Here is a 144,179-nt window from a genome sequence, read left to right as displayed (position 1 = left end):
TAGTGCAGACCAAAATGGGGTCGTGAAGGGCTAGACAAATCAGGAGAATAAAAATTGTTCCCTCCCTCAGCACCCAGCTTGACTATTCACTTGAGGGTTCCCCTGTTTCCACTTTCCTCTTATATATACCTGGGTCCACCGGGGGTGCTCCTTTCCCTTGAGCCGCACGGTCCTTTTTGCGACCATATGGCCCTCCACGAGGCTCTCTGGTTCCTGTAGGTCTCTATCTTTGTTGGCCCCTGCCTTTTTTTTACTCTAGTGCGGGGCCCTCTTCCACAATTGACTATGTGGGAGGGGTGGAGGGAAAAGAGCGGCCCTTGTGTCAGTATTTGGGGAAATATGCCCCTGTATGTCTCTTAAAGTACGCAGTTCAACCCCCAGTCTTTTTAATGGGGTCATTTTTGATGAGGTTAATACAGGGGGGGTTTTCTCCCCCTGTTTTTAAATGGGGTATATTCATAAGGTTTTGATAGTTTATAATAAATAAATAAATAAACATTTTAAGTAACTAGCTTTCTATGTGTTCCCTGTAGGATAGGGCACAAGATGGGAAAGAATAATAATGTCTTTTACTAATAAGCGCCGAGACAGGCACATATACACCCTTGCCCTCCTTCAAATGTTGAAACACTAATTATAGCCCCACTGTTTGATAACAAAATAGTTTTTGCACAATATTATCCATATCAAGCTGCACAAGGTTGTAAAAATTATTGTAATATAATATGTTTTAATAGAACAACACAACTGAATGAGGTATAATGCACAGAGAGGTACGTTTTAGCAGCACGATTTGCACCCACAAGGTTTCTGCATATTAGCAGTCAGATTCACATAGGAGCCAATGTCCTTCTTTGTTTACAATCCCGCGTGGCGAGGCACCGCCCCTCCACACCTGACCTCACTGATCCCATCTCCATCACAAATGACGCGCGCCGGAGGCACGGCTTGCGTACGTATATATGGAAGCCGCGCGGCGCTGCGTTACACAGGACACACACGTGAACAAGCGCCAGTTAGGCGTGAAATGGCTGTTGTGCCGTCCACCTTTCTTTCCCGTGGTCACCACCATCCCCAGCACCCCAGCACCAGATCCATCAGGTTTGATCGATCCTTTTTGCATGACAGATGTATTGTACTTGTTATATGAAGACAATTTATGTGTATGGCTATAGAGGAAATAAAAGCATAAAAGTGACAGTGCCTGGTCTACTTCAATGTACAGAGACTTTAGCATGGTATTTATACTGCTAGCCTTCAAAGGAGGCAGCAAGGAAATTTGCATGACAAATGTATGCAAATTCCTCAGTAGCAGAGCAAGTCTGCAACTTGCAAAGTGAAGACAGGTCTCTTTTCCAGAGACCTGCAGCCCTCAGACTTAAGGAATGGTCAAACAGCTGTCTGCTTGTGCAGACAGCTGAGCGGATCATTACAGTCGTCAATTGTACAGGAGTGAGGATAGTTTATTTCCACAACAAAACAATAACGAAAACAATGATGACATCAGCTGTAATCCAACGGTCTCAGATATGTGTCAGAAAACACAACAACCAGATAATACAACATCTAATACTCCAGAAGAACTATCAGTTCATAAAAGATATAGTAGGGAAACTACTTCTGCAATGCGACAAATGGATCTTAGTATGATGTCTGCATTTGAAAAACTTATGAATCGATGGAAGCAAAGTCAAAGCCAGATGTTACCCACACAAAAAAATGGTAATGGACTAGTTCCATTTCTGGATGGAGTTAAAGAACACCAATTGCCATATGTTACTAAAGACATTATCGATGTCATATCATATCAACACAAAGAAAACAACACACAGACACAAGAGCAATGGTCCAAACACATGGAAAACTATGATAGCACAATTGTAATGATCCGCTCAGCTGTCTGTACAGACAGACAGCTGTTTGACCATTCCTTAAGTCTGAGGGCTGCAGGTCTCTGGAAAAGAGACCTGTCTTTGCTTTGCAAGTTTCAGACCTGCTCTGCTGCTGAGGAATTTGCATACCTTCATTATGCAAATTGCCTACTTGCCTCCTTTGAAGGCTGGCAGTATAAATACCATGTTCTCCCAGAATCCTTTGCTGGTCACCTTAATGGATTGTTACTGCTAAACACTCCTAGAGTGTCAGCCTTGCCTGTTTGTCAAAGATTATCTTACAGTAATTCTTGGGACTGTACCAGGCATTTCCTCTAGTGCAGTCAGATTGTATTATCTGTTTTGCCTGTACAGTCTTTGTGTCTCGATTACCTTGTCGCCAGTGGCGGTCGACAGGGAATCGTTCTGTCTGTCTGGGGGTGCTAACCAGAGCAGCGGTTGCTACTGGTAGCCCCCTCTGTTCATCTGTCTGGATTGCATTAGCCCTAATGGTAGTGGCAGTGCTTCCTTCTGTGTCTCGATTGCTTTGTCGCCAGCGGCGGTCGACAGGGAATCGTTCTGTCTGTCTGGGAGTGTAGGCCGGAGCTGCGGTTGCTGCTGGCTGCTCCATCTGTCTGGATTGCACTTGCGCTAGTGGTAGTGGCAGTGCCTACTTCTGTATCTCAGCCTTTGGAGTGTTAACCAGAGCAGTGGTTGCTACTGGTAGTCCCTTCTGTTCATCTGTCTGGATCGCACTTGCCCTAGTGGTAGTGGCAGTGCCTGTGCCTCCTTCTGTATCTCTGCCTTAGGGGTGCTAGCCAGAGCAGCGGTTGCTACTGGCAGCCCCACCTGTCTGTCTGTCTTGTCTGATTTGAACGCTTGCTGTAGGCTCGGTGAGGTAACCGTTTAGCAAGCGTTCGCGTTCTCTATTTCAGGTTTGTCTGTCATTGGTTAGTTAGGGTGGCACGCTTATCACTGGGCGCCTAACGCGCGGTGACCGTGCAGAAACGCGTTCGCTGTTGCGAATGAGTGCAGTGTTCACGTTTAGCTAGCGTTTGTTATTTTCCTTATCTTCTCATTGTTGTTTGCTGTGCCTTTGCTACTCTCATGCTCTGTCCTTCTTAGTCTGGTGTCTTTTGGCAATCGCCATTCTTGCGATTGTATTCGCGCTTTCTTTCCATTGATGTGCGTTCATTGTCACTGGGGGGCGACTAGATTGGTGAAGACACATTCTCTCTGTCCCTGTGCTATTTCTCTTGAGGGCTATTCAGCCCTGCTTGATCCTGCTCGTACAATTCCCAACTGGCATCTGTGGCCGTGCAGAGGCTGTGCTCGTCTGCACTCCACAGCTCCATCTGCTGGTGGGAATTGCCCTCTACTGGTGCATTGCACCTAACCTGGGTTCTCCCAATTACACGTTTGTGGAGGATTTCCGCCGCGTTAGCGCACGTCTGGTGCGCTGACCACGGAAACGATTCTGCAAACGCTACATGATGACCAGCCAAACCGAAATTCCCAGGGTAGAGGGAATGTTCGATTTGCTTCAGATGTCATTGCCTAAGGCAAAGCATATGTGGATCCTATTATAGGTAGGATCATACATTATATTAAAGCAGTTAAAAATCTGTGCATGTTCCTGAGTCCAACCCATATGAATGTTATCTTGATACAGGGTTGTTTGAACCTCCATTTGCTCCGTGGGAGTTGGGAGCTTTGATGGAGGAATTTGAGTTTGATTGGAAGGCCTTTTGCGATTTTTACATTGCAAAAAGTGAAGATATTCTGAATGCTTGTCTCAATTCTATGTACATTTTGATTGATTCTGATGAATGTGACGAGTGTGTTGTGAACCGTGAATTGTGATTTGTGTGTGGCAGACGATTTTGGATGAATTGCACACACACCAACCAATTGATTCATAGTTACATACTTACATAGTTATTTTGGTTGAAAAAAGACATACGTCCATCGAGTTCAACCAGTACAAAGTACAACTCCAGCCCGTCCCCCACATACCCCTGTTGATCCAGAGGAAGGTGAAAAAAAAACCCACCAGGCATGGTCCAATTAGCCCCAAAAGGGAAAAATTCCTTCCTGACTCCAGATGGCAATCAGATAAAATCCCTGGATCAACATCATTAGGCATAACCTAGTAATTGTAGCCATGGATGTCTTTCAACGCAAGGAAAGCATCTAAGCCCCCTTTAAATGCAGGTATAGAGTTTGCCATAACGACTTCCTGTGGCAATGCATTCCACATCTTAATCACTCTTACTGTAAAGAACCCTTTCCGAAATAAATGGCTAAAACGTTTTTACTCCATGCGCAGATCATGTCCTTTGAGAAGGCCTAGGGACAAAAAGCTCATCCGCCAAGCTATTATATTGCCCTCTGATGTATTTATACATGTTAATTAGATCTCCTCTAAGGCGTCTTTTCTCTAGACTAAATAAACCCAGTTTATCTAACCTTTCTTGGTAAGCGAGACCTTCCATCCCACGTATCAATTTTGTAGCTCGTCTCTGCACCTGCTCTAAAACTGCAATATCCATTTTGGAATGTGGTGCCCAGAACTGAATTCCATATTCCAGATGTGGCCTTACTAGAGAGTTAAACAGGGGCAATATTATGCTAGTATCTCGAGGTTTTTTTTCCCTTTTAATGCATCCCAAAATTTTGTTTGCTTTAGCTGCAGCGGCTTGGCATTGAGTACGATTATTTAACTTGTTGTCGATGAGTACTCCTAAGTCCTTCTCCAAGTTTGATGTCCCCAACTGTATCCCATTTATTTTGTATGGTGCTAGACCATTGGTACGACCAAAATGCATGACTTTACATTTGTCAACATTGAATTTCATCTGTATGTGCCCATATAGCCATCCTATCCAGATCCTGTTGCAAAATGACACTATCGTCCTGAGAGTTGATGATTCTGCACAATTTTGTATCATCTGCAAAAATAGCAACATTGCTCACTACTGCATCTACTAGGTCATTAATAAATAAATTGAAGAGCACTGGACCCAGTACAGACCCCTGTGGGACCCCACTGCTGACAGTCTCCCATTTTGAGTATGATCCATTGACCACAACTCTTTGTTTTCTGTCCATTAGCCAGTTCCCTATCCATACACACAAACTCTTCCCCAGTCCTTGCATCAACAACTTTTGCACCAGACTTCTGTGGAGAACAGTGTCGAAGGCCTTTGCAAAGTCCAAGTATATCACATCTACAGCATTCCCAATATCCATATTAGCATTCACTACCTCACAAAAGCTGAGCATGTTAGTCAAACAGGACCTGTCTTTAGTAAACCCATGTTGATGCTGAGAAATAAGATTATTTTCTACTATGAAGTCATGTATAGTATCTCTTAGTAACCCCTCAAATAGTTTGCATACAACTGATGTTAAGCTTACAGGTCTATAATTTCCGGGATCAGATTTTTTGCCCTTCTTAAATAATGGGAAAACGTGGGCTGTACGCCAATCCACTGGGACTCTGCCAGTTGCAAGAGAGTCACAAAAGATAAGATAAAGGGGCTTAGCTATAACTGAACTTAATTCTCTTAGGACCCGACGATGCATGCCATCCGGGCCAGGTGCCTTGTCTATTTTTAATTTATTTAGTCTTGCCTTTACTTCTTCCTGTGTTAAGTATTTAATATTACAGTTAGAAGATTGAGACTCTTCTGCCTCTGTAATTTGCAACAGTGCTGTTTCCTTTGTGAAGACAGAAGCAAAGAAAGCATTTAATAACTCTGCCTTACCTTGGTCATCCACCAATAAAGAGACACCGTTGTCACATGATTATTCCGCCTTTCTGGGGTAAAGCAAGTGAGTTTAAACACTGTGCAGGGCCGGTTTAAGCAACAATAGGGCCCCAGGGCAAAATAAACCTGGGGGGCCCCCCCAACATATACCCCGGAACAAAAATCGGCATTAGTGGACCTTTTTTTCAGCTGGTATAGTCAGGGTGTGAAGTCCCAATCGGTCGGAGCTCCACATTCTGGCTATCCCAGCCTGCATGGGGGACAAGGGGTTAAAAAGTTTCAGGAGGGGGGACCCCACATAATTTTTTTTTTAAAAAATTCCCACACTCTGAACATAAAAAAAAATTGGGAAAATAGGAAAAAATTCCAGGGATCTTCATACAGCCATATTGCGGTTGTATAGCGATCCCTTGCCAAAGCGCTGTGGCTGTGTATAGACCCCCTGGAAACCCCGTCAGGAAATGTATTGCGCTTTCGTTTGATGCATGTAAAATTACACTACCGTTAGGTTTGCTACTAAAAGTTACATTTACCGCTTTTAAAAGTATACTTTTTTCCTTCGAAACTTAAAAATCGATTTTCTCAAAAACTATAAGATCTTTTTGAAAAATTGTTTTTTCCTCTTATTCCCAATGATCTCCGTAACATATCTTGCAAATATAGGGTTTCTAGCATTTAAGGTGGATTTGCTATTATCCATTAAAGTCGGCAGGTTTTTAAATGTGTATTTTTTTCCTTTGAAACTTTAAAATCGATTTTCTCAAAAACTATAAGGCCGATTTGAAAAAAATGTTTTTCGTCTTGTAGCCACCGGGGGCCCCTACAATCTCTGGGGCCCTGGGGCAGCTGCCTCCTTTGCCTCTATGGTAGCGCCGGCCCTGACACTGTGCGACCTGAAATGAATGGGTGTGCATCGTTTGTGGACACCTGTGTGAATTCTGATAGATTCTCTTCTGTTTGTTTGGAGTTGGAATCTGTGCGATCTGATGCCTGTTTTTCACATAATCCTGCTATGGAGAAAATTCCTAAACCATGCAGCCTCAAAAGTAACCCTTTGAACACCTTGCAGTCTGCTCCACAGATTGCGGAGGCTTGCGCTTTGGAAGCGTCAGTTTCGCAACCTAAAGCGATCTTGTATTCGCAAATTTTGCGTTCTGTCTCCTCGGATTCAACATTGTTAGCCGAGTCTAGGGGTGAGACAGCGCTTTGGTTTTGCGAATCTGATACTGAGGAAAGTAATGATTTCCCACCCTGTACTCTGGATGAGTCAATATTGCCTTGTATAAAATCTCCTGCAGTGACCCTAGAGGCTCGTCTAGGTATTGCTACTATTCTCACCTGTTTCTCTGCTATTTTAGAATTGCAGTCTGGTTTGACTGCTATGGAGGATTCTGCCTGCAGTGAAACGAAACTCAGAAAATCAGAGCTAGTTTCACTAGATATTCCTGTGTATCCTTGTCTTGATGATGAAATTCAGTCTCAGCATATGGTAGAACCATTCCTGGGACATCTGCCCTGTCCGCAGGAGGTATTTAATGTTCGGCCCTGTAACATGGATAGTTCAGAATCCTTGTCAGAAAACTTGGAAAATGACACTTCTGAGGTCTTGTTTGATGTTTTGGAGATTTCCAAGTCCCTCCTAAAGGGTGCAGAACTTCTAGGAGATGCCTCCTGCCCCCCAGATCTGTCTGAGGTTTTGCCCACTTCAGTAGGCATTACTATTATGCTGACTACATTTGCAGCTCTTGTGGAGCTTCATTCATGTGTAGTCAATGATCCTTGTCTTGATGATGAAATTCAGTCTCAGCATATGGTAGAACCATTCCTGGGACATCTGCCCTGTCCGCAGGAGGTATTTAATGTTCGGCCCTGTAACATGGATAGTTCAGAATCCTTCTTAGAAAACTTGGAAAATGACACTTCTGAGATCTTGTTTGATGTTTTGGAGGTTTCCAAGTCCCTCCTAAAGGGTGCAGAACTTCTAGGAGATGCCTTCTGCCCCCCAGATCCATCTGAGGTTTTGCCCACTTCAGTGGGCATTGCTTTTGTGCTGACTACCTTTGCAGCTCTTGTGGAGCTTCACTCATGTGTAGTCAATGATGAGTTTTGGTTAGATGATATTACGGTCACAGAAATTTCTGAGTCTGAGTCTTCTTTTGAAAGACCAGTACCTGTGACCTCTACTCGTGATGATTTTCTGCCCGGTCCTGGTTTTGGTCTTGTCATGTCGGACTCTGAGGTTGGCAGTTCCCCGACATGCCCTGAGGTTTCTCCTGTGCTGGTGTACCCCGATGTGCTCTGTGACCCAGAAAGCCCAAGTGTGCCTCGGTTACCAGCATGCTCAGATGCTTCCTCGGTGGAGACATTGGGCTCGATTCAGTAAACGGTGCTAACCCAGTTAGCATGCCTAAAGGCTTTGGGCGTGCTAACTAGGGTGCTAAGTAGTTAGCACATACAAACTACTTAGCACCGTAGTTAGCATATGCAAACTTAGCACCGTAGTTAGCACATGCAAACTACTTAGCACCGTAGTTAGGACATGCAAACTACTACTTAGCACCGTGCTAACTAGGGTGCTAAGCTCCATGGTTAGATACCACTGGTCTTGCTAATTATGATCTTGTAAAAGATAGAATATTTGGAAATTTAAATTCAATCTGAGCTCTATATATTATGTGACGATCATTATATTATTGTTAACAATACCTCTCATCTTCCACAGTGATAATAGATGCTGAAGCTACTGTTGTAAAAGTTAGGAGGCACACTGCTACACAGCATATTCTGTCATATGTTCCTTTTCTTTGTTGAATAAACACTGATTTTTTTTAAAAAAAACTAGGGTGCTAAGTAGTTTACATGTGCTAACTACGGTGCTAAGTAGTTTACATGTGCTAACTACGGTGCTGAGTAGTTTACATGTGCTAACTATGGTGCTAAGTAGTTTGCATGTGCTAACTGCTTAGCATGTGCAAAGCATGTTAGCACATGCAAAGTGGCTTTTCACTGGCGTGCTAACACTTAGCACCCTTTTCTGAATCAAGCCCATGTTCTGATATTGCCTGCCTGCTTGCATGCCCAGAAGTGGTCCCTGAAAGTCCTGATCTTGATGGGTGTCCTGGTAATTCTGAATCTGGAATAATCATAGGTTCCATAGGGTTCTTGGTAGTTCTCCATGTGAGCCTGGTGAGCGTTCTAGCCTCTTGGGATCTCTGCGGAACTTCAAAAGGGTTCTGGGAGATTCCGGGAGAAATTTTGCTCGGTACCCTGGATAGGATCAACAGTGGCTTCTGTGTTGAAAGGGACACTTCGAACAGGTATTGTGGCAGGTTTGGTATTTTCGGACGCTCCCTGGAAGGTGGTGGGTATTGCCTGGAGGGTGTCGATGGCTTCTTCTCTGGCATTCACAGTTCTGATGGGTGTTACGCTGAGGCTTGTAGTACTGATGGGCATGTTTCGGTGGCTTCTGCTTCCGACGAGGTCGGTTTTGGGAGGATTGACTCTAGAATTGGGCCTTGTCGGGCTGTCCCGACCTTCATGAGTCTTCAGTTAGAGTTTTTTGGAAACGCCAGTTTTGAGAGATGTCTGGAATCTGTCCCTAGAGGGGGGGTACTGTAATGATCCGCTCAGCTGTCTGCACAGACAGACAGCTGTTTGACCATTCCTTAAGTCTGAGGGCTGCAGGTCTCTGAAAAAGAGACCTGTCTTTGCTTTGCAAGTTTCAGACCTGCTCTGCTGCTGCCATTATGCAAATTGCCTACTTGCCTCCTTTGAAGGCTGGCAGTATAAATACCATGTTCTCCCAGAATCCTTTGCTGGTCACCTTAATGGTTTGTTACTGCTAAACACTCCTAGAGTGTCAGCCTTTCCTGTTTGTCAAAGATTATCTTAGAGTAATTCTTGGGACTGTACCAGGCATTCCCTCTAGTGCAGTCAGATTATATTATCCGTTTTGCCTGTACAGTCTTTGTGTCTCGATTACCTTGTCGCCAGTGGCGGTCGACAGGGAATCGTTCTGTCTGTCTGGGGGTGCTAACCAGAGCAGCGGTTGCTACTGGTAGCCCCTTCTGTTCATCTGTCTGGATTGCATTAGCCCTAATGGTAGTGGCAGTGCTTCCTTCTGTGTCTCGATTGCTTTGTTGCCAGCGGCGGTCGACAGGGAATCGTTCTGTCTGTCTGGGAGTGTAGGCCAGAGCTGCGGTTGCTGCTGGCTGCTCCATCTGTCTGGATCGCACTTGCCCTAGTGGTAGTGGCAGTGCCTCCTTCTGTATCTCAGCCTTTGGGGTGCTAGCCAGAGCAGCGGTTGCTACTGGCAGCCCCTTCTGTTCATCTGTCTGGATCGCACTTGCCCTAGTGGTAGTGGCAGTGCCTCCTTCTGTATCTCTGCCTTAGGGGTGCTAGCCAGAGCAGCGGTTGCTACTGGCAGCCCCACCTGTCTGTCTGTCTTGTCTGATACAAACGCTTGCTGTAGGCTCGGTGAGGTAACCGTTTATCAAGCAATGACGTTCTCTATTTCGTGTTTGTCTGTCATTGGTTAGTTAGGGTAGCACGCTTATCACTGGGCGCCTAACGCGCGGTGATCGTGAAGAAACGCGTTCGCTGTTGCGAATCAGTGCGGTGTTCGCGTTTAGCTAGTGTTTGTTATTTTCCTTATCTTCTCATTGTTGTTTGCTGTGCCTTTGCTACTCTCATGCTCTGTCCTTCTCAGTCTGCAATACGTTTTAAATGGTATCATTCTGATTTAAAACTTCTTATTTTCATTTATTGACAGTAGAAACACTATATTGATTAATCCACAAACAAACATTGGTTTTACAGCATTAACACATTCTCGGCATGGATATATTAGAAAACCGGATATTATAATCTGTTTGCACTGCAATGGGAACAACTAACGCTTAAGCTGCCTTCACCACAGCCACAGCATTGTGCAAACTCAAATTTAATGGAGTGTGCAAAATACGCCACTTACTGGCTAAAATGCCAAATGCACCCTCCACTGCTTGTCGAGCTCGAGACAAACGGAAATTAAATATGGCCGGCTGGAAGAATATTCTGGACGCATAACATGCGTGCTCAAACCAAAAGCCTCATCAGCCACAAAGGTGTATGGATAAGGAGGACCAGGGGTTCCAGGCCAAAGTTTGGGCTGGGGAAAATCCAAATCTCCAGACTGCATTTTGTATAAAAAAAAATTAGAATGGGAAAAAACAAAGGCATCACTGAAACTACCATATGATCCCACATCAACATAAATAAAATTAGACTTGCTATCTGCAATTGCCATCAACACTATAGAATAGAACTTCTTATAGTTATAAAACCTACTGCCACTATGTGGAGGCATAACAAGCCGAACATGCTTGCCATCTATGGCACCTAAACAATTCGGAAACTTTGAAGTCTTCCAAAAACCTTCAGCAATCTCCTCCCACTTGGCACGGTCAGGAGGCTTTAAAAAAAAAAGGAGCAAGACGCAGCCATACATATAGCTCGGCAGGTATCTCTTACTATGCAAGAGATGGTAGACTTACCTAGCCGAAAACTTTAATGCAATGAAGCAAAGGATTGTCCTGTAGCAAGACATCTAAAATATATATATATATATATATATATATATATATATATATATATAAACACAACACAATAATACAGAGATTCAAAAACAAAAATATAACATTACATACCGCAAAGTTAGCAAAAGCTTTTCCTCAGCAGATATCACAGAGCGAAAATTAATGGCACGCTTTGTAAGATCTGGCCCAACTATATCCAAGTTCCAACAACTTCTTAAAGCTACAATAGTACAGATGTTATACAAATTAGTACATAAAACAAACACATTAAAATTAAATACACAAAATATAAATAAAAGTTTACCTCTCAACTGACATCCTGGTGTAATTGTAAAACTTGGCTGGATCAGCTAATAAATCAGGAAACAACGTTCCATAATGCCCCCTCTCTAGACGCACAGTAAGAAGTGGATGCACCCAGTATCTACTTCACCTCCTACGGCGGCGCCGCAAAAGGTGCATAAAAATAACATTGCAGCACCACCAAACAGCAACTCCTCATCATCCATGACTATCACAGATCATCAAAACCACAAACTAATTCTATTTCTATTTTTTTATTTATAGTCATTACTGTGCGACTTTAAAGATGCACTCAAATGACATCAACAGGTATAACGCAAGCTATATAAACGTGTATACAATGCGACCAACTGTGAATCCAAGTGCGTTGTGTTAAAATTCACGTTGCGACCTTAACGTGGCATAGTAATGCAACATCCTACTGTGAACCTCGCCTGAATTTGCGGGTCGTCTCTCCAATGTACAGTTTTGGACATGGACATTGTATGGCGTATATAACGCCACTATTTTTACAATTTAGGAATTCCAAAATTTCAAATGTCCTCCCATTTTTAGGATTCACAAAGCTTTTGCATGGAAATACATATTCACATGCTTTGCAATTACCGCACCTAAACATGCCCTAGCCACATTTTCTCATTATGCTGTTTGATAGTGCTCTGCAGAAAAGAATATGTTAATGAATCACCTGGATTTCTTCCTCTTCTATACGTGAATTGTGGGTATGTTGGTACAAATTCTTTCAGTTGTTCATCCATTAGTAAGATGGACCGATGTTTTTCAAAAATCTTTTTTATAGTATCTGATTGAGATGAATATGTGCTAATAATTCTAGGTTTAACACCCCCTTGTTCACATTGTTTGGGGACCAGGAGTTTTTCCCTTTTGGTATTTGTGGCAATATTTTCTGCCTCTTTTATAACTCCTAAAGGGTGTCCCCGATCTTTAAATCTGTTTTTTTCAGTCTGGCAAATTCCTCATTATAGCTTGCTTCATTAGAGCAGTTCCTGCGAGCCTGCAAGAACTGTCCTTTCGGGATTCCCTTTTTTAGGGGGATCGGATGGTGACTCCTCCATTGTAATAAAGAATTTGTTGACGTTTCCTTCCTAAAGATCAAAGGCCCATATGCAATTCACTTTTTCTCCTGAGTTTTCTCCTAGGTGATATTTTTAAACTTGTCAATAAAATGCCTTTTAAGCCACCAGATAGCAAAACAATACTCAAAACAATTTTGATAGTACTTTTTTTTTTTTTTTTTTGTACTTTTTTAGTCGAATAGTGCTGGACAGTTATTTTAAATAGAAGATGAAGAATTATCTCCTAGGAGAAAACGAAGGTGAAAAAGTGAATTGCATATGGCCCATAGGGCTTGATTCACAAAGCGGTGCTAACCTATGCACGCCTAAAGACTTTTTGGCGTGATAATTATTGCACTAAGTAGGTTAGCACCGTTTTGAGGAATAAACTCGCGCTCAAAGTCCGTGCGCAAAATTTTGTGCGCGCAAAGTCAGGTGCGCGCGCAACGTCGCATAGGGTTTAATGGGCGCTGCGCGGTTGCACGTGCAAAACTTTGCATGCAGGACTTTGCGCGCGAGTTTATTTTATCACGCCTAAACTGAGTTTAGGCGTGATAATGGGCTTTTAACTAGCGTGCTAACTGGTAGGGGAATCAAGCCCCTAGTGTCCAATGTACCTTCTAAAGTCTTGGAGATTGTAATATCCAAGAAATTAATTGAATCTTTATGGATTTTAGATGAAAAATACATTCCAATGTCATTGAGATTGAGACTCTCCACTATTCCGCTGCATCAGCCATTGTTGCAATATAATAGATAGGATAGAAAAAAGAGATTGGGGGGGGGGGGGATTCTGTGCTATACGTTTAGTCTATATAAATGGTAATGCACCGGCTCTCGATCTGTTCTGACAGATTAATCAGTTAACTCTGTTTTTGATATTCTGAACATACATAAATCCCAATAAGCTGCCAACCAATTGTCAAAGGGCTGATCCTTGATTGGGTCAATCGCTCAGAGTCAGAAACTCGGTCTCGCTGTCACTTTGTGCATAGATGCCCATATGTGGATTTGCAATCTATGAACTGACTAGCCGAGAGGAGTGTTCTGACTCCAAAGGATTCACCACACACATACAATTCAAATGCTTGCCACCATGTGCGAGTCAGAGCACGTGTGTAACTATATTAACACACTGAGAACACTGTAACTTAACCCTTAGCTGTATGCAGGGATCTGCGCCAGATCTGTCTATCTGTGCCTACTTCAAGCATACGGGTTGTAGATGCAGAATACTATAGAACACAAGGTAACGTTTTCGGAGGAGCAAGTACGATTGTGTATGTTCAGGATCAGGTCATAACCGTAAAACAATTTTTAAACGTTTAATAACAAAAATGCATTACACACATTTACATACACTAATTAACATATACACACAAAGCTTGAAATAAAAGGGAAATAATGGTGATTACTTAGCTTAGCAGTCTTGTAGGGATATTGAATGAAATAAAGTCCAGTTCCAATGCAGGCATTGATATCAAAAGTCCTTGAAACAAAGCATGTTATGGTAGTCCATGTGCTCTTGTCTCCTGGAGCGCACATGTGTGTGAAGATCCTAGTTGATGGAATTTTGGACAGAGTAACCAAGCAGCTCAGGGTGACCCAAACTACTAGGAATGTATAGGGGAATGAAAGGAACCAAAAAGCCCTCCTACTAAAAAAGCAAAGCTTGGTGTAATTGCCTTCTTAAAACAGAAGGAAATTTGCAATAATTCAGTTATAAATGAACATTTGTGGTTACCCACAATGCACACCTACTAAATATGCAAATTATCCCTTTCCGCCCTTGTTAACCACTTGAGGACCTGGGGCTTTCTACCCCTTAAGGACCGGTGTAACGCTTGGTGGTGTATTCTCCACAGTCAGCATGCAATGCATGAGCTGGCGTGGAGGAGGTACACACACTAGCACAAGGAAACAGGCTATCCCTAGTATAGTGGAGGGGAGGGCTGACTCCAATAGGAGATTGTGGCGCACAGAGCCGGTGCAGATCTGACAGCCACAAACAATGCCTTCGTTATAACGTCTCAGCGCAAAGTAGCGCTGAGCGCATAAACCAGAACTGAGGAGATCAGGACAGGTAGACAGAATGAACGCTTGCTAGCTAGCGGCTACTTAGCGACAGCAAGCGTCCAAAACCAGACAGACTGGAATGAGGCAGCCAATGCGATGCGGCGATGGCGTGCCTCACAAAGACAGGACAGGATAGTCAGAAAATAGCAGGATTAAGATAGATGAACGTAACACAGATAAATATACAATAAGCATGTTTTCCTAGCGTATTACAATTACAGCTATCAATGAAACTATTTGTAACGTCTGACTAACATATGTATATATCGGCAATGAACCGATATATGACATAAGCAGGAACGCTGACTAAGACTGGAGTAATACAGGGGACAGGACTCAGAAGGATTCGCTATCTCTTCGCAGAGATGAACGCAATCCACAAACGGTAACAGGACAGGATTCAGAAGGATTCGTTATCTCTTCGCAGAGATGAACGCAATCCACAAACGGTAACCAGGAGCAGGGTAACTACCTCAGCACGGGTGGTCACGGTACGCGCAACCTACCAAAACGTGCTGGAAAGCTGACTAACTGCACACAGGATATAAACAGTTCATGTACGTATACATCAGCGACACTGATGTATCAACGTAACACAAATACAAGGAAAATAATAAACGTGCTGGTATGCATATATATGGGCAATGAACCAATATATGATGCAAAACCAGCAAAGTATCTTTAGAACAAGAAACACGATCGGGGCTGAAGCGACAGCAAGACTGGCTTACACTGAAGCAATGAAAACCCAAGGAAACCCTGCAGGAAGCAGATCTTTATACTGAGGTCATCCAATGGGAGCAGACATGCAGATTCCCACACAGGTGAATGATAATCAGTCACAAGCTGACAGCAGGGAAAGACAGACAAAGCAATGCAGCTTGCATGGAAAGACATCAGAACTGCCTGAGCTGCAGCACTACTACTTCCAGCAACACCTGCTGCAGCAGCGATCATTACAACCGGCCACTTTTTTTCCATTCAGACCACTGCAGCTTTCACGGTTTATTGCTCGCTCATACAACCTACCACCTAAATGAATTTTGGCTCCTTTTCTTGTCACTAATAAAGCTTTCTTTTGGTGCTATTTGATTGCTCCTGCGATTTTTACTTTTTATTATATTCATCAAAAAAGACATGAATTTTGGCCAAAAAATGATTTTTTTAACCTTCTGTGCTGACATTTTTCAAATAAAGTAAAATTTCTGTATACATGCAGCGCGAAAAATGTGGACAAACATGTTTTTGATTAAAAAAAACCCATTCAGTGTATATTTATTGGTTTGGGTAAAAGTTATAGCGTTTACAAACTATGGTGCCAAAAGTGAATTTTCCCATTTTCAAGCATCTCTGACTTTTCTTTCCCCCTGTCATGTTTCATGAGGGGCTAGAATTCCAGGATAGTATAAATACCCCCCAAATGACCCCATTTTGGAAAGAAGACATCCCAAAGTATTCACTGAGAGGCATAGTGAGTTCATAGAAGATATTATTTTTTGTCACAAGTAAGCGGAAAATGACACTTTGTGAGAAAAAAAAAAAAAAAAAGTTTCCATTTCTTCTAACTTGCGACAAAAAAAAAATGAAATCTGCCACGGACTCACCATGCCCCTCTCTGAATACCTTGAAGGGTCTACTTTCCAAAATTTGGTCATTTGTGGGGTGTGTTTAGTGTCCTGACATTTTGGGGGGTGCTAAATTATAAGCACCCCTGTAAAGCCTAAAGGTGCTCATTGGACTTTGGACCCCTTAGCGCAGTTAGGCTGCAAAAAAGTGCCACACATGTGGTATTGCCGTACTCAGGAGAAGTAGTATAATGTGTTTTGGGGTGTATTTTTACACATACCCATGCTGGGTGGGAGAAATATCTCTGTAAATGACAATTTGTTAATTTTTTTTACACACAATTGTCCATTTACAGAGATCTTTCTCCCACTCAGCATGGGTATGTGTAAAAATACACCACAAAACACATTATACTACTTCTCCTGAGTACGGCGATACCACATGTGTGGCACTTTTTTGCACCCTAACTGCGCTAAAGGGCCCAAAGTCCAATGAGTACCTTTAGGATTTCACAGGTCATTTTGAGAAATTTCGTTTCAAGACTACTCCTCACGGTTTAGGGCCCCTAAAATGCAAGGGCAGTATAGGAACCCCACAAATGACCCCATTTTAGAAAGAAGACACCCCAAGGTATTCCGTTAGGAGTATGGTGAGTTCATAGAAGATTTTATTTTTTGTCAAAAGTTAGCGGAAAATGACACTTTGTGAAAAAACACAATTAAAATCAATTTCCGCTAACTTGTGACAAAAAATAAAATCTTCTATGAACTCGCCATACTACTAACGGAATACCTTGGGGTGTCTTCTTTCTAAAATGGGGTCATTTGTGGGGTTCCTATACTGCCCTGGCATTTTAGGGGCCCTAAACCGTGAGGAGTAGTCTTGAAACGAAATTTCTCAAAATGACCTGTGAAATCCTAAAGGTACTCATTGGACTTTGGGCCCTTTAGCGCAGTTAGGGTGCAAAAAAGTGCCACACATGTGGTATCACCATACTCGAGAGAAGTAGTACAATGTGTTTTGGGGTGTATTTTTACACATACCCATGCTGGGTGGGAGAAATACCTCTGTAAATGGACAATTGTGTGTAAAAAAAATCAAAAGATTGTCATTTACAGAGGTATTTCTCCCACCCAGCATGGGTATGTGTAAAAATACACTCCAAAACACATTATACTACTTCTCCCGAGTACGGCGATACCACATGTGTGGCACTTTTTTGCACCCTAACTGCACTAAGGGGCCCAAAGTCCAATGAGTACCTTTAGGATTTCACAGGTCATTTTTGTTTCAAGACTACTCCTCGCGGTTTAGGGCCCCTAAAATGCCAGGGCAGTATAGGAACCCCACTAATGATCCCATTTTAGAAAGAAGACACCCCAAGGTATTCTGTTAGGAGTATGGTGAGTTCATAGAAGTTTTTATTTTTTTGTCACAAGTTAGCGGAAATTGATTTTAATAGTTTTTTTTCACAAAGTGTCATTTTCCGCTAACTTGTGACAAAAAATAAAATCTTCTATGAACTCACCATACTCCGTACGGAATACCTTTGGGTGTCTTCTTTCTAGAATGGGGTCATTTGTGGGGTTCCTATACTGCCCTGGCATTTTAGGGGCCCTAAACCGTGAGGAGTAGTCTTGAAACCAAATGTCGCAAAATGACCTGTGAAATCCTAAAGGTACTCATTGGACTTTGGCCCCTTAGTGTACTTAGGGTGTAAAAAAGTGCCACACATGTGGTACCGCCGTACTCAGGAGAAGTAGTATAATGCGTTTTGGGGTGTATTTTTACACATACCCATGCTAAGTGGGAGAAATATCTCTGTAAATGACAATTGTTTGATTTTTTTACACACAATTGTCCATTTACATAGAAATTTCTCCCACCCAGCATGGGTATGTGTAAAAATACACCCCAAAACACATTATACTACTTTTCCTGAGTACGGCGGTACCACATGTGTGACACTTTTTTGCAGCCTAGGTGCGCTAAGGGGCCCAACGTCCTATTCACAGATCATTTTGAAGCATTTGTTTTCTAGACTACTCCTCGCGGTTTAGGGCCCCTAAAATGCCAGGGCAGTATAGGAACCCCACAAGTGACCCCATTTTAGAAAGAAGACACCCCAAGGTATTCCGTTAGGTGTATGGCGAGTTCATAGAAGATTTTATTTTTTGTCACAAGTTAGTGAAAAATGACACTTCGTGAAAAAAAACCAATAAAAATTAATTTCCGCTAACTTTTGACAAAAAATAAAATCTTCTATGAACTCGTCATACACCTAACAGAATACCTTGGGGTGTCTTTTTTTCTAAAATGGGGTCACTTGTGGGGTTCCTATACCGCCCTGGCATTTTACAGGCCCAAAACCGTGAGTAGTCTGGAAACCAAATGTCTCAAAATGACTGTTCAGGGGTATAAGCATCTGCAAATTTTGATGACAGGTGGTCTATGAGGGGGCGAATTTTGTGGAACCGGTCATAAGCAGGGTGGCCTTTTAGATGACAGGTTGTATTGGGCCTGATCTGATGGATAGGAGTGCTAGGGGGGTGACAGGAGGTGATTGATGGGTGTCTCAGGGGGTGGTTAGAGGGGAAAATAGATGCAATCAATGCACTGGGGAGGTGATCGGAAAGGGGTCTGAGGGGGATCTGAGGGTTTGGCCGAGTGATCAGGAGCCCACACGGGGCAAATTGGGGCCTGATCTGATGGGTAGGTGTGCTAGGGGGTGACAGGAGGTGATTGATGGGTGTCTCAAGGTGTGATTAGAGGGGGGAATAGATGCAAGCAATGCACTGGCGAGGTGATCAGGGCTGGGGTCTGAGGGCATTCTGAGGGTGTGGGCGGGTGATTGAGTGCCCTAGGGGCAGATAGGGGTCTAATCTGATAGGTAGCAGTGACAGGGGGTGATTGATGGGTAATTAGTGGGTGTTTAGGTTAGAGAATAGATGGAAACACTGCGCTTGGGTGGTGATCTGATGTCGGATCTGCGGGCGATCTATTGGTGTGGGTGGGTGATCAGTTTGCCCGCAAGGGGCAGGTTAGGGGCTGATTGATGGGTGGCAGTGACAGCGGGTGATTGATGGGTGGCAGTGACAGAGGGTGATTGATGGGTGGCAGTGACAGGGGGTGATTGATGGGTGATAGGTGATTGGCAGGTGATTGAAAGGTGATCAGTGGGTTATTACAGGGAAGGACAGATGTAAATATTGCACTGGCGAATTGATAAGGGGGGGTCTGAGGGCAATCTAGGCATGTAGGCGGGTGATTGAGTGCCCGCAAGGGGCAGATTAGGGTCTGATCTGATGGGTAACAGTGACAGGTGGTGATAGGGGGTGATTGATGGGTAATTAGTGGGTGTTTAGAGGAGAGAATAGATGTAAACGCTGCGCTTGGGTGGTGATCTGATGTCGGATCTGCGGGCGATCTATTGGTGTGGGTGGGTGATCAGATTGCCCGCAAGGGGCAGGTTAGGGGCTGATTGTTGGGTGGCAGTGACAGGGGGTGATTGATGGGTGATAGGTGATTGGCAGGTGATTGACAGGTGATCAGTGGGTTATTACAGTGAAGGACAGATGTAATTAATGCACTGGCGAATTGATAAGGGGGGGGGGGGGTCTGAGGGCAATCTGAGCGTGTGGGCGGGTGATTGGGTGCCCGCAAGGGGCAGATTAGGGTCTGATCTGATAGGTAACAGTGACAGGTGGTGATAGGGGGTGATTGATGGGTGATTGATGGGTAATTAGTGGGTGTTTAGAGAAGATAACAGATGTAAACGATACATTTGGGAGGTAATCTGACGGCGGGTTTGCGGGCGATCTAATGGTGTGGGTGGGTGATCAGATTGCCCGCAAGGGGCAGGTTAGGGGCTGATTGATGGGTGGCAGTGACAGGGGGTGACAGGGGGTGATTGATGGGTGATAGGTGATTGGCAGGTGATTGACAGGTGATCAGTGGGTTATTACAGGGAAGAACAGATGTAATTAATGCACTGGTGAATTGATAAGGGGGGGTCAGAGGGCAATCTGAGCGTGTGGGCGGGTGATTGGGTGCCCGCAAGGGGCAGATTAGGGTCTGATCTGATAGGTAAAAGTGACAGGTGGTGATAGGGGGTGATTGATGGGTGATTGATGGGTAATTAGTGGGTGTTTAGAGGAGAGACTAGATGTAAACAATGGATTTGGGAGGTGATCTGATGTCGGATATGTGGGCGATCTATTGGTGTGGGGGGGGGGGGTGATCAGATTGCCCGCAAGGGGCAGGTTAGGGGCTGATTGATGGGTGGCAGTGACAGGGGGTGATTGACGGGTGATTGACAGGTGATTGACAGGTGATTGACAGGTGATCAGGGGGATAGATGCATACAGTAAACAGGGGGGGGGGGTGGTCTGGGGGGGGGGGGGTCTGGGGAGAATCTGAGGGGTGGGGGGTGATCAGGAGGGGGCAGGGAGCAGGGGGGGATAAAAAAAAAATAGCGTTGACAGATAGTGACAGGGAGTGATTGATGGGTGATTAGGGGGGTGATTGGGTGCAAACAGGGGTCTGGGGGGTGGGCAGGGGGGGGGTCTGATGGGTGCTGTGGGTGATCTGGGGCAGGGGGGGGAGAAATCAGTGTGCTTGGGTGCAGACTAGGGTGGCTGCAGCCTGCCCTGGTGGTCCCTCGGACACTGGGACCACCAGGGCAGGAGGCAGCCTGTAAACATTACAAAGTGTATTATACACTTTGTATGCGGCGATCGCGGGGTTAACATCCCTCCGGCGCTTCCTTATAGCCGGCGGGATGTTGCGGCGGGCGAGCGGTGACAGGCGCCGGCGGAGGATCGCGTCACGGATAACGCGATCGCTCCGCCCATGCCCTTAGAAGGACCGCCGCCTCTGTGGGTGAGCCGGTCCTTCAGGGCTCCACTTCCCTGCCGCCTCTGTGCGTTAGGCGGTCGGGAAGTGGTTAAGCCAAGCAAGCATCCAGAACCGCTGGTTTATAGCAAGCCTATAGCTTTAAGTTTTACACAGCCATACCAAACCCATGGAATTTTGGAGACTGGGAGGTGTCGTTACTGCCCAAACATTTATAGGATCTGAGTTTTGGGGGTGGGTTATGTGAAAAATAGGCGTGTTTACCCCCTGGTCGGCACACGGGTAGCCCCTAGGTCACAAGCAGAAAGTACAGCACTTTTTAATAGTCTTTGCAATTTCTCCCCAGATTGCCTTACCAAGGATCTGTGGCCAGATTTGGAACCAGCCAGCGATGCTTTATCAAATGACACCAAATAATGGTAAATTAGCATGTGTGGTCTGCGAGTGATAAATAGCTCTGTTTCCCTAGCAGCTAGACTGCTATAAATTGGATGAGCTATTAAGCTGATTTTTAGGAACCGGAAAATATATTTGTCTTCTGTCTGTGATAAACACATCTTGGATTACTAATAAATTAAGTTTGTCTATTGTCTAAATTCACGTTTCGGAGGGAACACTTTAGAGGAAAGTTTTTTAGAAGGGGTAATGTTATCTGATGCTGTTTCCTTTCCAGAGCAACATTTGTTCCTCACTTAGGTGTGAAGGAGCTCTGCTCTCATTTAGTGTAGGTGATGGGTAGGAAGCAAAAGAAGAGAAGAGAAAAAAATGAACTTCTGGTATGTTTAAAATGAGAATGACAGTAACGGTGCTGGACCATACGAAAATCGTTGGTGATTACGCCCGACTTTCCGTATTGTTCATGACAGAGATGTATAATACCTTAACTAATGAGTGTAAGAATCTATATGTTGGTTGCTATGGGCAACAACACTACACCTTCATTCGGCACCATATCACAGGAAGTGTGATAACTCGACTCTCATCACAGCAACAGCATAGGATATAGAACTTCTTAGACGTCCTCAAAGTTTCAGGAGTTTATTCAGTAAACAGATATACAGATATACAGGTGCTTATCTCTACACAGCGAAGCAATTGTTCATAGTAAGTCCTCTTTGCGTTACAGCTTTTGGTCCCATTGCATGGCAACCAGGCTTTCTCTTATGTTACATTTATGCTACGTTGCACTTAGGCCTATATACAGCATACAGTTAGATAAGATGACAATACATTACAAAAAGAGTAGAGGGTGGAAGTCATCAGCCAGAGGTCAGAAGCAGCAGAAGTAGCCCCCCCCCCCCCCCCCGAAGCCACGTTAGCTCTTCTTATACTAACCTCTGAAGAGTTAAATGTGACATCATCTAAGCAGGGACGGATCAATAACTCATCGCCTGCTATTGGCTAAGACCCCATGATAATATGACAAGCACAGTCTTTACTGCGCATGCCCTGGGCAGTTCCATTTTCCAAGGAACTGTCATCTTGTTCTGAGGAGGCCATTGTTTAATGTTCTTGTGAGAATATTTTTATAACAATGGCTCATGTTTATGTTGTTCGTCGCCAGCTGGTCTGGCCTCTGCACTGGATATCTCTGATACAGCCTTGGGAGTTCCTGTATCACACTGTTCTTCAGTGCTTCTAGAAATCCTCTTTAAAGGTATACTCTGCAAATCAAGTCTTTTAACTAACCTCAGCTAAAGTAACTGAGGCCTACAAATTCAAGCATATAATAATTAGATTCTAACAATGCGGAGGGGGTATGGGACATTGGGGGATTAATAAGGGTAACCTGTATGCCCAGAGAGGTTAAATTCTGGGCTGATGGATAAAGTGGGGTAGAAATGAAGTGCCATGGCATCGATTAAACATTCCTGGTGGTAAATGAGAAGTGGGTCTCAGGAGCTGCGTGCTGTAAGAGAGATAGAAATGCAAGATGAATGGAGTCATATACAATTTAAATCTTTTTTGAAATGATGTGGATTTAAAGAATCCCTGAGTAGAAAGTTAACCCCATTTGAAGGAATATGCATGGGGAAGGGTCATTTAAAAGGAACAAGGAGAAGGGCATTCCCAGAGAGAGCCTGGTTAAAAGGAGGCCAAGAGGTCTTGCTCTCTCTCCCAGGGATAACCACCTAGAGCAGAGAAAGTGTGTGAGCGCGAACATTGAAAGGTGAAACAAAGAAAAGACTCATGGGTACTGTCTGAACCAGAGGAAGGGATCTGCAGATCAAGCCTTTTCATGGGGGACTGTTAGAATTTAAGTATTATTTGAATTTGTAGGCCTCAGTTACTTTAACTGAGTTTTAGAATCCTGGAATACATCAGGTAGCACCCCGGGGACTCTCTATGATGAAAGGGTGATGGGACTAAACCGAGGGAGTTTAAAAGACTTGATTTGCAGAGTATACCTTTAAAGGGAAACTGAAGTAAGAGGTATACGGAGGCTGCCATATTTATTTCCTTTTAATCAATACTGTTATAATTTAAGTAGGCCTCAGTTATCTGGACTGAGTTTTAGGTAAAAGGCTTGTTCGCAGAGTATACCTTTAAATAGAGTTTTGCGTGATGCAGGCAGAAGCATCTCAGTGTCTGCTTGAAGCAGATGATACAAGCAGATACTGAGAAGATGTTCCTAGTCCAAGGTCTTAGGCCTACACTGCCCCAGACAAATGGACTATGGGAACAATCAACATAGGCCATATTTATAAAACATAACATTCCTGCAACTGGAGCAAGGAGGCTCATGAAATATTAAGTGAGTAGGTGTGTATCATGACATCACAAGGGATCTGAACCAATCATAAATGGTTCAGATGATGACACAGTTAACGCTTTCCTGGTCAGTATTAAGGGTCATGAGTTGCCAACGGAGGGCACTCTTACGTTCATGCTCTCTATCTGCTGACTGGAACCCATAATTATTTCCTTTCTTTATGTAATCTGGTATAATGTATGCTGTACATAGTTAGTCTAGATGTAACATATTATAGACAGGAAATTACCTGATTACCTTCACTAGGAAAGTAATCAAGAAGCTGCAATGCAACAGAATTACTAAAGAAGAATCTGCTTGGCGAACTGTATCTGTATATCTGTGTACTGAATAAACTCCTTGTACTTTGAAGAAGCCTGAGAACGGTCTATCTCCTATAATGCTTGCTGTGTTGAGAGTCAAGTTATCAAACAGTCTGTGAGGTGCAACTCTAAGAAGTTGCTGGTGCCAAAGCAAAAAGGTGATTTCTACAGTTGGTGCCGTTAAACCCAGCACAGTCTAGCGCGGAAGGGCCGGGCCATAGATGGTTTTCAGTCTATCAAGGTCTATCGAGACTTTCACAGCACAACAAGCGGTGAAGACAGACGCGGACGGGCTTATCGAGCAGATAAGTGGTGTGTGTGAGCCAGCACACGGTTGGCAGTTCGAGATCAAATCAGCGGCGAAACTCTTGGACTTTAAAGTTAAGCTGCGGTGCGCACGCAGTTAAAAGCCTAAACAGATCGCAGGTGGCTGGAGCACTCCCAGGCCGGCCGGGCAACTGCCACGGGGAGGCCGATCTACTGAGCGGAAGGGGGTTCACTCAGGAGCTCCAGGAGCGTCCATAGAGGTTCATGGGAAAGGTTGCTATGGCCAGTGCTGGGCCGAAATTACGCATTAGCGTAATTACGCATCGTAATTCACTACAAATGCACCGTAAGCGTTATGTGTAAGGTTACGGTATTACGCGTAATTAATTACGCGTAGACCATAGGTTACGTTGTTACGCGTAACAAATTACGCGTAAGACAGTAAACTCCCATTGAAATTACACAGTCTGCCGTAATCGCGTAATATTACGCTCCCGTATAATATAAAAAAGCCGTCGACTTTAAGGGTTTAATAGCAAAGCTCCCTTAAGTGCTAAGAGCCTCAAATTTGGAGAATATATTAAGGAGATCAGAAGGAATAAGAGGAAAACATTTTTTTTCAAAAAGACCTTATAGTTTTTGAGAAAATCGATGTTAAAGTTTCAAAGGAAAAATATATACATTTAAAAACCCGCCGACTTTAACGGTTAATAGCAAAGCCTGCTTAAAATTTAGGAACACCAAATTCACAGGGTATATTAAGGGGATCAGTGGGAATAAGAGGAAACATTTTTTTTTCAAAAAGACCTTATAGTTTTTGAGAAAATCGATTTTTAAGTTTCAAGGGCAAAAATGTCTTTTAAATGCGGAAAATGTCAGGTTTTTTTGCACAGGTAACAATAGTGTTTTATTTTCATAGATTCCCCCAAGTGGGAAGAGTTTTACTTACTTCGTTCTGAGTGTGGGAAATATTAAAAAAAACGACGTGGGGTCCCCCCTCCCAGACCTCTTTAACCCCTTGTCCCCCATGCAGACTGGGATAGCCAGAATGCGGAGCACCGGCCGCGTGGGGCTCCGCACCCTGACTATACCAGCCCGCATAGTCCATGGATTGGGGGGTCTCAGAAGGGGAGGGGCAGCCAAGCTTTCCCCTCCCCCTCCGAGCCCTTGTCCAATCCAAGGACAAGGGGCTCTTCTCCACCTCCGATGGGCGGTGGAGGTGGAGGCCGCGATTTTCTGGGGGGGGGGGGTTCATGGTGGCATCTGGGAGTCCCCTTTAAAAAGGGGTCCCCCAGATGCCCACCCCCCCTCCCAGGAGAAATGAGTATAGAGGTACTTGTACCCCTTACCCATTTCCTTTAAGAGTTAAAAGTAAATAAACACACAAACACAAAGAAAAAGTATTTTAATTGAACAAAAAACATAACCACGAAAAAAGTCCTTTAATATTCTTAATTAACCATTAATACTTACCTGTCCCTTTAAAAGCCAGTTCCCACGCAATATCCTCGGAAATATACTAATCAGTTACAATGTAACAAAGTTGTTACAATGTAACAACTTTGTTACTTTGTAACACCACCGCACCCGACGTCACTCGCCGCCGCCGCTGCATACCCGTCTGCGCTGCACGGACCCGACAGAGCTCTGAGCTATATAGCTCAGAGCTCTCGAAAGCATCTTTGTATTTGGGCTCCAAGGAGCCCCATTGGTCCTTAGCAGACCAATGGGGTTCCTTCTGATTTGAAGGAACCCCATTGGTCTGCTAAGGACCAATGGGGCTCCTTGGAGCCCAAATACAAAGATGCTTTTGAGAGCTCTGAGATTTATAGCTCAGAGCTCTGTCGGGTGAAGGACGCTAAGTCCCCGCCGGCTCCGCTGCCCTCCCCGCCTCTCCCACATGTCACCTATATACATGCTGGCACCCATGGGTGCCAGCATGTATATGGGTGACAGGTGTGGGCGGAGTGGACGGCGGGAGCCGGCGGGGACTTAGCGTGTATGCAGCGGCCGGCGGGTGAGCGGCGAGTGACGTCGGGTGCGGTGGTGTTACAAAGTAACAAAGTTGTTACATTGTAACAACTTTGTTACATTGTAACTGATTAGTATATTTCCGAGGATATTGCGTGGGAACTGGCTTTTAAAGGGACAGGTAAGTATTAATGGTTAATTAAGAATATTAAAGGACTTTTTTCGTGGTTATGTTTTTTGTTCAATTAAAATACTTTTTCTATGTGTTTGTGTGTTTATTTACTTTTAACTCTTAAAGGAAATGGGTAAGGGGTACAAGTACCTCTATACTCATTTCTCCTGGGAGGGGGGGGTGGGCATCTGGGGGACCCCTTTTTAAAGGGGGCTCCCAGATGCCACCATGAACCCCCCCCCCCCCCAGGAAATCACGGCCTCCACCTCCACCGCCCATCGGAGGTGGAGAAGAGCCCCTTGTCCTTGGATTGGACAAGGGCTCGGAGGGGGAGGGGAAAGCTTGGCTGCCCCTCCCCTTCCGAGACCCCCCAATCCATGGACCATGTGGGCTGGTATAGTCAGAGTGCGGAGCCCCACGCGGCCGGTGCTCCGCATTCTGGCTATCCCAGTCTGCATGGGGGACAAGGGGTTAAAGAGGTCTGGGAGGGGGGACCCCACGTCGTTTTTTTTTTAATATTTCCCACACTCAGAACGAAGTAAGTAAAACTCTTCCCACTTGGGGGAATCTATGAAAATAAAACACTATTGTTACCTGTGCAAAAAAAACTGACATTTTCCGCATTTAAAAGACATTTTTGCCCTTGAAACTTAAAAATCGATTTTCTCAAAAACTATAAGGTCTTTTTGAAAAAAAAAAATTTCCTCTTATTCCCACTGATCCCCTTAATATACCCTGTGAATTTGGTGTTCCTAAATTTTAAGCAGGCTTTGCTATTAACCGTTAAAGTCGGCGGGTTTTTAAATGTATATATTTTTCCTTTGAAACTTTAACATCGATTTTCTCAAAAACTATAAGGTCTTTTTGAAAAAAAAAATTTCCTCTTATTCCTTCTGATCTCCTTAATATTTTCTCCAAATTTGAGGCTCTTAGCACTTAAGGGGGCTTTGCTATTAACCCTTAAAGTCGGCGGCTACCTAACCTTGATCCATGCGTCAACTTTTCCGCTTGGCAGCATGACCTTACGCATTAATTGCTAATAGGATTTTACGCGTAAGACTATAATGTAACAACCTGAATTACGGTATTCTTACGTGTAATTGCGTAAGGGCTATAGGTAATTACAGACATGTACCGAAATTGAATGTCTATGCCGTAAGCGTAATTCCGTGATGCGTAATAGCGTAAAATTACGCGTAATGATCCGTAAGCGTAGCTTTTTCCATTACGCCCAGCACTGGCTACGGCTGATCGAAATGATCAGATGAGTGGAATGTCCACTGACCAGACGAGTGGAATGTCCACTGACCAGACGAGTGGAATGTCCACTGACCAGGCGAGTATGATGTTTTCTTTATTTGGTAGTTATAATGTGTATTTTGTGGGCTGCGGACTCCAGTGTGAGTTCAGCGCAGTGAATTTACAGTTTCTGTCTATATATTGTGTTTATTGTTTATTATGTTCTGGCTGCAAATTTCTCTCCCCTCCCATGCATTCTGGAGGGGAGGGGGATCCAGTGTGGTGTACATGTGTTTGTCCGTAGGCAGGTAGTTTTTTCGATTGACAGCGGTAGACTGTATTCTTTTTATCTCTGTCTTTCTTTTGGTTTTTCTCGGAGGCTGTGGTTTGGTTTTGTCTTCTCTCGTTTAACAGCGATAGTCTGGGAGGTATGCCAGATGCGTGTGTAGTGTCCCCCGCAGCAGAGATAAGTCGGCAGGTGGACAGGAGGGAGTGTAGCGGTCGTTGTTGAGAGAGCAGCCGGAGAGAGGACTGGGTAGAGAGAGCCTAGAGAAAAGCAAGTTGGTTCCAGTTAGTGCTATATGTTAAATGTTTTTTTTTAATTTCTGCATAAGTTTATGTTGTTTTCACAGATCGTGGAGCGTGTTGGGCCAGCTACTGATGGATGTTCATCTCAGAATAAGTTTTGTAACTGGGATGGTAACGGTTAAGGTGTTGTTTAGAGTTATACAGCAATGTTTTTTGTGTGAGAAGAGGACACAGCACGCTCTAGTAGTACTGAGTTATGTCTGAGATAAGCGGATTGTGGAAAGATTCGCACGTCACTGGGTGATTCTAATGTATGAAGCAGTTAGGATTACAGCTGGGACGGAGTCTTTCTAAGTTTTCCACTCATGTATCCAAGAGTGTATGTAGCGGAATGCTGATTTTCTGCAATGTGTAATTATGCTATGTGTAACTAGGCATAAAATGTTTGTTCTGTTTGATTTTTTTTCCTAATGTGTATAGGATTAAGAGGTTGCTATGGGAGATTGCATAGCAGCCATCTTAGCTGGCATTCCAGGACTCAAAATGGTGGCATTGAGGAGGGCCCACCCCCATGAGTCATGGCCCCCACACGTCATGGCAGGGGGGGAGGAGGGGCTGGGGGGATCCACGTCATGTCAGGCTGTGCTCACGGCAACGGGCATAGCAGCTGAGAGAAAGGGATGGTAGAGATAATGAGGCACTCTACTGAGTATCTCGGATCCCGGAGTATTTTCCCAGTGTCTGGGCCCAGGGAAAGGAATGCCAGAATATGGGAACCAAGCAGTTGTTATGGGCATAGCATGATTAACGATAGGAAGTGGTTTTCCAGCGAGGGGCATGGAAACACTTCGCAGTCAGATACTTCCCAGGGAGTGATTTGCATGGGCAGATCAGGGGGTATCTGGACAGGGTTACTTATGGGATGGTTCCTTTAAGTGGAGCACCGTAACGGGTGGTGCAGCATAAGTTCCCAATAGAGTAAAAGGGGGGACAGTGCATCAGGGGTACCGGAGTTGGAAAAAAGGGAGTTGACTAATCCAGGTGTCTGTCGCCGTGGCTGCAGAGCGGTAACGGTTTTCCGTTTTTTGTCGTGGACTGGGCCAGAGCTTGACAAGGAGGTCAATGCTGGGCTGGGGCTGTTTGTGCGTTTTTCTCGTCCACTGTTTGGTCAAATATATTTTTTTCCAGCTCCTACCAAGTGTAGCACATAGAACAGAACTGACAGCAGTTCTTGGGGTGATTATAAAGATGAAAAAATTGCCTTTTACAGAGCGACAGTGTATCAGTACAATGTTTGCCATGTGACTACCTACCAAGTGGGCATTCAGAGATCCGCATACAGGCATATAAAGCTGGAATGCTTAGCCCTGCGCCCTGGGTAGTTAAAGTGCAAAGCACACCTTCCTATGGGGAGGCAGACGCTTCTTGTAGTCTGGGGGTAGTAGCATTGGCAAACATTGGTCAGAGGGTACAACAAACAGGATTTCTAGCTGAGCTGGTAGGGCTCAATGGAGTTCTAGGTAAGTAAATGCAAAAATGAGTAAGAGCATTGCAGGCTCACATGGAAAGGAGCAAGAGGTGTGTGGCATCCGTACTCTGTGCATACGACGGCCGCGTATGTGCAGAAGGGGGGATGTGGGGAGAGATTGCAGTGAGGTTAGAGCTTCCAAAGGTGAAGTCTGCAGGAGCACATTTTAAACAGGTAAGTACTTAGGATAGTACTTAGGTAGGGGAGAGGAGTTTAGCTCCAGTCTACCAAAAAGAGCAAACAGAGTTCATGAGAACCATAAAGCAACGAGATCAATTACGGTATATATTGATCAATTTAGAGTGTACAGAGTACAAGCCGCAGGGTGAAACCCAAATCATTAATAAGAATTGATTTGTTTGGATTTCGATTTCAGGAGTTTGGCAATATGGAAGCAAGAAAGTTGAGGTGCTGGCAGCGGAGACAGAGATGTCAGTCGCATAAGCAAAAGGTTCCAGATGCCAATCCGAGTTTGGAGAACAGCGAGATTCCTGAGATCAGAAAGAGACTGAAAAACGAGATTTCTGAGATCGGAAAGAGACTAAAAAACGAGATTTCGGAGATCGGAAAGAGACTAAAAAAACTGACTGAGCAAAGTATAATGCAAATTGCTAATGTTTTTCTTTCCCAAGGAGGTGCTTTTATAATAAAGAGTACCGTGCTGAGGGTGATCCTAGGCTGCCGTTTCGTCCTAGGAGACCGAAGAGAGGACATTCTCATAAACAATAAGGGGTTAATGAGAACACAAGGCCCAAGCATGGTAATGTTTGGAGGAAAAGAGGCTGATCCTCTTCCACTTCCCTCTGATTGGCACGTGGGGACCAAGCAGGGAAGGAGGAAAGGATCACTTGTGCCAGGTGGAAACAAATTTCATGGCACAATGGTGGTGAAAGGTATCGAGGGTCAAGTGTGCTGGAAGTGTGAGGTTGGCAGCAGCTTAAATCTGATGTGGAATGTCACACTCCCAGAACCAAGGTACCGATCCAAAGGTTTGTTAAAAGATACATTGCAGTACAATGGGTACATGCAAAAGGTAGAGTGTGTGGTTCAGGAGTACTTTGTCTTGGTTATTCAGAGTGAGATGGTTCCTGATTGAAGAGGAACGAGCAGTAAGCGTCATTTCTCCTACAGGAGATACGCAGGGAACAATATCACACTCTGGAGTTACCAACAGAGGGTGTCTCTGGAACAACTATACACACATAAAGGCTGGAAAGCCGAGGGGTTTTGGTTCTCGAAACAAGAAGTAAAAATCGAGACCCAGCCACATTTCCAGGTGACAAAGAGGGTGGGGAGAGCGATCCCGAGGGAGGGAAAGTCAACACAGGGAACCCCATTCTCACTACACGGGTCACAACAGGGGTCAATATTACACAGTCCATATGCAGCCACTTATCCTCATGCTAGTTGGGTAAGTAAAGAGGTACTCTTAATTGAAAGATTGCAGAGAGTACAGTCTTCCCGACCTCAGGTACGCATTTTGCCTCAGGACATAAGGGGGGAAGAGGTCCAATAAGGAAAGGTGGGGTCATATTTTGTCATTGAGATGTTAAAAGATCCTGTACACCTGAGATCGGACAAGGAGAGGTTTATCGATTTTTCGGGAGAAGGATCTTTTGCATGGAAGCATCGAGATGTTTGGGTGAACAAATGGAAATGGTGCAATGATTCTTTATGCACCGCTACTTCCTTAGTTCCCACCTGAACCCATGTCTTACACCATGACCTCAGAGGCCAACATTTTTTGGTTCTAGACGGGGAGGTGAAACAAGTAGAGTTGTCATCATGCTGGCAATTCTCACAGAGGTACCTATGTTTGCCGGGGCAAGTCAAATTTAGTGAAGAAGCCTGCTGGCTCAATAACACAGAATGCGATGCTACCATTCAAAAGATCCGCCCTGAAGCCAAACCGATAGTTCCGGTGGCTGAAGAAAAGGTTGTTTTTTTAAACATAATGTCTAATGACACATTCAAGGGGCATTTTCATAATTATTCTGATCAGGCAGATTGTTCGAAGGGAGCTTATTGTATGAGCTGAGATCCCATATGGATCAAGTCATCCAATTTTGATGACGTCATTCCTCAAATTGTTAAGAGAACTCTAAAGTTCAAAGCTTCAGGGGGAGTTCCCATCCTGAAGGATAACACGCCATGGGACAAATGGGTACAGGTATGGACACAAGACGACCACACTTTGTTACAACAGTTAAACAAACAGAACACTAAGTTAGAGGTAAGATTTCACCATGATCCAGGTGATCTTAACGAGGTAGAACACAAATATAAGCAGGTGAGTTCCAGTCTGACCTGGTGGAAAAGGTTTCCGGCAATGTTCCAGGGACACTCGGACTGGGCCTCTGCAGTTCAAAATTCCTTCCTACACCCACTGGTCGTCGGGATGGGGATGACAACTTTGGACATCATTATCCAGGTGAGGTTGTGTGTTAAATTACGCAAAACAAATTAACCTGGTCAAGAGATTGGTGCCTCATAAACAATCTCATGAACCAATATTTCCAAATTCAGGGATATACAGGGTTACGGGTATAAGTTTAGCAGTACCTATGATGGAGCTGATTGTATAAAGGCGTTCTTTTAGAAGACACCTGGCACTGCTCCGATGCTTAACAGACAAACAAGTTTCACTTTTCTGTGATCATGCAAGTTTGTGAGTGATATGCAAGTGATGCAAATGCTTAGAATATTGTATAGAGGGACTTAGAAGTAGGGCATCCCCAGATAGCCTGGTTACAAGAAGACCAAGAGGTCTTGCACTCTCTCCCAGGGATAACCACCTAGAGCAGAGAAGGTGTGTGAGCACGAGCATCGAAAAGTGAAACATACAGAAAAGAAACCAGGTATTGCTGGGTTCAGAAGCTGGGATCTGCGGATCAAGCCATTTTAGGGGGGATTGTTATAATTTAAGTAGGCCTGTTATCTGGACTGAGTTTTAGGTAAAAGGCTTGTTCGCAGAGTATACCTTTAAATAGAGTTTTGCGTGATGCAGGCAGAAGCATCTCAGTGTCTGCTTGAAGCAGATGATACAAGCAGATACTGAGAAGATGTTCCTAGTCCAAGGTCTTAGGCCTACACTGCCCCAGACAAATGGACTATGGGAACAATCAACATAGGCCATATTTATAAAACATAACATTCCTGCAACTGGAGCAAGGGGGCTCATAAAATATTAAGTGAGTAGGTGTGTATCATGACATCACAAGGGATCTGAACCAATCATAGATGGTTCAGATGATGACACAGTTAACTCTTTCCTGGTCAGTATTAAGGGTCATGAGTTGCCAACGGAGGGCACTCTTACTTTCATGCTCTATCTGCTGACTGGAACCCATAATTATTTCCTTTCTTTATGTAATCTGGTATAATGTATGCTGTACATAGTTAGTCTAGATGTAACGTAGTATAGACAGGAGATCACCTCATTACCTTCACTAGGAAGGTAATCAAGAAGCTGCAACACAACAGAATTACTAAAGAAGAATCTGCTTGGCTAAGATATGACAAACTGTATCTGTATATCTGTGTACTGAATAAACACCTTGTACTTTGAAGACATCTGAGAACGGTCTATCTCCTATAATGCTTGCTAAGTTGAGAGTCAAGTTATCTCACAGTCTGTGAGGTGCAACTCTAAGAAGTTGCTGGTGCCGAAGCAAAGAGGTGATTTCTACAAACACCAGTTGCCTGGCAGCCTTGCTGGTCTATTTCTCTGCAGTAGTATCTGAATAACATCAGAAACAAGCATGCAGCTAGTCTTGTCAGATCTGACTTTAAAGTCTGAAACACCTGATCTGCTGCATGCTTGTTCAGGGACTATGGCTAATAGTATTAGAGGCAGAGGATCAGCAGGGCTGCCAGACAACTGGTATTGCTTAAAAGGAAATAAACATGGCAGCCTCCAAATACCTCTCTTTTCAGTTCCCCTTTAAGGAGCATTTCTATAAGCACTGAAGAACAGTGTGATTCGGACGGTACAAGGCTACAATGTACAGACAGTATGTTCTGTAAACATTGAGTATTTTCATATTTCCTAAAGGTAAACAATGTTCTTTTTAGATTAAGAGGCAGGTCCCTGGAACATGGAATTTTCCAGGGCATGCACAATAAAGACTGTGCTTGTCATGATATCATGGGGTCTTATCAGCCAATAGCAGGCGATGAGTTATCGATCCGTCCCTGCTCAGATGATGTCACATTTAACTCTTCAGAGGTTAGTATAAAAAGAGGTAACGTGGCTCCTGGGGGCTACTGCTACTTCTGCTGCTTCTGACTTCTGGCTGATGACTTCCACCCACTACTCTTTTTGTAATGTATTGTCATCTTATCTAACTGTATGCTGTATATAGGCCTAAGTGCAACGTAGCATAGATGTTTCCAGAGGCCAATCCTGGTTTGGAGAACAGCGAGATTTCAGAGATCAGAAAGAGACGGAAAAAACTGACTGAGCAAAGCATAATGCAAATTGCTAATGTTTTTCTTTCCCAAGGAGGTGCTCTCATAATGAAGAGTACTGTGCTGAGGGTGATCCTAGGTTGCCATTTCGTCCTAGGAGACCGAGGAGAGGACATTCTCATGAACAAACAGGGGTTAATGAGAACACAAGGCCCAAGCATGTTAATGTTTGGAGAAAAAGGTAATGATCATTTTGCACTTCCCTCTGATTGGCCCGACTGGACCAAACAGGGAAGGAGGAAAAGATCACTCGTGCCAGTTGGAAAAAATATTTATGGCACAATGTTGGTGAAAGGTATGAAGGGTCAAGTGTGCAGGAAGTGTGATGTGAACGGCAGCTTAAATCTGCTCTGGAATGTCACTGTGAAGAAGCGCGGAAGAGCCGCCGCCATGAGTCAGCGGCAGGCGGCTCCTTCCGCGCACGGCAGGGCAAAGCACGAGGAGGCAGCCGCCTCCACTCAGTCTGAGGCGGCTGTCCCCGTGCAGGGTATGGCGGAGCGCGGAATAACCGCCACGTTGGACGCGGTGGTTAGCGTGCATGGCCCCATTACTGAGGCACCGCAGAGCGGTGCTGGTGTGGCTGGGACACATAGTCCCTCTAGGTTTAGAGTGACGCGCGCGCACTCAGGCAGGGAAAATATGACGGCCAGAAATGAGTCAGCTGACCAGGCTGGTCAGCTGACTCTGGCTCCACTCCTCATTGGTCCAGCACTTAAGGAGGTGCTGGAGGGATACCTGTGTATATATACTGCCAGCTGTTCAGTTGCTGGTTGTCTGGCGTTGCGAACACATACGTGGGAGCACTCAGACCTGTAGGCAGATCCTTAAGTGTGCCGGGACCAGCTGGAGCTGTAATCCTACACTTAGCTAGATTCTGTTGATAGCTAAAGTACTAGTTTGATTGTGATTATCTGTTATGACCTTTTGCCTGCCTGACTATCCTCCTGAACTCTGATCTTGTACCTTGCCATTCTGATACTCTGTTGCCCAACCCCGGCTTGTCCTTAAACTCTGCTTCTGCCTCCTGATCTTGTACCTCGATATTTCTGATACCCTGTTGCCGAACCCTGCCTGTACCTAGACTCCGCCTCTGCCTTCTGAATCTGTACTTTATCTGTCCGTGTGTTTACGACCTGGCTTGTCCGACCTCGAGAACTGACCTTACTATTGGAGGCGGTTCCCCGTCCTGTTAGTGACACTTCCTCCTGAGTGTCACTTTCAGCCAATCCTTCCTACTCTCGACCTGACTCCTCCCGCCTTGGAGAGTTCAGGTCTTCGGAAAGAATCCGTGCAGTACTCCTTACTGCGCTGAGGCCCAGTCCTCTAAGTGTTATTGTTGCACCTAGCACTACACTCTACTCAGGTGAACAGAGGTTTGCTGGTATATCGGATTATCGGTGATACTGCAGATCACTTATAATCTGGTATATATCTGTATTCCCAGTGATACTGCAGTTCACCGGTAATCAGATCCTCTCTGTGCTTCACCGATCGTTACAGAACGCCAGACCAAAAGACTGATGGACACACGCGCTGACCCTCTGGGTGTGCTTGCCACTTCGGTGGATAACATCCAACAAGCACTGGGCCATCACAAAGCTTTAATTGATGCCCTATCAGGGTCTGTACAAACCCTCCAGACGTCAGTTGATGAGGTGCGATCCCCTCTCAGTGGTGATATCCGTATGCCCGTACCTGAAAAATTTTCCGGCCACAAATCTGACTTCCGGAATTTTAAGAGTAGAGTGTTATCTTATTTCAAGTTGAGACCCTGATCCTCGGGGACTGAGACCCAACGGGTCATCTTTATTAAAACTTTGTTAACTGGTGACTCCCAGACCTAAGCGTACAATTTGCCCGCCGGTGACTTAGCCCTTAGCTCGGTAGAGGAATTCTTTAAAGCCATGGCAGTAATCTACGACGACCCAGACCTTGCTGCGACCTCTGAGCGGAAGCTTAAGCTCTTACGGCAAGGCAAGGGTCCAGTCGAAGATTATGCGGCCGAATTTCGTAGGTGGTCAGTTACAGCCAGGTTTGACACCTATGCCCTGTTGGATTACTTCCTATCTGGGTTGTCGGATGAGGTCTCCGACCTAATGTTAAGTTTACCCGAGCCCAAAACAGTCGATGAGGCCATCTCATCGGCCATTCGAATCGACCGTAGGCTACGCCATCAGAGACAAACTAGAGGCAGTCATCGTGTCAGGTTGACATCTTACGCGGCGCCTCCCGCTGCACCCCTAGTAACTCCATCTCCTTCTGTCTCATCTTCTTTGGTCTTGCCTCCACCTGAGCCGATGCAGATCGGTCGGTCAAAGTTTACCCAAGTGGAGAGAAGACGGAGAATGTCGGAACAATTATGTTTATACTGTGGTGAAGGTGGGCATAGGGTACGAGACTGCCCTACAAAGCCAAGTAAACCGGGAAACGCTACCGCCTAGGAGTTGTAAGGGGTAACACCCTAGGAGAAGAAAAACGGTTGCTTTTTCCCTGTACGGTTACATAGGAGGATAAGACCGAGGCCACGGAAGCCTTCATTGATTCAGGCTCCGCGGCTAATTTTATGAATTTTGATTTTGCTAAGAGATTGGGTATACCGCTCACTGCGGTGGAACCACCCATTCAGGTTACGGCAGTGGACGATTCTCCTCTGCAGAAGAATCATCCTCTGTCTCAGACACCAGAGATAGAGATCACAGTGGGGGTTTTACATTGGGAGAGATTACAGTTTTTTGTGCTACACATGTCTAAGTCCACCTTTATACTTGGTATGCCGTGGCTGCGCCTCCACTCTCCCCAGATCGATTGGGCCACAGGTCAGTTAACCAGCTGGTCTGATCATTGTCGCCAGCAATGCTTAGGGAAGGTGACATTGGGCCAGACCAGGGTTCAGTTGGAAGGGGTTCCAGTACAGTATTCTGAGTATGCCGATGTGTTCTGTCCCAAAGCCGCTGACAAGTTACCGCCGCATCGCCCATTTGATTGCCCCATTGATCTCCAATCTGGTTGTATGCCCCCTAGGGGTCATCTTTACAATTTGTCCGGGCCAGAGAAACTGGCCATGCAAGAGTATATTCGTGAGAATTTAGCAAAGGGGTTCATTCGATCATCCCGGTCGCCCGCTGGTGCAGGGTTCTTTTTTGTTAAAAAAAAAGACAGGGGTCTGCGGCCGTTCATAGATTACCGGGGCCTGAATAAGATCACAATAATGAATCGCTACCCCTTGCCCCTGATAGATGACCTTTTTACACGAGTTACCAACGCTAAAGTCTTTTCAAAATTAGACTTACGGGGCGCATACAACCTGGTGAGGATCAGAAAGGGCGATGAATGGAAGACGGCCTATAACACGCCCGACGGGCACTATGAGTTCTTGGTGATGCCCTTCGGGCTGTGTAATGCCCCGGCCGTCTTCCAGGAATTGATTAATGAGGTATTCAGAGAGGTGTTGGGCAGGTTCGTGTTAGTATACCTGGACGATATACTTATCTTTTCCAACAACCTCTCTGAGCACAGAACACATGTCCGAATTGTACTGGACAAACTGAGGCAGAACATGCTATATGCAAAATTAGAGAAATGTATTTTCGAGGTGACATCTGTTGCTTTTTTGGGGTACATCATTTCCACTTCGCGCCTGTCAATGGATCCTGCCAAGGTCTCTGCTGTGTTAGAATGGCCCCAACCCGTGGGGTTAAAATCTTTGCAGAGATTCCTGGGCTTTGCTAACTATTATCGAAGGTTCATAAAGGGGTACTCCACTTTTATCTCACCCCTCACTAGTCTCACGAAAAAAGTGGCAGATACTAACCACTGGACCCCAGAAGCCCTACAAGCATTCTCTACTCTGAAAGACTTGTTTTGTTCAGCACCCATTCTGAGGCCCGTTGACACTTCTTACCCCTTTATTGTCGAGGTGGATGCCTCAGAGGTCGGGGTAGGGGCTGTGCTGTCTCAGCGGCCAGGGTTGCAGGGAAGATTACATCCCTGTGCCTATTTCTCTCGTAGGTTCTCTCCGACGGAGAGAAACTACGATATCGGCAACAGAGAGCTCCTTGCCATTAAACTTGCCTTTGAAGAATGGCGTCACTGGCTGGAAGGAGACAAGACAAGACAAATAACATTTATATTGCGCTTTTCTCCTTGCGGACTCAAAGCGCCAGAGCAGAGCAGCAGCCACTAGGGCGCGCTCTATTGGCAGTAGCAGTGTAAGGGAGACTTGCCAAAGGTCTCCTACTGAATTAGTGCTGGCTTACTGAACAGGCAGAGCCGAGATTCAAACCCTGGTCTCCTGTGTCAGAGGCAGAGCCCTTAACCATTACACCATCAGCCAACAGGAGCAGAGCATACGATTGCAGTGTACACTGATCACAAAAACCTAGAATACATCGAGGGGGCTAGGAGGTTAAGTCCCCGACAGGCTCGATGGTCATTGTTCTTTTCAAGGTTCAGGTTCATTATTACGTACACCCCAGGCAGCAAGAACATAAAGGCAGATGCCCTGTCCAGATGTTTTGAGCCGGAGACAGCTCAGCCCTCTGCCCCAGAGTCCATTATCCCACAGAGGCTAGTGCTTGCGGCAACTGAGACTTGGGAGGACTGGACAGAGACCCTGAGTCCCTTTCAGCAGGATGTCCCCGAAGGGAAACCTGAAGGGGTTATGTTTGGGCTTTACCCTTTCGTCTCCGCATTTTGCAGATGTTTCATTCTCACAAGAATGCGGGACACCCTGGGGCGTCAAGAACGCAGGATCTGGTATCCAGGTGTGCTTGGTGGCCTTCTTTAGCAGCAGACTGCAAGGAGTTCGTTAGGGAGTGTGCAGTATGCGCAAAAAGTAAACCCTCCCGGCTGGCACCTGTTGATACCTTGCAGCCTTTACCCACCCCGAGTGAGCCATGGACTCATTTGTCCATGGATTTTGTGGGTGAGCTTCCCAGGTCAGAGGGTATGTCGGTCATTTGGGTGATAGTCGACCGCTTCAGTAAAATGGCCCATTTTGTGCCCTTGAAAGGACTCCCCTCAGCCCAGGAATTGGCTGACTTGTTTATCACACATGTGTTCCGGCTGCACGGCATTCCGGAAAATATAGTGTCGGATCGGGGAGTCCAATTCGTTTCTAGATTCTGGAGGGCATTTTGCCAACAAATGGGCATGAAGCTGTCGTTTTCATCGGGCTACCACTCACAGACCAATGGTCAAACGGAGAGAATCAATCAGTCTTTGGAGCAATTTTTGAGGTGCTACGTTGCAGAAGCACAGAGTAACTGGGTCAAATTTCTGCCTTTCGCAGAATTTGCACAAAATAATCTAAAGAGTTCTTCCACTGGATTCTCTCCGTTCCAGGTAGTGTCTGGAAGAATGCCCAAATTCTCACCTTTGCCAGTAGCCGCCACTCCGTTTCCAGCTCTGGAGGCCTGGCAAAGGTCTTTTAAAGACATTTGGTGGAGGGTGAGAGATGGCTTGGAAAAGGCGTTCCGAAGTCAGAAGGGTCAAGCTGACAAGAAAGGCTCTTTGGAGTGGAAATTCCAACCAGGAGACTTAGTTTGGGTATCCACACGTCACTTAACTCTAAAACAACCTTCAGACAAATTGGGCCCCAGGTTTGTCGGTCCGTTCCCGGTAGCGAAAAAGATCAACAACGTTACTTATACTGTTGACCTTCCCGCCAGCATGCGTGGGGTAAGGTCCTTTCATGTATCCCTGCTTAAACCAGCAGTCCATGTGGGTCCTACTCCTCCTCCTCCTGTCATAGTGGATAGTCAAGCTGAGTTCGAAGTAGAGGAAAATTTGGACTCACGCATATTACAGAACTCGGTACAATATCTGGTGCATTGGAAAGGGTATGGCATTGAAGAAAGGCAATGGGTACCTGGGAACCGCATGCATGCGGACGAATTAAGGAAGGAGTTTCACGCCTTACATCCCGAGAAATCTGGTGGGAGTTGTCCGGAGTCCACTCCTCGGGGGGGGGGGGGGGGGGTACTGTGAAGAAGCGCGGAAGAGTCGCCGCCATGAGTCAGCGGCAAGCGGCTCCTTCCGCGCACGGCGGGGCAGAGCACGGGGAGGCAGCCGCCTCCACTCAATCTGAGGCGGCTGTCCCCGTGCAGGGTATGGCGGAGAGCGGAATAACCGCCGCGTTGGACGCGGCGGTTAGTGCGCATGGCCCCATTACTGAGGCACCGCAGAGCGGTGCTGGTGTGGCTTGGACACATAGTCCCTCTAGGTTTAGAGTGACGCGCGCGCACGCACTCAGGCAGGGAGAATATGACGGCCAGAAATAAGTCAGCTGACCAGGCTGGTCAGCTGACTCTGGCTCCACTCCTCATTGGTCCAGCACTTAGGGAGGTGCTGGATGGATACCTGTGTATATACAGTATACTGCCAGCTGTTCAGTTGCTGGTTGTCTGGCGTTGCGAACACATACGCGGGAGCACTCAGACCTGTAGGCAGATCCTTAAGTGTGCCGGGACCAGCTGGAGCTGTAATCCTACACTTAGCTAGATTCTGTTGATAGCTAAAGTACTAGTTTGATTGTGATTATCTGTTATGACCTTTTGCCTGCCTGACTATCCTCCTGAACTTTGATCTTGTACCTTGCCATTCTGATACTCTGTTGCCCAACCCCGGCTCGTCCTTAGACTCTGCTTCTGCCTCCTGGTCTTGTACCTCGATATTTCTGATACCCTGTTGCCGAACCCTGCCTGTACCTAGACTCCGCCTCTGCCTTCTGAATCTGTACTTTATCTGTCCGTGTGTTTACGACCTGGCTTGTCCGACCTCGAGAACCGACCTTACTATTGGAGGCGGTTCCCCGTCCTGTTAGTGACACTTCCTCCTGAGTGTCACTTTCAGACAATCCTTCCTACTCTCGACCTGACTCCTCCCGCCTTGGAGAGTTCAGGTCTTCGGAAAGAATCCGTGCAGTACTCCTTACTGCGCTGAGGCCCAGTTCTCTAAGTGTTATTGTTGCACCTAACACTACACTCTACTCAGGTGAACAGAGGTTAGCTGGCATATCGGATTATCGGTGATACTGCAGATCACTTATAATCTGGTATATATCTGTATTCCCAGTGATACTGCAGTTCACCGGTAATCAGATCCTCTCTGTGCTTCACCGATCGTTACAGTCACACTCCCGGAACCAACACACCGATCCAAAGTCTTGTTAAAAGGTACATTGCAGTACAATGGGTACATGCAAAAGGTGGAGTGTGTTGTTCAGGATTACCTTGTCTTGGTTCTCCAGAGTGAGATGGTTCTAGATTGGAGAGGAACGAGCAGTAAGCGTCACTTCTCCTCCAGGAGAGAAGCAGTGAACAATATCACACTCTGGAACAGCCAATAGAGGGTGTCTCTGAGACAACTAAACACACGTAAGGCTGGAAAGCAGAAGGGTTTTGGTTCTCAGAACGAGAAGTAAAAATCGAGATCCAGCCACATTTTCAGGTGACAAAGAGGGTAAGGGGTGCGATCCCAAGAAAGGGAGCGTCAACACAGGTAACATCATCCTCACTACACGGGTCACAATATGAGACAACATTACACAGTCCATATTCAGCCACTATATTCAGCCACTATCCTCATGCTAGATGGGTAGGTGAGGAGGTACTCTTCATTGAAAGATTGCAGAGAGTACATTCTTCCCGACCCAAAGTACACATTTTGCCTCAGAACATAAGGGGGGCAAAGGTCCAATCAGGACAGTTGGGAACATCTTTTGTCATTGAGATGCTAATCAATTTCCCAGAAGAAAGAGTACCAACAGTATTCTTCTGGGGAGGGCAACAAGGGTTAGCATGGGATGTGAGTTTAATGGATCAGGGGACTTTTTGGAGTGGAGAGGTAGAATTCTGGGATACATCAGGTAGCACCCCGGGGACTCTCTATGATGGAAGGGTGATGGGACTAAACCGAGGGAGTTTAAAAATAGCACCCTTAGTCCGGGAGGATGAAGAACCATGGACATACGGTTTTTGCTCCCACAGTTTCTAGAGTTTAAAGGTCCAAATAGATCTTGCATAATGAGAAGGGGAACCGTGATGGTAAAAGTGGGGATTCCCATGACTCCTAAAGTTCAGGTAGTCACCTGCCAGCGACTACCCAGGAACCCCGCCTACCATCATGTGATGCACATCAAGTTGTAAAAAGTGGCCTTTTTCAGTTAAATCAACTGAGGGCTGTGAGGATATATTGGGGTGAGGATGATATGTACTGTAATATGCAGAATGTAGCCGCCGTATGGTATCGCACAGAAGCGTACATTGCAGCAACCTGACCTAGTCTTCAAGTCGTGTAGCTTGGAGATAACTGCCAGGTGGGGAATCCTCGAGGGGATGCTAAGGGGTTATTCCCCCCCCCCCCCCCCCCCAGGCCCGGCCGGCAATGTAGGCGCTGGCAAGGTGATTCATGGGAGTCACCTACCAGCACCATTCTAAAAAGGGGAGGTGTGAGAATATATTGGGGTGAGGATGATATGTATGGTAATATGCAGAATATAGCCGCCGTATGGTATCGCACAGAAGCATATTTTTCATTTTTCTGGCTGTATCACAGGTGTATGTCAGCCAGTCTGGCTTTGAAGGTAGTGGCAGCTAGCTTCATGGAAACTGGTAATGTAATTCTGTATGTAGATGTACATTACCTCTGCCCGCATTGTCCAGCAGGGGAAGCTGTGTCTACTGCTAATTAGCTGCCAATTGAGGAAGAATAAGCTGGTCGGCATGGCTTTTGAACTCTGGAGTCAGCCATTGTCCCATTATACAAAGCAAGACTACCAGAGTCTTGGGACAGGGGAAGCTGGCACAGGAAGGTTTGAAATTTACATGACAGCCAGGAAGCTTCACCCAAAATACAATCTTTTGATGTATAGACTTTTAACTGCTGGAATGTTGAGGAAGCTGTAAGATTCTTAGAGGGTCTTGCAAGGTATGGCCCTTATTATAGCCAAAGTGAACCTGTGTTTCAGTCAAAGATTATGTGCAGAGTTCTCTTGCTATACAGATTCTAGAAGGCCAGGCAGAGAGTGGAATAGAAGAGAGAACATTACAGGGAATAGTAAAAGGTCAGAACGCAGCATTATCTATGGGACGTGCAGACTAGCTGTCTGAGCCTGGGATGCCCAGGGCCATACAATGCCAAACAATGCCTGGTGTTTCTAAACACCAGTTTCTGAGTATTTAGGGTACAGGGCATCGGCTTCGCGCTTGCGCACTAGACGGATGTCAATCACAGAGTTCTGGATGTCAATCAAAGAGTTCTATAGGCCAACAGCAAGCGTTTAATAGGGGTGACATCTGGAACTCGCCCATATCCCACCTTCGGGGGCGTGTGGTTAGTTAACACTTGTGGGTCTGGAGGTTTTTCCATTTATAAGGTATATGCGTCCAGGTCTGGAGCTAGCGCGCTCATATTAATCAGCTTTGCTCAATATCTGTATTATTACCTACTGATGTTTGCTTTGCTTCGTATGTTTTTCAATACAAGTTTGTAACCAAGATTATACCGAGTATCCCGGTTGGATACAATAAAGATTTCTCTTAACTGCTCTGGCGACCAATTCTGTGAAAGTCTGCTAACGGCTGTATATTTTCCGAAGGTGATAAGGACCAGCACTAAGGCTGTCAGGTAGTCACACACAGAGACTAAATATTTGATTATTACAGTGGTGCCGATTTAACCCGTGTTCTACAGTGAACTGAGAGACCGGTGACTAGCCTGGAAAAGCAGAATTGTCTCTTATCAAAAAGAGATAAGTGCGCAACCCTGCACCGCAGAGGGAAAGTGCGAACAGCGGCAGAAGTTGGATCGTGTCTGAGACTGTTCTGTACACGCAGTCTTTGCTAAAGGATCTCGAAGAGCACTCCTTGCACTGGACCGGCAGATTCCAGAGAGGAGGAATCCGTTAAGAGAGTCGAGGCAGCTCGTGGGAGCATCGTTGGGTCGCAGACCGAGATGTACTGAGATGCCTGGTGACCGTATCTACACCTAGGAGGTGTGAGTATGACAATTGCATTATAAACGTACAAGTTTGTTACTATTGCAGTGTTAACGTGTAAATTCTAGTTGAAGAGACTAGGGTTAAACTGCAGTGAAGAAACGCTGTGCAACAACAGCGTAGTGACAGTTTATATTGTAGAATTGTGGGTTTTTTTTTCTCTTCTCTCTCCGGGGTTATCTGCTTGTTTAGTACGAGGTGTTTACAAAACATGGAGGCCTTGCATTTCTTAGGCAGTAAGAGTTCCGTGGTGTTTTCGCTACGACAGAATGAAAACATTGCGAGAACGTGGGACCGCCTTTGTTCACAGCTGTCGGAAGAATGGGAGACTTTAGAGGGCAGAGAAAGCTGTACCACGCTCGGGGCTCGATATGTGGAAAAAGTTAGATTGCTGGCTAACGCAGTCCAAACTTTTGATGCATTTGTGAGAGAAGCTGTGTACAACTGCAGGGAAATTCCGGACATAAGGGGAGCAGAGGGGTGTGATAGATGTCTGGATTTCAAAAGGCAGATTCAGCAGTTTAGAAATGCACTGGGAGGTACAGTGACAGGAGGGGTCCCCATTGAGGACAGGGCCGGATTTCTACTTTTCAACACCCTAGGCCTGCTATCAAAAGCCGCCCCCCCCCCCCCCCAAAAAAAAAACCACACATCTAAATGAAGCCTGTACATGTGCTTGATTATAGCACATAGCAGGCTGTGCCATATGTATTTACCTTCTAAAGCCCCGAAAAAGTGAAGTTAATTGGTCCCCCCACACAACTGACTGTGGTAGGGATAACATTTTGAGCTCCTCTGACGACAAGTAGCTGGAGACATAACTATGTGCTCTTTAAAGTGCTGCCGATTATATCATTACTATTCAAATACATAATAATACGGAAGGCCATTAGACTGTGACTACGGTAGGATTAGATTGTGAGCTCCTCTGAGGACAGTCAGTGACATGACTATGTACTCTGTACAGTGCTGCAGAAGATGTCAGTGCTATATAAATACATAATAATAATATGGTAGGACATTAGACTATGACTATGGTGGGATTAGAGTGTGAGCTCCTCTGAGGACAGTAAATGACATGACTATGTACTCTGTAATGTGCTGCAGGAGATGTCAGTGCTATATAAATACATAATAATAATATGGTAGGACATTAGACTATGACTATGGCAGGATTAGAGTGTGAGCTCCCCTGAGGAGAGTCAGTGACATGACTATGTACTCTGTAATGTGCTGCAGAAGATGTCAGTGCTATATAAATACATAATAATAATATGGTAGGACATTAGACTATGACTATGGTGGGATTAGAGTGTGAGCTCCTCTGAGGACAGTCAGTGACATGACTATGTACTCTGTAATGTGCTGCAGAAGATGTCAGTGCTATATAAATACATAATAATAATATGGTAGGACATTAGACTATGACTATGGTGGGATTAGAGTGTGAGCTCCTCTGAGGACAGTCAGTGACATGACTATGTACTCTGTAATGTGCTGCAGAAGATGTCAGTGCTATATAAATACATAATAATAATATGGTAGGACATTAGACTATGACTATGGTAGGATTAGAGTGTGAGCTCCTCTGAGGACAGTCAGTGACATGACTATGTACTCTGTAAAGTGCTGCAGAAGATGTCAGTGCTATATAAATACATAATAATAATATGGTAGGACATTAGACTATGACTATGGTGGGATTAGAGTGTGAGCTCCTCTGAGGACAGTCAGTGACATGACTATGTACTATAAGAAGTACTGCAGATAATATCAGCATTATTAAAGGGAACCCAAGCCTAAGCTCAGGTGTAAAGAGATATTTACCTAAAGAGAGGGAAGCCTCAGTATTCTATTGAGGCTTCCCTCTGTGCTCCCATGCCCCCCTCTAATCAGTGTGACCCCCCTCTACATAGGGGCTGCGCTCCTCCTGTTATGAGCATGGCCATGCATGCGCAGTAACACTACTGCACATGCGCGAGTGGCTGATGGAAGAGATGTGTGGCCCTGAGACAATGCCTCACCAATCTTCCAGGGGGCCACGCTCAGCAAGGGGGGGCATCAGAGCAATGAGGGAAGTCTTATGATCCTGAGGCTTCCCTCTCTTTAGGTAAAGATCTAATTTTGTACCTGTTTTGGGTACACTTTATATACGTTGGCAGAAGTTTACAGATAGAGAGAGCGGACAAAGCATGAAAGAGAGAATGGATAGAGAAAGCAACATAGAGAGGATTGGCAGATAAAGTGAGACAGAACAGTGGGCATAGAAATAGTGAGAGTGATGGACAGGAGAGCTAGCCCAGAGGGAGAGAAGAGAGAGGGTGGATAGTGCTATAGTACAACTTTTATGACAGCCATAGTTACAGTATATTACCAGTATTTGCCATAATCATTCCCCCAACACCCCACACATAGCACAGCCTGCACTGCACCCTCCCCCAGTGTTCTCTCCCCCCAAACATTGCCTTCCTGTGAGGAAGTTTCAAAGTGCAGCAATAAAACCCAGGCAGACAGAAGATCCGTACTGCAGAGCAGCCTGTCAGTGCACTCAGCCTCACACGTTCCTGATGCTGCTTGCTGTTCTACACAAACTGAGGAGGAAGAAAGTTTGCAGCATGATTACACGTGCACAGTGTGAATGCTGATTAAGATCAGATACTGTACACTCCGGTCTCACTCTCAATTACCTTTCAGCCCAGACCCTATTCTCCCTCCCCCTCTGCACAGGCATATATTTACCTCTCCGTGCAGGCAGTATTAGGTCTACTCCTCTCTACTACCACGATGGCAAGGAAAGGGGCGGAGAGCCGAGAAGTCCTGCTGGAGGAGGAAGAACATAGAGTGTGCATGGAGAGGATCAGAATAGTCTACCCCGCCTGTGCCGAAGTACAGTCCGGACATCGCCCAGCCGCCGCTATGCATCTCTATCTTCTGCTGTCGATCCCCGCCATGTGACTCGCCGGTAATGTGCCAGCGAGTCACATGGCGGGGATCGACAGCAGGAGATAGAGATGCATAGCGGCGGCTGGCAGAGGAAGCTTCGGCGCTGGAAGTCTGGAGTGAGGTGAGTTCCCGCAGCCGCTCGGAGGGGAGGGGGCGCCAGGGCAGCCGCTAACAGCCTCACTTCTAAAATGAGCAGCCCGTCTGCTAAGCCTGGTCTCTGGATTACTGCTGCAGGCTCGCCTCAGGCCAGTGAAGGGGCGAATGCAACTGCGGACATACTGAGCAATTCCTGGTGACAGGTGCAATCAACCTGTCTCCGCCCGCCCCTCTAACTATGCTGAATTCTGGCGCCCTAGGAACGTGCCTTGGGGGCCTTTCCCCAAATCCGGCCCTGATTGAGGAAGAAGAGGAGGGGTCCCTTATGGGAATACAGGAAGAGCAGGAGGAACAGCTCTGGGGGGCAGACGGAGGGGAGGAAGACGAGTTCTCATACAGTGAGGAGGCAGAAATGGGCCCGCAGCCAAACAGTCCCACCGCAATCCCAAGAGATAGCAGAGGGGGGAGGCAGCAAGGTACGGGAGCAGAGGAGGAAGATGCAGGAATGCATGCCCCAAGGGAGGGGGGAATCCCACTCCCGGACCTCACTCCACAAAGTTTAACAGGATACTTTGGTGGTGATGAGTCTGCAATTAATTTCCAAACACCCGGGGTCCCCATAGCACCTGATAGACCTCGATCTGCCCAAAGTTTACCACCACCTGGGCAGCCATCCGGGATCCCTAGAGCTCCTAATAAGCCTCCAAAACCGAGAGCTCCTCCAGTGCAGAATCCAGAGTTTCCAGTGCGACCTCCGGCACCCTGGGGGCACCCAATGGCACCCCTGTATTCCCCCATCAATGCAGAACGTTTGGGGAAGATGGTTAAAACCATAACACCATATAACCCCAATTTGAGTGCATTTCAAAATTCTCAGATTTTTGAAGTGTGGGCTAAACGCTACAAATGGGGGGATGAGCAGGCATGCCTGGCAATGTCTCTCTGGGTTCCATACAACGTAGGGACTCAGCTGGAATACAGTGGTCTGAACAGAGCACGGTATCCAAGTGGTTTGTATCCCAATGAAAGTGAGCGAACAAAGCTGCTTGTGGAAGCAGTCACAGGGGCTCCACTTGTAGGTCCAAGTGCTCTGGAATCCTTCAGGTTCTCAAAGGATGACAGCCTGGAGGAGGCCTCAGCAGTTTTTGAAAAAGCCTGGCGGATGGTTACCCGCCAGGAGCACAAGCAGATGTCTCCAGGAGAGGAAGAGTTAATGGTTATAGAATTTTTGCGATGTTTGAAACATTTGGATCGTACTTTGGTGAGCTTAGCCGCACAATCTGGTACAATGGCAGGGGCAGTGAAAGTTCTCAGAACAGCCCAATTGTACGATGGAGGCCCAAGCATGGAAAAGAAGAAGATCCATGCAATGGCCACCAGGGGGGGTCCAGCTACCAATGACAAACAGAAAGTGAAAGCTCAGCAACCTTCCTCCACTCGGAGAGGAGGAGGGGGGGCTGAGGGGGATCTGTCTTCATTCCAGGCACGCAGGGCTGGTATACAATGCTACAGGTGCCATAATAAAGGACACCTAGCTAGGGAGTGCCCGAGCAAAGCAGAGAAAGGAGACGCAGATGATCCGGCTGCGGCAAAGGAAAATGGGTTTATACAGCAGATTAAACCAAAACGTAACTTTGTCAAAGGACAGAAAGTGGAGAATTCTCCTGAATCCTCTAGCTCTTATCAGACAAGAGAGCAAGGAAAAGAGCCTCTGGTTCTAGAGGTAGGACAGAGAAGGAAGTCTCCATACACTGAGGCCATGAAGCTGATAGCTGCAATGTACCTTAACGAGCAAAGCAGTGAGGATGCAGACACAGCCTCCGATTGACGGTGTACGCCCCCCACTGCTTTGTCCTTCGTTGCACCCATTGTAATAGGGAGGGATGGACGGCCTTATCTTAAAGGGGCAGTGGAGGGGTTTGAGGAAAAAATTTTGTTAGACACAGGTGCATCAGTATCAACCACCGGTCTGCCACTAAAAGAGAAGGGTTCCACAGAAACTACTAATCTGATTAGTTTCAATGGATACCAAAGCAAAGCCAGATTGATTCCGCAAGCACGGGTAAAACTGGGCGGATTCACTATGGTTGTTCCACTGTGGAAAACGGACATCAAGGGGACACTTCTGGGGTCGGATGCAATTCGAAAACAGGGGTGGCTGATTGATATGCCAAATCAGGTCGTGTGGAGTACTGGGATCAGAGCATCAAATGTGTCAATCAAGAGGGTTGGCAAGATGTTTTCAAGGTGTCAAGAGAGGATCTGGAGGAAGGCTGGTCTGAACAATTTGATCCAAACCTTCGCCCGTATCTGGAAAAATATCCAAAGTTATGGGCAAAGAGCAAAACAGACATTGGGAGGATGAATGTGGTGGTCAGGATTTCTGGTCCAGACCCCCCATCCATTCGGCAGTACCGCCTTCCCCCAGAATCTGAGGAACCAGTGAGTAAAATCATTCAAGAGTTCCTAGACAAGCAGATTATCAGGCCATGTAATTCGGTATCCAATAGCCCGATTTGGCCAATCTTGAAACGAGAAACAAATCAATGGAGACTATGTGTGGATTTGAGGGCGGTGAACAAGGTAACGCCGCCTGTGACCACAATTGTGGCTTCAATGCCAGACATTTTAGCCAGAGTTGATGCAAAATGCTGTGTGTTCAGTTGCTTGGATATATGTCAAGGTTTTTTCAGCATACCATTGCATAAAGATTCCCAGTACAGGTTTGCCTTCTCCTTCCGGGGTCAGCAATATACCTTCATGGTCTTGCCTATGGGATTGCACAGCAGTCCCTCTCTTTTTCATCAGGCGCTGGCACATGTTTTAGAACCCCTGAACCTGGGAGATGCATTGCTTTTTTATGTTGATGATCTTTTTGTCCAAAGTGTTACTGTAGATCAGCATAAAGAGATACTGGACATGGTTTTTCAAGCTCTCCAGGATTCAGGCCTAAAGCTGAATCCAGGGAAAGCACAGATCCTGAAGGATGAGGTAACGTATCTGGGAGTTCAAATCTCTGGGACGGGCAAGAAACCGATACAAAGAAGGGTAGCAGCAGTTCTGGCACTCCCAAGACCCACAACAGTGACAGGGCTCAGGAAATTCCTGGGATTGGTCAATTTCAGCAGAGAATTCATAGAAGGGTTTGCAGAAAAAGCAAAAACCTTATATGAACTGCTGAGAGATCAGGAAGAAGCATCCAAAAGCCTCCCATGGACTGACGAGTGTCAGACAGCATGGGAAGGGCTGAAACAAGGTTTGGCACAAGCGCCAGCTCTGTGCACAGTGCACCGAGACTTGCCATTTGCCATACAGGTGTTTGCTTCAGAACAGGCCATCTCGGCCGTGCTGTTGCAAAAACATCCAGATGGGCCTAGAATCCTAGGTTATTTCTCCAGAGTCTTGTCACCTGTGGAAAAGGGGATGCCGGAATGTGTAAAACAAGTGGTAGCTCTACATTGGGCAATAATTGCTACAGAGCACATTGTAGGCTTTTCTCCAATCGAGGTGCAGACACCACATACACCCCTGAGAATGATTTTGCAAGGGCAGGTCAGGGGGGTATCAGCACAGAGGTTGACACAGTGGATTGTCCCTCTTAGTGAGAAGAACATTACCATAGTACACAGTGCAAAATATGTACTTCCTCAACTGATGCAGTATGAGGGAACAGAACATGATTGTGTCCAGGAGGTGGAAAAGGAATTGACCAGTCCATACGGCCGTCTCCACGTTGAAGGAGCGGTAAACATTTTTGTGGATGGGGCCAGGTTTTGCAGTTTTTATCCCACAGACTGATCAAACATACCTTTTCCAGCTCCCACCAGGTTTTTCGGCACAGAGAGCCGAATTGGAAGCCGTCCAATGGGTAATCCAAAACACAGAGGTGAGAATTACCATTTACAGTGACAGTGCATATGTGGTACATTCCCTGTGTGACTACCTTCCCATTTGGGCTAAAAGAGGAATGGTGGATGCGACAGGCAAACCCATTCAGCATTCAGAGATCCTCATGCAACTCTTTCAGACTGGCATGCGGAGCCCTGAACGGGTGTCTTTAGTTAAAGTGAAAGCACACCTTCCTCCAGGGAATGATGACATTCTCTTGGCAAATGCAAAGGTAGACACACTGGCAAAAAAGGCAGCGGTGGAGGGAGATTTTCTCTATTCAGAGGAAATGCCTTCGATCAGCAAACTTTCCAAGGTGAAGCAGCAGGTTCCGGAACCGGCACCCTGTTTCCTCCAAGAACAAAGGAAAGATCAAAACATTGTTCAGATTGTGGAACAGACCAAACTTCCGGCAGAGCTGGTTGTGATCAATGGTGTTCTGTGTAAACAAAGGCCAGAAGGGATAGTGCCATATATGCCACAACATTTAGAGAAGGAATTAGTGAGATTCAACCACGATCTTTTGGGACACATAGGGATAGCACGGCTAGTAGAAGTGATGAAAAACAAATACTACAGCCCTACCCTTAAACAGACATGTGAGGAGTGTGTACAAGGATGTCTCATATGTGCCCAGATCAATCCCAAGCCAAAAGGGGAAAAACCGGCCTTACAGAGGGTTCCTGTGGCGGGAGGTCCCTGGGAGACCCTACAGATTGATTTCATAGGCCCACTCCCTGTAGCCAGGGGGGGATTGCGATTTGCATTGGTAATAGTCGACATTTTCACAAAATACGTGGAGGTCATACCTCTCAAGTCTGCCACAGCCCTGTGTACAGCTAAAGCCTTATGGGAACATGTTTTCAGTAGGTTGGGGTTGCCCAAATGTATTGAGTCAGATCAAGGCCCAAGTTTCGTTGGTCAGGTGATGAAAACACTTTGGGCCCTTTTGGGGATAGACCAAAAGTTCCACATACCGTACAGACCCCAGTCCTCTGGGATAGTGGAACGTATGAACCGTACTCTTAAGACAGGCTTAAAAAGGATGATCCTGACCTATGGCAAAGACTGGGTTACCCACCTTCCAGCTGTAATGATGGCGTATCGAGCCACACCTGCAGCGGCCACAAAAGTGTCACCACATGAACTGATGACAGGGAGGAAAATGCATCTTGTCTTCCCGAACGAACCTTTTCTTTCAGAGATGCAAAAACAGGCCATTAGTCATGAAAAATGGTTAAGAGCTTTGCAAGCACAACTGCAAAGGACTTTGCAGTTTGCAGCCACAAACCTGTGTCGCCCAGAGCCTGTACATACTGCAGATAGCGCATCTGAAAAGTATGTCCAAGGGGGGTGGGTGATGGTGAAAACTTTCAGAAAGACAGGTCCGTGGGAAGCGAATTTTGAAGGTCCTTACAAAATCATAAAGAAAGTAAGTGACACCACTTTGGTAGTGGAGAGGGATTTGTCATTCAATCCACCAAAAAGCAAGAAAAAGTTCAAACGAACTCCACAGAAACCAATCATTGTGCATATTGATCAATGTAAAGTGTATAAAGGGAAAGGCCCGACTCCAGAAGGGTCAGGCACAACCAATAATAAGGAATGATATGTTCCTATGTCGATTTCAGGTGATCGGACAACATGTATGCAAGGAAGATGAATAGATGGCAACTGAGATGGCTAGCGAGATTTCATCCGTACAAACGAAAGTTTCCAGATGTCAATCCGGACATGGAAAGGAGCAGGATTTCCGAGACCGAGAAAAAGACTGAAAGACTGATGGGGCAAAACGTAACCCAAAGTGCTAATGCTTTCTCTTTTCCAGGATGTACCATCTGGGACTATTATCATTCCTATTCTGATTATTATTACTCCTATTCTGACTATGATCATTACTATGAGGACTATTATCATTACTATGATGACTATTATCGTTACTATTATGATTATTATTATTACTACTATTCTCATTACTATTACTGGTATTATGATACAAGAAGAGTGACAACTGTTACCGGAGGGCAGACCAAGATTCCTGGGGGCCGCAAGAAAAAGTTTACTTTTGCTTTTTAACATGAAGTCTACAGACACATTTATGGATATAAGTGGTCAGACCAAGTGAATCTCACAAGGGGGGAACTTACTGTGTGAGCAAAAATCCCAGATGGATCTAGTGTCGAGGTTTAACTATGTTATTCCTCAAAGTGTTAAGAGCAAAGCTGCACAGGGGGTGCCCATCTTGAGAGATAATACTCCATGGGAGTCCAGGTCATAAAATCAGCCCACATTTTTGTTTTAATTTGTTAAGATAAGCACCCACTGATTATTAGGAGGGGTATTATAATTATGCTTGATTACACAAGTGATTTTGTGTTTGAGATTAGGCAATATGGGTAAGTTAGTGTTAGACATATCCTATAAGTCAATATTTTAGAGATAAGTTATAGTATGTTATAATATGAAAAGTTTTAGGCTCAGACATGCCATATGAGAAGTCCATTAGAAGGTATCTGTTTCCAGCATTCCCTTTAACGGCAAGTTTCACTTTTCCATGACCATGCAAGTATGGAAGTGATACGTTTGTGACATGGATGCGTCTGAGTGGAGGTGCTACATATTAGAGCCTCCCCAGTAGAGCTCAGAGGGGTAGCTCTCTCCCAGGGTGTGGCCACCTAGACAAGGGACTGTGTGTGATCATGGAGAGGTGGAATTTAAAAAGGGAAAAGTCATGGAGACCAATATGGATTGGCTGAGCGAGGGATTAAAACAGAGGATGATGTAGGAAATCTGATAGGAGAATTCTGCATATAAGTCTTTAGGGGGGACTGTAAGATTCTTAGAGGGTCTTGCAAGGTATGGCCCTTATTATAGCCAAAGTGAACCTGTGTTTCAGTCAAAGATTATGTGCAGAGTTCTCTTGCTATACAGATTCTAGAAGGCCAGGCAGAGAGTGGAATAGAAGAGAGAACATTACAGGGAATAGTAAAAGGTCAGAACGCAGCATTATCTATGGGACGTGCAGACTAGCTGTCTGAGCCTGGGATGCCCAGGGCCATACAATGCCAAACAATGCCTGGTGTTTCTAAACACCAGTTTCTGAGTATTTAGGGTACAGGGCATCGGCTTCGCGCTTGCGCACTAGACGGATGTCAATCACAGAGTTCTGGATGTCAATCACAGAGTTCTATAGGCCAATAGCAAGCGTTTAATAGGGGTGACATCTGGAACTCGCCCATATCCCACCTTCGGGGGCGTGTGGTTAGTTAACACTTGTGGGTCTGGAGGTTTTTCCATTTATAAGGTATATGCGTCCAGGTCTGGAGCTAGCGCGCTCATATTAATCAGCTTTGCTCAATATCTGTATTATTACCTACTGATGTTTGCTTTGCTTCGTATGTTTTTCAATACAAGTTTGTAACCAAGATTATACCGAGTATCCCGGTTGGATACAATAAAGATTTCTCTTAACTGCTCTGGCGACCAATTCTGTGAAAGTCTGCTAACGGCTGTATATTTTCCGAAGGTGATAAGGACCAGCACTAAGGCTGTCAGGTAGTCACACACAGAGACTAAATATTTGATTATTACAGAAGCCTTAATCAATTGTCACCTGGAGTGGGGGAAGTCCTTTTTGATGATCTGAAAACTGAGACAGGAAAGCTTTGAAGTTATATATCACAGGAAAGGATATGACGCGTGTTATGTAGGAAATTGAATTATTCCTGGATATGGACATGTGAGTGGCCTCAGGCCATCCAGGGGACTATATAATCCCAGCATGGGACCGTCACAAATCGTAGCTCTCTGGAGATAGCAAGGATGCTAAGGGCTGCCCGACTACTAGTCAAAGCGGTGTTCTCCCGCCAATGATGTTCAAACAACGCTGATAACTGTAACATCCATGGAAGCAGCGGCTGCGGGCACGCAGGGTGTCTCCGCAGCCGCCTCGCTTCCCTGCTCTGGGACTTTGCCCATTCCTCTGGCATCTAGTACGCCGAGGACAGGGTTGTCCATTGCTCATAGGGTTGTTGTATCGCACGGGCTCGCGCGGAGACAGGACCTGTATGCGGGGAGGAGGCGCGTCAGCTGACCGGCTGGTCGGCTGATGTCAGAGAAGACTCACGGCGCTCAGGATTGGCTGATTGGTGGTGGGCACGGCAGTGGGGTCTCCTCTGCTTCAAAAGCCTTCAGTCTTCACTCGCAACCTGTCTGCTGTTGAGAATACTTATGTGCTAGCGCTCAGACCTTAGATAGTATCCGGTGTGCTTTGATCTTGGAGGAAACCAGGGATTTCACACAAGACTAGGATTATTGTATTATTGTATATTTGATATTCTGTGTATGACTCTGCCTATCCTCTGACCCTGCACTTGCTTATCGATTCTGTACTTCTGCCCATCTGACTCTGTTGCTGAACTCTGCCTGATATCTCACTTCTCTCTTGCCTGTCGATTTTGTACTGTACCTGCCCGACTGTTACTGATCCTAGCCTGTCTGTCCATTCTACTCACCAGTGAACCCTGTCACTGGTGAAGTGCTGTTTGCTAGTACTCATCAGCTCCTCTGGTGAGATCTAGTCCATTAATCTATTACTGTGTACTATAGTACCCACCAGCTCCTCTGGTGAGGTCTAGTTAAACTATTCAGTTACTGTTGCACCAAGCACTATTCACCTTGCTATTCTGCTAGCTATACTATTGGTGATTCTGCAGATCACCACATAATAAGGTATAGCATCTGTATTATCGGTGATTCTGCAGATCACACATAATCAGACGTCTGTGTTGCTACACCAATCATTACAATAACGTTTATTTTTCCCCGTTTATTTCGGTAAGCAAATAGCTTTGTGTGTACCTTTGTAAACTTTTAATTTTGTAACTTTTTACTTTTGTAAATCTTTTGTATATATTATTTTCTGCATTGTTCCACTTTTTCCTGGAATATTAAATCGTTATTTAATAAGTTTGACTTCTGCTGTACTAAACTAACACTCATAGCCTAGAAGAGACTGAAGTGTAACTGTGTATAAGTCCATGCCTAATTGTATGTTTGAGCAACCCTACCGTATAAGATTGCGATTGCATTGTGTGTGGGGCGTTTGTCATACGTTGGCCTAAAGCGCGCAGCTGACCCAACGTACGAAAACACCAGTGCGAGTAGCCCGACAGCAGAGTGGCTAACAGTATTGTTCGGAACGACTGTTAGTGGTTTTGCTTCACTACAGTGTAAGATTGCAATTGTGCGTATGCGTGCGTGGCATTCCCGTATTCGGCCTAAAGCGCAAAGCTGACCTGAATACGAAAACGCGGATTGCATGAGCACTCGACTGCAGAGTGGACGTTTCTAGCAACAGCTAGTGGTGGCAGTAAGGAGCGTTTGAGGGGTCCCAGCCTTGTCTGTAGCTTGAAGCTGTTCTCCGCTTGATCTGGTCAAACCCGCAGTCGGGAACCGTATACGCAGACATGCCGCGGGCCGGTTTCTGACATAATTGGCTGGCAGTAGTGTTGGGCGAACAGTGTTCGCCACTGTTTGGGTTCTGCAGAACATCACCCTGTTCGGGTGCTGTTCGAGTTCGACCGAACACCTGATGGTGTTCGGCCTTTTAGTTCGGGTTCACCCGAACTACTCAATGCCCCCCGAACAGGGCCCCTGTTCGGCCGAACAGGGCCCTGTTCGCCCGAATACGGCCCCCCTATGGGGTCGCAGGCATAAGGGGGAAGCATGCCCCGATCGCGGGGGGGTCGGAAATTCCCCCCACCCCCTCCGCTAGCGCTCCCCCCTCTGCCCGCTTCCCCATAAACAAAGTTTGCGGAAAGTTAATAGTACTTGGTGGCTGGCTGGCTGGCAGTGACTAGGAGACGCGTTGAGGCCGGGCAGCGGGCGGTTCAGCGGTAGTACCCTTGTGGTACTTCCGCCCTTTCTCTGACCTCACGTCCTCTACGTGAAGACGCATACGAGGGTACTACTCAACCTGTGTGAGCATAAAGGCATCGAGACGGTGAGTGGCCAGACTAAGGAGCAGTTAGTTTGTGCCCTCGAGGAGTATGAGGCAGAGCAAGCCCATGCTCCAACGCCAGCAGATGCAGCTCATGACAAGCGAGTGGAGACGATGTCCTGGATGATCCACCGAACACGGAGATGACATCTCTGGAAGCTGACCTACAGCTACTAGGTTTGGCTGAGCCCGAACTGCACCTAAAGCTGATCCTGGAACATCGGCAAGCAGAGAGGGAAATACGACAAGCCCAGAGGGAACAAGCTGCACAGCGACTCCAGGCTGAGAGGGAACAAGCTGCACAGCGACACCAGCTGGAGCTGGCTAAACTTCAGCAGCAGAACCGGTCCGCTGGACCCGCAGAGCGCAGAGGTGAGCGAGTCCACAGAATCCCCCTGGATAATTTCTCCGCTATGGACAAAGACTCTGACATAGACACTTTCCTACAGGGGTTTGAAAGGACTTGTCGTCAGTATGGGGTGCCTCGTGAGCAGTGGGCAAAATACCTCACACCAGGGCTGAGAGGCAAGGCCCTGGAGGCATTTGTGAGTCTCCCCCAGGAGGAAGAAGCAGACTTTGAGGCGATTAAGAAAGCCATCATTGCACGATACCACCTCACGCCAGAGGTGTATCGCAAACGTTTCAGGACAGTGCAGCGAGGTCCTAATGACAGTTACCTGGATCATGCGTGCAACCTGCGCACTGCCTTCCAGCAGTGGCTAACAGGACTGTCAGCTGAAACCTTGGATGCCCTGCAGGAACTGATGATAAAGGACCAGTTCCTCCACACTTATCCTGTTGATGTCCGGCTGTTTGTGCTGGATCGAGAACCAAAGACAGTGGATGAGGCTGTGGAAATGCCCGATTCCTACATGGCCCATAGAGCACCCGAGTCCTGGAGGACTACTTCATCCAGCTGAAGGGGAGAACAGATTGCTAAACCTGTTTCACCCAGCACCCAGAGGAGGCAAGCACCGCTGTCTCCTGGATTCAAGCAACCAACCACTGACACTCGGAAATTCTTTGTATGTGACAGGGTGAGTCATATCAGCACGACTTTCCCAGAGAGGAAGAAGGAGGCCCCAAAATCCAGTGAGGCCTCAAACCCCAGTGACGTCCCAACTGCTTTGTGTGCTACCGGAAATGCCACTGGCTATGCAGAGAATCTGCAGCTTGTCATGGTTGGGGGTACAGTCGCCACTGGGCTGAGAGACACTGCAGCAGAAGTGACTCTCATACATCCCTAGCTTGTGAACCCGGAGCAGTACATACCTGGGAAAATGATTGCTGTCAGAGGGATTGGGGGTGTCGCCCCAGCCATACCCACCGCCTTGGTCCACCTGGATTGGGGGGCCGGCAGCATAATGAAATAAGTTGGGGTCACTGACAAAATCCCCACCAACGTTTTGCTGAGTACTGACCTGGGACGGTTAGTAGCCCGGTATGAGCCTAATGTAACCCCCGTGGAGCCCGCCTCCCCAGCAGAAGTTCAGGACTCTTGCAAGGTACTGTTTGATAACTCTGTGCAAGTGGGGGGTGCTGGTGAGCCTCCCGGGGCTACAGAGTGTATACTAGGAGCCAGCCCTAGTGATTCTCCAGTGCCTAGGCCTGGAGTGGGACATGTTGATGCAGAGAATGCAGAAACTGATGATGTCATTTATGACGCACGGACTATTGAGGCGATCGATGCAGGAACTGTTGATGCTACTTGTGAAGTGCTGAGTAGCACTGTGTATAATGCTGCAGATAATGTTGATGTGGAATGTGATGTTCTAAATGTCAATATGTGTTAGACGGATAATGTGGATGTCATATGTGTTGTGCTACATAATGATGCTTGTCCTGTGGACACTCCGTCAGCTGCAGGAGTAACCAGCAGTGTTTGCTGGCCTGTAGCAGATGAACTGCCCACTGAAGGGACAGACGGCACCAGGCCAGATCTTTCCCCTTCAGATGTTTTTAAGACCAAATGTGATGTGATTCATGATGTGTGTAATGTGGGCACTCCCTCAGCTGCAGTGGTAACCCGCAGCGCTAGCGGGTCTACAGTAGAGGGACTGTCCACCGAAGTGGCAAAAGTTGCTGGGTCAGCCACATCCAATTTGGAACCTGGCCCTGAGGGCCCAGGAGCCTCTCCGTCTGCAGCCTTCCTGGCGTGTGTGACAGGCAGCACTGAGCTCTTTGGGGCTGTTCGATTTGACAGCAGCCTAGAAGAGCTCAGGGGGCTGGCCAGTGGGTCACCGACTGGGAGGGACAGGCTGAGAGGGTTCTGGGAAGTTATTCCCTCGGAGCTGTCCGAAGTGGAGAAGGTAGACCGGCAGATAGTCGTTCCCCAAAGGAACCGAGAGATAGCCCCTGCCACTATAGAGAAAGTGCGTATAGCGACGGTTGGAACCCTTTCCCAGCTGCAGCACTGTCTCTATGGTCGCGAATTCACGGTCGTCACTAACCCTCATTCCCCTGGTTGGTTACATCAGGTTGCCAGAAGCAACGGCACATTGCAGCAACCTGACCTAGCTTTCAAGTCGTGTAGCTTGGAGCTAACTGCCAGGTGGGGAATCCTCGAGCGGATGCTAAGGGGTTACCCCCCCCCCCAGGCCCGGCCGGCAATGTAGGCGCTGGCAAGGTGATTCATGGGAGTCACCTCCCAACACCATTCTAAAAAGGGGAGGTGTGAGGATATATTGGGGGTGAGGATGATATGTACGGTGATATGCAGAATATAGCCGCCGTATGGTATCACACAGAAGCGTATTTTTCATTTCTCTGGCTGTATCACAGGTGTATGTCAGCCAGTCTGGCTTTGAAGGTAGTGGCAGCTAGCTTCATGGAAATTGGTAATGTAATTCTGTATGTAGATGCACATTACCTCTGACCGCATTGTCCAGCAGGGGAAGCTGTGTCTACAAAATTTGCTGTATTGAGTGGACAAAAAACACTACATGTTACGGATATAACTATCCTTCATCAGGTGTCAAACAGCAATGAATAGTACATACACATGTATAAATACAATCACAGTGTGTGCACCCCACCCATCATGGCTCCTCCCCTGGAGCCATTAACACTTAACTCCCAAGTCTCTATAATAGGTAAAATCCCCAATGGTCATATGGCACTCCATCTTGGCTACCAACAAATAATAATCAATAACTGACCGTATTCAGAGCACTTCCAGAAGGGACTGCCTGGAAACCACCTGCGAACAAAACATGTGGTTATAATCATACATTAATACCTGCTACAGCATCATAAATACAATCTTTTAATATTGCACAGTTCTCTATAAAAAACACCTGAGAGGCAATCTCTCATTCATCCCCCTAGGGGTCACAACATCCATGGAATAGATCCATTTTGCCTCTTTTTGTTTTAACCTTCTCTCTAGGTCGCCACCTCTACTGGACTGATTCAGAGCTTCTAAAACACACCAACGCAATTGTGCGGCATTATGGCCTGCTTCAAAAAAATGTCTAGCAACAGACGTGTCATAATTCTTGCGCTCCCCTTCAGCATATTTGGTAATGGCACGTTTATGCTCCTGTATGCGAGTCCTAACAGGTCAGGTCGTTTCACCCACGTACATAAGCCCACATGGGCATTTAAGCCCATATACGACCCAGGTCGTGGAGCAATAATGCCTCCCCTTAATGGCTATTCGCTCGCCTGTATGAGGGTGGCAAATTCTGTCACCCTTGATGATGCCACTACACACATTACATTTCAGGCATGGAAACGTTCCAGCCTTTCCTGTACTTGTGTCACTCCTGATGGGGGCTGTATCAGTATGCCTCACCCTGTCATATATGGTCGTGCCTCTTCTGATTGAAAAAAGGGGTTCATCCTGAAATAATGACCCTAGATCTTTATCATTGCTTAAAAGGGGCCAGAATCTACGTATAGTGGTCTTAGTTAATTCAGTATTCTTGCCCAAATTTATGACGAGTGGTATTTTACTTGGGGCCCTTGTTCTTTATACCTTATTGAGCAAGGTAGACCTATCTATCGCCCTAACCTCTCTACTGACAGCATCCACTTTCTGCCTGCTGTAGCCTTTCTGGGCAAATTTAGACGACAGAACACGACTTGCTCTCACATAATCATCATCCCTTGTACAAATCCGGCTGGCCTGAGGAATTGCCCCTTAGGGATAGCCTTCACGACATGACTGTGGTGGTGGCTGTCAGGGCGCAACAAATTGTTGCGATCAGTAGGTTTGCGATATAATTTAGTAACAAACCTGCCTTCAGAAACACTCAGGGATACGTCAAGAAAACTGATGCTCTCTTTGGACATTTCAAGGGAGAATTTGATGGTGCGATGGGCCTGATTAGCCTCATTGACCATCTCAAGGAGCAATTCCTCAGGGCCCCTCCACAGGAGCAGCACATCATCCACAAAGTGAGAATAGTGAAATATGTGTGACATATACTTGGGATTGTTCAAAAACATCGACCGTTCTAATGACTCAACAAAAAATATTGGCTATCGAAGGGGCTGTCGGCGAGCCCATGCTCGCCCCCTGTCGTTGTAAATAGAATTGGTCATGGAACCTAAAATAGTTCGATTTGAAGGTGCGGAGGTGCCTGACGACATCATTTTTTGCAGTCTAGATGTTCAGAGCCTCTTCACGGCTATCCCTCAGGATGAGGCGATAGCTATGATAGAGCAGGGCTTTTCAACCTTTTCAGAAATTGTACCACTTTTATCGCATGAAATTTTTCAAGTACCACCTTTGATTTCACAAGATGTTAACAACTCAATAAGTAAAAAAAACAATAAAATATGTACATTTAATAATAATAATGCTATTAATATTATTATTTATTGAAGCGCCAACATACTACGCAGTGCTGGCCAATAATTAGGAATACATACAGTGTTTAACAATATTACACTTAATGGGAAATTTGTGCCTGTTTCTCTGACATCAGTCTTTGCAGTCGTGGCTGGAGAGTGCTTACTAATAAAATCAAGTCTGATTCCAGCTGAAGACAGTTCCTTTCTTTAGTTTTTATGCATGTCAATGAAGAAAACGCCTTCTCACACAAGTATGTGGAGCCAAATGGCAGTAAAGCTTCAATAGCTTTTTCCCCCACGTCTGGGTGCAGTTTTGCAGCTTGGCTCCAGAATTCAGTTAGTGTTTTTTCATTAAACAGTTCCTTCAACATGCGGTCTGATGTCATTTCCAGAAGTGCTTCTTGCTCTTGATAGGAAAGGGCTGAGTTCACAACATTATCCATAACAAACGGTGATGCAACCCAACGGATTCCAGTTTCACATCCTCTTGATACGAATGGGAAATACAGAGCAAATTCGGTGTGCAATTTTTCAAGGTGATTTTGAATTGCTATTTTAATTTCTTCGGTGTGAGCAACAGAATTCAGTTCTATAAAATCTGACAAACTGGGAAAAGAGGCAATATTACCTTTCTTCACTTGGCCTAGCCACAGGGAGATTTTATTGTAAAATGCACAAACTTTATCTGCCATGATAAATACGTTATGGCCATGGCCCTGCAGGGAACGATTAAGCTCAGTTAGCTTTTTAAATATGTCAGCCAGATAGCCAAGGCAGGACACCCAGAAGACATTTTCAAATTTTTCTGCTAGTGGTGATGAAACATTTGTCAGGAACAGGTGAGTTTCTTCTCATAGCTCAAATAACCTTGACAATGTTTCACCTCTTGACAACCAGCGTACTTCTGTATGAAAGAGGAGAGTACTATGCTCTGAACCCAAATCGTTGCACAATTGTCTGAATAAACGCCCATTCAATGGTCGGCTTTTGATGAAATGTATTATTTTTGCAGAATCCGCCAAAACGTCATATAACAATGGGCTCATCCTTTTAGAAGCAAGTGCATGTCTGTGCAAGATGCAGTGATTTGAAACCATGGAACTGTTTCTTGTCTTGGCTCGTGCTATCACTCCAGAAGTTCGTCCTGTAATAGCTGCTGCACCATCAGAACAAATTGCTACACACCATGCCCATAATATTCCATGTTCACTGAAAAAATTGTCAATTATTGTGAATATTTCTTCCCCAGTTGTTCTGCCGGGTAGTGGGCGGCAAAACAATATATGTTCCAGTATATCGTCTGAATCAGGAAAACGAACAAAGACAATTAACTGCGCTTCACCAGCAATGTCAGTGCTTTCATCCAATTGAAATGAAAATTTTTCTGCGGCTTTAACCTTCTCCAGCACTTGTTCAGTAACGTCTGTGGCCATATCTTGTATTCGTCTTTGAACAGTATTATCAGAACATGGGATATTCCGAATTGTATCAGTCATTTTTTTATCAAACAAAATTGAAGCAAGTGCAATGGCAGAGGGAAGCACGACTTCTTCAACAATTGTGTGAGGCTTATTTCGTTTAGCTGCTATCAAGGACAATTCATAAGATGCTTCCAGACACTTTTTTGATAAGGTTGTGGACTTCAGAAAAGCAGCACGGCGCTTTATATATTCATCTCTTTTCTTCATAAAAAATTCTACTGGCTTCTTGCTGTACTCTTTATGTTTTGTTGTGAAATGTCTCTGGAGTAAAGAAGGCTTCATAGTGTGTTTCGATAGTACCTCATTGCAAATAACACAAACGGGAAGCTGCTGATCATTTTCTTCTGCAAAATAAAACCCAAACGTCACATAATCGTCACTGTATTTTCGATTTGGTGTTGCTTTTAATTTCTTCTGTGCAGGTTCCTTTGCTGAATCACTTTCTCTTTGTGAGTGACGTATGACAAACTTATCCATATTTTTATGCACCAATACCTTGGTTTTGCAGGGCACTTGTAATCCAACTTTTGTGCGTTTGTGGGTATTGGGTGGCACGCTTTTGGCTAGCTTGAGGCAGGCAGCAGACTTTGGGCTGGCCTAGTGGTGAGCAGAACTCGAACAGGCTGTAGGCAGACTTCAGACTGGCCTAGTGGTGGGCAGTAGTGCTCCTGGCAGGCTGGAGGCAGACTTTGGACTGGCCTAGTGGTGGGCAGTAGTGCTCCTTGCAGGCTGGAGGCAGACTTCGGACTGGCCTAGTGGTGGGTAGTATGGGTAGTATTCTCCTGGCAGGCTGGAGGCAGACTTCAGACTGGCCTAGTGGTGGGCAGTAGGCTCCTGGCAGACTTTAGACTTTCTAAATGAATACAGTTGAATAATATAATCATTTAGTATTTATATAGCGCTGACGTCTTCTGCAGCACTGTACAGTATAAATATGCCCCCCATGAGTGCATACATACATTACCTGTCCAGTGTCAGCTTCCACATGGTGTCTATGAAACCTCTGTACACGCCATTGGCGCATAGTGTGTGACGTCACACGCTATGCACTGCCGCCAAGGTGTATGCAGCTGATAGAAGAGCCACCCTGAGATGGTCAGGCACCACGTGAAGGCTGACACAGGACAGGTAATGTATAAATGAACTCATGGGGGGCACATTTATACATTAGGGGGGCAGTGGCGGGGCAGACATGGCGGGCTCGGATGATTCCCTGAAGATTTCATGCTGAAATCGGACGGGAATCAGCCTGCAGTATGGGTAGCTTCAACAAAGATGCAAATCTCTCTCTAATCAGATTCAATTAGAGATACATGTGTCTCTTTGTCGAATTTGCCCATAATCTTCTGATGTATGACTACCTTAAGAAGTTCACCATTATTTATTTATTGTATTTATAAAGCGCCAACATATTACGCAGCGCTGGACATTAGTTTAGGTTACAGACAATATTTAGGGGTGACATACAGCAATATGACAATACATGAATACAAGAAAGACCAGATCACACAGCACAGTATGAGTACAAGGTAAACCATTCAATGAATATCTATATAGAGCTGCCAGCCCCCATCATAGTGTGAATAAATTGTTTATCCAAGCAGGAGACAGGGCAGAGAACTTCTAATCTTGTTACTTGCTGTGCAGAGCAGTCACCCATCAGTGACTCCACTCCTAGCACTGCATATGCAAGATCTGATAAAGTGACATTGGAAGTAAAAAAAAAATCTATGTTTCATTACTAACTTCCTTTTGTCTATTAAAGGGGATCAGAAAAAAAGGCAAACATTGAAAATGTTCCTTTAACAGTATGTGTTGAGGATGTGGGAGGAATCTGCAGTGCACAGAGGAAACCCACACAGACACAGGGAGAACATACAAACTCTGTGCAGATAAAGCCCTGGCTGGGATTCAAACTGGGGACCACCACATTGAACTGTTTTCCATCCATACACATATATACGTACATGCATGCATGGTTTTGCTACACCAAGTGCTGGATACTGTATATGCTGTACCAAAGTAAAACAAAAAATAAAAAAAGCAACTTATTAAAGTACTTCTGTGCTAGCTAGTGACTATTTCAGATAATATCAAACAAATTACGTAGCAAGAAGGGCTGTCTTTGCAATCTTACAATCTGAAGGGCTATATTAAATATGCAGAACACACACACACACTTGCATAGCTGTGAATTGTTTTGGGACACCCGGGCTAAGTGCTGGTCCCAGGGAAAAGCCCAGGATTTCTAAGGGGGGGTTTCCTGAAAGGTCTCTCTCAGCAAGTTGTGCACTACTACGCATGTGCTGGCGCAGCATTTGCCAGCAAAATACACAAGGTGCCACCTTAGTAGAGGTATTCATCTTCCATACATCCCTATATACATTATCCCCAATACACATTATCTTTTCACAGTGCATCTGCCCTTAAACTTTATACCGCAGTGCACTGACCACACTGTAGATTCTAAAGCCCTGATCTAGAACTAGGTCACAGGATAATAATTGTTCCTATGAACATGGTGAAACACTGATCATGGTTGCCTTTTGGTTGTGCCTTGGAATCAGGTCCAACCAGGAATACAATTATGCATTTTTTTAATTTTTCCAAATATACTATATATAGAAATATAGAACTTGTTCTCCAATCTCCATTACCTTGCAGCCTTCCTTGTTGTCGGGGCACTCGCGAATGGCACGTACGAACCCCTCCTGCTGCACAATATGGCAAATAACCAGCCAGAGAAAGGAAGGAACACTCCTGGAGACCCTGCTGCTCTCCTCCTATTTCCCTCACTTTTCCTTATCTCCCCTCAACCACCCTGGCAGACACTTTATTTTTCATCTCCCTTCCCCCCAGGGGAGGACTGGGACCTTTTGGCCTGGGGGGAAAACACAAACTAGAAGCCTGTTATGAAAGCATCAGCCCAAATGACGTCACACACGCACCCCACATCGTATATGCCAGTAGTCACGTGGGGTGCCAATGTGGAAATACAGCAAGAAAATTCAAGGGATAGTGTGACAGGTAAAGTACAGACTCGGAGGGGGAATAGTATTTAACGTCACCAGGGAGTTTAGTGGCAGCAGGGAGAGCCGTCATTCGGCTCACCCTGCGCCCAGCTCACTGGCGGCATACAAATACTTATGCAGAAAAGGGGAGAAACAGTGAGGAGAGAGGGGGAAAAGCTGAAAAGAGGGAAGCAGATATTTGCCTCACCAGAATTGCACTTTTATTTAGCTTTTCTGTATGACAAGAAGACACAGTCAGCACTAGGGGAAATGGGAGAAACAAAGGTGAATGAGGGAGGGCTGTGCACACCAACAGTGCTTCTGAGCATTTTTCAAATCACCAGCGATTTGAAAAGCGATTGGCTAATGTTACACTATGAGGGTGTTCTCACAGCAGCATTGTTATTTTTTATCAAAATAACAAACAAGCTGCATGTAACATTTTTTGTAAATGATTCATTCAAAAATCGCTCTGAAAATCGCTTCACAAAATCGCACTCGCAAATTGCTAGTGATTGCTATTGCGATTTTGGCGTTGCACTAGCCCAGAAAGAGGAGGAGTGTAGGGAGACTGAGAATAGTCTGAGATGGAGCAGAGCTGTATTGCAATCCCACATTACACAGAGGCTACTTGCCTATAATATGACTCCTGTCACTGCCAGCCTCTCACACAAGCTACAAGTAGCCCTCCTGGAGTCTAGGGACTGTCAAAAACTTTTCAATCTGTTTAACACCTTATCCACACATGCAGTCATTATAACATTGGGAAGACCAGACAGATTTTTTCCCACAGACTCTCCAGGCAAACTCTGTATCATGCTGTGTAGATTTACCAGCTTGCTCTCTCATTGCTCTGTAATTGCACTTTTATTAGCTAGACTAGTGCTTTACATTGTCTTAAACAAAAACAAACCTAATTACACCAGGCACTGGACCAGCCCTAAATCACTTTTTCTTTTGATCTCCCCACCAGCTCACACTTCATTTTAATCTCCCCAGAGCATACCGCGTACCACCTGGCCAGTCAGAAAGTACCACCTCTGGTACGCCTACCACAGGTTGAAAAGCACTGTGATAGAGGACAGACTGCTGGAGACTAGCTTACCGAATGGGATGGTGTATTTTTTGCTCGATGCTTTAGAATTGGTCCTCAAATCAAACTATTTTAGGTTCTATGACCAATTCTATATACAACGACAGGGGGCGAGCATGGGCTCGCCGGCAGCCCCTTCGATAGCCAATATTTTTGTTGAGTCATTAGAACGGTCGATGTTTTTGAACAATCCCAAGTATATGTCACACATATTTCACTATTCTCGCTTTGTGGATGATGTGCTGCTCCTGTGGAGGAGCTCTGAGGAATTGCTCCTTGAGATGATCAATGAGGCTAATCAGGCCCATCGCACCATCAAATTCTCCCTTGAAATGTCCAAAGAGAGCATCAGCTTTCTTGACGTATCCCTGAGTGTTTCTGACGGCAGGTTTGTTACTAAATTATATCGCAAACCTACTGATCGCAACACAGCCACCACCACAGTCATGTCGTGAAGGCTATCCCTAAGGGGCAATTCCTCAGGGCGAGACGTATTTGTACAAGGGATGATGATTATGTGAGAGCAAGTTGTGTTCTGTTGTCTAAATTTGCCAAGAAAGGCTACAGTAGGCAGAAAGTGGATGCTGTCAGTAGAGAGGTTAGGGCGATAGATAGGTCCACCTTGCTCAATAAGGTACAAAGAACAAGGGCCCCAAGTAAAATACCACTCGTCATAAATTTGGGCAAGAATACTGAATTAATTAAGACCACTATACGTAGATTCTGGCCCCTTTTAAGCAATGATAAAGATCTAGGGTCATTATTTCAGGATGAACCCCTTTTTTTCAATCAGAAGAGGCACGACCATATATGACAGGGTGAGGCATACTGATACAGCCCCCATCAGGAGTGACACAAGTACAGGAAAGGCTGGAACGTTTCCATGCCTGAACTGTAATGTGTGTAGTGGCATCATCAAGGGTGACAGAATTTGCCACCCTCATACAGGCGAGCGAATAGCCATTAAGGGGAGGCACGTTACTGAGCGCGCTCAAGATGGCAGCCTCTCTTTTTACCTGCTCCACACCTTGTCTCGGCTCTGGGAAGAATTAATCACATATATGCACAGAAGGAACAAAAATACTTAGAGATTCCGCACCATGAAATCTCTAGCTACAACTGGAACCTTCTGGGAAACGTGGAAGATTATGGATGGCTAAGTTACAAGCTGGATTGTACTCACCATCAAAGTCCTGTGTAGCTGACCTTGGTTTTGGAGTCCTTCATGGGATTGGGAAGCTGATAATCCACACAAACAAACAAAAGCCTTCTCTATTCCTACAAGGGCACACAATGGAATAGGATTTCTCCACCAGGATACTCATGAGGTCCACAGCTTCAAACAAACCAACACATCAAAAAAGCATGTCCAGGCAACACAGCAAGCAGAGCTCCTACCTTCCCAAGTCCTCTTCCCAAGGTAAGGGAATTCATCCTCCTTCCCCAAACACCAGTAATATCTTCCAGCTGGCAATCCGTTTTTTGCAGACTGTACAAATACTTAAAGTGACTCTGTAACAAAAATTACAACGTTTTTTCTTCCATCCCACAAGTTCCTAAACCTATTCTAATCTGTTCTGGCTCACTGCAGCACTTTGTACTATCACGGTACCTGTAATAACTCAATGTATCTTTCCCCTGATAGACTTGTCGACCTGTGTCTGGAAGGCTGCCAACTCTTCCGTGCTGGTCTGTTCCTCTATGCACACTCCAGTGTGTGTTTTATTTACATAAGCCAGCAGCTTCTCTGCTATCTTATCAGTGATAGAAGAGAGCTGGATAAAAATCCTCCTCTGTTAGGCTGTGAAAGTAGCTGGCTGACACATACTGAAGAATTACAAACACAGGCACAGGCAGAGCTGTCTGCAGGAAGCCTGTAATGTTCAGTGCATGAGAGAAGAAGGGGACAGAAGGTAAACACACAAATGATCTTTTGAGATTCAAAAGGAAAGCTGTATACAACCTGCTCGTGTATGGATGTATTTTCTATGTGTGGACATGCTGTACATCAATCTACTTCCTGTTTTGGTGGCCATTTTGTTTGTTTATAAACAAACTTTTTAAAACTGTTTTTGACTACTTTTAATGCGGCAGGGAGCGGCGAAATTGTGACAGAGGGTAATAGGAGATGTCCCCTAACACACTGGTATGTTTACTTTTGTGCGATTTTAACAATACAGATTCTCTTTAAAGGGATACTATAGGGGGGGGGGGGCGGGGGAAAATTATTATTATTATTATTATTATTATTTAGTATTTATATAGCGCCGACATATTACGCAGCGCTGTACAGTGTATATATATATCTTGTCACTAACTGTCCCTCAAAGGAGCTCACATTCTAATCCCTGATGAGATTAGATGACATCAGCAGGATCGAGGACATGGCAATGCAGGCGCAGTGGATTTCTGACTTTAAAGTCAGAAATTCCAGAAGTGAACTGGAGGCGGGGCCGGAGCATCGGTGAGTGGCTGCGCGGGCACAGGATGTCTGCGGGGGACCATTAGAAGCCCCGGGTAAGTTCAGCTCATTTTCCCCCGAGCCCCCTGTCAGGAACCGGCCCGCGGCACGCCTGCGTATACGGTTCCCGACTGCGGGTTTGACCTGATCAAGCGGGGAACAGCCTTATTTAAGCTAAAAACAAGGCTGGGACCCCTCAAACACTTCCCACTGCCACCACTAGCCGTTGCTAGACACATTCACTCAGCTGTCGAGTGCTCAACACGCACTCCGCGTTTTCGTATTTGGGTCAGCTTTGCGCTTAGGCCGAATATGAGAACGCCCCACACACATGCACAGTTGCAATCTTACGCTGTAATGAAGCAAAACCACTAACAGTCGTTCCGAACGATACTGTTAGACTTCCCACTCGGCTGTCGAGCGCAGAAGTGCCTCATACACACAATGCAATTACAATTTCATACGGTAGTGTTGCTCAAGCGTACAATTAGGCATGTACTTATACACGGTTACACTTCAGTCTCTTCTAGGCTATGAGTGTTAGTTTAGCACAGCAGAAGTCAAGCTTATTAAATAACGATTTAATATTCCATAAAAAACGTGGAACAATGCAGAACTTAATATATACAAAAGATGTACAAAAACAAAGTAAAAAAGTTACAAAATTAAGAGTTACAAAGATCAAAGTTACAAAAATACACACGGATATTTGCGTAAAAATAAACGGGGGAAAAAAGAACGTTACCAGCTTAGAACGTTGTTTGACGGGAGGACGCCGTTTCGACCAGGAGTCGCGATCATCTCTAGCTAAAACGCTACCTCCAAGAGAAGATTCTTATTAGGTATCTGCCTCTGCTTTTTATACTCTGAGCTACGCCTGGAGGCTGCAACTTCCTTGGGGAGGGGAGGAACTAGGTTTTAATTAAATCTCAGACATTTCCATTTCCAGGTAAAAAAGTCTATACATCAAAGATTGTGAAGTGAGGCTTTCAACTCCAGGTGAAAACTTGACTAAGGCTTTTTCCTGTCTCCGTTTTTTAAAGTCTGCAGAGATTCCTACCCCCTTCCAATAGATGTAATTTACAGGGTATCGTTTGCACCTCCACTAATAATTCAATTTCCGCAGGTAGAAAATGGTATCAAAAGGACTTCAACCATTCAATAATTTCCAGTAGGCTGTCAAATACATTTCAAACATTCAGGTGTCAGCTTCCCCCTTTCCTCAAGACTCTAGCAGGCTTGCCTTGTATAATGGGACAATGGCTGACACCAGACTCAAAAGCCATGCCGACCAGCCTATTCTTCCTCAATTGGCAGCTAATTAGCAGTCGACACAGTTTCCCTTGCTGGACACTGGGGCAGAGGTAGTGGACATCTTCATACAGAATTACATTAGACTTCAGTTTACTCTGGCCAGGTGACCAATTACTCCCAAGCCCAATACACATCTGAGGTTTTACCCAGTAGACAGAAACAGGACAGAAATATGTTCTGTTATTATCATTAACAGCGTCAGCACCCCAATATATCACCACACCCCCTACAGTATCCCTTTAAATGCATTCAGATGCTGAAATTATATTGACTCCATTGCCTTTCTAAGTGAACCTTAGTAGGCCCCATGTTTCTGCATATCAATGGAATCTTAACACCTCTCCTAGCAGATTCACAAGGCCAGCAGTAGTGTTGGGCGAACATCTAGATGTTCGGGTTCGGGCCGAACAGGCCGAACATGGCCGCGATGTTCGGGTGTTCGACCCGAACTCCGAACATAATGGAAGTCAATGGGGACCCGAACTTTTGTGGTTTGTAAAGCCTCCTTGCATGCTACATACCCCAAATTTACAGGGTATGTGCACCTTGGGAGTGGGTACAAGAGGAAAAAAAAATTAGCAAAAAGAGCTTATAGTTTTTGAGAAAATCGATTTTAAAGTTTCAAAGGGAAAACTGTCTTTTAAATGCGGGAAATGTCTGTTTTCTTTGCACAGGTAACATGTTTTTTGTCGGCATGCAGTCATAAATGTAATACATATAAGAGGTTCCAGGAAAAGGGACCGGTAACGCTAACCCAGCAGCAGCACACGTGATGGAACAGGAGGAGGGTGGCGCAGGAGGAGAAGAAGGCCACGCTTTGTGAGACACAACAACCCCGGCCTTGCATGAGGGCAAGAAGCGTGCGGATAGCAGGCTTTGTACCGCCATGCAGTCATAAATGTAATAAAGATAAGTGGTTCAATAAACAGGGACCACGCGGCAACGCTAACCCAGCAGCAGCAGACGTGATGGAACAGGAGCAGGCGCAGGAGGAGAAGGCCACGCTTTGTGAGACACAACAACCCAGGCCTTGCATGAGGGCAAGAAGCGTGCGGATAGCATGCTTTGTACCCAGGGCCGGATTTACACTTTTGACCACCCTAGGCCCAACTTCGACCAAGTGCCCCTTGCATGTCTAAATATGACTTGCACATACAATAGCAGAGCATATGATTAAATACATCACAGAACATGATGCGGGGGGCTGTGGTAAATATATTTTCAGAGAATCACAATCCAGATAAGTAAACTTATTCATTTTACTTTAAATGGTCCCAAATCAATAATACATTTCTTTTTACAAGTCACAATAGCTTACTAATAGCTCTCCCAAATGACCACACTTTTATTGAATTTACTATTTTGCCAGTAGCCCAACTTAAAACTGAACTTCAGGTAGGAAAGATGGGCAGTAAAATCAATGTCTGTGCCTAACAGAAAACTGCACCAGAAAGGATGTTGAGGAGTTATTAGTGAGTATTGGAGGATTCCAAAATCAGGTATCAGAATTTTTTTTCACTGCTGTTACACTGAGGAAGGTTTAATGAATACATACATTACCGGTATTTCAAATGTCCCCAAAGTTTTTAAATTTAAAAAAGTGGGAGTCATTTAAAACACACTTCCGGCCATAACCCCTTGTCACACCATATGAAGATAGCATGGAGAAAATGCATAGGTTGTTAAGTCTAACCATGCTGGTCCTTTTTTACTCACTGCTTCATATCAGCATCTGGAAATAAGCAACTTCGGTTTAGAGGGAGGGATTAAAGTAAACCTGCAGTGAGAACACGAACGTCAGATTTGATACTTACCTTTGTTGTAGAGGGAAGGCTGTGGATTGCATAGAGCCTCCACCCGGCCTGTCATTCTAACGCTGTCCTCTGGTAAAGCTATTTGTGACGCTCGGTGAAACAGCTTTCCGGAACTACTTGTGCCCCTGATTAGGTCCAAAGATGAGCGCAACCCTCCTGCACATGTGCAAGTCCAGCCCCGCACATGGGCAGTAGTGATGCCCTCGTCCTCTGAACTAACCTGGGACATAACTAGTTCCGAAAATCTTTTTGGTGGAATACCTCTAACGGAGAACGTTGCTGGAATGATGGGCTGGACGGAGGAATGGGAAGGCTCTATGTTATTCAGGGCCTTCCCTATACTTAAGTAAGTATAAAGCCTGAAGCACTTTTTCTCACTTCAGGTTTGCTTTAAATGTTGAGGCTCTAAAAAGGTTTTGAGTAGTTAGAGACATATATTTACAGTACAGTACATAGATCTGCACATACATCCTGGAGGAGACACAAAGACAAAGGATTAGGTTCCAATAAAGGGACAGCTGGGACTTGTGTTCACTTACAAAACTTTTAAACGAACTGAGCACCTGAAATATCTATAATAATAATAATAATTCCAGTATTTTGTATAGCGCTTCTCTCCTGCCGGACTCAAAGCGCTTGTGAGGCAGCCACCAGAGTGCACTCAGTAGGCAGTAGCAGTGTTAGCCTTACCCAAGAACTCCTTACTGCATAGGTGCTGACTTACTAAATAGGAAAAGCCGAGTTTTAAACCCAGGTCTACTATGTCAGAGGCAGAGCTCTTAAAGGACAACTATTGCGAGCGGTATGCGGAGGCTGCCATATTTATTTCCTTTTAAACAATGCCAGTTGCCTGGCTGTCCCGCTGATTCTCTGCCTCTAATACTTTTAGCCATAGACCCTGAACAAGCATGCAGATCAGGTGTTTCAGACTGAAGTCTGGATGGATTAGCTGCATGCTTGTTTAAGTTGGGTGATTCAGGCACTACTGCAGTCAAAGAGAACAGGACAGCCAGGCAACTGGTATTGTTTAAAAGGAAATAAACATGGCAGCCTCCACATACCTCTCGCTACATTGTCCTTTGACCATTGCACTATGCAGACTAAACACTAACCAACTCTTGTACCTATGAGATCCACCATCTTCTCCACAGACTGACCGCACAGTGCTGCATTTTCTTTTTCCCAGCTAAGTCAATTGTGTGTGCCTGCTGCATAGCATGCTGGGAGATGTAGTCCTTGGATGCAAGAACATCTCTGGACTCACAACCATGGACTACATCTCCCGGCATGCATTGCGGTGCGTGAACACCATTGCTGGGAAAATAAAAATGCATCACTGTGAGGTCAGTCTGTGGAGAAGCATGAAGATCTCATAGGAACAGGCCAGGGGAGCAGCACCCCCTACAAAAGTTATGATGCTTATCCCAACAGAACACTCTTCCGAACTTCCCTTATGGGGAAGTTCATTGTAAATAAAATCATTCCTGGTGCTTTATACAGATTCTATAACAGCAACAGTTGCCTGCAATAATATACTCAGCATTCAGCAATGAACAAACCTCAAATAAGCCACAGATAGCAAACACTAGTTTTTCAATACAGCACACACAAAATTGTTATATAACATAGTTTCAGGAAAAAACATAATTTTGCAGACTCTCCAGCATGGAATATAACACTGGCAGCAAGTGGTGGACTGAACACTGCATGTCAGACAGACACAGCCAGCTACTTCCCTTCCCCCGTGGCAGCAGCGTGTACTGGAGGCTTAGCAATGTGTGCTATGAGGATGCAGACACAGGGCAACTTTTGCCAGGCGAGAAGAGAAGAAGAGACGGCTCCGGACTTACAAGGAATGTTTGGTGGTAAAAGAAGAAGACTGAGTGACACTTTGTAATACAGGCAGCGCTGCACTCCAGCAATAAAGCCAGAGAACAGCACAGAACTTTCGTCATGTTAAACAGAGCAGGTGTTCTGCAACTACCTACTTTGCCTGTGGTCTTCAGACTCTTCATCCTCTCCTCGGGTCTCCCGCCCTATCGGCCCCTCCCCTCAGTGTCAGAGTGGAGGAAAGGGGCGGAAGGGACACACTGACTGAATACATGAGAGACCCGAGGAGGAAGAGGACAGCGCTGCACAGATACGCAATAATTGAACAGCTGATTTGCCGACAGCTGTAACATCGCCCCAGCTGAAGCTCCGCCCTAGTCCTGAGCCTCTGTGGCCTGCCCACAAATCCGGCCATGTTTGTACCGCCATGCAGTCATAAATGTAATAAAGATAAGTGGTTCAATAAACAGGGACCACGCGGCAACGCTAACCCAGCAGCAGCAGACGTGATGGAACAGGAGGAGGCGCAGGAGGAGAAGGCCACGCTTTGTGAGACACAACAACCCAGGCCTTGCATGAGGGCAAGAAGCGTGCGGATAGCATGCTTTGTACCGCCATGCAGTCATAAATGTAATAAAGATAAGTGGTTCAATAAACAGGGACCACGCGGCAACGCTAACCCAGCAGCAGCAGACGTGATGGAACAGGAGCAGGCGCAGGAGGAGAAGGCCACGCTTTGTGAGACACAACAACCCAGGCCTTGCATGAGGGCAAGAAGCGTGCGGATAGCATGCTTTGTACCGCCATGCAGTCATAAATGTAATAAAGATAAGTGGTTCAATAAACAGGGACCACGCGGCAACGCTAACCCAGCAGCAGCAGACGTGATGGAACAGGAGCAGGCGCAGGAGGAGAAGGCCACGCTTTGTGAGACACAACAACCCAGGCCTTGCATGTGGACAAAAAGCGTGCGGATATAGCAGCAATGCTTTTTGCCGCCATGCAGTCATAAATGTAATACAGATGAGAGGTTCAATAAACAGGGCCCGGAAACGCAACACCATCCCAGATGTTCATTGGTCATGTTACTTGGTTGGGGTCCTGGAGTGTTGCGTAGTCATTTCCAATCCAGGATTGATTCATTTTAATTTGAGTCAGACGGTCTGCATTTTCTGTAGAGAGGCGGATACGCCGATCTGTGACGATGCCTCCGGCAGCACTGAAACAGCGTTCCGACATAACGCTGGCTGCCGGGCAAGCCAGCACCTCTATTGCGTACATTGCCAGTTCGTGCCAGGTGTCTAGCTTCGATACCCAATAGTTGAAGGGTGCAGATGGATGGTTCGACACAGCTACGCCATCTGACATGTAGTCCTTGACCATCTTCTCCAGGCGATCGGTGTTGGAGGTGGATCTGCACGCTTGCTGTTCAGTGGGCTGCGGCTGCATGGGTGTCAGAAAATTTTCCCACTCCAAGGACACTGCCGATACCATTCCCTTTTGGGTACTAGCTGCGGCTTGCGTTGTTTGCTGCCCTCCTGGTCGTCCTGGGTTTGCGGAAGTCAGTCTGTCTGCGTACAACTGGCTAGAGGAGGGGGAGGATGTCAATCTCCTCTCTAAAGTCTCCACAAGGGCCTGCTGGTATTCTTCCATTTTGACCTGTCTGACTCTTTCTTCAAGCAGTTTTGGAACATTGTGTTTGTACCGTGGATCCAGAAGGGTATAAACCCAGTAATTGGTGTTGTCCAGAATGCGCACAATGCGTGGGTCACGTTCAATGCAGTCTAGCATGAATTGAGCCATGTGTGCCAGAGTCCTACCAGAATCCTCATCATCCTCTTGTGAGCGTTGTGATAGTTGTTGTGATGCATCATAGTCGTCACCTTCCTCCTGGTCTGCTTCTGCTGACCATTCGCGTTGAATTGTGGAAGTCCAACGTGCACCGCTCTGGCCCTCGTCAGTGGTGGCATGAAATTCCTGCTCCAACTCCAGCTGTTCCTCCTCCTCTTCTTCGTCATAGCTGCTGGGGCCAGCGTTCCCTGAGGCGGATGGCCTGATGTTGGTACCATCACGCTGATCGTTTTCTCCTTCAGATTCCCCCAGTTGCATCATGACAGCTGTTTCCTTGATTTTTAACATCGACCTCTTCAGTAAACACAGCAGTGGTATGGTAATGCTGACTGAAGAGTTGTCACTGCTCACAAGCAACGTGGATTGCTCAAAATTTTGGAGGACTTGGCAGAGGTCCAACATGTTGGCCCAATCGGATCCACAGAAGCTTGGCAGCTGGCCGGATGCGCCTCGGTACTGCGCCGTCATGTACTGGACCACTGCACTCTTCTGCTCGCAAAAGCGGGCTAGCATGTGCAGCGTAGAATTCCAGCGCGTAGGGACATCACACAGCAAGCGATGGTGGGGGAGATTGAAGCGCTCCTGCATCTTGGCGAGTGCCCCCGAAGCAGTACTGGAATTTCTACAATGTTTGGACACTCGACGCACCTTCAACAGCAGATCGGGCACGCCTGGGTATGTCCTCAGGAACCGCTGAACTACTAGGTTCATCACGTGCGCCAGGCAAGGGATGTGTGTCAGCTTAGCCAACCTTAAAGCGCGAATGAGATTACTCCCATTATCACACACAACCATGCCCGGTTTCAGGTCCAGCGGTGCCAGCCACAAATCCGTCTGTTCCTTTATTCCCCTCCAAATTTCCTCCCCTGTGTGCTGCTTATCCCCAAGGCAGATTAGCTTCAGCAACGCTTGCTGACGCATGCCAACAGCTGTGCTGCACTGCTTCCACGATCCTACTGCTGCTGGGTTAGCGTTTCCGGATGAGGTACAGCTTTGAGATGCGTTGGAGGAGAAGGAGTCAGAGAGGTAGGTGCTGCTGTTATCCAGTGGGAGGGACGGCGGTGCAGCTGTTTGTGGCGTGGGCAACACCCGTGCCGTAGCAGGTGAGGAATCGCTGCCAGGCTCCACAAGGTTCACCCAGTGCGCGGTAAGGGAGATGTATCGACCCTGGCCGAACGCACTCGTCCAGGTGTCAGTGGTGAGGTGAACCTTGCAGGCAACGGCATTCTTCAAGCTTCGGGTTATTTTGCTGACCACGTGCTCATGCAACTCAGGCACTGCAGAGCGTGCAAAGTGGTAGCGGCTGGGAACCACGTAACGTGGGATGGCCACTGACATCATGCCCTTGAAGCTGTTTGTCTCCACCAATCGATATGGCAGCATTTCGCAGGCCAGAAGCTTGGCTATGCTGGCTGTTACTGCCACGGCCCGGGGGTCATTTGCTGGCAATTTCCTCTTGCGCTCAAACATCTCCGACACAGACAACTGAACCGTAGCGCTGCACACGGAAGGGCTGTTGGTTGTTGTGTTTGATGAACACTGGGAGACCTCAAGAGCACTACTCCGGAAAGTGACAGTGTCAGCGTCGTCTGATGTTTGTGAATGTTGTGAACCACGCAATGGCTGGGCTACTGCTGCTGCTGAGGCGGGTCTGGTGGTGAGTCTGGTGAACCCAAGGGAGGCAGTGTTGTTTCTGGTACCCTGTCCTGACGCGTTTGCCCAAAGAGTGGGATGTTTGGATAGCATGTGACGGCTCATGCTGGTGGTGGAGAGGTTGTTAATATTTTTCCCCCTGCTCAGGCGGGTCTTGCACACCTTGCAAATCGCCATGGTAACATCCTCAGTGCAGTCTTCAAAGAAAGCCCAGACTTTGGAGCACCTGCCTCCTTGCTGGCGATTTCTGTTTGCTCCTCTTTTGCCTCTCACTTGAACTTCCACGCTTGTGGTGCCTGAAATTGCGCGCCGCCTACCTTGTGGCACAAGGCGAACTCGTGCAGCAGTGTGTTCTTCAACAGACTCATCTGTGCTGCTGCTACGACGGCGATGTTCTCGTTCACAAACAAAATCTGGGTCTCTGTCCACATTGTCCATACCCTCCTCTTCCATCTCCTCAAACTCGTCATATGTCATTGTGGGCCACCGCCGTGGAGTAGAGCTCCCCACAACAACCTCTGCGCAGCACACTCCAACGTCGTCTTCCAGATCTTGTCGGCCGACCTCCTGCAATTGCAACCCCTCCTGCCCAAATTGCTCTGGGATTTGGGTTTCCGAGTCCTCTTCGGACTCGCCTTGTATTTCAGTGCGCGGTGCATTTCCCACAGTTAACGGTTGTGAATCCAGGCACAACATTTCTGGCTGTTCCTCCATTGACCTTTGAAAGGTGGAAGTTTGTTGGGCTGGGAATAGCTCCTGCGAATACCCCATTGTGTCCTGAGGTAATTCATCGGACTGGTTATCTGGCAGTTGTGTGCGTGGTGTCGCTGCCGGTTGTGTCAGCTTTGTGCCCACTGGCTCCTTGTAACTGGCTGAGGACTCGGACCTCGTGCGTGATGTGCTGGTGCTGCTTAACCCACTGCTGGACGCTTGAGAGGTCATCCAAGTAATTATCTGGTCCTGTTCTTTTGGATTTGTGAGGGTTGTTGTCCTGGACAACATGGGCGGTATTGAGTGGGTTTTCTTGGGTGCTCCCCTGTGGCCTGTACGTGAACCGTCAGGGGAAACACCTCTTCCCTTGCCCCTCCCTCTTTCACCGGATTTCTTCCTCATTTCACTTATCCTTACAGTACACGCTGACTGGCAGCAGTACAGTGGCAGTACAGAAATGCTATACAGTACCACTATTCCCAGCAGCGACACAGAGCACAATGCTATACAGTGACGGGTGAGCGGTGTACCACTATTCCCAGCAGCGACACAGAGCACAATGCTATACAGTGACGGGTGAGCGGTGTACCACTATTCCCAGCAGCGACACAGAGCACAATGCTATACAGTGGCGAACGAGCGGTGTACCACTATTCCCAGCAGACACAGAACAGTACACAGAATGCTATATAGTGTGGCTGAACGAGCGGTGTACCACTATTCCCAGCAGACACAGAACAGTACACAGAATGCTATATAGTGTGGCTGAACGAGCGGTGTACTACTGTTCCCAGCAGACACAGAACAGTACACAGAATGCTATATAGTGTGGCTGAACGAGCGGTGTACTACTGTTCCCAGCAGACACAGAACAGTACACAGAATGCTATATAGTGTGGCTGAACGAGCGGTGTACTACTGTTCCCAGCAGACACAGAACAGTACACAGAATGCTATATAGTGTGGCTGAACGAGCGGTGTACCACTGTTCCCAGCAGACACAGAACAGTACACAGAATGCTATATAGTGTGGCTGAACGAGCGGTGTACCACTGTTCCCAGCAGACACAGAACAGTACACAGAATGCTATATAGTGTGGCTGAACGAGCGGTGTACCACTATTCCCAGCAGACACAGAACAGTACACAGAATGCTATATAGTGTGGCTGAACGAGCGGTGTACTACTGTTCCCAGCAGACACAGAACAGTACACAGAATGCTATATAGTGTGGCTGAACGAGCGGTGTACTACTGTTCCCAGCAGACACAGAACAGTACACAGAATGCTATATAGTGTGGCTGAACGAGCGGTGTACCACTATTCCCAGCAGACACAGAACAGTACACAGAATGCTATATAGTGTGGCTGAACGAGCGGTGTACTACTGTTCCCAGCAGACACAGAACAGTACACAGAATGCTATATAGTGTGGCTGAACGAGCGGTGTACTACTGTTCCCAGCAGACACAGAACAGTACACAGAATGCTATATAGTGTGGCTGAACGAGCGGTGTACTACTGTTCCCAGCAGACACAGAACAGTACACAGAATGCTATATAGTGTGGCTGAACGAGCGGTGTACTACTGTTCCCAGCAGACACAGAACAGTACACAGAATGCTATATAGTGTGGCTGAACGAGCGGTGTACCACTATTCCCAGCAGACACAGAACAGTACACAGAATGCTATATAGTGTGGCTGAACGAGCGGTGTACTACTGTTCCCAGCAGACACAGAACAGTACACAGAATGCTATATAGTGTGGCTGAACGAGCGGTGTACTACTGTTCCCAGCAGACACAGAACAGTACACAGAATGCTATATAGTGTGGCTGAACGAGCGGTGTACTACTGTTCCCAGCAGACACAGAACAGTACACAGAATGCTATATAGTGTGGCTGAACGAGCGGTGTACCACTGTTCCCAGCAGACACAGAACAGTACACAGAATGCTATATAGTGTGGCTGAACGAGCGGTGTACCACTGTTCCCAGCAGACACAGAACAGTACACAGAATGCTATATAGTGTGGCTGAACGAGCGGTGTACTACTGTTCCCAGCAGTGACACACAATGACTGGGGGGGACCCTGGCTAGCGTGGCTGGAGCGCGAACTACCCTGCCTGCCTACCCAAAGCTAAACCCACAGACAAATGGCGGAGATATGACGTGGTTCGGGTATTTATTTACCCGAACCACGTGACAGTTCGGCCAATCAGAGCGCGTTCGGGTCCGAACCACGTGACCCGTTCGGCCAATCACTGCGCTAGCCGAACGTTCGGGGAACGTTCGGCCATGCGCTCTTAGTTCGGCCATATGGCCGAACGGTTTGGCCGAGCACCGTCAGGTGTTCGGCCGAACTCGAACATCACCCGAACAGGGTGATGTTCTGCAGAACCCGAACAGTGGCGAACACTGTTCGCCCAACACTAGCCAGCAGTTTGCTTATGTCTACCCCCCACTGATAAACAACAACAATCAAAGGAAGAGCTTACTTAACCCATTCCTTCCCAAAGAGCAATGTTAATCTATACAGCCAGCTTCTTACTATCTCTCAGGCCATCAAGAGCTGCATCTCACATTGGGAAAAAAACAAGCTAATTTGCTGGAATCTCTAGGGATTTTAAATAAAATGCACAGAGGAAAAAAAGGTGGCCAGGCCCATAAAAAATGCCACACTCAGACTCAGTCCTACTTCAGGGACCCAGGCCCATTCAAGTGAAAGAACTTTCCAGCGATCTCCAGTGATGTTTACTGGAAATCAGAGGCTGAAAGTAGCAGAAGTTACCATGTCCCTAGTCAGAGATGCAGTAACACCCCGGCAGTGAACCCAGTCGCCAATGCTAGGCCCCATGCAGTCACCGCATTGCACTGCAATGCCCGCTCTATAAACAATAAGACAGCCATTATTGCGGATCTTATTCAGACATGCGATTTTTCATGCATCACTGAAACCTGGATTGATGCCAATGCGGGCCCCACATTGGAAGCAACCATCCCATACGATTACTCAGTCCTAAGTGAGGGAAGACGAGACCGCAGAGGAGGGGGTGTAGCAATTTGTGGAAAAACAACTCTGCAGCTCAGAGCCCTGAATGTTGGCTCAACAAAGTCCTTTGAATGTATAGGTGCCCAGATCTCAGCTGATAAAGGCTTCAAAATTTTAGTGGTTTATCATCCCCCCGGAGATGCTGACCCATTCCTACAGGAATTCTCAGAACTTCTGGCAATGCTAACTCTGTCTTATCCGAGATGGATCATCCTTGGTGACTTCAACGTCTGGGCTGATAACACTCAATCACAAAATGCAAATGAACTAATAAATCTCATGGGTGGGCTAGGCTTCACACAAGTTGTAAAATCTGCTACCCACAGAGGAGGGCATACGCTAGACTTACTGTTCCACCTTGGAATGGACATTAGTAACATAACAGTAACCCCAGTGGTGTGGTCAGACCATCACATAATACAGTTTACTATTGAACATCACCCTATCAAGCAGCTCCCTAAAGAAACAATCAAAATCTGTCCCTGAATAAATTAACACCGGAGAGGATAACTGCCAACCTGGATTTTACAAATCTGCTCCACAGTCAAATGGACCCAAACACTCTAGTAACCCAGTACAACAACACGATATATGAAACACTTGACAGTATTGCCCCATGGCGCACCAAATCAGCAACCAAAAAGCAGAAAGCTAATTGGTTTGACAAAACCATCATGGATCTAAAAAAGAAAGGGCGCAGACTTGAAAGACAGTGGCGTAAATCAGGGTCTGAGGAGCACAAATCTAGCCTAATTCAACACCTCAGACAATACCAACAAGCAATAACCAAGAAAAAAATCAGACTTTATCTTGCACAAAATATCTACAGCCAACAACAGAGCTGGTCAACTCTTCCACACAGTGGAATCACTCTGCAATCCTTCCTGTCTAAAAGCCGCAACCACATTCTCCAGGGAAAGGTGTGAAGAATTCTCTGCCTTCTTCACAAACAAGGTGTCTACCATCCGTGCCAGCATTACACCAACATCAATTGACCACTGGACTTTGCATCTGTCTACTACCGTACCACCATGGCAAGTCTTTGACACTCTGAGTGAAGAAGATTTTGGAATTCTCATTCAAAGTCTCCGCCCCACTACCTGCGACCTGGATCCTGGCCCAACTGGATCCTTAATGCAGTGCCCAGAGCTGATCAGGCCAGCACTTCACAAAATCACTCAGTGCTCCTTGCAAAGTGAACTTTTCCCAGAAGAACTAAAGAAAGCAATCATAAAACCCCTCTTGAAGAAACCATCACTAGAGCCTGATTCTGTAACCAACTACAGACCTGTGGCGATCTTACCATTCCTATAAAAAGTTATCGAGAAAGTAGTCGCCAACCAGCTGGAAGCCAGGTTTACAGATAACAACATCTTTGATACTTTTCAGTCAGGATTCAGGAAAAGGCACAGCACTGAAACGGCATTAGTCCGAGTAATGAATGATCTACTTTCTGCAAGGGACAAGGGTGATTGCTCAATTCTGATTCTTCTTGACTTGTCTGCAGCATTTGATACTGTGGATCATGAAATACTAATCCAGCGACTGAAGAATTACTGTGGCCTAAGGGGTACTGTTCTTAGCTGGTTTCAGACCTTCCTATCTGCAGGACACAGCAAGTATGTCTGGGCACACACTACTCTAATCCAGTGCCACTTCCCTATGGAGTTCCACAGGGTTCTGTACTATCACCATTACTCTTTGCAGTCTACATGCTCCCACTGGGCAAAATAATCCAGAACTATGGCCTAGGATACCATTGTTATGCAGATGACACACAACTGTATCTGTCCTTCAAGCCTGGCACCCAAGACCCATCAGCATCCATAAATGCGTGTCTAGTGGATTTACAAAATTGGATGAACACCAGCTGGCTGAGGCTGAACTCTGACAAAACAGAGGTGTTGGTGGTAGGTGGTCCACACATGATGGATAAAGTTCAAAACGCTCACCACCTCAAACTAGCAATTGGGGGAGATACTGTACAGTATAAAGACTCTGTGCGAAACCTTGGGGTGATCCTGGATGGAAATCTAAAACTCAAACAGCAGATATCAGCTGTCGTCAAGTCTTCCTTCTTCCATCTAAGAAATATAGCGAAAATCAAACACCTTATCCCAGCTGAAGACCTACCTGCCCTGGTTCATGCATTTGTATCCTCCCGCCTAGACTACTGCAACGCCCTGTTCATCGGATGGGGGGCGCAGAAAAGGTTCTGCGCCCCCTAAAGCTAGTACAGAATGCTGCAGCCAGACTACTAGCCAATGCCCCCCGCAGCTCACACATCACCCCAGTACTGCAAACTCTTCACTGGTTGCCAGTAAAATGGAGAATCAATTTTAAGATCTGCCTGCTGACATTCAAGGCTCTACACCACATGGGACCCAAATACATAGCAGATCTATTGGAACTTTATGCCCCTCCACGCACCCTCCGTTCTGCCAACAAGATGAAGCTGATTATTTCCAGGATACAGTTAACATTTGGTGCTCGGGCCTTTTCCTACGCAACCCCTACTCTATGGAACTCACTTCCACAATCAGTACAAGAGGCTCCCTCTCTGGACAGCTTTAAAAAAAGGCTAAAAACTCACCTCTTTTCCCTAGCCTTTGAGACTGCATAATGCAGGGTTACAGCGCTTTGAGTCCCCAGGGAGAAAAGCACTATATAAATATTATTGTTATTGTTATTATTGCTCCACGACCTGAGTCGTATATCGGCTTAAATGCCCATGTGGGCTTATGTACGTGGGTGAAACGACCCGACCTGTTAGGACTCGCATACAGGAGCATAAACGTGCCATTACCAAATATGCTGAAGGGGAGCGCAAGAATTATGACACGTCTGTTGCTAGACATTTTTTTGAAGCAGGCCATAATGCCGTACAATTGCGTTGGTGTGTTTTAGAAGCTCTGAATCAGTCCAGTAGAGGTGGCGACCTAGAGAGAAGGTTAAAACAAAAAGAAGCAAAATGGATCTATTCCATGGATGTTGTGACCCCTAGGGGGGTGAATGAGAGATTGCCTCTCAGGTGTTTTTTATAGAGAACTGTGCAATATTAAAAAGATTGTATTTATGATGCTGTAGCAGATATTAATGTATGATTATAACCACATGTTTTGTTCGCAGGTGGTTTCCAGGCAGTCCCTTGTGGAAGAGCTCTGAATACGGTCAGTTATTGATTATTATTTGTTGGTAGCCAAGATGGAGTGCCATATGACCGTTGGGGATTTTACCTATTATAGAGACTTGGGAGTTAAGTGTTAATGGCTCCAGGGGAGGAGCCATGATGGGTGATTGTATTTATACATGTGTATGTACTATTCATTGCTGTTTGACACCTGATGAAGGATAGTTATATCCGTAACATGTAGTGTTTTTTGTCCACTCAATACCGCAAATTTTGCAGCCAGTGGTGTGCCGTCTCAATCTTTTTGATTTGTATGACTATTCAGCTGTACGAGCAATCCGGCAGAGACTAGGCACCGGCAAACACTCTGGCCCATTCAGCCCTGGGTTACTGTGTCTCCAGCATCTTTTCACGTTTGAAGCTGTGTCTACTGCTAATTAGCTGCCAATTGAGGAAGAATGGGCTGGCCGGCATGGCTTTTGAACTCTGGCACAGGGAGGTTTGAAATTTACATGACAGCCAGGAAGCTTCACCCAAAATACAATCTTTTGATGTATAGACTTTTACCTGCTGGAATGTTGAGGAAGCCTTAATCAAGTGTCACCTGGAGTGGGGGAAGTCCTTTTTGATGATCTGAAAACTGAGACAGGAAAGCTTTGAAGTTGTATATCACAGGAAAGGATATGACGCGCGTTATGTAGGAAAGTGAATTATTTCTAGATATGGACATGTGAGTGGCCTCAGGCCATCCAGGGGACTATATAATCCCAGCCTGGGACCGTCACAAATCGTAGCTCTCTGGAGATAGCAAGGACGCTAAGGGCTGCCCGAGTCTAACTACTGGTCGAAGCGGTGTTCTCCCGCCAATGATGTTCAAACAACGCTGATAACGTTTATTTTTCTCCGTTTATTTCGGTAAGCAAATAGCTTTGTGTGTACCTTTGTAAACTTTTAATTTTGTAACTTTTTACTTTGCTTTTGTAAATCTTTTGTATATATTATTTTCTGCATTGTTCCACTTTTTCCTGGAATATTAAATCGTTATTTAATAAGTTTGACTTCTGCTGTACTAAACTAACACTCATAGCCTAGAAGAGACTGAAGTGTAACTGTGTATAAGTCCATGCCTAATTGTACGCTTGAGCAACCCTACCGTATAAGATTGTGATTGCATTGTGTGTGGGGCATTTGTCATACGTTGGCCTAAAGTGCGCAGCTGACCCAACATACGAAAACGCCAGTGCAAGTAGCTCGACAGCAGAGTGGCTAACAGTATCGTTCGGAACGACTGTTAGTGGTTTTGCTTCACTACAGTGTAAGATTGCAATTGTCCGTGTGCGTGCGTGGCGTTCCCGTATTCAGCCTAAAGCCCAAAGCTGACCCGAATACGAAAACGCGGATTGCATGAGCACTCGACTGCAGAGTGGACGTTTCTAGCAACAGCTAGTGGTGGCAGTAAGGAGCATTTGAGGGGTCCCAGCCTTGTCTGTAGATTGAATAAGGCTGTTCCCCCTGCTTGATCTGGTCAAACCCGCAGTCGGGAACCGTATACGCAGGCGTGCCGCGGGCCGGTTCCTGACAAGGGCGACTCCAGTTATCACGGAGGCTCAGCTTCAATTGATCACTTGGCAGATTAACTTAGAGGAGTGGGTAATATCTAATATCTACCCTAACTGCAGCACTGTCGCTGCCACCTTGGTACAGGCTTTTATGTCATGGGCACATTTACTCAGAGTTGTCTAACTTTCTCTCTGCTAATTCCCTGTTGGACCCCTTCCAGTCTGGCTTCCGCCCTCAACACTCTACGGAAACCGTTCTCACTAAGGTTGCCAATGACCTCCTAGTTGCTAAAGCCAAAGGCAGAGTTTCGGTACTAATACTCCTAGATCTTTCCTCTGCCTTCGACACTGTTGATCATACCCTACTTCTCCAGACCCTCTTAACACTGGGAATCAAGGGCCTAGCACACTCCTGGATCAACTCTTACCTGTCTGGACGTTCTTTCATGGTCTCCTATGCCAATACCAACTCCTCTCCGCGCCCACTGTCTGTGGGAGTACCACAAGGGTCCATCCTTGGACCCCTCCTCTTTTCCATTTACACCCATGGCCTGGGACAGATAATAAGCTTATTTGGGTGTGAACATCACCTCTATGCTGATGACACCCAAATTTATTGTTCTGCCCCAGACCTCTCCACACTACTATCAAAAGTCCCCGAATGTCTATCCGCTGTATCTATATTTATGTCATCCCGCTTCCTTAAACTCAATATGAGCAAAACAGAGATTGTGATATTTCCACCTTCGCTCTCTGTTCCACCTCCCATTGTCACAATCAATGTAGATAACACCCCAATAGCATCAACCCCCAAAGCTCATTGCCTAGGGGTAACTCTGGACTCTGAGCTCTCCTTTAAACCGCGTATTAACACTTTAACTACCTCCTGCTACTTCCATCTCAAAAACATTTCCAGAGTCTGTCCCTTCCTTTCACAAGAAGCAACTAAAATGCTTGTACATGCCCTAATCATCTCCCGTCTTGACTACTGCAACACCCTACTCTGTGGTCTACCAAAAAGCAGACTGGCACCTCTCCAATCCCTACTAAACTCTGCGGCCCATCTCATCCACCTCTCTTCTAGATCCTCTGAGGCAGCCCCTCTCTGCCAATCCCTCCATTGGTTACCAGTTGCCCAAAGGATCCAGTTTAAACTTCTCACACTTGCATACAAAGCTCTACACAAGCTATCGCCTCCATACATTTCCTCTTCAATCTCCAGATACCTCCCTGCCCGGACCCTCCATTCCTCACAGGAGACCATTTTGTCCTCCAGCCTAGTCACCTTCTCTCACTCCCGCATCCAAGACTTCTCACGGGCTGTCCCTTTCCTTTGGAACTCTCTCCCTCAGCCGGTTCGTCATGCCACGAGTCTGGAAACCTTCAAACGTACTCTGAAAACACACCTGTTCAGACAAGCCTATAATTTGCTATAGGCAGCACTGAAGGCACACTGGCTCACCCACTAATCCTTGTGTTTCCTTCCCTTTTGTTTCCTCCCCACTACCCTCTAGATTGTAAGCTCGCAAGGGCAGGGAGCTTCTCCTAGTGTTTCTCATACTGCTGTAATTTTAACATATGTACATGTACCAACTACACATCAACTATGTATGTATTTGTTTTTTTTAATTCTATTCAATGTCATGACTGTACAGTGTCTTGCATTTCTTATGTATATTTGTTACCCATTATTTGTTTGTACTATGTACAGCGCTACGGAAGATGTTGGCGCTATATAAATAAAAAAATAATAATAAATAATGGGCACATTCCACAGGGAATAGTGTAGCCAGAAGAAGGTCCCGGGATTTAGCAGATACAATCTTGGGAGGCATGGGTGCTGGAATGGGGGTAGCAAACAGTGTAGACGTAGAAGGTATGACAGAGGTCATTCAACAATTAGGCACATTGGGACAATAGAATGTGGGTACGCACAACACATATAAAGTTCAGGGGTACACTCAAAGGCATTTTCAAATAATTCTTCAGAAGATGATTGCACATGCAAGGGGTACGGCATGGGAAACAGCATACCTGTCTATGCAGACCGAGATAACAGCAGATTTTAAGATAATTGCTCAAGCCTTATCAGAAGGTAAAACCCCTTTACAACTGAGACTTGACAAGGAGAGATTTATCAAGTAAGATAAGTAAGTGCGAGGCTGCAAGGAGCCTGGAGCACGAAATGAAGTTTGAGTAAATACAGCGGCGAGTCTCTAGGGACGTCAGAAACTGTACTGGACACACAGTTAATGGCAAAACAAGATCCAGGAAAGGAGCAATCCTGGGCAGCGGCTGGGCAAATTGCCATAAGGGGAACAAATGGATCAACTGAGAAGAGAAAATTTGCCACGGCTGTATGAACTGTCATTCGATTTGAGGAGTGTCTAACTGAACAGGCAAGTGGAGTTTAGTTGTTATAGAGTAGAATCTGTATTGTATTTGGTGATATGTGTTATGTTTGTGGCCGCGAAATCCTCACCCCTTCCCGCGTGTTTTTAGGGAGGGGGAGGAGGGGGCTGGCACGGTAGCTCAGCTCCAGTGTGGGTTTAGCTCAGGGAGTTTGTAGCTTATGCATGAGAGGGATGTACAGTAGAAGTTTAGGCAGCGTACATGTGATTTGTGTGAAAATGCATAGTTCTTGTGATTTAATGTTGTTTCTGTGTAGTATGTTACGGTTGAGTTAGTGCATATGAAGTTTACAGTTTGAGTTATGCGTGGTTTTCAAGCCATGGGTGAATGATTTCAGTTTGTCATGTATTTGGCATAGCAGGGGTTTGTTTTTGGCTTTCAACTGTATATGTGGAGAGATTTTTCCCGAGCAGTGTGTTTCTTTCCTGGTTGCGCTGGACACACAGGAATGCAGCCGCACGCCACTGTGTCATTCTACACGGGGCCCCCTCCTTTGGACTGAGAAGGAGGGAGGGATAGATGGATGACATCGGCATATGTGAGATTGTGTTTTGTTCACCTCCATACGAAATTACATTTTGCTATGTCGGGGGGAGGGGGAGGGGCGAGGTGAGAAAATAGTAGTAGGAGTTAGCTTGTGGTTTTTTTCTCTCCATAGGAGGTTGCTTGTGTTTTTTTCTCTGTCACAGAATCGGAGTTCTGTGTGAAGGTGAATGATAGATGAGACAGGAGTACCTGTGTCTGTCCGTGTGTTCATTCATTTTTCTTTCTTTTAAGCATGTATGAGTTAGATGCAGGATTTGTGTGGCTGAATTTTGCGGGAGTTTGTGAGATGTCCTGCAGGGTAGAGACTGTGGCTCACAAACAGTGTGTCTGAGAACAGAGATTTTTGAATCAGGAAGATATGTATCAATCACATGTTAAAACTGTCAATGTGTTTGCATTGGGTTTTTTTTCCCCTTTTGTATATCTAGCCAATAGAGGGCTGGTTGTAAGACAAATAGCAGACTTGCAGTAGATCTGTCTGGCATGTTCCAGTTTCAAGGATGGAGACACAGTTCAGGGAAAGGCTGCCCCAACCTTCGTGACGTAGGAAGCTCCCATAGGTGGCGGGGTACTGGTAGAGCACACGAAAAGGCACACCCTCAATGAGAAGCTGGCAAGCTAGTCAGCAAGGGTGGGGCCGAGGAACCACATCAGGGCTGTGCAAACGGGCACCTTGCACGGAGCAGCTGATCGGGGGATCCATAGACAGGACAGAGACACTCTACAGAGTATCTTGGATTCCAGATTATTTTCCCAGAGTCTGGGTACTGGGAAAAGAATGTCAGAATATGTGAAACAAGCAGTTGCTATGAGACAAGCATGGTTACTGAGGTAATAGGAAGTGTTTTTTCCAGCAAGGTACATGGAGACACATAGATATTTCCCAGGTAATGATTTGCAAGAGCGGATCAGGGGTTATCTGGAGAGGGTTACTTAAGGGATTATTACTTTAAGTGATGCACTTTAAATAGCGATGCAGCATGCGTTCCCAATAGAGTAAGGGGGAACAGTACATAAGGGTGTACAAGAGGTGGAAAAAAAGGAATTGACCAATCCAGGTGTCCGTCGCCGCGGCTGCAGAGTGGTAAACATTTTATTCAGGTTTTTGTCGTGGACAGGACCAGAGATTGACAAAGATGTTGATGCTGGGCTGTTTGTGTGTTTTTCCTCGTCCACTGATTGGTCAAATATATTTTTCTTGGGATTGCTCCTTCCCTGGATCTTGTTTTGGCATTAAGTGTGTGTCCAGCACAGTTTCTGACGTCCCTAGAAGTTCGCCGCTGTATTTTCTCGAACTTCATTCCGTGCTCCGGGCTCCTTGCAGCCTCGCACTTACTTATCTTACTTGATAAGTGTAATGGATAGCGGAGATACCGCCGCAACAGCAAGTGGCATGGCGGCTATCTCCGCATTGCAGCCGGCGGTTTCCGCCGCACAGTTACATGCTGGTGCTTTGCCTGGTCCTTATATCGCTCATAGACTAAGGGCTGCGCGCGCCGAGCGAAAGGACCTTTATGCATCTAGAAGGGGAGTCAGCTGATCACTCGGTCAGCTGACTCCAGCTATGCTCTGGATTGGCTGAGTGACTGGGGCGGCGCTATAGAGCGCGTTTAGTATATATAGGACCTGACTGTCAGTTGTTCTGCGTCTGCTGTTGCATATGCTACGTGTTAGCACTCAGACCTAGTCAGATCCCAAAGTGTGCTAGAACCAGCTTGAGCTGGGGATCCACACTTAGCCAGATTCTGTTGATAGCTTAAAGTACTAATTGAATTGTATTATTTGTTATGACCTTCTGCTAGTTTGACTATTCTTCTGCTCTCTGATTCGGTACCTTTGCCTATCTGATATAAGTTGCCGACTCTGCCTGAACTACTACTCTGATTTAGCTTCCTGTCTCTGTACCGTATCTGTCTGTGTGTTGCCGAACCTGCTTGTCTGACTCTTCTGCCCTCACCAGGGTACTTAGTCCTGGTGAGGGACTCTCAGTTTAATTATCACCTGCTCCTCAGGTAGATAGCTGCAGTATAGTCTGAATCACCTGCTCCTCAGGTAGATAGCTGCAGTATAGTCTGAATCACCTGCTTCTCAGGTAGATAGCTGCAGTATAGTCTGAATCACCTGCTTCTCAGGTTGATAGCTGCAGTACAGTCTTAATCACCTGCTCCTCAGGTTGATAGCTGCAGTACAGTCTTAATCACCTGCTCCTCAGGTTGATAGCTGCAGTACAGTTTTAATCACCTGCTCCTCAGGTTGATAGCTGCAGTACAATCTTAATCACCTGCTCTTCGGGTGACTAGCTAATACAGCACTGTCGGGATCTCCTGCCCCTCAGGGAATCACCTGCTGCAGTACAGTCTGAATCACTCGCTCCTCGAGTGATCACTCTACATTGTCTCACTGTGCATCACCTGCTCCTCAGGTGAAACTATCACTATTGCTCTGTCTCCAGCCTGCTGGGGTACTGATTACTGTGTTCCTTAGAGATACCCCCTTCTACCAGCCCCTCTGGGATAGTGGGTATCTCCATCAATATTTACTGTTGCACCAAAACACTATCTTACACCTGTGTGTCCTGTGTCTTGCTATACTTGTATTATTGGTGATTCTGCAGATCACCACATAATCAGGTATAACATCTGTATTATTGGTGATACTGCAGATCACCAATAATCAGAAAATCTGTTCTTGCTGACACCAATCGTTACAGAACAGCAGACCAAACAATATGGACGCACTGCGTGACCAAGTCGGAGTCCTGACCACCGCGGTAAACAATCTTACCGGGGTGATTAATACCCAACAGACTCAGATTACTCAATTGTCTGGGACTGTACAGGTACTCCAGACTAGTGTTGGGCGAACAGTGTTCGCCACTGTTCGGGTTCTGCAGAACATCACCCTGTTCGGGTGATGTTCGAGTTCGACCGAACACCTGATGGTGTTCGGCCAAACCGTTCGGCCATATGGCCGAACTAAGAGCGCATGGCCGAACGTTCCCCGAACGTTCGGCTAGCGCTGTGATTGGCCGAACGGGTCACGTGGTTCGGACCCGAACGCTCTGATTGGCCGAACGGGTCACGTGGTTCGGGTAAATAAATACCCGATCCACGTCATTTCTCCGCCATTTGTCTGTGGGTTTAGCTTTGGGTAGGCAGGCAGGGTAGTTCTCTCTCCAGCCAGGCTAGCCAGGGTCCCCCAGTCATTGTGTCACTGCTGGGAACAGTATTACACCGCTCACCCACACTATATAGCATTGTGTTTACTGCCACTCTGTGTACACCGCTCACCCACCACTGTATAGCATTGTGTTTACTGCCACTCTGTGTCTCTGCTGGGAACAGTAGTACACCGCTCACCCGCCACTGTATAGCATTGTGCTCTGTGTCGCTGCTGGGAATAGTAGTACACCGCTCACCCACCACTGTATAGCATTGTGCTCTGTGTCGCTGCTGGGAACAGTAGTACACCGCTCACCCACCACTGTATAGCATTGTGCTCTGTGTCGCTGCTGGGAATAGTAGTACACCGCTCACCCACCACTGTATAGCATTGTGCTCTGTGTCGCTGCTGGGAACAGTAGTACACCGCTCACCCACCACTGTATAGCATTGTGCTCTGTGTCACTGCTGGGAATAGTAGTACACCGCTCACCCACCACTGTATAGCATTGTGCTCTGTGTCGCTGCTGGGAATAGTAGTACACCGCTCACCCACCACTATATAGCATTTCTGTACTGCCACTGTACTGCTGCCAGTCAGCGTGTACTTTAAGGATAAGTGAAATGAAGAAGAAATCCTGTGAAAGAGGGAGGGGCAAGGGAAGAGGTGTTTCCCCTGACGGTTCACGTACAGGCCACAGTGGAGCACCGAAGAAAACCCACTCAATACCGCCCATGTTGTCCAGGAAATCAACCCTCACAAATCCAAAAGAACAGGACCAGATAATTAATTGGATGACCTCTCAAGCGTCCAGCAGTGGGTTAAGCAGCACCAGCACATCACGCATGAGGTCCGAGTCCTCAGCCAGTTACAAGGAGCCAGTGGGCACAAAGCTGACACAACCGGCAGCGACACCACGCACACAACTGCCAAATAACCAGTCCGAAGAATTTCCTCAGGACACAATGGGATATTCGCAGGAGCTATTCCCAGCCCAACAAACTTCCACCTTTCAAAGGTCAATGGAACAGCCAGAAATGTTGTGCCCGGATTCACAACCATTTACTGTGGGAAATGCACTGCGCACTGAAATGCAAGGCGAGTCTGAGGACTTTGAAAGCCAAATCCCAGAGCAGGTTGGGCAGGAGGGGTTTCAATTGCAGGAGGTCGGCCGAGAAGATCTGGAAGACGACGTTGGAGTGAGCTGCGCAGAGATTGTTCTGGGGAGCTCTACTCCACGGCGGCGGCCCACAATCACATATGACGAGTTTGAGGAGATGGAAGAGGAGGGTTTGGACAATGTGGACACAGACCCAGATTTTGTATGTGAAGGAGAACATCGCCGTCGTAGCATCACAGATGAGTCTGTTGAAGAACTCACTGCTGCACGAGTTCGCCTTGTGCCACAAGGTAGGTGGCGCGAAATTTCAGGCACCACAAGCGTGGAAGTTCAAGTGAGACGCAAAAGAGGCGCAAACAGAAATCGCCAGCAAGGCAGGTGCTCCAAAGTCTGGCCTTTCTTTGAAGACTGCAGTGAGGATGGTACCATGGTGATTTGCAAGGTGTGCAAGACCCGCCTGAGCAGGGGGAAAAATATTAACAACCTCTCCACCACCAGCATGACCCGCCACATGGTATCCAAACATCCCACTCTGTGGGCAAACGCGGCAGGACAGGGTACCAGCAACACTGCCTCCCTTGGGGTCACCAGACTCACCACCAGACCCTCCTCAGCAGCAGCAGTAGCCCAGCCATTGCGTGGTTCACAACAACATTCACACACATCAGACGACGCTGACACTGTCACTTTCCGGAATAGTGCTCTTGAGGTCTCCCAGTCTTCATCAAACACAACAACCAACAGCCCTTTAGTGTGCAGCCCTACGGTTCAGTTGTCTGTCTCAGAGACGCTTGAGCGCAAGAGGAAATTGCCAGCAAATGACCCCCGGGCCGTGGCATTAACAGCCAGCATAGCCAAGCTTCTGGCCTGCGAAATGCTGTCATATCGAGTGGTGGAGACAAACAGCTTCAAGGGCATGATGTCAGTGGCCATCCCACGTTACATAGTTCCCAGCCGCTACCACTTTGCGCGCTCTGCAGTGCCTGAGTTGCATGAGCACGTGGTCAGCAAAATAACCCGAAGCTTGAAGAATGCCGTTGCCTGCAAGGTTCACCTCACCACTGACACCTGGACGAGTGCGTTCGGCCAGGGTCGATACATCTCCCTTACCGCGCACTGGGTGAACCTTGTGGAGCCTGGCAGTGATTCCTCACCTGCTACGATGCGGGTGTTGCCCACGCCGCAAACAGCTGCACCGCCGTCCCTCCCACTGGATAACAACAGCAGCACCTACCTCTCTGACTCCTTCTCCTCCAACGCATCTCAAAGCTGTACCTCATCCGGAAACGCTAACCCAGCAGCAGTAGGATCGTGGAAGCAGTGCAGCACAGCTGTTGGCATGCGTCAGCAAGTGTTGCTGAAGCTGATCTGCCTTGGGGATAAGCAGCACACAGGGGAGGAAATTTGGAGGGGAATAAAGGAACAGACGGATTTGTGGCTGGCACCGCTGGACCTGAAACCGGGCATGGTTGTGTGTGATAATGGGAGTAATCTCATTCGCGCTTTAAGGTTGGCTAAGCTGACACACATCCCTTGCCTGGCGCACGTGATGAACCTAGTAGTTCAGCGGTTCCTGAGGACATACCCAGGTGTGGCCGATCTTCTGTTGAAGGTGCGACGAGTGGCCAAACATTGTAGAAATTCCAGTACTGCTTCGGGGGCACTCGCCAAGATGCAGGAGCGCTTCAATCTCCCCCACCATCGCTTGCTGTGTGATGTCCCTACGCGCTGGAATTCTACGCTGCACATGCTAGCCCGCTTTTGCGAGCAGAAGAGTGCAGTGGTCCAGTACATGACGGCGCAGTACCGAGGCGCATCCGGACAGCTGCCAAGCTTCTGTGGATCCGATTGGGCCAACATGTTGGACCTCTGCCAAGTCCTCCAAAATTTTGAGCAATCCACGTTGCTTGTGAGCAGTGACAACTCTTCAGTCAGCATTACCATACCACTGCTGTGTTTACTGAAGAAGTCAATGTTGAAAATCAAGGAAACAGCTGTCATGATGCAACTGGGGGAATCTGAAGGAGAAAACGATCAGCGTGATGGTACCAACATCAGGCCATCTGCCTCAGGAAACGCTGGCCACAGCAGCTATGACGAAGAAGAGGAGGAGGAACAGCTGGAGTTGGAGCAGGAATTTCATGCCACCACTGACGAGGGCCAGAGCGATGCACGTTGGACTTCCACAATTCAGCGCGAATGGTCAGCAGAAGCAGACCAGGAAGAAGGTGACGACTATGATGCATCACAACTATCACAACGCTCACAAGAGGATGATGAGGATTCTGGCAGGACTCTGGCACACATGGCTCAATTCATGCTAGACTGCATTGAACGCGACCCACGCATTGTGCGCATTCTGGACAACATACCCTTCTGGATCCACGGTACAAACACAATGTTCCAAAACTGCTTGAAGAAAGAGTCAGACAGGTCAAAATAGAAGAATACCAGCAGGCCCTTGTGGAGACTTTAGAGAGGAGATTGACATCCTCCCCCTCCTCTAGCCAGTTGTACGCCGACAGACTGACTTCCGCAAACCCAGGACGACCAGGAGGGCAGCAAACAACACAAGCCGCAGCTAGTGCCCAAAAGGGAATGGTATCGGCAGTGTCCTTGGAGTGGGAAAATTTTCTGACACCCATGCAGCAGCCAACAGAACAGCAAGCGTGCAGATCCACCTCCAACACCGATCGCCTGGAGAAGATGGTCAAGGACTACATGTCAGATGGCGTAGCTGTGTTGAACAATCCATCTGCACCCTTCAACTATTGGGTATCGAAGCTAGACACCTGGCATGAACTGGCAATGTACACAATAGAGGTGCTGGCTTGCCCGGCAGCCAGCGTTATGTCGGAACGCTGTTCCAGTGCTGCCGGAGGCATCGTCACAGATCGGCGTATCCGCATCTCCGCAGAAAATGCAGACCGTCTGACTCAAATTATAAATGAATCAATCCTTGTTTGGAAACGACTACGCAACACTCCCGGACCCCAACCAAGTAACATGAACAATGAACATCTGTGATGGGTTAGCGTTTCCGGTCCCTGTTTATTGAACCTCTCATCTGTATTACATTTATGACTGCATGGCGACAAAATGCATTGCTATCCGCACGCTTCTTGTCCTCATGCAAGGCCTGGGTTGTTGTGTCTCAAAGTGTGGCCTTCTCCTCCTGCGCCGCCCTCCTCCTGTTCCATCAAGTGTGCTGCTGCTGGGTTAGCGTTACCGGTCCCTTTTCTTGGAACCTCTTATCTGTATTACATTTATGACCGCATGGCGACAAAAAGCATGTTACCTGTGCAAAGAAAAATGACATTTTCCGCATTTAAAAGACATTTTTTCCTTTGAAACTTTACAATCAATTTTCTCAAAAACTATAAGCTCTTTTTCAAATATTTTTTTCCCTCTTGTACCCACTCCCAAGGTGCACATACCCTGCAAATTTGGGGTGTGTAGCATGTAAGGAAGCTTTACAAAGCACGAAAGTTCAGGTCCCCATTGACTTCCATTATATTCGGAGTTCGGCGCGAACACCCGAACATCGCGGCCATGTTCGGCAAACGTTCGTGAACCCGAACATCCAGGTGTTCGCCCAACACTACTCCAGACAGCCGTTGATGCAGTGCGATCCCCTCCAGTCACGGACCTTCGCATGTCCGTACCTGAAAAGTTTTCTGGCCTTAGATCTGACTTTCAGAATTTCAGGAATCATGTGTTGTCTTATTTTGAGTTGAGGCCCAATCTGTCAGGATCTGAGAACCAGAGCGTAACATTCATAAAGACCCTTCTGTCAGGAGATTCACAAACATGGGCATATAGTCTGAATGCTGAGCATGAAGCGTTATCTTCAGTTCAGGAGTTTTTTAAGGCCATGGCCGTTATTTATGATGATCCGGATATTGCTACCACTGCTGAGCGGAAACTGAAAATGCTCAAGCAGGGTCGTAATCCGGTGGAGGTTTACGCCGCTGAGTTCAGGAAGTGGGCTGTGTCAGCTAGATGGGGAACATATGCATTGTTAGACTGTTTCCTGTCAGGATTATCGGATGCAGTTTCTGATTTAATGTTAGGGCATCCTGTGCCTAAGTCTCTAGACGAAGCAATTGCGTTGGCAGTACGGGTTGATTGCCAACTTCGTTATCAGAGACAAACGCTTGGGAAGAACGCTATAAGATCTGTTTCCTATGTCTCTTCTCTGCGTGTATCAAAAAAGGGCGCCTGGAAAAAAGGGCGCGGGGTATAGCCGAAATTGTAAGTTTTAATGCAAAACCATATTTTCCGTTTAAGAGGTTGTAAACGAAAATTTAGTGCTAAATAAGTTAAATAAACAGAAATGAAATGGCAAAATACCGTCTATAACAACAAACGAATTCTGAAAAGAAACGTCAAATAGCGTCTATAAATAACAAAAACGATATTTACATTTGTATTAAGCATAGCAATGCAATGGTAGGTTTTACAGATATTTTACTTTAATTATACCTAACTGTAGGCCCACACAGATCTCTCCCTATCCCTAACCCCTAGACCCCCTCTTTGTTTAAATATACATAATTTATTAAATTGTATATATTACATATATTGTGCTGTAACTATACTTAACCTTACTCTCCCACAGAGCCCTCCCTGTACCTATCCCTAACCCCTAGACCCCCCTGGTGGTGCCTAACCCTAAGATTCCCCTGGTGGTGCCTAACCCTAAGACCCCCCTGGTGGTGCCTAACCCTAAGACTCCCCCTGGTGGTGCCTAACCCTAAGACCCCCCTGGTGGTGCCTAACCCTAAGACCCCCCTGGTGGTGCCTAACCCTAAGACCCCCCTGCTGGTGCCTAACCCTAACCACCCCCCTGGTGGTGCCTAACCCTAACCACCCCCCTGGTGGTGCCTAACCCTAACCAACCCCCTGGTGATGCCTAACCCTAAGACCCCCCTGGTGGTGACTAACCCTAAGACCCCCCTGGTGGTGCCTAACCCTAAGACCCCCTGGTGGTGCCTAACCCTAACCACCCCCCTGGTGGTGCCTAACCCTAACCACCCCCTGGTGGTGCCTAACCCTAATACCCCCTGGTGGTGCCTAACCCTAAGACCCCCCCTGGTGGTGTCTAACCCTAAGACCCCCTGGTGGTGCATTAACCTAACCACATCCCTAGTGGTGCCTAACCCTAACCACCCCCTGGTTGCGTATATTATACTGTAACTATACCTAACCCTCCCTGTACCTATCCCTAACCCCTAGACCCCCCTGGTAATGCCTAAACCTAACCATCCCCACCGCACAAACACCCTAAACACATATAAACAATAATATATTTAATCCTTAAAATACTTCTCTACAAATAACATGAATAAAATAATTTATATATTTGTAATAGAATAAATAGCCTTAAAATAGCCTTAAAATCACGTATACATTAATATTATAAATAGAGAAAAGTATATATAAATATATACAATACAATAGATAGCCTTACAATCATGTACGCATTAGAAATCTTAAAATAACAGTAATATTAAAAGCGATGTTTTAGTAACTATAATCAACGCATTATAAGTGTAAAAACAAAGTTAATACCAAAAGCGATGTATCTCTTAAACAATAGTTTTTATTATACATTTTTAAAAAGGTAAATAACAAACATTTCAGAAGTAATTCAAAAAGTTTTGAAATTTTCTTACGTTACATATCTGTATACCAATCATAACAGTGTATTACAAGATATTATAAGCTAGATCAATAAATCAGTATAACATTAAACATTACATCTTATGGTTTAACTCAAATTAGTATTTTTAATTTTTATGACTGGATAAAATTCTACATACAGCGATTGAAATATGTTGTCATTATAAACCAAGATGTTGTCTTGGTGTTAGTAAATTGTGTTGATTGTTTCCTATGACGTATAAATTAACAAGATCATAGTGTATTATAAAGTCCCGTCTATGGATTTTAGCTAGGTATTAATTAAGATTGTTATTTATGTGGTCTCATAAGTTCTGTAGACTAATATAGATGTTTGGATTCGGTTTATGAAATTGGTATTGCGTACTCTATATCCCTTATAGTAGTGGCCAAGGTGAGGGATTAAGTACTATACTGTTTAAAAATTCTTACATCTTAGGGTATCTCATAACGTAGCACCTTCTGGCTGAAGGAGTTTCTTTATTTGAGGAGTTAGGGTAATTGGAGTATATGGGTGCTTATTTAAAAAGTTCTTAATTTTATTATATAAGTTTTCCTCTGATTTTGGAAGATTATATAGTGACTTTAGGGAGTCAAAAGATCTAATTATCGAGTTTTCTAATATGTCTTCTATGGATTTGATACCTGACATTATCCATCTTTCCAAATCTATATTTCTGATAACCATATACAAAGCATTTAAAGGTGTGTGTAAATCTATAGATAAAGGGTCCTTCTTACATAATTTTACTACTTCTTTCCAAAGATTTATAGAGTTGGCTGTTATTGGGTTTTTAATGTGCGATGTGAGTCTCCATATCAATCTAGATTTCAGAAATAAGTCATAGGATCCTCTAAGTAGTTGGTCTTCTTCTATATCCATCCATTGTTTAGTACTTCCTTTATTCCAGATTGGTCTGGTTTGATCTAGAATTAGTGCTCTGTTGTACATTCCAATATGGGGTACTCCCAGGCCTAAGTTAGACATATGTGATGTTAAGATTTTATGGGAGAATCTAGATTTCCTGTTGTGTAAAATAAATTTATTAAGGAGTTTCTGTAGGGAGTTCAGAAAAAGTTGGGGAACTTTAATGGGAACATTCCTAAACAAATATAGGAGCTAAGGTAAGATCATCATCTTAAATGCTGAGGCTTTACCTAGCCATGAATGTTCTATCTTAGAAAGAGATTCTAAATTTTCTTTGAATTTTTTCAGCCAGGGTGTAAAGTTCTCTTTATACAATTGATTTAGGAAAGGGGTTAGTTGAATACCTAGGTACTTAATAGTTTTGTCATTCCATGTGTAATCACAAATTGTCTTGAGTTGATCTTTAGTTTGCTGAGAGATATTGCATGGAAGTATTACCGTTTTCTTTTTGTTTATCTTATAGTATGAAACCTGTGAAAATTGGGCTAGTTCTGTATTTGCATTTGGCAATGATATTAAAGGGTTCTGAAGAAACAAAATTACATCATCGGCGTACATGTCTAGTTTGGTCTCTGTTTGATCATGTTTGATTCCATAAATTTGAGAGTTGTTTCTTATACTTTCAGCTAGGGGCTCTAAAGTTAGATTGAATATGATAGGTGAAAGGGGGCAGCCCTGGCGAGTACCATTACGTATATCAAAGGAGTGAGATAAAGTGCCTGATGTGGTTATTTTTGCTGAGGGATGGGTGTATAATGATAGTATAGCCTTATGGAGAAATTCAGGTATTCTGAATTTTGTAAGTACCTTATTCAAGTATAACCAGTTGACTCTGTCGAACGCCTTTTCCGCATCCAGTGAAACTAGGAGGGTAGGCGTTCCACAGAGTCCTACTTTATGTATCAGAGCAATCGCCTTCCGAGTACCGTCATCAGTGGATCTGCCTTTGGTAAACCCCACTAGGGCCGGATGAATGAGATTGGGAATCAGAGGGGCTAGTCTATTGGCAATAACCTTAGAAAATATCTTTATGTCCGTATTTAATAATGATATCGGTCTATAGTTACTTGGAGTCAATTCAATAGAAGATAGATTCCGGGCACCAGTACGTTTCAAATTACCACATTTATTTCATCCCACAAAGAGACAGACACATGAGCATAGGGTTGGTCTAACAGCCGTTTCACAAGCCCACACGCTTGCTTCCTCAGAGACAATAAACCCAAATACAATGACACCTTATATAGTATACCATTGATTGCATGCATACGGAAGGAGAAGGGAGGAAGGAGGGAGGATCCACTCACCAATCAGCTGACAGGTTCGTTACCAAGCGTGTATCCACTCTGATAGCACGCCCCGAGCCTCCCGGAGAGCACCGCATACAAGCTCCACCCCTTTCGGGGAGGGTACTTCCTGGAGTTTTCCTCCACTCATAGTCGCCTGCGTCATACGCAGGATGATGTCCCTATGCGTGCAGCCTTTCAGGTGGTACCAACGAACCAGCTTCCGCGTTCCATACAGCTGGTAACCTGGGGAACGCGTCTGGCGGCGGCGCACTCCGCCTCCTCCTATAGAGAGAAAGAGGGAAAAGAAAAGGAAAACATATAAATTTATTAAAACCAATAATTAAAAACAGTGAGTTCGTCTTAAAAAAGAGAGGCTACACCCCTATAGAAATTGCATATTATCATATTAAAGGGGAAGAGCTGTAAGAACATTATACCTCGATCCTGCTTGATCTACAAAGCCTATTCTTCTGCAGGTTTATATCTATCCTACAGTGCCTTTAAACAAAAAACACACGCAAAGTGTCCTGATGATCGGGAAGAGGAAGGGTGGGAGGGGGGGGGGATAAAAAACAAAAAAGGGGGAGGGGGGGGGGGGTTGGGGCCCAGGAGGCCGGAGGAGGGGGGAAGAGAGGAAGACTATCTAAAGGTCCCCATCGCCACGCCTGAGGCCTGTCTGTACCAGGTATCGTTGAAAAGAAAGGCATTATGGGCCAGAACATAGGAGAGACACTCCCCTACGTATCCGTATTGTTTTTAATTTTTTTAATTTTTCCCCAATGACCGACAAAATCCGGGCCAGTGTCCTTAAACACTGGACCGGTTTAAAAGAGAGCCCCGGTCTGGGATCGGCCCTAGGTGACAGACCACTTATATCATTCCGGCGAGCACGAACGATCGGTGATACGGTGCTGTGCAGCGAATTCCGGACTGCACGGAAACCCAACTGGCTGGAACAAATGAGACCGAGAGGCAATTTCAAATGCCATAACTGTACTCACTGTAGCCAGTTTACCCCGGGTAAGTCTGTTCGCCTGGGGGGCCTCATTCTGGATATTAAGGAATTCATGCACTGCAGATCCAAGTTTGTGGTGTATGCTGTGGTCTGTCCCTGTGGTCGCTTCTATATTGGGGAAACGACTAGACAAATGTGTACACGGTTTCAGGAGCATTACCACTCGATAGAAACTGGGAAGGGGGCCTCCAGACTAATTGCCCACGTAAGGGAGAGTCATGAAGGAAACGCTGATGTATTGAGGTTCTGTGGCCTGAAGTCGGTTGAGGTCCCACATAGGGGTGGTGATAGGGAAAGGCTGTTGTGTAGGGAGGAGGCAAGACTCATATCAATCACGGATGCATGTGGCAATTTGGATCTGAATGAACGCAATGAGTTGCATTGCTTTCTGGATAAGCATTAATAATTTAAGATTGGGGACATCGTTCTCTTTAGATAGTCTTCCTCTCTTCCCCCCCCCCCCCCTCCCCCTTTTTTGTTTTTTATCCCCCCTCCCTCCCACCCTTCCTCTTCCCGATCATCAGGACACTTTGCGTGTGTTTTTTGTTTAAAGGCACTGTAGGATAGATATAAACCTGCAGAAGAATAGGCTTTGTAGATCAAGCAGGATCGAGGTATAATGTTCTTACAGCTCTTCCCCTTTAATATGATAATATGCAATTTCTATAGGGGTGTAGCCTCTCTTTTTTAAGACGAACTCACTGTTTTTATTATTGGTTTTAATAAATTTGTATGTTTTCCTTTTCTTTTTCCTCTTTCTCTCTATAGGAGGAGGCGGAGTGCGCCACCACCAGACGCGTTCCCCAGCTTACCAGCTGTATGGAACGCGGAAGCTGGTTCGTTGGTACCACCTGGAAGGCTGCACGCATAGGGACGTCATCCTGCGTATGACGCAGGCGACTACGAGTGGAGGAAAACTCCAGGAAGTACCCTCCCCGAAAGGGGTGGAGCTTGTATGCGGTGCTCTCCGGGAGGCTCGGGGCATGCTATCAGAGTGGATACACGCTTGGTAACGAACCTGTCAGCTGATTGGTGAGTGGATCCTCCCTCCCTCCTCCCTTCTCCTTCCGTATGCACGCAATCAATGGCGGAAATGTATGTATACTATATAAGGTGTCATTGTATTTGGGTTTATTGTCTCTGAGGAAGCAAGCATGTGGGCTTGTGAAACGGCTGTTAGACCAACCCTATGCACATGTGTCTGTCTCTTTGTGGGATGAAATAAACGTGGTAATTTGCAACGTACTGGTGCCCGGAATCTATCTTCTATTGAATTGACTGTATGCATTGTTCGTGATCCGGAGGCACAGGTTAGCCTTTACCACTGACCCCCACATAGGTTGCCATCCAGCAACTAGTGCCGCCTCCCTTCCTTTTCCTTTCATTGACTGACTATAGTTACTTGGGTCGGAAGGATCTTTGTCCTCCTTAGGAATGGTGGATATATACGCTGAAAGTGATTCTTTGAGAAATTGGCCTTTTGATGTTGCTTCATTAAAGAAGTTTTTAAGGGGTTTTACTAAGATATTGATATATTTTTTGAAATAATCATTAATGAAACCGTCTGGTCCAGGAGCTTTATCTAATTTCAAGGAGCTAATAGCTGAAGTGATTTCTTGTTCATGAAAGGGTATAGATAAATATTTCTGTTCAAAGTCAGATAATGATGGTAATTGAATTTTGTCTAGATATTTATCAATTTCATGAGGAGATGGTATAAGGGTATTGGTGTCTGTTCCTAAGCTATATAAAGTTTCATAATAATTGGCCAGGGCGTCAGATATTTCTTGGGGGTGGTGAACAACTGTTTTGGTTTGAGGATGTCTAATTTTCACTATTCGTTGATATATTATTTTCCCTTTTATTATACGGGCCATAATTTTACCTGCCTTGTTACTTTCGTGGTACCAGTTCTGTTTAAGAATTGTCCGCCATTTATCATAGTTGTAATACATGTTATCGGCTATTTCCTGCCTTATTGCTTCTAGTTTTGGAATTAGTTCTGTTTTTTTATTAACATAGATTTCTTTTTCTAGGGATTTAATTTGTTTTAGTAGTAGATCGGTACGTTCTCTTATTTTTTTCCTCTGGATAGCTCCCTGCTTTATAAAAATTCCCCTGATGAAGGCTTTGTGGGCATTCCATAATGTTACTCTGGATACATCTGGAGTATCATTAAGGTAAAAATAAGTATTCAATTATTTCTTAATAATATCAGAACTGTGCTCTGAGTTTAGTGTAAATTTGTTCATTTTCCAAATATGCGGTAGTGTGTGGGAGTCTTGAAGTTGAAAAGATACAATCAAAGGTGCATGATCCGACCAAATTCTGGGTTCTATTTTAACATCTGTAATTAGTGGCAGAGTGAATCTGTCTGTTAGACAGAGGTCTATGTGGGTAAAGGACTTGTGAATTGATGAGAAGTAAGTAAATTCTTTCTGTTTAGGGTTCATACATCTCCATGTGTCGTATAATTCGAAATTAAGTAGAGTTGGTTGTAGTATTGAGTACAGTATATTTTCCTAGTGTTCGAGGTACAATCTAACATAGGATCTACTACCGGATATAAATAGAGAACCTTTAGAGAAAGTAGTTATCTTTCTTAATTTTTTGTTAATAAATTTAATTTGTTGGTCGTTTGGGGCATAAAGACTTACAAATGTGTATTCCCTAGTATTAATAGTGCCTTTAACCATGACCATTCTGCCATCTTCACTTGCGAAAGATTCACTTACCACCAATCCCAGCGTGTCTTTAATTGCTAAGCATACTCCGGCTTTTTTCTTATCTGTTTTTAAAACAGCATGATATGGTTGTGTGTAACCATGAATTTTTAACTCCTCTATACCTTTTTTATTTAAATGAGTCTCTTGGAGACAAACAATATCAGCTCGATGCTCTTTGATAAGTTTTTGCATAAGGAAACGTTTCCTGTGTGAATTCAGCCCTCTCACATTAATTGAAACTATCTTACATATTTGTGGCATTTGTTTACTATAGTAATGCAGTTGTACTTACCCTTGCTGATCAGTCCTGGAACGTCCATCAAGATCTCTAAAAGTTGGATCTGAACCGTGTTTAAATGGTCTAAATGAGACAACAATATAAGAAACTGAAACAAAAAACATATACCATACTAAAGTTTAAGTAGAAAACAAAGAGGCATCCGGTTTTGCCTCCTGTTGTCTACTATAGAAATCCTTCTCTTCGGAGAGGAGAAGGGAAGTAAATATGATGCACAGTAGTGAGCAACAATAGTAACAATAACTAGAGTCCAATTAGATCAGACTAAAGATAGTATGATTCTGAAGTAAGGACTTAATTGGTATGGTCCACAGTGTGGAGCAAGAATAAACTGTTCTCCTATAGAGAAAAGAAGGTGAAATACCCTATCGAGAAAGGATTCCAGGTGGGGTGAAAAAGTCTGTAGTAGATACCCATCTTCTCAGGTTTCAGAGGTGACCCCTGCAGTTTTCTCCTTTTCTGCTTGAATTGGTATTGGTGTAGTATCCATTGAATGCTGCAATTCGTTTCTGGGCAGTTTTCTCGGGGATGATAGCTGCTTTGACAAGGTGACTTGATAGATTGGTTTGTCCCTTCTAGGATCTTTCGGTATGAAAATCGGTATATCTCATTTTGCCAGAAGGTCATACGCTTCTTTTGGATTCTTAGCAGCATATGTGACTCCGTTATCTGTTATCAACAGTTTTGGTGGGAATCCCCATGAGTAAGGGATTCTTTTATGGCGTAGAGTCATAGTGATTTCTGAAAATTGCATCCTGGCATGAAGAGTCGCTTGGGATAAGCCTTGGTAGAGGATGAGGTCCTGGTATGGAGTAGGTAGTCTCTTCCCTCCTCTAGTTGAAGAAAGAAGTTTTTCTTTGGCATGGTAGAAGTGGATGCGCGTAATGCCGTCACGTGGCATATGTTTTGCCACATGAGTAGGTTTGGGGAGGCGGTGAGCCCTATCTATTGTAAGTTCACTTTCCTCCAGTTCCGGGACAGTGGATTTAAGAATGTCTTTGATGTAATCGTTGAGGTCATCATTGCCCACTGTTTTTGGCACTCCCCTGATTTTAATATTGTTGCGACGGTTTCTGTCCTCATTATCAGAAATCTTTTCCTTCATGAACTTGTTCTGTTGAAGTAATTCTTTATGCGCATCAACCAGGTGATTATGGGCCAGGGTCATTTCTTCCATACGCCTTTCCAGTTTAGAGATCCTGGAGTCAGTTTCTCCTGCAATTTGTGAGACATGACCTGCCAGTATGTGCAGATCACTTCGGACTTCTCCAATGTCATCCTGTATTACTGCTCGATATGAGAGCATAAAGTCCTTGAACTGCTGTGTGATCGGTTGATCTGTGGCTGGGAAGGATGCTAGAGGGTCTAATACTGGTGTGTGGTCGTAAGATTGTAGTCTCTTGTAGTTGTGCTGAAGTTGAGATAACCCACTTTGTTGGATCATTGCGTCATTTTGTACGTCTAGGGATCTCTGGTATGCATGCAGTTGGTTTATTGTATCCGTTTGTACGCATGGATGCTGCGGGTCCGCTTGCCGGTTTGATGCGTCCGTTTGTACGCATGGAGAGGGGGAATGTACGCTTAGCGGTACCTGCGTCTCCTGGTTCTCCTGGTCGGCCTGATGCGTCACTGTGGATCCCGGCTTCAGAGAGCTCCGCTCACTGACTTTTTGGGCCTTCCTCTGCCGCTGGAAATCCTCTTCTTCACTGTCCTCTTCATATAGCGCTTCATGTCCCCTTGGATATGGGGTATGGAGAGGAGCATACCTGTTTCTTTGTTCCAGAGGAGGTGGTGTGTTAAGGGCTGATCTCTCCATGGCCTCCTTGCTGCTGTAGCGGTGGCCATCTTGCTTTTTATCTGCCTAGAAGGAGGACAGTTTCTTCAGCGCTGGGGAGCTGTAATTCCTTCCAAATTTAGTTCTCCTGTATTGCCAGTCATTCTCCAAGTATTCAGCCATCTTTCAGGGGGAAAAAGGGGCCCCTTGGAATGCTTTAAAGTCGCTTTCCTGGGTATCTAGGCAGAGAGCTCTGGTCTCAGGCAGCCATCAAGCTCTGCAGCCAGCCACGCCCCCATGCGATGTATTTCTAATACAATAAGGTTGAAAACGGTATTTAAGCATTATACATATGAAAACAAATTTTTAAATGATCAAAGAAGTGTAAACGAAAATTTTGTTGTTATACTTTTGTAAGCAAAATTTTAAAACTAAAAAAAAAAAAAAAATTTATATAAGCGAAATTTTAAAACGAAAAAATAAGTATAACACAAACTCAAAACGAACTTGTAAATGATATTTGTTATAAACCTTATTTTTGTAAGCGAAAACTTTTGTTAACACTATCCCTGTAACCGCTATTTCTCGGGCGCCCTTTTTTCCTGTCGGGCGCCGAATAGCCAATTTTTTGCATTGAAGTCTATTGCGGCGCCCGTTTTGTCCACTATCCCTGTGTGCCCTTTTTTACTAGCACCCTCTTCTCTACCCTCATCACCTCCAGACGAACCGATGCAGTTCGGTCACTCGAGGCTGACGCAAGTGGAAAGGAATCGCAGAAGGTCAGAAAGACTCTGTCTATACTGTGCTGAGGAGGGTCACATTGTCCAGAATTGCCCTAAAAAGTCAGGAAACGCTGCCACCTAGGTGTAATCAGAGGTAATACCCTAGGCGAGTCGTTTTTACCTCTAAATAATAACCGTTTTCTCCTCCCCTGTTCCATCACTTAGGAGGGTCGGGCTACGGCCACAGAGGCATTTGTGGACTCGGGCTCTGCAGCCAATTTTATAGACTATGACTTTGTGAAAAAATTGGGCATTCCTTTGCTCCCGCTGGACCGTCCGATTTTGGTTACAGCAGTAGATGATTCTCCGTTACAGTGTAGACAGCCTCTTTCTCAGACTCCCTCACTGCTGTGTACTATAGGGGTGCTACATAAGGAGAAATCACAGTTCTTTGTCCTGCACATGGCAACCTCTACCATTATCCTTGGTATGCCCCGGTTGCAACTACACTCCCCTCAGATTGACTGGGCGTCCGGTCAGCTACAGAGCTGGTCTACCCATTGTCATCATCATTATCTGGAGAGAGTTTCTGTTTGTGCCACCAAGGTTCAAGTCAAAGGGGTGCCAGTGCAGTATGCAGAATTTGCGGATCTATTTTGTCCCAAATCAGCAGACAAACTCCCCCCTCACCGGAGTTTCGATTGTCCCATTGAGTTAAGATCAGGTTGTATGCCTCCTAGAGGCCATCTCTACAATTTGTCTGGACCAGAGAAGTTGGCTATGCAGGAGCATATTAAAGAAAATCTGGCAAAGGGCTTTATCCGTCCTTCTAGATATCCAGCGGGAGCTGGGTTCTTCTTAGTACAAAAGAAGGACGGTGGGCTCAGACCTTGCATTGACTATCGGGGTTTAAATAAAATCAAAGTAAAGAATCGTTATCCACTGCCTTTGTGTAACGATTGGTGTCAGCACACAGAGAGAATCTGAGTATTGATTATCTGCAGAATCATCAATAATACAGATGTATACTTGATTATGGATGATCTGCAGAATCACCAATAATACAAGTATGACTAACCTCTGGACACCTATTGAAGTGTAAGTGTTTGGTGTAACAGACAACCTGAGAATGACCAGCAAGATCTATATATAGTGCAGCGCTCCTCAGCGCCACCCAGCGCCACTCAGCCAATCACTAACTGCGCTGGGATCAGCTGATCGACCTGATCAGCTGATCCCTCTCCTACTGGCATAAAGGTCCTGCCTCCCAGCGCGCGCGCACGTAGCTCTCCATCTGTGAGCACTAGAAGGCTCAGACAAACTAGACGCATGCTGCTGTGCGGAAACCGCCGGTCTGAAAGCGGAGACAGCCGCCCCGCTGCCAGACCGCGCGGCGGCATCTCCACAATCCATTACACTTTGATAGACGATTTGTTTGCTCAGGTGACTAATGCCAGTATTTTCTCTAAATTGGATCTTCGAGGGGCATACAACCTGATACGCATTAGGGACGGTGATGAATGGAAGATGGCTTCAACACACCAGATGGGCACTACGAGTATCTGGTTATGCCCTTCGGATTGTGTAATGCGCCTGCCGTTTTCCAAGAATTGATTAACCTTCCTGGCGGTAACCCCGAACGTAGTTCAGGGTAAGCCGCGCAGGAGGTTTTCTCAGGCCCTGCTGGGCCGATTTGTACAATTTTTTTGTTTTTTGCTGCACAAAGCTAGCACTTTGCTAGCTGCGTGAGCACACCGATCGCTGCCGCCCCGCGCCGATTCGCCGCTATCCGCGTCGCCGCGCCGCCCCCCCCCTAGACCCCTTGCGCAGCCTGGCCTATCAGCGCCAGGCAGCGCTAAGGGGTGGATCGGGACTCCCGATGACGTCACGACGTCTGCCCCGTCGCCATGGCGACGGGGGAAGCCCTTCAGGAAATCCTGTTCTTTGAACGGGATTTCCTGATCGCCCATCACCGGAGGCGATCGAAGAGGCTAGGGGTATGCCGCTCGCTACATGATTTAAAAAAAATAATAATAATTAAAAAAAAAATTACAAAAGAATGGCTGCGCTGCCCCCTGGCGCTTTTTAATAGACCGCCAGGAGGGTTAATGAAGTTTTTAGGGAGGTTCTGGGAAAATTCGTCTCAGTATATTTGGATGATATACTGATTTTTTCTCCCAACCTGACAGAACATCGTAAACATGTGAAGTATGTGTTAAGAAAACTAAGGCAGAACTCGATGTACGCAAAGTTAGAGAAGTGCCTCTTTGAGGTCACACAAGTCCCTTTTTTGGGATATATCATTTCCACTTCAGGCCTTTCCATGGATCCTGAAAAAGTCTCTGCTGTATTGGAGTGGCCTCAACCTGTAGGATTGAAGGCACTCCAACGATTTCTTGGCTTTGCTAATTACTACAGGAAATTCATCAAGGGGTTCTCTTCTGTGGTATCACCCCTAACCAGCCTTACCAAAAAAGGGGCTGACACTTACCATTGGTCGGCAGAGGCACAGCCTGCCTTTGCTACGCTTAAAAAGCTATTTTGTTCCACTCCCATTCTAAGACATGTGGATGTCACCTTCCCCTTCATCGTTGAGGTTGATGCATCAGAGGTTGGGGTTGGGGCTGTACTGTCTCAGCGCTCTGGCTTACAGGGCGAACTTAATCCCTGTGCCTTCTTTTCTTATAGGTTCTTTCCAGCCGAGAGGAACTACGATATTGGCATTCGGTTAGCCTTTGAAGAATGGCGTCATTGGCTGCCTTGAAGGAGCATACTATTACAGTTTATACTGATCATAAGAACTTGGAGTACATTGAAGGGGCCAAAAGACTCAGTCTCCGACAGGCCCGCTGGTCCCTGTTTTTTTCAAGGTTCAGATTTATAATAACGTATACTCCAGGGAGCAAGAATGTCAAAGCAGATGCACTTTCTAGGTGCTTTGAGCCTGAGACAGTGCAGCCTACAGCCCCTGAAACCATCCTACCTCAAAGATTAGTGGTAGCAGCCACGGAGACCTGGGAAGATTGGGCGAGTACATTAAGGCCTTACCAACAGGACATCCTTAGGGGAAGCCTGAGGGGGTTCTTTTTGTTCCACTTCCCTTCCGCTTACAAATCTTGCAACTATTCCATACTCATAAGAATGCAGGGCATCCCGGAGCTGCCCGTACTCAGGATCTGTTAGCTAGATGTGTATGGTGGCCATCATTGGCACTCAATTACAAGGAGTTTTTAAGAGAATGTGCTGTGTGTGCCAGAAGTAAGCCATCTCGCCAGGCACCTGTGGGTACCCTTCAGTCCTTGCCAGTGCCAAACGAACCCTGGACTCATGTGTCCATGGACTTCATAGGGGAACTCCCTAGCTCTGAAGGCAAGACGGTCATCTGGGTGGTAGTGGATAGGTTCAGTAAAATGGCTCATTTCGTACCTCTGAAAGGACTCCCCTCGGCCCAGGAATTGGCTGATCTCTTCATCCGGCACATTTTCCGGCTGCATGGCATTCCAGAAAATGTAGTGTCAGATAAGGGAGTCCAGTTTGTGTCGAAATTCTGGAGAGCCTTTTGCCGTCAGCTCAATATGGACCTTTTGTTTTCATCAGGCTACCACCCACAGACCAATGGTCAGACCGAAAGGGTTAACCAGTCACTAGAACAATTTCTTAGGTGTTACGTGGCAGATGCACAATCAGATTGGGTGAAGTTCCTGCCTTTTGCAGAATTTGCGCATAATAACCTGAAGAGCTCATCTTCAGGTTTCTCTCCATTTCAGGTGGTCTCGGGGAGATCTCCCAAGTTTTCTCCTTTGCCAGTAGCAACTGCTCCCTTTCCGGCTATAGAAGATTGGCAAAGGGCTTTAAAGGAAATTTGGGTCCTGGTAAAGAGAAATCTGGGGAAAGCCTTCCAGGTTCAGAAGAAACAGGCAGATAAAAGGCGGTCAGTGGAATGGAAGTTTTCCCCAGGAGATAAGGTGTGGGTGTCTACTCGACATTTAGCCTTGAAACAACCGTCTCCCAAGTTAGGACCCAGATTCATAGGCCCGTACCCTGTCTCTAAGAAAATTAATGATGTGACGTATGTAATTGATCTCCCAGCCAGCATGAGAAGTGTGAGATCATTCCATGTTTCTTTGCTTAAACCTGCTGTGCATGTGGATTCCTCTCCCCTTCCCCCCTGTGATGATTGACGATCAACCAGAGTATGAGATCGAGAAGATTATGGATTCTTGATCAGTGCAGAATTCTGTGCAGTACCTGGTTCATTGGAAGGGCTATGGCCTAGAGGAGAGAACTTGGGTGCCGGATTGTTGCATGCATGCAGAGGAGTTGAAGAAAGAGTTTCATGAGTTACACCCTGGGAAACCGGGTAGGAATTGTCCGGGGTCCACTCCTCAGGGGGGGTACTGTAATGGATAGCGGAGATACCTCCGCAACAGCACGCAGCATGGCGGCTATCTACACGTCGCAGCCGGCGGTTTCCGCCACACAGTTACATGCTGGTGCTTTGCCTGGTCCTTCTTTCGCTCATAGACTAAGGGCTGCGCACGCGATAGCTTAAAGTACTAATTGAATTGTATTATTTGTTATGACCTTCTGCTAGTTTGACTATTCTTCTGCTCTCTGATTCGGTACCTTTGCCTATCTGATATAAGTTGCAGACTCTGCCTGAACTACTACTCTGATTTAGCTTCCTGTCTCTGTACCGTATCTGTCCGTGTGTTGCCGAACCTGCTTGTCTGACTCTTTTGCCCTCACCAGGGAACTTAGTCCTGGTGAGGGACTCTCAGTTTAGTTATCACCTGCTCCTCAGGTAGATAGCTGCAGTATAGTCTGAATCACCTGCTCCTCAGGTAGATAGCTGCAGTATAGTCTGAATCACCTGCTTCTCAGGTAGATAGCTGCAGTAAAGTCTTAATCACCTGCTCCTCAGGTTGATAGCTGCAGTACAGTCTTAATCACCTGCTCCTCAGGTTGATAGCTGCAGTACAGTCTTAATCACCTGCTCCTCAGGTTGATAGCTTCAGTACAGTCTTAATCACCTGCTCCTCGGGTGACTAGCTAATACAGCACTGTCGGGATCTCCTGCCCCTCAGGGAATCATCTGCTGCAGTACAGTCTGAATAACTTGCTCCTCGAGTGATCACTCTACATTGTCTCACTGTGCATCCCCCGCTCCTCGGGTTAAACTATCACTATTGCTCTGTCTCCAGCCTGCTGGGGTACTGATTACTGTGTTCCTTAGAGATACCCCCTTCTACCAGCCCCTCTGGGATAGTGGGTATCTCCATCAATATTTACTGTTGCACCAAAACACTATCTTACACCTGTGTGTCCTGTGTCTTGCTATACTTGTATTATTGGTGATTCTGCAGATCACCACATAATCAGGTATAACATCTGTATTATTGGTGATACTGCAGATCACCAATAATCAGAAAATCTGTTCTTGCTGACACCAATCGTTACAGAACAGCAGACCAAACTATATGGACGCACTGCGTGACCAAGTCGGAGTCCTGACCACCGCGGTAAACAATCTTACCGGGGTGATTAATACCCAACAGACTCAGATTACTCAATTGTCTGGGATTGTACAGGTACTCCAGACAGCCGTTATTATTATTATTATTTAGTATTTATATAGCGCCAACATATTACGCAGCGCTGTACAGTGTATATATATATATATATATCTTGTCACTAACTGTCCCTCAAAGGAGCTCACAATCTAATCCCTACCATTGCCATATGTCTATATTATGTAGTGTAAGTACTGTAGTCTAGGGCCAATTTTTAGGGGCAGCCAATTAACTTATCCGTATGTTTTTGGAATGTGGGAGGAAACCGGAGTACCCGGAGGAAACCCACGCAGACACGGAGAGAACATACAAACTCTTTGCAGATAGTGCCCTGGCTGGGATTCGAACCAGGGACCCAGCGCTGCAAGGCGAGAGAGCTAACCACTACGCCAGCCGTTGATGCAGTGCGATCCCCTCCAGTCACGGACCTTCTCATGTCCGTACCTGAAAAGTTTTCTGGCCATAGATCTGACTTTCAGAATTTCAGGAATCGTGTGTTGTCTTATTTTGAGTTGAGGCCCAATCTGTCAGGATCTGAGAACCAGAGGGTAACATTCATAAAGACTCTTCTGTCAGGAGATTCACAAACATAAGCATATTGTCTGAATGCTGAGCATGAAGCGTTATCTTCAGTTCAGGAGTTTTTTAAGGCCATGGCCGTTATTTACGATGATCCGGATATTGCTACCACTGCTGAGCGGAAACTGAAAATGCTCAGGCAGGGTCGTAATCTGGTGGAGGTTTACGCCGCTGAGTTCAGGAAGTGGGCTGTGTCGGCTAGATAGGGAACATATGCATTGTTAGACTGTTTCCTGTCAGGATTATCGGATGCAGACAGTTTCTGATTTAATGTTAGGGCATCCTGTGCCTAAGTCTCTAGACGAAGCAATTGCGTTGGCAGTACGGGTTGATCGCCGCCTTCGTTATCAGAGACAAACGCATGGGAAGAATGCTATAAGATCTGTTTCCTATGTCTCTTCTCTGCGTGTATCAAAAAAGGGCGCCTGGAAAAAAGGGCGCGGGGTATAGCCGAAATTGTAAGTTTTAATGCAAAACCATATTTTTCGTTTAAGAGGTTGTAAACAAAAATTTAGTGCTAAATAGGTTAAATAAACGGAAATGAAATGGCAAAATACCGTATATAACAACAAACGAATTCTGAAAAGAAACGTCAAATAGCGTCTATAACAAAAATGATATTTACACTTGTATTAAGCATAGCAATGCAATGGTAGGTTTTACAGATATTTTACTGTAATTATACCTAACTGTAGGCTCACACAGATCTCTCCCTATCCCTAACCCCTAGACCCCCTCTTTGTTTAAATATACATAATTTAATAAATTGTATATATTACATATATTGTGCTGTAACTATACTTAACCTTACTGTACCACAGAGCCCTCCCTGTACCTATCCCTGACCCCTAAACCCCCCTGGAGGTGCCTAATCCTAAGACCCCCTGGTGGTGCCTAACCCTAACACCCCCCTGGTGGTGCCTAACCCTAACCACCCCCCTGGTGGTGCCTAAACCTAAGACCCCCCTGCTGGTGCCTAACCCTAAGACCCCCCTGGTGGTGCCTAACCCTAACCACCCCCCTGGTGGTGCCTAACCCTAACCACCCCCCTGGTGGTGCCTAACCCTAAGACCCCCTGGTGGTGCCTAACCCTAACACCCCCCTGATGGTGCTTAACCCTAACCACCCCCCTGGTGGTGCCTAACCATAACCACCCGCCTCGTGGTGCCTAACCCTAACCACCTCTCTGGTGGTGCCTAACCCTAAGACCCCCCTGGTGGTGCCTAACCCTAAGACTCCCCTGGTGGTGCATAAACCTAAGCACCTCCTGGTGGTGCCTAAACCTAAGCACCCCCCTAGTGGTGCCTAACCCTAACCACCCCCTGGTTGCGTATATTATACTGTAACTATACCTAACCCTCCCTGTACCTATCCCTAACCCCTAGACCCCCCTGGTAATGCCTAAACCTAACCATCCCCACCGCACAAACACCCTAAACACATATAAACAATAATATATTTAATCCTTAAAATACTTCTCTACAAATAACATGAATAAAATAATTATTATATATTTGTAATAGAATAAATAGCCTTAAAATAGCCTTAAAATCACATATACATTAATATTATAAATAGAGAAAAGTATATATAAATATATACAATACAATAGATAGCCTTACAATCATGTACGCATTAGAAATCTTAAAATAACAGTAATATTAAAAGCGATATTTTAGTAACTATAATCAACGCATTATAAGTGTAAAAACAAAGTTAATACCAAAAGCGATGTATTTCTAATACAATAAGGTTGAAAACGGTATTTAAGCATTATACATATGAAAACAAATTTTTAAATGATCAAAGAAGTGTAAACGAAAATTTAGTTGTTACACTTTTGTAAGCGAAATTTTAAAACTAAAAAATAAGTAAAAACTGATATAAGCGAAATTCAAAAACGAAAAAATAAGTATAACACAAACTCAAAACGAACTTGTAAACAATATTTGTTATAAACCTTATTTTTGTAAACGAAAACTTTTGTTAACACGATCCCTGTAACCGCTATTTCTCGGGCGCCCTTTTTTCCTGACAGGCGCCGAATAGCCGATATTTTGCATTGCAGTCTATGGCGGTGCCCTTTTTGTCCACTATCCCTTTTTTACTAGCACCCTCTTCTCTACCCTCGTCACCTCCAGACGAACCGATGCAGTTCGGTCACTCGAGGCTGACGCAAATGGAAAGGAATCGCAGAAGGTCAGAAAGACTCTGTCTATACTGTGCTGAGGAGGGTCGCATTGTCTAGAATTGCCATAAAAAGTCAGGAAACGCTGCCGCCTAGGTGTAGTCAGAGGTAATACCCTAGGCGAGCCGCTTCTACCTTTAAATAATAACCGTTTGCTCCTCCCCTGTTCCATCACTTTGGAGGGTCGGGCTATGGCTACAGAGGCATTCGTGGATTCGGGCTCTGCAGCCAATTTTATAGACTATGACTTTGTGAAAAAATTGGGCATTCCTTTGCTCCCGCTGAACCGTCCGATTTTGGTTACAGCAGTAGATGATTCTCCGTTACAGTGTAGACAGCCTCTTTCTCAGACTCCCTCACTGCTGTGTACTATAGGGGTGCTACATAAGGAGAAATTACAGTTCTTTGTCCTGCAGATGGCAACCTCTACCATTATCCTCGGTATGCCCCGGTTGCAACTACACTCCCCTCAGATTGACTGGGCGTCCGGTCAGCTACAGAGCTGGTCTACCCATTGTCATCATCATTATCTGGAGAGAGTTGCTGTTTGTGCCACCAAGGTTCAAGTCAAAGGGGTGCCAGTGCAGTACGCAGAATTTGCGGATCTATTTTGTCCCAAATCAGCAGACAAACTCCCCCCTCATCGGAGTTTCGATTGTCCCATTGAGTTAAGATCAGGTTGTATGCCTCCTAGAGGCCATCTCTACAATTTGTCTGGACCAGAGAAGTTGGCTATGCAGGAGTATATTAAAGAAAATCTGGCAAAGGGCTTTATCCGTCCTTCTAGATATCCAGCGGGAGCTGGATTCTTCTTTGTACAAAAGTAGGACGGTGGGCTCAGACCTTGCATTGACTATCGGGGTTTAAATAAAATCACAGTAAAGAATCGTTATCCACTGCCTTTGTGTAACGATTGGTGTCAGCACACAGAGAGAATCTGAGTATTGATGATCTGCAGAATCATCAATAATACAGATGTATACTTGATTATGGATGATCTGCAGAATCACCAATAATACAAGTATGACTAACCTCTGGACACCTATTGAAGTGTAAGTGTTTGGTGTAACTGTAGGCTATCTCCTGTGAGGCGGGAGACACAGGCAGCTCGGCCAGCGACCACCTGAAGGGCAGGTGGCCCTCGGCTGTGCAGGGACTATCTCCTAGAGAGAGGGGATAGAGAGAACCTGGCAACCAGAGACACTTGGTGATCTGAGTGTGAATTCCCCGGTCCACCTGGCTCTAACACACTGTGGGATCTCACTGAGGTCTGAGTGCTCACACGTAAGTATTCGCAACGGCAGACAACCTGAGAATGACCAGCAAGATCTTTATATAGTGCAGCGCTCCTCAGCGCCACCCAGCGCCACCCAGCGCCACTCAGCCAATCACTAACTGCGCTGGGATCAGCTGATCGACCTGATCAGCTGATCCCTCTCCTACTGGCATAAAGGTCCTGCCTCCCAGCGCGCGCGTGCGTAGCTCTCCATCTGTGAGCACTAGAAGGCTCAGACAAACCAGACGCATGCTGCTGTGTGGAAACCGCCGGTCTGAAAGCGGAGACAGCCGCCCCACTGCCAGACCGCGCGGTGGCATCTCCGCAATCCATTACACTTTGATAGACGATTTGTTTGCTCAGGTGAATAATGCCAGTATTTTCTCTAAATTGGATCTTCGAGGGGCATACAACCTGGTACGCATTAGGGACGGTGATGAATGGAAGACGGCGTTCAACACGCCCGATGGGCACTATGAGTATCTGGTTATGCCCTTCGGGTTGTGTAATGCGCCCGCCGTTTTCCAAGAATTGATTAATGAAGTTTTTAGGGAGGTTCTGGGAAAATTCGTCTTAGTATATTTGAATGATATACTAATTTTTTCTCCCAACCTTACAGAACATCGTAAACATGTGAAGTATGTGTTAAGAAAACTAAGGCAGAACTCGTTGTACGCAAAGTTAGAGAAGTGCCTCTTTGGGGTCACACAAGTCCCTTTATTGGGATATATCATTTCCACTTCAGGCCTTTCCATGGATCCTGAAAAAGTCTCTGCTGTATTGGAGTGGCCTCAACCTGTAGGATTGAAGGCACTCCAACGATTTCTTGGCTTTGCTAATTACTACAGGAAATTCATCAAGGGGTTCTCTTCTGTAGTATCACCCCTAACCAGCCTTACCAAAAAAGGGGCTGACACTTACCATTGGTCGGCAGAGGCACAGTCTGCCTTTGCTACGCTTAAAAAGCTGTTTTGTTCTACTCCCATTCTGAGACATGTGGATGTCACCTTTCCCTTCATCGTTGAGGTTGATGCATCAGAGGTTGGGGTTGGGGCTATACTGTCTCAGCGCTCTGGCTTACAAGGCAAACTTCATCCCTGTGCCTTCTTTTCTCGTAGGTTCTCTCCAGCCGAGAGGAATTACGATATTGGCAATCAGGAACTTCTGCCCATTAAGTTAGCCTTTGAAGAATGTCGTCATTGGCTTGAAGGAGCAGAACATACTATTACAGTTTATACTGATCATAAGAACTTGGAGTACATTGAAGGGGCCAAAAGACTCAGTCCCCGACAGGCCCGCTGGTCCCTGTTTTTTTCAAGGTTTAGATTCATACTAATGTATACTCCAGGGAGCAAGAATGTCAAAGCAGATGCACTTTCTAGGTGCTTTGAGCCTGAGACAGTGCAGCCTACAGCCCCTGAAACCATCCTACCTCAAAGATTAGTGGTAGCAGCCATGGAGACCTGGGAAGATTGGGCGAGTACGTTAAGGCCTTACCAACAGGACATTCCGGAGGGGAAGCCTGAGGGGGTTCTTTTTGTTCCACTTCCCTTCCGCTTACAAATCTTGCAACTATTCCATACTCATAAGAATGCAGGGCATCCCGGAGATGCCCGTATTCAGGATCTGTTAGCTAGATGTGTATGGTGGCCATCATTGGCACTCAATTGCAAGGAGTTTGTATGAGAATGTGCTGTGTGTGCCAGAAGTAAGCCATCTCGCCAGGCACCTGTGGGTACCCTTCAGTCCTTGCCAGTGCCAAACGAACCCTGGACTCATGTGTCCATGGACTTCGTAGGGGAACTCCCTAGCTCTGAAGGCAAGACGGTCATCTGGGTGGTAGTGGATAGGTTCAGTAAAATGGCTCATTTCTTACCTCTGAAAGGACTCCCCTCGGCCCAGGAATTGGCTGATCTCTTCATCCGGCACATTTTCCGGCTGCATGGCATTCCGGAAAATGTAGTGTCAGATAGGAGAGTCCAGTTTGTGTCGAAATTCTGGAGAGCCTTTTGCCGTAAGCTCAATATGGACCTTTTGTTTTCATCAGGCTACCACCCACAGACCAATGGTCAGACCAAAAGGGTTAACCAGTCACTAGAACAATTTCTTAGGTGTTACGTGGCAGATGCGCAATCAGATTGGGTGAAGTTCCTGCCTTATGCAGAATTTGCGCATAATAACCTGATAAGCTCATCTTCAGGTTTCTCTCCATTTCAGGTGGTCTCGGGGAGATCTCCCAAGTTTTCTCCTTTGCCAGTAGCATCTTCTGCCTTTCCGGCTATAGAAGATTGGCAAAGGGCTTTAAGGGAAATTTGGGTCCTGGTAATGAGAAATCTGGGGAAAGCCTTCCAGGTTCAGAAGAAACAGGCAGATAAAAGGCGGTCAGTGGAATGGAAGTTTTCCCCAGGAGATAAGGTGTGGGTGTCTACTCGACATTTAGCCTTGAAACAACCGTCTCCCAAGTTAGGACCCAGATTCATAGGCCCATACCCTGTCTTGAGGAAAATTAATGATGTGACATATGTGATTGATTTCCCAGCCAGCATGAGAGGTGTGAGATCATTCCATGTTTCTTTGTCTAAACCTGATGTGCATGTGGATTCCTCTCCCCTTCCCTCCTGTGATGATTGACGATCAACCAGAGTATGAGATCGAGAAGATTCTGGATTCTCGATTAGTGCAGAATTCTGTGCAGTACCTGCTTCATTGGAAGGGCTATGGCCTAGAGGAGAGAACTTGGGTGCCGGATTGTTGCATGCATGCAGAGGAGTTGAAGAAAGAGTTTCATGAGTTACACCCTGGGAAACTGGGTAGGAAGTGTCCGGGGCAGTGCTGGGCCAAAATTACGCATTAGCGTAATTACCCATCGTAATTCACTACAAATGCACCGTAAGCGTTACGTGTAAGGTTACGGTATTACGCGTAATTAATTACGCGTAGACCGTAGGTTACGTTGTTACGCGTAACAAATTACGCGTAAGACAGTAAACTCCCATTGAAATTACACAGTCTGCCGTAATCGCGTAATATTACGCTCCCGTATAATATAAAAAAGCCCCCGACTTTAAGGGTTAATAGCAAAGCTCCCTTAAGTGCTAAGAGCCTCAAATTTTGGAGAATATATTAAGGAGATCAGAAGGAATAAGAGGAAAAAATTTTTTTTCAAAAAGACCTTATAGTGTTTGAGAAAATCGATGTTAAAGTTACAAAGGAAAAATATATACATTTAAAAACCCGCCGACTTTAACGGTTAATAGCAAAGCCTGCTTAAAATTTAGGAACACCAAATTCACAGGGTATATTAAGGGGATCAGTGGGAATAAGAGGAAAAACATTTTTTCAAAAAGACTTTATAGTTTTTGAGAAAATCGATTTTTAAGTTTCAAGGGCAAAAATGTCTTTTAAATGCGGAAAATGTCCGTTTTTTTGCACAGGTAACAATAGTGTTTTATTTTCATAGATTCCCCCAAGTGGGAAGAGTTTTACTTACTTCGTTCTGAGTGTGGGAAATATAAAAAAAAACGACGTGGGGTCCCCCCTCCCAGACCTCTTTAACCCCTTGTCCCCCATGCAGACTGGGATAGCCAGAATGCGGAGCACCGGCCGCGTGGGGCTCCGCACCCTGACTATACCAGCCCGCATGGTCCATGGATTGGGGGGTCTCGGAAGGGGAGGGGCAGCCAAGCTTTCCCCTCCCCCTCCGAGCCCTTGTCCAATCCAAGGACAAGGGGCTCTTCTCCACCTCCGATGGGCGGTGGAGGTGGAGGCCGCGATTTCCTGGGGGGGGGGGGGGTTCATGGTGGCATCTGGGAGTCCCCTTTAAAAAGGGGTCCCCCAGATGCCCACCCCCCCTCCCAGGAGAAATGAGTATAGAGGTACTTGTACCCCTTACCCATTTCCTTTAAGAGTTAAAAGTAAATAAACACACAAACACATAGAAAAAGTATTTTAATTGAACAAAAAACATAACCAAGAAAAAAGTCCTTTAATATTCTTAATTAACCATTAATACTTACCTGTCCCTTTAAAAGCCAGTTCCCACGCAATATCCTCGGAAATATACTAATCAGTTACAATGTAACAAAGTTGTTACAATGTAACAACTTTGTTACTTTGTAACACCACCGCACCCGACGTCACTCGCAGCCGCCGCTGCATACCCGTCTGCGCTGCACGGACCCGACAGAGCTCTGAGCTATATAGCTCAGAGCTCTCGAAAGCATCTTTGTATTTGGGCTCCAAGGAGCCCCATTGGTCCTTAGCAGACCAATGGGGTTCCTTCTGATTTGAAGGAACCCCATTGGTCTGCTAAGGACAAATGGGGATCCTTGGAGCCCAAATACAAAGATGCTTTCGAGAGCTCTGAGCGATATAGCTCAGAGCTCTGTCGGGTGAAGGACGCTAAGTCCCCGCCGGCTCCACTGCCCTCCCCGCCTCTCCCACATGTCACCAATATACATGCTGGCACCCATGGGTGCCAGCATGTATATGGGTGACAGGTGTGGGCGGAGTGGACGGCGGGAGCCGGCGGGGACTTAGCGTGTATGCGGCGGCCGGCGGGTGAGCGGCGAGTGACGTCGGGTGCGGTGGTGTTACAAAGCAACAAAGTTGTTACATTGTAACAACTTTGTTACATTGTAACTGATTAGTATATTTCCGAGGATATTGCGTGGGAACTGGCTTTTAAAAGGACAGGTAAGTATTAATGGTTAATTAAGAATATTAAAGGACTTTTTTCGTGGTTATGTTTTTTGTTCAATTAAAATACTTTTTCTATGTGTTTGTGTGTTTATTTACTTTTAACTCTTAAAGGAAATGGGTAAGGGGTACAAGTACCTCTATACTCATTTCTCCTGGGAGGGGGGGTGGGCATCTGGGGGACCCCTTTTTAAAGGGGACTCCCAGATGCCACCATGAATTCCCCCCCCCCTCCCCCCAGGAAATCGCGGCCTCCACCTCCACCGCCCATCGGAGGTGGAGAAGAGCCCCTTGTCCTTGGATTGGACAAGGGCTCAGAGGGGGAGGGGAAAGCTTGGCTGCCCCTCCCCTTCCGAGACCCCCCAATCCATGGACCATGCGGGCTGGTATAATCAGAGTGCGGAGCCCCACGCGGCCGGTGCTCCGCATTCTGGCTATCCCAGTCTGCATGGGGGACAAGGGGTTAAAGAGGTCTGGGAGGGGGGACCCCACGTCGTTTTTTTTTAATATTTCCCACACTCAGAACGAAGTAAGTAAAACTCTTCCCACTTGGGGGAATCTATGAAAATAAAACACTATTGTTACCTGTGCAAAAAAAATGACATTTTCCGCATTTAAAAGACATTTTTGCCCTTGAAACTTAAAAATCGATTTTCTCAAAAACTATAAGGTCTTTTTGAAAAAAAATGTTTTCCTCTTATTCCCACTGATCTCCTTAATTTACCCTGTGAATTTGGTGTTCCTAAATTTTAAGCAGGCTTTGCTATTAACCGTTAAAGTCGGCGGGTTTTTAAATGTATATATTTTTCCTTTGAAACTTTAACATCGATTTTCTCAAAAACTATAAGGTCTTTTTGAAAAAAAATTTTTTCCTCTTATTCCTTCTGATCTCCTTAATATATTCTCCAAATTTGAGGCTCTTAGCACTTAAGGGGGCTTTGCTATTAACCCTTAAAGTCGGCGGCTACCTAACATTGATCCATGCGTCAACTTTTCCGCTTGGCAGCATGACCTTACGCATTCATTGCTAATAGGATTTTACGCGTAAGCCTATAACGTAACAACCTGAATTACGGTATTCTTACGCGTAATTGCGTAAGGGCTATGCGTAATTACAGACATGTACCGAAATTGAATGTCTATGCCGTAAGCGTAATTCCGTAATGCGTAATAGCGTAAAATTACGCGTAATGATCCGTAAGTGTAGCTTTTTCCATTACGCCCAGCACTGGTCCGGGGTCCACTCCTTGGGGGGGGGGGGGTACTGTAATGGATAGCGGAGTTACCTTCGCAACAGCAAGCGGCATGGCGGCTATCTCCACGTCACAGCCGGCGGTTTCCACCGCACAGTTACATGCTGGTGCTTTGTCTGGTCCTTCTATCGCTCATAGACTAAGGGCTACGCGCGCGCGCCGAGCGAAAGGACCTTTATGCATCTAGAAGGGGAGTCAGCTGATCACTTGGTCAGCTGACTCCAGCTATGCTCTGGATGGGCTGAGTGACTGGGGCGGCGCTATAGAGCGCGTTTAGTATATATAGGACCTGACTGTCAGTTGTTCTGTGTCTGCTGTTGCATATGCTACGTGTTAGCACTCAGACCTTTTCAGATCCCAAAGTGTGCTAGAACCAGCTGGAGCTGGGGATCCACACTTAGCCAGATTCTGTTGATAGCTTAAAGTACTAATTAAATTGTATTATTTGTTATGACCTTCTGCTAGTTTGACTATTCTTCTGCTCTCTGATTCGGTACCTTTGCCTATCTGATATAAGTTGCCGACTTTGCCTGACCTACTACTCTGATTTAGCTTCCTGTGTCTGTACTGTATCTGTCCATGTGTTGCCGAACCTGCTTGTCTGACTCTTCTGCCCTCACCAGGGAACTTAGTCCTGGTGAGGGACTCTCAGTTTAGTTATCACCTGCTCCTCAGGTAGATAGCTGCAGTATAGTCTGTATCACCTGCTCCTCAGGTAGATAGCTGCAGTATTGTAACGATTGGTGTCAGCACACAGAGAGAATCTGATTATTGATGATCTGCAGCATCATCAACAATACAGATATACATACCTGATTATGGATGATCTGCAGAATCACCAATAATACAAGTATGACTAACCTCTGGACACCTAATGAAGAGTGATAGTGTTTATTGTACAGTAAGACGGATGAGAGAGTTCACCCGAGGAATAGTGTTTATTGTACAGTAAGACGGATGAGAGAGTTCACCCGAGGAGCGGGTGAGTCAGACTGTACTGCAGCCGGTGCTCACCTTATGAGTGGATGAGACAGTCTGTGCTACAACCAATAGACATATGAATACTACAACAAAGAGGAGGAACACAGTAACGCTGTACAGATGACCACCTGTGGAGCAAGTGATTCAGACTGTACTGCAACCAGATAGTGTTTGGTGCACAGTATACGGGGAAATGATCCTAATGATGCTAGACCAAGGATTCCCCTGATGGTACAGACTGCTTTGCAGCCTAGGTGTAGTTGATACAGTTGATGCTGAAAACTAAGTGACACATGCAGTACTTCTGTTTAAGAGCAAGTGATACAGACAGCACTGCAGCCTATGTATACCTGCAAGCAAGTATAACAACTAAGTATCAGTATCCTACACCTGAGAGGTAGGTGTAGGCAACTAGTTTCCCTCACCGGTGTCAGGGCCCACTGATGCGGTAGCAAGGTCAGACAGACAGAGTTTGGCAACGAGCGGACAGATGCAGTACAGAACGGAAGGCTGATTCAAAGTCAAAGACAAGCAGGGTTGGCAACGTGAATCAGATAGGCTGAGGTACAGAATCGACAAATGGAAGAATAGTCAGAGCAAGCAGAAGGTCATAACAGATAAACAATGTAATAGTACTTTAAAGCTATCAACAGAATCTGACTAAGTGTTGATCCCCGGCTCCAGCCGGTTCTAGCACACTTTGGAATCTGACTAGGGTCTGATAGCTAACACACTATAGCATTCGCAACTGCAGACGCGGAGCTACTGACAGACCTGCTCTATATATAGTCAGTATGCTCCCTAGCGCCACCCCCAGCCACTCAGCCAATATGGATGCTAGCTGGAGTCAGCTGACCGCATGATCAGCTGACTCCCCTCTTAGCTGCCTAAAGGTCCTGTCGCTCTGCTCGCGCGCGCGTAGCCCTTAACCTGTGAGCAATGGAAGGACCTTGAGCACAAACCCGCGCGGCAGAGGCCGCCGGTTGACATGCGGAGCCGGAGATAGCCGCCATGCCGCTTGACTCAGAGGCGGCATCTCCGCTACTCCTTACAGTACACTCCCTGAGAAGTGGACTCCGGACACTTCCTACATGGTTTTTCTGGGTGCAACTCATGGAATTCCTTCCTTAATTCTTCAGCATGCATGCGACCACTCGGCACCCAAGTTCTCTCCTCCAGCCCATATCCCTTCCAATGAACCAGGTACTGTACAGAATTCTGCACTAATCGAGAATCCAGAATCTTCTCGATCTCATACTCCGGTTGATCATCAATCATCAAAGGGGGGGGGGGGGGGGAGGAATCCACATGCACAGCAGGCATTAATAGCGACACATGGAACGATCTCACGTCTCTCATGCTGGCTGGGAGATCAATTGCATAAGTGACATCATTAATCTTTTTTGAGACAGGATATGGGCCTATAAATCTGGGTCCTAACTTGGGTGATGGTTGTTTCAAGGCTAAATGCCGAGTAGAACAACAGACCGCCTCTTGTCCGTCTGTTTTTTCTGAGACTGGAATGCTTTCCCCAAATTTCTCTTAACTGAACCCCAAATCTCCTTCAGCGCCCTTTGCCAATCTTCTAGAGCCGGGAAAGGGTAAGATGCCACTGGTAAAGGAGAAAACTTTGGAGATTTACCCGACACCACCTGGAAAGGGGAAAATCCTGAAGAACTTCTCAGGTTATTATGTGCGAACTCTGCGAATGGCAGAAACTTTACCCAATCTGATTGTGCATCTGTCACATAACACCTGAGGAATTGTTCAAGGGACTGATTAATTATTTCGGTCTAGCCATTGGTCTGTGGGTGGTAGCCTGATGAAAAAGAAAGATTCATACCCAACTGATGGCAAAAGGCTCTCTGAAATTTCGACACAAACTGGACTCCCCTGTCTGACACCACATTTTCCAGAATGCCATGCAGCCAAAAGATGTGTTGAATGAAGAGATCAGCTAACTCCTGAGCCGAGGGGAGGCTTTTAAGGGGAACAAAATGAGCCATCTTACTGAATCTATCCACTACCACCCAAATGACCGTTTTGCCCTCAGACCTAGGGAGTTCTCCAACAAAGTCCATTGACAAATGTGTCCAAGGCTCATTTGGCACTGGTAGGGGTTGTAACGTGCCCACTGGAGCCTGACGGGAGGGTTTGCTTCTGGCACAAACTGAACATTCCCTCACAAACTCCTTACAATCAGATGCCAGTGAAGGCCACCATACACATCTAGCTAAAAGATCCTGAGTTCGGGTAGCCCCTGGATGCCCAGCATTCTTATGGGTATGGAATAATTGTAAGAGTTGCAGGCGGAAGGGAAGTGGCACAAACATAACCCCCACAGGTTTCCCTTCTGGAATATCCTGTTGATAAGGAGCCAACGTAGCTGCCCAGTCCTCCCAGGTCTCGGTAGCTGCCAATACCACCTTCTGAGGTAGAATGGTCTCAGGGGTTGAGGACTGGACGGTCTCAGGCTCAAAACACCTAGATAGAGCGTCTGCCTTAACATTCTTGTTACCCGGTGTATACGTTATAATGAATCTGAATCTTGAGAAAAATAAAGACCAATGAGCCTGCCGAGGGCTAAGCCTCTTGGCCCCCTCAATGTACTCCAAGTTCTTATGGTCTGTATAAACTGTAATTGTATGTTCTGCCCCTTCCAGCCAATGGCACCATTCTTCAAAGGCTAATTTGATAGCCAAAAGCTCCCAATTACCAATATCGTAGTTCCTCTCGGCAGGAGAGAACCTCTGTGAAAAGAAGGCACACGGGTGCAGTTTGCCTTGAAGACCAGAGCGCTGAGACAGCACAGCCCCAACCCCTATTTCAGACGCATCGACCTCCACAATAAAGGGGAAGGTGACATCCACATGTCTCAGGATGGGAGCGGAACAAAACAGTTTTTTCAAAGTAGCAAAGGCTGATTGGGCCTCTTCCGACCAGTGATATGTGTCAGCCCCTTTTTTAGTAAGACTGGTGAGTGGTGACACTACAGAGGAGAAGCCTTTTATGAACTTTCTGTAGTAATTAGCAAACCCAAGGAATCTCTGGAGTGCCTTCAATCACACAGGTTGAGGCGACTCCAAAACAGCAGAGACCTTCTCGGGATCCTTCAAAAGTCCAGACGTGGAAATGATATATCCCAAGAAAGGTACCTCTGTGACCTCAAAGAGGCACTTCTCCAATTTCGCATAGAGTGAATTCTGTCTTAGTTTCTGAAGAACGAATTTAACATGCTTACGATGCTCTGTCAGGTTAGCTGAGAAAATAAGTATATCATCAAGATATACCAGAACAAATTTTCCCAAGACCTCCCGGAAAACCTCATTAATTTACTCCTGGAAGACGGCCGGGGCATTACACAACCCGAAGGGCATAACCAGATATTCGTAATGCCCGTTGGGCGTGTTAAACGCTGTCTTCCATTCATCACCGTCCCTAATGCGTACCAGGTTGTATGCACCTCGCAGGTCTAATTTGGAGAAAATACTGGCATTGGTCACCTGTGTGAACAAATCGTCTATCAAGGCCAACGGATACCGATTTTTCACTGTGATCTTATTTAGACTTCTGTAGTCAATACAGGGCCTAAGCCCTCCGTCCTTCTTCTGTACAAAAAAGAACCCAGCTCCAGCGGGTGACCGGGAAGGACGGATAAAACCTTTAGCCAAGTTTTCTTTAATGTATTCTTGCATTGCCAATTTCTCAGGCCCAGACAGATTATAAAGATGGCCTCTTGGGGCATACAACCAGCTCTTAACTCTATGGGACAATCATAACTCCGGTGAGGCGGAAGTTTATCCGCAGATTTAGGACAGAACACATCTGCAAACTCTGCATACTGCACTGGTACCCCTTTAACCTGAATCTGGGTGGCGCAGACCGAAACTCTCTCTAAACAATGATGACGACAATGGGTAGACCAGCTTTGTAGCTGACCAGATGCCCAGTCGATCTGAGGAGAGTGGAGTTGCAACCAGGGCATACCCAGTATGATGGTTGAAGTAGCCATGTGCAGAACAAAAAACTGTAATTCCTCTTTATGTAGTACCCCTATATTACATGTCAGCAAGGGAGTCTGGGAAAGGGGTTGTCTACACTGTAGCGGAGAGTCATCTACTGCTGTGACTACAATCTGTCGGTCTAAAGGGAGTAATGGAATCCCCAACTTTTTAACAAAATCAAAATCTATAAAATTGGCTGCAGAGCCTGAGTCTACAAAGGCCTCTGTAGACACGGTCTGTCCTTTCCAAGTGATAGAACAGGGAAGGAGTAAACGATTATTGTTTAGAGGTATTGACTGCTCGCCTAGGGTATTACCTCTGACTACACCTAGGCGGCAGTGTTTCCCGACTTCTTAGGACAGTTTTGGACCACGTGACCCTGCTCTGCACAGTATAGACACAGCCCTTCTGACCTTCTGCGATTCTTTTCCACTTGCATCCATCTAGAATGTCCGATTTGCATCGGCTCGTCTGGAGATGACGGGGGTGGAGAGGAGGCGTAGGAGACAGATCTTAAAGTAACTTTTCCACGAGTTTGTTTCTGATAACGCAGGCGACGATCCACTCGCACTGCTAAAGCTATTGCCTCATCAATAGATTTAGGTTCGGGATGTCCCAACATTAAATCAGAGACTGCATCGGACAATCCTGACAGGAAACAGTCTAATAAAGCATACGTCCCCCATCTAGCTTACACAGCCCACTTCCTAAATTCCACCGCATAAACCTCCACCGGATTACGACCCTGTCTGAGAGTTTTTAGCTTCCTCTCAGCAGTGATCGTCACGTCCGGATCGTCATATATGACGGCCATAGCCTCAAATAATTCATGAACCGAGGATAATGCTTTGTGCTCTGCAGGAAGACCGTATGCTCATGTCTGAGAGTCTCTTGACAAGAGTCTTAATAAACGTTATCCTCTGGTTTTCTGATCCAGATAGATTAGGCCTCAACTCAAAATAGGACATCACCCGATTCCTGAAGTTCTGAAAGTCTGATCTATGTCCTGAGAACTTCTCGGGCACAGCCATACGTAAATCTGTGACTGGAGGGGATCGCACAGTATCGACAGCTGTTTGAAGTGTCCTGACTGTCCCAGACAGTTGAGTGATCTGAGTCTGTTGGGTATTAATCACCCCGGTGAGATTGTTCACGGCGGTGATCAGGACATCAACCTGACTGCGTAGTGCGTCCATATTGTTTGGTCTGCTGTTCTGTAACGATTGGTGTCAGCACACAGAGGGAATCTGATTATTGATGGTCTGCATAATCATCAACAATACAGATGTATACCTGATTGTGGATGATCTGCAGAATCACCAATAATACAAGTATGACTAACCTCTGGACACCTAATGAAGAGTGATAGTGTTTATTGTACAGTAAGACGGATGAGAGAGTTCACCCGAGGAGCGGGTGACTCAGACTGTACTGCAGCCGGTGCTCACCTTATGAGTGGATGAGACAGTCTGTGCTACAACCAATAGACATATGAATACTACAACAAAGAGGGGGAACACAGTAACGCTGTACAGCTGACCACCTGTGGAGCAAGTGATTCAGACTGTACTGCAACTAGATAGTGTTTGGTGCACAGTATACGGGGAAATGATCCTAATGATGCTAGACCAAGGATTCCCCTGATGGTACAGACTGTTTTGCAGTCTAGGTGTAGTTGATACAGTTGGTTCTGCAAACTAAGTGACACATGCAGTACTGCTGTCTAAGAGCAAGTGATACAGACAGCACTGCAGCCTATGTATACCTGAAAGCAAGTATAACAACTAAGTATCAGTATCCTACACCTGAGAGGTAGGTGTAGGCAACTAGTTTCCCTCACCGGTGTCAGGGCCCACTGATGCGGTAGCAAGGTCAGACAGACAGAGTTTGGCAACGAGCGGACAGATGCAGTACAGAACGGAAGGCTGATTCAACGTCAAAGACAAGCAGGGTTGGCAACGTGAATCAGATAGGCTGAGGTACAGAATCGACAAATGGAAGAATAGTCAGAGCAAGCAGAAGGTCATAACAGATAAACAATGTAATAGTACTTTAAAGCTATCAACAGAATCTGACTAAGTGTGGATCCCCGGCTCCAGCCGGTTCTAGCACACTTTGGAATCTGACTAGGATCTGAGCGCTAACACACTATAGCATTCGCAACAGCAGACGCGGAGCTACTGACAGACATGCTCTATATATAGTCAGTATGCTCCCTAGCGCCGCCCCCAGCCACTCAGCCAATCCGGATGCTAGCTGGAGTCAGCTGACCGCATGATCAGCTGACTCCCCTCTTAGCTGCATAAAGGTCCTGTCGCTGTGCTCGTAGCCCTTAACCTGTGAGCAATGGAAGGACCTTGAGCACAAACCCGCGTGGCAGAGGCCGCCGGTTGACACCCGGAGATAGCCGCCATGCCGCTTGACTCAGCGGCGGCATCTCCGCTATTCCTTACAAGTATAGTCTGAATCACCTGCTCCTCAGGTAGATAGCTGCAGTAAGTGGTGCTCATCAGAGCTAGGATATCCAAGATACTTGGATATCCTAGCTCTTTTTTCACTATTCGAGCTCGAATACTGAGCTCGAATAGTATTAGCTATCCGGGCTGTGATATCTGAGCGCACTCGGATAGCAAGCAGCTATCCGGAGATATCCTAGCTATCTGAGCTCGGATAGCGTCACCAGCTCGGATAGCGTCACGTCTGACGTCACCTCGAGTCCTCACAAGCCAATCAGAGGGCTCCCAGCCCTCTGACTGCAGCCAATCACAGAGGGGGAGCCTGGCCAAGCCCCCTTCTATAAATAGCGGACGCCATCTTGCCTCACTCATCCTGCTTGCGACTTACTGACTGATTGTACTGAGAGATTGCTCCAGTGCTTTTTGTCTGTTTGCAAGTACATTTATATTGTTCTAAACCAAGCGTTTTTACACTCCAACACTTGATATTCAACTGTATTGCTTTGTATTGTAGATAGATTGTATTTTAGGCAGTTTACTTTGTGTGATTAGGGATTAGGGAGGGAGACTGTCACTGCTGCAGCTGCAGCCAGCAGCTAGACCCTGTGCCTAGGCAAGGCAGCCTGCCCTGCTCTGTGCTCTAGTCTCTAGTTACCTGTGCTCTCACCTGTCCTACTCTACTGTACTACTACTTATGTGTTAGATAGATTTGTACTGTTTTGTAGTTAGCAAGGCCCAGCTTTACTGCTATACCTGTCCTGTATCTGCTCTCTGTAATCTAGTCACACCTGTTCTATTATTTAGCTAGATTCTTCTATTGTTTAGTTAGTAGTACTGTAGTGTACTCTAGTCTTTGTATAGGGACCGTCCGTCACCGCGTTACCTAGGGTCTTTGTGTGCGCAGTGCACGTCTGCGCTGTCCGCACCCTCTCGTTAGTGCTACACCCGTCCTATTGTTTATATTACTTCAATTGTGTATTCGCTGACTATACTGTACTATAGTCTGTGTATAGGGACACCGTCAGTCAGCGTCAGCTAGGGTCTTTGTGTGCGCAGTGTACGTTTGCGCTGTCCGTACCCTCTTGTTAGTGCTACACCCGTCCTATTTTTTTCTATTACTTCTATTGTGTATTTGCTGACTTGTATAGTACTGTAGCCTGTGTATAGGGACACCGTCAGTCAGCGTCAGCTAGGGTCTTTGTGTGCGCAGTGCACGTCTGCGCTGTCCGCACCCTTTTGTTAGTGCTACACCCGTCCTATTTTTTTCTATTACTTCTATTGTGTATTTGCTGACTTGTATAGTACTGTAGCCTGTGTATAAGGACACCGTCAGTCAGCGTCAGCTAGGGTCTTTGTGTGCGCAGTGCATGTCTGCGCTGTCCGCACCCTCTCGTTAGTGCTACACCCGTCCTATTGTTTATATTACTTGTACTGTGTATTCGCTGAATTGTACTGTAGTCTGTGTATAGGGACACCGTCAATCAGCGTCAGCTAGGGTCTTTGTGTGCGCACTGCGCACTCTCTCGTTAGCGCTACACCGATCTCTGCTATAGAGTACACCTGTCCGTCACCTCACACACCCACCACCACCAGTCCCGCCCCATTAAAGTACCCCACTTGTCCCACCCGCCTTTACATACATACGTTTTTTTTTTCATTTGTATAATATTAAAAATATACGATGTCTGGCACTGGCAGCCACGGTTTGGGCATGGGCAGCAAGGGCATCGCCAAGAGAGGAGGTCGTGGGCGTGGCAGCCGCGCCACCACCACCATGCGCAGTTCTGCGTCTGCACCAGTGGCTATTCCACCATTAGCCACTGGCCGTGGACGCCTTGGCCGCCCAACAGCTGGGAGTCACGCTGCAGAGACACAGCAGCAGCAGCGTGTGGTGCAGATGTTCCTCCCACCGCCAGGTCGTAGCCGTCCTATTGAGGAGAAGGACGTAGACTCTGTGGTGGAACTGATGGTGGATGAGCAGGCCACCATTAGCTCTGGAACCGAGTCCTCCACCCCCGCCACCACTCCTGTTCGCAAGAGCAGCAGCAGCCGACCAGCACTGCCTGGGGAGGAGGAGGAGGAGTGCAGTTCTCCAGCCCCAGCGGGCAACACCAGCACCCTGTCACTCAGCACCTTCTTATCCCCAAGCACAGCGGGGTTTTGGAGTGCTGTTGCGGCAGAATTGGAGGAAGAAGGAATGCTCATGGGCACTTTGGGGGATGATGCTTTGGACAGTCAGACAGTGGTGACTGTCCATCCGCCCATGCATGCAGAAGAGGAGTTTGTGGGATCCCAGCAGGACATGTTTGCGGAGGAGGAGCATGATGATGACAGGGTGAAGGACAGAGACTGGGTGCCAGGTCCTGGGAGTGGGGATGTCATCAGCTCTGAGGAGGAGGAGGAGGATCCATCTGTGGGCCTTGCTAGAAGGATCAGCATCGCAGGCATGGGCAGGATCACAAGTGGGCGTGGTATGCAGGCCACACAGCGTGCTGATCCGGAGACGAGTTCTGCCAGTGCCACCACCAGCCGCACCAAGAACCCCCCTCCCCAACCACCACAGGGAGACCAGCGGCAGCAGCACCTTCCAGCCGAAGGGGCAACTTCACCTCCTCAATTTGGATTTTTTTCACCCTGCCATATACGGAGTGCAAGTATGCCACCTGCAACCAGTGCCGCCAGCAGCTCAGCAGAGGGAAGGAGCCCTCTGCGTTTGGCACCACCTCTCTGGTCAACCATCTTGCAGGGAAACCCTTTCATGAGCATGAGGAGTTCATGAAGTTGAAGGAAGCTGGCAGTGTCAGTGGCAGACCCGCCACCACTGCGAAGCCGTCGGCAGCAGCCACCCGCCCTCCTCCACCTCCTCCAGCAGCACCAGCAGGAGTGCGTCAGAAACGCACTGCTCCTCCTCCCTCTGCAACTCCTGCCGCCAACACTGAGGCCTGTTCTGGCAGCCAGTCCTCAGTGGCCTCCTCTGCTCCCTCCACTGATTCCCGTGCCAGCAAAAGGCGTCGCCAGACCCTGCTCAGCGACACCTTCCAGGGGGTGGTTAGAGTTCTGCCTCCCAGCAGCCGTCGCATGCGTCAGCTGAACGGCTTGCTGGCATGGGCCATGTGCTCCCAACTCCTGCCTTATTCCCTTGTGCAGGAGGGGAGCGACATGCGTGCGCTCCTGATGTGTACAGCCCCCGATTGGCCAATCCCCAGCCGACATTATTTCGCACGCACGGCCATCCCTGCACTTCACCGCTCTGTGATGGTCAATGTCGGGAGAGGGCTGGAGCACACGGTGGGTCAACGAGTCCACGTCACCATGGACTCGTGGAGCAGCCAGTTTGGGGCAGGCCACTATCTGTCCTTCACCGCGCATTGGGTCAGCTTGGTGGAAGGGGGTGAGGAGGGGGGAGCAGGATCGGGGACTGTCAGAGCAGCAGCAGCACCAACAACGCAGTGGGTGGTTCCACCATGCAGGGTCAGCGGAATTGCAGCAGGTTCCTCTAATCCGCTTCCATCCTCCGGCACACCAGCCCAAACCCCCCGCCTCAGCAGCAGCGTGAAGCCCCGCCACTGCCAAGCACTGCTGGAATTGGTCAGCCTGGGGAAGACCAAACTGACGGCGAACCATGTCCTGGCCAAACTCCGAGAGCAGGAGAGGAATTGGCTGACCCCCAGAGGCCTCAGAGTCGGAGAGGTGGTGTCCAACAATGGGGCAAACCTGGTTGCTGCAATCAGCAGGGGAGACCTGACCCACATCCCCTGCCTGGCGCACGTCCTTAACCTGGTAGTCCAAAAGTTCCTGCGGACCTACCAGGGGATGAACCGACTCCTTGAGGCGGCAAGGAAGGTTGTGCGTCGCTTCCGGCACTCGCCTGCAGCCGTAGCGAGCCTGGAAGAGGTGCAGAAGGAGCTGCACCTGCCACAGCACCGGCTCATGATTGATGTTCCAACTCGCTGGAACTCCACCCTGGCAATGTTGGAGCGTCTGGTTGAACAGAGGCAGGCTGTCAGCCAGTACCTTGCACGAGCAACAGTTGCCTCCATCACTGCAACTGGGCGAGCCGCCACCAACCTCCCGTCCATCATCTCCACGGAGGACTGGGGGCACATGTAGCAGGTGTGCTCAGTCCTGGCACCCTTCCTGCAGGCCACCAACATGGTAAGCAGGGACCATGCAATGGTGTGCGAGTGAGTGGGTCCCCTTGGTGTGTGTGCTGGACAGGGCCCTGTATGCACTGTTGGAAGAGGGAGCGGCAGCCTTGGACCAGCAGGAGCTGCAGGCAGCTTCACAGGCCACCTCTGAGGAGGAGGGCTTGGAGTTGGTGGAGGTCCCTGACCTTGCTGCTGATGAGGGGGAGCAGCAGAGCGCAGCTGGACTGGTGCGGGGGTGGAGAGAGGATGAGGTGGAGGAGACAGAGGAAGAGAAGGACAGCACTGTCGGCTCTGGGGCTGCCGATGATGTGCCAGCAGACGTGGCCAGACTCTTCCCAATGGCAGCGCACATTGCTGAGGTGCCTGCGCAAGGACCCAAGAGTGATCCAGATGAAGCAGAGGGAGGACATCTGGATCTGCATGATGCTGGACCCACGTCTGAAGGGGAAGCTCAGCCAGTTCCTGCCTGCAGGAGGAGACCGTGCGCAACAAATGAGGGATTTGCAGCTGTCCCTTGTTGAGCGCTTGGAGGAAGCCTTCCCTCAGCCATCCACCCCCACTGTCCAGCCAGCACAGAGGCAGCAGCAGGTGCCTGCATCCACCAGCAGCAAGCGTACGTGCACCACAGACCTGCTGTCTCTGACCATCGAGCTCTACATGAGTGTAGAGCTGCCAAGGACTAGAGAGGAGGTGCCTGCAGCAGCATCCTTCTCCAGTCACAGGCAGCGCTTGACCCGCATGGTGGCTGACTACATGGGGTCCTTCAGCGGGCTTTACAGTGTGGCCCCTGTTGATCCCATGGAGTATTGGGTCAAGCACCTGCTGATCTGGAGCGAGCTTGCGCAGTACGCCCTGGAAGTGCTCTCCTGCCCCCCTTACAGCGTACTGTCAGAGCGTTGCTTCAGTGCAGCCGGTGGAGTCGTCACTGAGAAGCGATCTCGTCTGTCTCACAAGTCTGTGGACAGAGTGACGTTTCTCAAAATGAACCAGGCTTGGGTGGAAGGTGAATTCCTGGCCCCTGCTGTCGGCGAGAGGGGGACATGAAGTGGCGCACACACATTACACCTGCTGCTGCTGCTGATGCTGTATTTCTTCCTGCTGTCTGTGTCTCCACTGCCAGGGAACACATTACAAGGTGCTGCTGCCCATGCGCCACCAGCTATTATGCTCAAAAATAGCTGCCTGCCCTGCTTTATTTATTTTGGAAAAAAAAAAGTAAATTATTTTAGAGGTGTCCGGGTTGAAAACTGTGCTGTCCCAATTGTGTATTGGACACAATGTGGGCTTCACGACCGCTGTCTGGAACCTCATGCTGTTTATTTACGGCCCTGGAACCACCGCTAGGAACCAGGGCCTATTATGTCTCACTGCCTGCCCTCCTGCCTGCTGCCAGTCTGCCACACACTCAACCTCCTCACGCTGCCTGCTGTTGTATTTCCTCCTGCTGTCTGTGTTTCCACTGCCAGGGAAAACATTGCAAGGTGCTGCTGCCCATGCGCCACCAGCTATTACGCTCAAAAATAGCTGCATCAATTTGAAAAAAAAAAGAAAAAATTGTAATTAATTTAGAGGTGTCCGGGTTGAAAACTGTGCTGTCCCAATTGTGTATTGGACACAATGTGGGCTTCACGACCGCTGTCTGGAACCTCATGCTGTTTATTTACGGCCCTGGAACCACTGCTAGGAACCAGGGCCTATTATGTCTCGCTGCCTGCCCTCCTGCCTGCTGCCAGTCTGCCACACACTCAACCTCTTCACGCTGCCTGCTGTTGTATTTCCTCCTGCTGTCTGTGTCTCTACTGCCAGGGAACACATTACAAGGTGCTGCTGCCCATGCGCCACCAGCTCTTACGCTCAAAAATAGCTGCATCAATTTGAAAAAAAATTGTAATTAATTTAGAGGTGTCCGGGTTGAAAACGGCGCTGTCCCAATTGTGTATTGGACACAATGTGGGCTTCACGACCACTGTCTGGAACCTCATGCTGTTTATTTACGGCCCTGGTACCACCGCTCGGAACCAGGGCCTATTACGTCAGTCACATCACACTGCCTGACACACACTACTCCTCCTCCTGTAGCTGCATTGAGCTTCTGGTGTCCTGCCACTGCCAGGGAGAACAGAAGAAGAACTATTTTTTCTGCTGCCACCCACTCTCCTACCAGCTATTAAATTTACCACACTACAACTTGCAACTACTTCCTCCTCCTGCTGATGTCTGTGTTTTACCACCACCAGGGTACACAGAAAAAGGCGCTGTGGCTTGCAATGTGTCACTACCTATTATGCCATCAACACAAATATAACTATGGTGTTGTTATTAAAATAAAATATTTCCACAAATGAAGTAAAAAAAAATATTACAAAAGAAAGGAAAACCAAGACACATAATATAATGATAGAGAAGAAGAGGAAGAAGAAGATATAGAAGAAGAAGATGAAGAAGATATAGAAGAAGAAGACGAAAAAGAAGAAGATATGGAAGACGAAGAAGAAGAAGATATAGAAGACGAAGATGAAGAAGATGTAGAAGAAGAAGACGAAGAAGAAGTAGATATAGAAGACGAAGAAGAAGAAGATATAGAAGAAGAAGAAGAAGATATAGAAGAAGAAGATATAGAAGAAGAGGAAGAAGATATAGAAGAAGAGGAAGAAGAAAAAGATAATTCAAGAAGATACAAGAAGTAGAAGATGAAGAAGATTCGAGTAGAAGAAGATATAGAAGAAGAAGAAAAAGAAGAAGATATAGAAGAAGAAGAAGATATAGAAGAAGAAGATGAAGACGACGTAAATGAAGACTTCCAACAACCGTTTTGGACACACCTTCTCATGCAAACACTTTTCATGAAGTTAATTTACTATTTTTGATACCTTTTTTTTATAACTACTACATCACCACATAATCACTTGATGTTTTTCTTCATAAAAAAGGTGGTTTCATGCATCATTGACCTCCAATACAAGCTTTACAAGCTATTTAAGGCCAGCTCAAATATTTTACTTGAATACAGACTCGGATAGTGACGTTGGATATCCGAGGTCGAATCGGATATTCGATTAACTCGAATATTGAACTTCGAGTGAATTCGGATAGTTTACTATGCGAATTCGACCAAACTCGAATAGGATAATGAGGTATCCGAGCAACACTGGCTGCAGTGTAGTCTGAATCACCTGCTCCTCAGGTAGATAGCTGCAGTATAGTCTGAATCACCTGCTCCTCATGTTGATAGCTGCAGTACAGTCTTAATCACCTGCTCCTCAGGTTGATAGCTGCAGTACAGTCTTAATCACCTGCTCCTCAGGTTGATAGCTGCAGTACAGTCTTAATCACCTGCTCCTCAGGTTGATAGCTGCAGTACAATCTTAATCACCTGCTCCTCGGGTGACTAGCTAATACAGCACTGTCGGGATCTCCTGCCCCTCAGGGAATCACCTGCTGCAGTACAGTCTGAATCACTCGCTCCTCGAGTGATCACTCTACATTGTCTCACTGTGCATCACTCACTCCTTCGGTGAAACTATCACTATTGCTCTGTGTCTCCAGCCTGCTGGGGTACTGATTACTGTGTTCCTTAGAGATACCCCCTTCTACCAGCCCCTCTGGGATAGTGGGTATCTCCATCAATATTTACTGGTGCACCAAAACACTATCGTACACCTGTGTGTCCTGTCTCTTGCTATACTTGTATTATTGGTGATTCTGCAGATCACCACATAATCAGGTATAACATCTGTATTATCGATGATACTGCAGATCACCAATAATCAGAAAATCTGTTCTTGCTGACACCAATCGTTACAATAAGCCTCTCCGCGTCTTCTCCTCTTGTTTTGCTGTGAAAGTCCTTCCTAGACTGACATCTCTGGCCCCGGAGCTTTTCTGCCTTTTTCTGCGAGACAGCACTGGGTTTCGGCACCAATTGTAAGAATCTATACATTGGTTGCTATGGACAACAACACTACACCTTCATCAGCACCATATCACAGGAAGTGTGATAACTCGACTCTCATCACAGCAACAGCATAGGAGATAGAACTTTTTAGACGTCCTCAAAGTTTCAGGAGTTTATTCAGTAAACAGATATACAGATATACAAATGCTTATCTCTACACAGCGAAGCAATTGTTCTGTACTAAGTCCTCTTTGCGTTACAGCTCTTGGTCCCATTGCATGGCAACCAGGCTTTCTCATATGTTACATCTATGCTACATTGCACTTAGGCCTGCATACAGCATACAGTTAGATAAGATGACAATACATTACAAAAAGAGTAGAGGGTGGAAGTCATCAGCCAGAAGTCAGAAGCAGCAGAAGTAGCCCCCCCCCCCCCCCCCCCAGGGACGGATCAATAATTCATCACCTGCTATTGGCTAAGACCCCGTGATGTCATGACAAGCACAGTCTTTACTTGGCATGCCCTGGACAGTTCCACTTTCCAAGGAACTGTCATCTTGTTCTGAGGAGGCCATTGTTTAATGTTCTTGTGAGAATATTTTCATAACGATGGCTCATGTTTATGTTGTTCATCGCCAGCTGGTCTGGCCCCTGAACTGGATATCTCTGATACAGCCTTTGGAGTTCCCGTATCATACTGTTCTTCAGTGCTTCTAGAAATCCTCTTTAAAGGTATACTCTGCAAATCAAGTCTTTTAACTAACCTCACCTAAAGTAACTGAGGCCTACAAATTCAAGCATATAATACTTAAATTCTAACAATGAGGAGGGTGGTATGGGACTTTGGGGGATTAATCAGGATAACCTGTATGCCCAGAGGTGTTAAATTCTGGACTGATGGATAAAGTGGGGTAGAAATGAAGTGCCAAGGCATCGATTGAACAGTCTTGGTGGTAGATGAGAAGTGGGTCTCAATACAGGAGCTGCGTGCTGTAAGAGAGATAGAGATGCTAGATGAATGGAGTCATATACATTTTAAATCTTTTTTGAAATGATGTGGATCTAAAGAATTCCTTAGTAGAAAGTTAACCCCATTTGAAGGAATATGGGAAAGCGTCATTTAAAAGGAACACTCTCGAGAATTTACTCTCTCCTTAACAGATCTGAGGACCCTGCTAAATAATGCAAGCTAAGAGGGAGAGAGATCTGGTGAAAAAAATTCACAGAGGGTAAGTGGATAAAGATACTGTTATGGGCTAGTAAGTCATCCATATCCGTGCGGGGGCAGGAGGCGGGCTATAACATTTTTGTGAGGTGGTATTATACCCCGGACAGATTGACTAGAAAGTACCCGGGCGCTTCCGCATTATGTTGGAAATGTGGTAGGAGAGAGGGTATATATATTCATATATATATATATATACATATAATCTGGGGGTGTAGCGTGATTAAGGGATTCTGGACTGAGGTTAGGAAGTATATGTATCAGATTACGGGAATAAACCCCCTAGACGATCCTGCTTTCATCCTGCTGCATTGCAATAATTGGCCTTTTTAGAGAGTATGAAAGTTTGCTGATGAGATTTCTGGTGAATGCAGCCACGATTCTTGTGACAAAGTCTACCCAACCTCCTGGGATAGAGGTGTGGGTTCAAGAATTTGAGGGTGTGGGAAAGATGGAGGATCTTACTAACCATATATGGGGTAAAAATGGGGCCCATGAGGAAAGATGGAGGCCATGGCAGGAATTTAAGGAATCAGGTGATTATCAGAGGTTGGGGGAGGGGAATAGTTGCGAATCCCTGGTTGAGACAGTTAACTCCCTCAGAGGTTTGGCGACGGATTGAAGGAGCTTAGACGTTGTCCACGTGAATATAAAAAGTAAAGAGCAATAGAATGACCCTGGGAGGAGGAGGGTTGGGGAGTAAGGATGAGTGAATGTGATGGAGAAGTAGATCTGAGGGAAAAACAAGGGTGGGACAGACGGGGTATAAGGGGGGATGAGTAACTGGATGGATGGATGTAAGGGGAGAATACTATATTGGTAGAGGTTTTGGAATCCCCTAGAGGGTGAATCTTTTAGAGGTTTGTTGGTTATAGGCAGTAAATATTCATATGGAAATATTGTATGTAATCTCAATATCTTTTGGAAAAAAAAACTATTGAAAATTAAGATAAAAAAAAAGAAAATTCTGTTATCTATTCAAAAGAGCTTCTTTAAACTTTGCGACTTTGTAAAGTCATCATGGACAGCACTGTCTTTTGAAGCTCTTATCTTAACTGTCTCTTGTTGTTTCTTCTTTGTTTATGGGTTTTCTGCAGAGAAAAGTTCAAAGAGTCAATAGCCTGCTCTGTGAAATCATTTCAAATGCTTAGTGTATTGTGGAAACTGCAATTATTAGAGAATGATGCAATGTTATAAAAAAAGGTATATATATGAAAATAAAAAATATGACACTATTTTCTTTGCTATAAATGTTCTATTTGCAATTCCCTGCATCACCTGCAGATGGCATTGTGTATGTGGAATGTCTTCCACTCTTCCTGTAAAATGGCAGTTGGTTTTCTGCAATATCTGAGCTCAATTATTGGAACACATGTGAACTCCCTATTTAAAGTAACAGTGAAGAGAAAAAAAACCTCATCATATAATAATTTGGGTGTGTAATAATTTGCCTGCAATAGGTTAGTCAAAAATCTGCAGCTGCTGCTAGATAATAAAGGGCAGAGACTGGCACAAAACACTACCACAAACCTGGGAGTTGCAGGATTCCTAAAAGGCTAAATTGGAATCTAACACAGTAAGATGCATTATGCTCTTTAAGCAATGCACACATTTTAAATTCCTCTTCTGAAGCAATTGCTCCTGAATGATAATTTCAGCTGGAAATGACCAGGACAGGACAGATCACTGTTCCTTAGTGACTTTTTTCCTTATGGGATGTTCACACAAATCTTCTATAGCCTAACTCTGCTTGTGTACTTTCCACCTTCCTTCTCCATTGAGCAGTACACTCTTCTCACCTGGGACCCGATCAACTTATCTATAGTGATCATTCCAAAACTGCCACTAAACATGATCTCTATAGATCACATTACTGCAAGTACTGTGTATGTGGGAGATCACCTCACTTATAGACTTGTCATCTGATCCTGTTCTAAATGGTCAAGCTAAGTGACAACCGTTGAATGTTTGTATGGTGGCTATAAGAGACAGCAACATGGTCAGATGACCCCTGCCTTGGTTTATTGCTCGGAAAACAATAACGGTCAGATAACATTAGCCATTATTAGCCATTATTGAATTGATTGCTTTCTTAGAATTAATGGCTGAGTGTACCGAGTATATATATATATATTCTATCTTACTTGATGTATCACATGTCAAATATTTGTGATTTTATTAATCTTGTTCTAACATGAACTGAAAATAATTTTTAGGTGTCCACCTATTCTATGCATTGAAGACATACACTTAAAGAAGCACATGTTGTACTTACAGCATACTGTATGTATTCTGCACACGTCCATTCTGAGTGTTCATTTATGTACAACACACTTACAACATTGTTCACTTCATGGCAATCTTGTATTATATTTCTGATGGCACATACAGTATATTAAGAAAAAAAAACGTATCCAAATTGTACACTCTAAACACTGTAATGTTTAGTTCAATAAGTTATTTGTTTAATAACTCAAATGTATGTCATCATTCAGTTTTACAGCATGTGACTAAGCATAGTGATTAATCTTTATTAACTTTGTTAGCTAAGGAATACACCATATTTATTTTGAGTTCAAGCTTTTAGATCATTTTTGAAATATTAATGAATGGTCTCTCTAGTAGTCAGCATAAATATGATTTGCATTAGTACTAAGGATATTCATTGAGTGCCTCTGATGTCAGATTTTCAGCACTATACTATCTGACAAAACCTCCAGAGGTCACAGATATTTTGACCTTTCTTCTTGTGCATAGGTTCTGTGCTTTCAAAAGCTCTTCCAAATTGATTTGAAATTTTGAATCTTCCCTTTATGAGGCTGTAAAATTGATAATTATTCAGATGGGAGCTGAGTGCTGAGTGAAAAATCAATTCTACTTGCTTTTGGCTGCATATAAAATTACGTCCAAGTCTGCTGGTCTGAACAAATGGTCAGGGTTAAAACAGCAGGGAGGAGAAATAGAGAGAAGGTTGTGCTGTCTGTTGCTAATAGCCTAAAGGGATCACATTCTAGATTAAAGAAGTGAACCAGTGGGGGGTGATTATCAATAACAATGGTGCTTATTGATCATATGTTTACATTAGGTATCTGTTACCATATAAATCAGCCTCCAATAGAAACAGAACCCAAGGCCATGGTCTGCACCACAGGGACAATGTATTAAATTATGTTCATTTTCACACTCAGATG

This window comes from Hyperolius riggenbachi, chromosome 3, assembly GCF_040937935.1.
Source record: "Hyperolius riggenbachi isolate aHypRig1 chromosome 3, aHypRig1.pri, whole genome shotgun sequence".
In the NCBI taxonomy this organism is placed as follows: Eukaryota; Metazoa; Chordata; class Amphibia; order Anura; family Hyperoliidae; genus Hyperolius; species Hyperolius riggenbachi.
Note: the sequence above shows the minus strand (reverse complement) of the source record.